The 121,896-nt window shown below is 40.7% G+C and overlaps 1 protein-coding gene across 3 annotated transcripts; it reads right to left on the reverse strand.

Moving 5' to 3' along the window:
- Nucleotides 1-57,524: 57,524 nt before the first annotated feature.
- Nucleotides 57,525-121,221, reverse strand: pcgf3 (polycomb group ring finger 3). Of its 3 annotated transcripts, none has more exons than XM_078261311.1 (10): nucleotides 121,109-121,221; nucleotides 90,537-90,646; nucleotides 83,165-83,285; nucleotides 78,652-78,748; nucleotides 74,610-74,665; nucleotides 74,181-74,288; nucleotides 65,735-65,823; nucleotides 60,888-61,025; nucleotides 58,629-58,709; nucleotides 57,525-57,749 (listed from the first exon to the last, which is right to left on the reverse strand). In XM_078261311.1, exons 2-10 carry the CDS (start codon nucleotides 90,549-90,551, stop codon nucleotides 57,702-57,704), a joined length of 753 nt encoding a protein of 250 aa, XP_078117437.1. In that variant the 5' UTR covers nucleotides 90,552-90,646; nucleotides 121,109-121,221; the 3' UTR covers nucleotides 57,525-57,701. The 3 variants fall into 3 exon arrangements, with proteins under 3 accessions (XP_078117437.1, XP_078117439.1, XP_078117438.1); XM_078261313.1 differs by having other exon boundaries at nucleotides 83,165-83,282; nucleotides 121,109-121,220; XM_078261312.1 differs by lacking the exon at nucleotides 121,109-121,221 and adding an exon at nucleotides 94,886-95,041.
- Between the last annotated feature and the right edge of the window lie 675 nt (nucleotides 121,222-121,896).

Here is a 121,896-nt window from a genome sequence, read left to right on the forward strand (position 1 = left end):
TTTATTCACCAAATAAAGTATCCATTTGGAGGGGGGTCCAAAAAAGGTTGTATGCCTAGTGTAATTTTTCCATTTAATCCTGCTCTGACCACATGGATACACAGATGTGTTTCACTCCAGTGCTGCTGTGTTTAGCCAAGTTGGCAGCCAGTAAAGTCCCCCATGCCGTCTTTCCTGTCAGCTCGTCCAACATCTTTCCCCCCGATTTTTTGGATGACCCAATCCAGAGACAGATGGAACAGACCAGGCACCCTTGTTCCCTCCCCGGTGTCGAGACAACCTGCCAAATCCACTGCAAAGTTACTCTGAACTTGATTGGCCTTTATTGCAGGCTGACTCACTCGTCAAGCAATTGCTGCTGCTGCTGCTGCTGCTGCTGCTGTTTGAAACAATGAGCACTTTCTCAGTTACGATCTTCACATGCAGCTGCTTGATGAGTTAAATAGCAGTTGGTGATGACGCACAATAGTTTTGTGATATGTTTAGTGCCACTGCGCGTCTCACTGTGGTTGTTTTTCCCTTTCCAGAGATCACTTTTCAGTCAGACAGTGTGGGCGGCACAGCTACACAGTTGCACAGTAAACACAGTATCAACTTTTGAAAAAAAAAAAAAAAAGTAACCCTTTGATGCAGAAGTAGGGTTAAAATTGGCCTGGCTGGTCGGGTTGTTTTTTTTTTTTGCAATACTGTTGTGACAAAAAATATCTTAGCATTTACAGTAGGTGTACTGTTCCTCATAAATCTTAATTTTCTTTTTTATCTGCTAATATAATAAACTGACCCTTCTTTTTATCCAGCTAACATCACTGTAGATGTGCTGTTGCCATAGCGAATATAACTTAAGATAAACTCTATTTTCTGCAAGTTTGATAATTTGTTAATGAACATAACAAACATTACACATTTTAAATAGTTGTTTATAAACAATAGCATACACTTCTATTATGAACAAAAACATTTGAAACTAGAACAGTTCATTTTTGATGATCTTCATTCGACATATGTTTATTGATTGATCATGACTGTACTTCATGTATGTTGAAGATATATGCTGACATTTCCATTTGTCACATCTAAATGTGTCGGATTATTGCCTGCTAGTCCTTCTAAGAATTGCTAGATTCATGTGTTAGATAAGGGAACTTTACATTTTTCAGCCAATAAACTCCAGAAGGGATCAGTCGATTTGACTTATATAGCAGCATAATGCATGTTAACCAATCAACTCACAGTACTGGCACCTTTTTAAGTGGCACTCACAAACTCACAGTTTAGCTCTCTGACACTGCTGCTGCTGCTCTTTGTTGTTGTGAATTTGCTGCTATTTTTAAGCAAAGATCATAGCTAAATCCCTGCAAACGTGTGTAGAAAGCTGTCAGCGTGTACGTCGGAAAACAAGACCAGAGGAGGGGATAACAAGACTCACATTGAGTGGTGGTTTACTTGACTAAGAAGTTGCATCGATCAATACGAGAGCTTGAAGATTTGAGTGTTTAGTGTTCAGTATAGAACTTTTTTTTCTTTCCTGACAAATTCATCTAAAAGGGAAAAGCAGTTCCTGTTTCTATTCTTGTTGTGTGATTGCACAGGTGTGGGTTTTAAATGGAGTTCTGATAAGATCAGTAACTCAAAAAAATAAAAGCCTCCATCTCTTCTTGTTTATAATCTCCACACGCATATCTGAACAGGCGACTTACTTCTTAATTACAAATTCAGCTCTTTCAGGTGCATTACATGACGGAGCTAAAGGTCACAGCTGCTTCACACATCCTCTAGAAGCCTGTATTTTTGTTGTCACATTATCATCTCAGTGCTCCTCATAGCAACATAACACTAGCATTGTTCTGCTTCAGTGGCTGTGAACGTGAAAAATCTGTGTCATGTGTGATTGCTGAGCATGTTGACCTCACAGATCAATGTGTGTTGTGCGAAGTAGCATAATTGCACATGCTGCTTTGACATAAAGATAGGTTGCCAGGGTACAATAATTGCTGTCTGTAACTTTGCGGGATCAATCAGAAAGCATATACAGCATGTAATATGCACACATAACAAAACAAGTAATCTTTGCTTTTTAGATACTGAATAAACTTTAACAAACGGCAGGAGTACACATAGAAAAACAACCTCTCACACCAAGTTTCTGAGAAGCTTATGATTAGAAAGTGCAAGTCTGAGCTGTTAAAGCTATAGTGCGTAGTTTCTATCTCCGCTATGAGGAATTCTAAGTAATGACAACAAAATTGTCGGCGCGTCCACATGATACAAGCCTTCCATGACCGCTCAGTTGCTAGTAGCCAAGGAGGACAGGGAAGATGAAAAAACATGATGGACTCTTCAGAAGAGGTCATTGTCTTCACTCAAGTTTCTGCACGGGAAAGTCCGTCAACGCCACAATCTTCTGAACATAGTCATACTGAGAAATACAGAGCGTTGTGTGGAGCTGATAGTCTTAAATAGTTTTGTAGCAACTCATTTGGCAATGGCTTGAATGTCACGGACGTTCATTAATATCAAAACGTTACGCACTAAAGTATTAAGCATTCTAGCATTTCCTCTGGCTTGTTAAAACCAATATATTTAATTAAAATCTAATGCAGCTCATGACAATGTTGGTGGAAAAAGTAGAGTATGAGTCATAAGACAGAAGTGATACAAACCAGTGGAAGCATGAATAAGACTAAGAATCTATGACCATGCCAGAGGCTCAGTAATGAGTAAGGGTGTGAATCATCACTGGTCTCACCATTCGATTACGATTATCCTGTCAGCGATTCAAATCGATTCGATATCCCGATGCATCACGCTGTGTCACCTCCTTAATATTATCATATATTGCTACACATGGTTTTCATCAACTAATTCAAGCAGTCAGGTATACATGAACTAGCCTGGCTCCGCCCTCCTATGTACTTCCGCTCAATTTTAATTTCCCTTCAGTACTCTGTCTGGGTTTGTGGTATATTCTTGGGTTTTCTCTGACCAAATATTTGGTGGTCCAATCAGCGAACAGAGGGAGCGGCTGAGAACGATAATGTTGAGGTTGTGACGTGCGCTAGTTTGAATTGTAGTTCTGTAATGGCGGCGGAGAAAGATGCGGTCCATTGTGGCAACGCTGCCAAATATCCAGAAGTTAAAGCCCGAGCAAGAACAATCTTTGCTGAGTTTTGTTGGTGGCCATGATGTTGTAGCCCTCCTCCCCTTTTCCAGCTCACTCCGTTAGTGGTGAAAGAGTTGGCTAAGGCGAACGCTAGCAATGCTAAGCCGATAGTTGTTGTCATCTCCCCTCTTGTTAGCCTGGTCCTGCCAGACAGTACGTAGAAGGGCGGTTCCAGGCTACCAAGTTTTCAAAGTTATTGTTTAAAATGACTCAGATTTGTGATGGTGTTGTGATGTGTACTCCTGTTATACTCTTTTTTTAAACTTTTTTTTTAGAAAGCAAAGTAAAAAGAATTTACCTTCAAAGAATAAAACCAGCTTGAAATAATGTATCGAAAAATTAACATATCTGTTAATTATTGTTATTCATCTTTTTTTATGTTATTATTCCTTTATGCCAGTTATTGTCAATAATCAACCTTAAATCTAGGCTGAATAAAAGATGAGATTCTGGTATAAGTAGAAAATGTATAACAAGCCTGGATATCATTAAATGTTAATATAAAATCCAGCTTCTTATCGTCACCAGCAGTACCTAATGGTTTCATATGACAGTTTCATTGCAGGGAAATACTCCCAGTGTAGTCCTCCTTGTTAGGTTTCCTGTCAAAGAGAAAACATTAAGAGGATTTAGGGATTATATTCAATACATGCGGTGACACCAGTCCTTTACATATTATTAAAGTTGGGGGAAATACATCACGTTTTGTCATAATTGCCTAGGAAGTCGATGCACCACAAGTCTCTAGGACTAGGAAAATACCATTAATTTACTCCGCTCACTCCCTGAGGATTTCTTTGTGGGAAGCCAACTGCCAACAAACAAGACACTGATCATCACACTTTGCTGAAGTAGCACGGTCTCATATATACGTTTTTTGTTCCACACATTGTACCTATAAAGGTTTTTGTGACATGCAGGTTCATTTTCATCATTTTCATACAGTATATCATTTGTTATTTTACACTATATTTTCCCTCAGCCTCACATATTCAAATGTGGAAGCTTCCCAGTAAATATTTCATTATTTAACTTCAAATTTGGTCTACTGTAGGATTCAAGCGATGTAGATTATTGACTACCAGACTTCTTGTCAAGAAGGTTCTGGTCTGAAACAACATTTAGGCCATCATAGCACACAATACAAAAAATGTTAATTAATCAGATTGAATGTTTAAGTAATAATACTAAAGGAATTCAATGAAAGGGAATAGGTCTGGAATAGTTTTACTATGTATAAAAAAAGAAACATTTACAACAATATTATCAGATAAAAGAAAATATTAAAAGGAAAGAAATCCTCTTTGAAATGCATTTGATTGGCTGCGGTCAGGAAGAAACTTTGAACCTGTCATTAAAGGTTGGTGCCCATTTGCAATGTATGCACAATCAGTTGAGGGAAAGTGACAGAAATATTAAAGCTATTTGTTCATTTATTGTTTAGCTCTCCTTAAACTGAACGCTGCAGCCAACACGCTTCAAAACGCGCAACTTTTAGTTTGAAATGGCCAGCTGTTTCCAGCTCTCGACTTCCTTGCTTAATTTTCATTGAACAAGTTGAATAATGGAACAAGCTGACACTTTGGCACGCTGAATTGCATTGAGCGACAATAACACGGGCAAAGCTTTACCAGCAATTAGTCTGCATTGGCTATTAAAGAACGAGCTAACGCTCATCAACATACATTTGCATTAGCATAAGTGGGACAATGAAATTAGTTTTTTAATTAATTTTTCATTATAAAAGGTGAACAACTGGAGATTAATTGTACTTTATGCACAGTGTATGTACATACACACATCTTTTGGATGATGAAGAGTAAATCTCATTAAACCTCATACAGCAATGCACTCACAGGCCGAAGTCATAAAGAGGCACATAATGTTTTCTACACAAACCCACGCACATGATAAGGTGGACCTTCTGATATATGGCACCATTCATCATGCTGCTCTCTGCGCTCCATCCGAGTATTACTCATTAAAGTAAAAGAAGCTGCATATATTTCTTGTCTTTACAAACGCTCTGCAGAAGAGAATAAGCAAAGCACTTTAATTTAATTTGACCAGTTGGTGGAACGAATGGAAAAGTGTTTAATAAGAACTGTGGGTTTCGCCTCTGCGGTTCAACTGATGCCATAAATAAAGCTGTCCCATAAGACCAGAACATGCAGTATAGCAACTATAAAAGTGTCTCCCATGAGGTAAAGACTCCTGCAAGAATAAATGAAAGCCACTCTGAAAGTGCATCTTTTTGATTAAAACTGACAGAAATATAAATTTCATGTTAAGGTTCCCTGTGTCCCATCATCCCATAACTTTATTACAACACGATTAGGATGTTACCGGCTGAATTAGTTGTGTAACCAAAGTGTTCCCAGTGTATCTGTCCAAAATGTCTCCCTGCAATGCAGAAATCCTGATGCAATTAGGAGTTTCTCAGTTGTGAAGAAAGCCCAGAGGGACGAGGACGTGTGTCTTATCCAGTCCAGTGAAACAGTTTTGGTTTTGACAAGAATAAACCTGATTTTCTCCAGGACACTGTGGTACTCTCCCCAGCTGATTTGTCACAGCATTTTTTTTTAACAGATACAGTAAATGTATTAATAAAACATTCCTCTCTAGTCAATTATTAGATCAGAAAACTAAAGCTAATGAGGGAGAACGGGTCACAGCTGAAGCTAGGATACATTGTTGTTAAAGTAAAAAGACTCTGCAATTGTCAATAATATTAATATAGACTGCATTAGTTTTAGTGAGATGTAGCCTAATAAACTGTAGTGTAGACAATCTGAAAAGTAGCTAAGCGTCTTTCCGCCAAGTGAGCAAAGATTGTATTTATGATGACACAGTTATCATATCATCCAAATGTTAATATACAAAGTAAAATAAATTGCTTTTATGAAGCATTGCATTAGTTCAGGCAAAGCACTGCAGTGCATTACCTGCTTCACCATCACTGATTTAATCATAAGCCAGTAACATCCAATCACATCCATACAGCTGACCACAGCGGCCTTTAGAACCTGACACTAAATTCGTGCCAGTGCAGTTAGCTGTTGCAGCTCCCTCCACCAGCCAAACCTCCACCTATTTGCTAAGCTTTTGTTAGTGTTGATTTGACGAGGATTTAGCAGAAGCCTTGCTCCTCAAAAGAGCAGATCCTTTTTGGCCAAATCTACCTGTAAAACCAATTCCTTGATTTCATTCAATTTTCAATTCAATTTTATTTATAATGTCAAATCAGAAGAGAAGTTATCTCAGGACACTTTACAGATAGATTAGGTCTAGACCACACTCTATAGTTTACAGAGACCCAACCATTCCCCCCAAGAGCAAGCATTTGGCGAGGAAAAACGTCCTTTTCGATTTCATTTAATTTGAGTTCTCGTGTTGAAATCCTAAAATCATGACTCACATTCACTTACTTTAATGCATTTTTTCTTTACTTTGTACCTTCTAAGAGCACGATCAGGACTATTTATTTTTGCATTTGGTTACATTAAGCTTGTGTGTGTATTAATGTGTGCATGTGTATATTTATTAATGCTTTTTTTAAGAGTGTGCGCGGATGTGTTAAAGCAGAACCAGTGAAGTGTATCCCTGCATTGTTTCACACCAAAGAGGTGAGCTGACCTTCTGCAAGCTAATTAGGGTTTGCAAGAGCAGCGATAATGAGAAGCAAGCACGCCACGTGAAAAAATACATGACTCTCCCATTTACCGACAAATTAGCTGCTTAGATGGTGTGTAACTCAAAACAACAACTGGTAGGTCAAAAAGGAGACACAGCTGGATGAATATCCTCAGGTTTCCCACCACTGCCTGCTTTCTCTTAAGATGCCTGGTAATTCCTTTACCTGTGGGGCCTAATTAGTCATTAGTACAGATGAAGGAGGGCAGGAGGAGCACAGACCTAGATGTTTTTACTCCTCTGCAATCTCCCCTGGAGCTGGATGATAACATCATCACCAGTGGCCGGCACTCATTACATCCTGGGCTGTGCTTCAGGACAAGAGCTGTGATAGGACTCACATTCTCCAGAGGTGAGGGAGAAGAAAGAGCCCCCTGTCATATATTCATATCACAAAAGTCATTATCCCTGCCTCAATAGCTGTCCACAGTTCCAGTCTGAAGTCTGAGAAACCGCAGAGGGCGTGTTCTCCATGGAAGCGGGGAGCTAAAATAAAAGATTATTCACTGAGAGTGTGAAGAGTTCATTCCCGAATAATAAGACATCTGTCTTTTTGAAATGTTAGTCCCTTGCGTAAAAGGATGTGATAACACAGGTTTAAATTGACTCAAAAGTTCTAAAATGAACAAAACTAATAAACAAAAAACTTTTGACATAAACCTTTTTTTTCACATACTATACAAGAGTGTGAAGAGAGTTAAAATTGTGTAAATCTTTTGACTAAATACTGTAATAACCACTCAGCCAAGGTCAATAATTGACTATACTATACTGTATATATATACTATATACTGTAAGTTTGAAGTTTAAAATCATCATGTATTTTAATTCATCTTTGCTGCAGTGCCCGTCTTAAGATGTGTTCAGACTGAATGTGAAACAACTTTCGGAGGCATTGTGACAAGTCATTGCTAAAGGCAATAAATATGTTTCTCTCATGGTTAGGACAAGTTTGCATCACTGTTTCCAGTGTTGCCAGATTGGGCTGTTGACCTAAGTGTGTGTGTGTGTGTGTGTGTGTGTGTGTGTGTGTGTGTGTGTGTGTGAGTGTGTGTTAGAAATTGGGCTACTTCTGACAATTGGGCGGGCTCTAGGCTCTGATTGTGCTACTTTTTATCCGTCTGACAACACTGGCTGTTTCTTTAATACTTTTATGTATGAAGGTGAAGTTATGTGAGCGCCATGCTGCACAGCACAGTGTCCAGATTTGGGAGTCTGCCAGGACATTTACTCATATACAAAGTTGTTAACAATACCTCATTAATTTTTTTCGAAGATCCAAGCCTTTTTCACAACACTTGACAGGCAAACAAGACAAAAGTGCTAATTGGAGTTCTTCAATTATCAACTACACACACAATTTGGCTTTGGCCACATTGCACAGAATTTGAAAGTGTAAATACATGAAGAACTATAATCTCAGCACAACAAACATTCATGCTTAGCGAGATGAATTGTGGCAAAGACACAAAATACACAGGTCTTCTACTCGTAGACGAAGCAGAATTGTGACGCCAAATATGCTGATGTGTATAACAGCAGATTAAGAGGCATTGACAAACATAAGGAAATAATCTTTGAATTATTTGTGTTTGTGAAAGGTGCACTATCACTATTGCTAGCATCTAAACATCTTTGACTCCATAGGAGTGTATAAAGTGCTCTCTCAAAATAAATCCATCCCTTATAGGTAATGTTAGAGGTGGTATGTTTGTGTTTTTCTACAGTCTGTGGTGTGTACAATGCCACATGTCTTACAGTTCCCTTTATAGCTTGTGTGAAAACTGTGTGATTTCTATGTTCTGCAACATTTTATCATTAAATGTGATTGAATTTTAATCAGTTCTGGCTGTAACCAGCTGCAGAAAACCCCTTTCCATGGGCTAATAAATTTACTTAAGTCCACTGTGTAGTATTTTCTTTTTCATTTCTTCTGGATGAATGAAATGAAAAACAACAACAGTTAAAAATCATCACTTTGTGATCACCAGTCAGACGCTGGAGATGTCTTCCATTAACAGCTGCACTAGTGTTATTGTATTAAGCATCATTGTACTGGCTTCTCTCTGAAGAGAATTTCTGTCTTTTGTCATAAGATTAGACTCCGTTCCAGTGATTACTCAGAGCTCAACACTCAACCTGCAGGTGAGAATCATTGCCTATGCATATCTTTGCATACTTAAGCCTGAATATTTAAATGTAGAACATTCTAATCACTCAATATATTCATGTCCTTGATGTTGATACCGTGATACTTTATACTCATGTTCCTGTGAGGCTACAGAGAGTGACAGAGGAAGATGTATTCCTGGGAAAACAGGAAGTGGGTTAATTTGGACACATCGGTGGCTACTCTATGCACACACACACACCACACACTTCATCTTTGATTCATGTTTTATTCCTTAACCCAACTTTTGCCAGTCTCAATTGTTGCATACATGTAGGCAATGCATACATATAGCACAATTCACACACAAAGGCAATCCAACGTGCTTTGCATTAGCATAAACATATAAAGCAAATACAGGACTGTTCAGGGGCCATCACAGGAGTTTTGGGATTGTTAGTGAAAATAGACCTGACCCTCCCTTCACCAGCAATACATTTTGGATGACCCTCCAAAATGATATGGAAAAAAGGGATGACCCTCCCCAACAATTTATTGATGCCTTCTGTACTGATTGGCGCTTGGCAAAGACATACAGATAGCCATTGTTTTTTTTACAGCCATGTCATATGTGACTAAACCTCTGCATTCTCATCTTACGCATCACGCTCCTCTATTATGGTGTGGTGGCCATTTCAGTAGATTTACTCACTAACACAGTTGTGGAAACACAATAAGTATGGAAACTAAATGCACACTTCCTGCATTACTGCATTACTTCAAATACTAAGTTACTCATTTAGTAAACTAGTATTCACATGAAATAAAACAATAAAACATTGAGACCATTCAGCAAAGCCCACTAGGTAATTCAACACTGGTTGCTATGGACTCGTCATTAGGCTTCCTCAGCTATTGTATATTTTAGCATATAGGTAAAGCTCGCCGAAGCTGAATATTATCCAAAACTCCATTTCTCAGACATGCGTCAATTTGGGAGCTTGCATGCTACCACTCCTTCCTTCTCAAATGCCTTGAAAAGGCTGTCGTTTATATATATATATATATATATATATATATATATGATATCACCGGACCGAAAGGATATTTGAGTCGGGTATGGCTGCAGCCTGGAGACCTCCCGTCTCATGCCCTCCCGGCTTTGTCCAGCCGCAAGCTTTGACTTTTCAAAATAAAAGCTTGCATCTGGTCCGTTATGTTTTCATACGGTGTTTTGGATGTTTTTGAACTAAACGGTACGGCAATCATGCTAATGAATAAAATTATTTTTTCATCAGATGTCTTAGTTACAACACGATGGAGCTAGCAAAGCAGTTTTGTGTTTATATGTGCGAGCGGGATTTATTCAGTTTGGGAAATCCCACGGTCTCTAAAGCCACAGTTCAAATTGTCTGGCTGACTAAACAGGGAGGGACCCATCTTTTAGCGATAGGGGCCGAGACTGAGAGAGCTACATGGAGCTACATGGATAAATATGCACCAAACATGCCACTTTGAAATGTTGCTGTTCTCATGAATACAAAAGTTGGGTAGCCCTCCCTCCTAGACTAAAAACAATTGGATGACCCTCCCCTCAACAAAGAATAAAAAGACATGACCCTCCCCTATTTTCCTTCGGTGGTCCATTCCATAAATACCAAACGGTCCCTAAAACAAAAAATTCAACAAGTCATAAAACAAAACAAAATAAAGCCAGTATAATTAAAATACTTTATAATTACAAACCATTTACTGGTTTCAATTAATATTAAGCATCAGCACATGCCATGTTTAATGCAGTAAGCTGAAGCCTCTCTTCACTGTAGACTTCATGTAAAAACTGCTATATTAATGCAGTCCATTTACCACAGGGTTAGGGTTGAACTCATTAATAATGCATGGCAACATTCATCAAATGTGTGTGGTTAGAAAAATTACAGAGTGGGTCCTCCTCTCAAGTGCACTGAATATCAACAACCTGAGAAAAGCCACAGGGGCCCATGATATATCAAGACACGTCAGAAGCTCAATAACCTATTTATACTGCGAGGGGGCTGCGTGAAAACTCACTGCTGTCGGCTCTCACCAAGGGGGGCCTCGATGCAAAGCGACACTCACAAGCTGCTAATCAGCAATGCCAGAGGATAGTAAGAAACAACGCCAAGATCAAGGCACAATACATCATCGGCTCTGTCACATTTTCAACGTTAACTGAGCAGTGGGAAGTTCGTCTCCAGCTCTCCCACTGTTGAATCTAGAAGTGCAAGAGAAGGAGAAACCTCCTGCATCTTTTTCCAACGCCGGACTAACACAGAAGTGCCTTGTAAATATTCTCTTTGATCCGGCCGGCCTGGCACAGGTTGACTAAAAATCCAAGTACAGGCATTAGACGACAAAGGGATCTGAGTGAGCACAAGCCACATGCATGCCAAGCTCTGAGAAGGGCCAGCTGATCGCGCCATCTGGCCTTCCCAAGCAGGCTTGCGCTCCTTGAAGAGACACTCGCCTGTTCTGCAAGGACTCAGGGAAGTGAGACTTTGCCACATGACAATAGCTGCTGGTTAGATGTGGAGAGAGAGAGGCCTATTTTTGGTGAACACACAGGTTTCAAGGATTATTTCAGCTGGAAAAGTTGGAAAAAGCAGAGCTGTTTAAGCACATCTTGTTATGAATCTTGAATAATGCTGACTTCTAATTACAGCAATTCAAGGTAGGACATACAGCATCGATGAGAGTTGTGTGAAAGCGTCCCTTGTTTCAGACATTGTTCAGTATGTGAATGCACAAGTGAACACAAACACACAGACACACATGGTAAAAATCCTAGCATCTTTCAGGTATTTTTCCCATGAAATTAAATTAAATGGGGGCCAGATTTCATAGAAAATACTGGGATCTCAATCACCAGTATTTAAGGATTAAACGGATGCTTTAGTATTGTGTTTTGATATTTTTTCAAAAAGCTACTATGAAGGTCTTTGAAGATTGCAAGTAGGGATTTGTCGGCCCAGGATTCCAGGCTAAAGGCAATAGTTACTGACATGGAAAAGATTCTTTAGTTTGAACTGTTTTTTCAGCCAATTTCCTGCTACAGCAGCAATATTAGTGTGGTATGGATTTTTGTCTGCAACAGCATGAGACTGCAGACTTTTAGCAGGTCAGGGTCAAAGCACAAACTACAGGTTTTATTGTGAAGGAGCTCATGTTGTGTGTATACTGAAGCTTCAGGAGACCTGATGCTGTTTTGCCCTCTTAGGTCTTTTCTCACACAGTTTTGTTTAGATTATTGGGATTCACCTCGGTCCATTACTGCTTGTGTTATGTTAAAATAGCTGTGTTGCACTCGCTGAAGGTACATCATATCTTTAACCTTCCCTTTTTTTAATCGTCTGTTTCCCGAAGCAGTGTGCAGCGGACAGAGAGGCAGCAGTGTTGGACCTCCTGCATGTATAGACCTGCATGCAGTCGATTTATGTATGTTAATCGTTTCATTCTGTGGAGTCTTTGCGGTGTCTCATGCACTGGTGGTGGTAGTAGTTTAGTATTCCCTTCATTAGCCATCTTAAATTATTTCTTAGTCCAACCATCATTATTCATAAGAGGTGGTATTATAAGGACAGTAGTGACAAGTCTTTGGGTGATAAAGATGTTACTGCTGTGCTTAAGGCTTGGTATACCATGGTATTCATTATGTTGGCCTTGCTAACCTGAAGTCAATCACAGCTCCATGATTTTATCACACAATAACTAAAGACATCTGGAAAAATAATTATATTTAGTATTTAATTCACCTGATTGAGGATCTGAAACTGGTTTCTATGCCGCTACATATGGTCTTTATAGTGGATCATGAATAATAAACCCCAAACATCCAGTTTTGGGGTCAGGGCTGAATAATTGATTTTGTAGCACTTGCCACATATCTTCTCTTCTTCTTCTACTTTAACACATTTGTTAGGTTTATTCAGGTTTCCATCCAAACGTAGCAGATATCTTTACAGAATTTCCAGAAAATCTGCAAAAGATTGGTTGTGGATTTATTAGATATTAAGCCTGCTTTGGACAAGTGTAGAACTCCAAAAGAAGTCCCAGAAAAACAACTCCCAAATAATGTCACAAATCAATCTATTTTAAATGTATGCAGACATTCAGAACAGGTAGTGCGCAGACATCAACATTTTGAACCTGCCTTGCACATCTGTAGATCTCCAAAAATGGCCCTGGCTTGACTTTATAATACCTTTACTTGTACGCCCACAGACTAACCAAAATGTGTCATGAACAAATGTCCAGGTATTGAACCTCTGTTAGAAGGAATACAGATATAATTAAGATGTGAACTTTCACTGAAGATTCAAGGGTCTTATCACTTATATTAGTAATAACCTATAGTCCTAAATCCTTCCACCTTCCCTTTTTTTCTGAAGCAAGTATGTTCTAACTGTCAAATTGTCTGGCTGACTAAACAGGGAGGGACCCATCTTTTAGCGATAGGGGCCGAGACTGAGAGAGCTACATGGAGCTACATGGATAAATATGCACCAAACAAGCCACTTTGAAATGTTGCTGTTCTCATGAATACAAAAAGTTGGGTAGCCCTCCCTCCTAGACTAAAAACAATTGGATGACCCTCCCCTCAACAAAGAATAAAAAGACATGACCCTCCCCTATTTTCCTTCGGTGGTCCATTCCATAAATACCAAACGGTCCCTAAAACAAAAAATTCAACAAGTCATAAAACAAAACAAAATAAAGCCAGTATAATTAAAATACTTTATAATTACAAACCATTTACTGGTTTCAATTAATATTAAGCATCAGCACATGCCATGTTTAATGCAGTAAGCTGAAGCCTCTCTTCACTGTAGACTTCATGTAAAAACTGCTATATTAATGCAGTCCATTTACCACAGGGTTAGGGTTGAACTCATTAATAATGCATGGCAACATTCATCAAATGTGTGTGGTTAGAAAAATTACAGAGTGGGTCCTCCTCTCAAGTGCACTGAATATCAACAACCTGAGAAAAGCCACAGGGGCCCATGATATATCAAGACACGTCAGAAGCTCAATAACCTATTTATACTGCGAGGGGGCTGCGTGAAAAACTCACTGCTGTCGGCTCTCACCAAGGGGGCCTCGATGCAAAGCGACAATTCACAAGCTGCTAATCAGCAATGCCAGAGGATAGTAAGAAACAACGCCAAGATCAAGGCACAATACATCATCGGCTCTGTCACATTTTCAACGTTAACTGAGCAGTGGGAAGTTCGTCTCCAGCTCTCCCACTGTTGAATCTAGAAGTGCAAGAGAAGGAGAAACCTCCTGCATCTTTTCCAACGCCGGACTAACACAGAAGTGCCTTGTAAATATTCTCTTTGATCCGGCCGGCCTGGCACAGGTTGACTAAAAATCCAAGTACAGGCATTAGACGACAAAGGGATCTGAGTGAGCACAAGCCACATGCATGCCAAGCTCTGAGAAGGGCCAGCTGATCGCGCCATCTGGCCTTCCCAAGCAGGCTTGCGCTCCTTGAAGAGACACTCGCCTGTTCTGCAAGGACTCAGGGAAGTGAGACTTTGCCACATGACAATAGCTGCTGGTTAGATGTGGAGAGAGAGAGGTCTATTTTTGGTGAACACACAGGTTTCAAGGATTATTTCAGCTGGAAAAGTTGGAAAAAGCAGAGCTGTTTAAGCACATCTTGTTATGAATCTTTAATAATGCTGACTTCTAATTACAGCAATTCAAGGTAGGACATACAGCATCGATGAGAGTTGTGTGAAAGCGTCCTTGTTTCAGACATTGTTCAGTATGTGAATGCACAAGTGAACACAAACACACAGACACACATGGTAAAAATCCTAGCATCTTTCAGGTATTTTTCCCATGAAATTAAATTAAATGGGGGCCAGATTTCATAGAAAATACTGGGATCTCAATCACCAGTATTTAAGGATTAAACGGATGCTTTAGTATTGTGTTTTGATATTTTTTCAAAAAGCTACTATGAAGGTCTTTGAAGATTGCAAGTAGGGATTTGTCGGCCCAGGATTCCAGGCTAAAGGCAATAGTTACTGACATGGAAAAGATTCTTTAGTTTGAACTGTTTTTTCAGCCAATTTCCTGCTACAGCAGCAATATTAGTGTGGTATGGATTTTTTGTCTGCAACAGCATGAGACTGCAGACTTTTAGCAGGTCAGGGTCAAAGCACAAACTACAGGTTTTATTGTGAAGGAGCTCATGTTGTGTGTATACTGAAGCTCCGGGAGACCTGATGCTGTTTTGCCCTCTTAGGTCTTTTTCTCACACAGTTTTGTTTAGATTATTGGGATTCACCTCGGTCCATTACTGCTTGTGTTATGTTAAAATAGCTGTGTTGCACTCGCTGAAGGTACATCATATCTTTAACCTTCCCCTTTTTTTAATCGTCTGTTTCCCGAAGCAGTGTGCAGCGGACAGAGAGGCAGCAGTGTTGGACCTCCTGCATGTATAGACCTGCATGCAGTCGATTTATGTATGTTAATCGTTTCATTCTGTGGAGTCTTTGCGGTGTCTCATGCACTGGTGGTGGTAGTAGTTTAGTATTCCCTTCATTAGCCATCTTAAATTATTTCTTAGTCCAACCATCATTATTCATAAGAGGTGGTATTATAAGGACAGTAGTGACAAGTCTTTGGGTGATAAAGATGTTACTGCTGTGCTTAAGGCTTGGTATACCATGGTATTCATTATGTTGGCCTTGCTAACCTGAAGTCAATCACAGCTCCATGATTTTATCACACAATAACTAAAGACATCTGGAAAAATAATTATATTTAGTATTTAATTCTCCTGATTGAGGATCTGAAACTGGTTTCTATGCCGCTACATATGGTCTTTATAGTGGATCATGAATAATAAACCCCAAACATCCAGTTTTGGGGTCAGGGCTGAATAATTGATTTTGTAGCACTTGCCACATATCTTCTCTTCTTCTTCTACTTTAACACATTTGTTAGGTTTATTCAGGTTTCCATCCAAACGTAGCAGATATCTTTACAGAATTTCCAGAAAATCTGCAAAAAGATTGGTTGTGGATTTATTAGATATTAAGCCTGCTTTGGACAAGTGTAGAACTCCAAAAGAAGTCCCAGAAAAACAACTCCCAAATAATGTCACAAATCAATCTATTTTAAATGTATGCAGACATTCAGAACAGGTAGTGCGCAGACATCAACATTTTGAACCTGCCTTGCACATCTGTAGATCTCCAAAAATGGCCCTGGCTTGACTTTATAATACCTTTACTTGTACGCCCACAGACTAACCAAAATGTGTCATGAACAAATGTCCAGGTATTGAACCTCTGTTAGAAGGAATACAGATATAATTAAGATGTGAACTTTCACTGAAGATTCAAGGGTCTTATCACTTATATTAGTAATAACCTATAGTCCTAAATCCTTCCACCTTCCCTTTTTTCTGAAGCAAGTATGTTCTAACTCACTGCAGTATTTGATATTGGATTTTTTTTTTTATCACAGCGAGTGAGCCTTCCAAGCGTGGGCGTCTGCTGGAGGCGGCATAATCCTCCTTGGTCTCAGATTCCAAACAAACCCAACATGAAAGGAAAGTGCAATTACCCAGCCTTATTCCAGATCAATTGGATGCCATCTCCAATAAATGTAGTGTTGTTTCTCTTCATTTTGACTTTGCTGCCTCTTCTATCTCTGAGGGACCATATGGGCTTTTACTTTGTTTCTGGGACACTGTGAGAGAATTCACAGGTGAAAAGTAGGTGTACATAACAGGGATGGATTGATATATCACTCTGACATATTTGGTTTTAAGGCGCAGTATTTCTCTGCGTTTCTCTGTAACACTGAACAGGTCAGGTGGAAATAGGTCAAGAATCAAATTTTGGCAGAAACATTGATAGATACTGAGTGAATATCTGCACAAATTCCTCAGTGACTTCAGCATGAACATAATGTTTCTCTTTCACTCAGTCACTCTGTCAGGTATCAGATTCACATGCCTGATATATTGTCTTTATGAAAAACTGTTTCATTAATTGCTTTGCATGCTCATTTCCTATTTAAAGAACTGATTTATTTGACGTTTTATGTACTATTTTAGGGTGATGTAACAGACTGGACATCAGTGTTATATTCATTAACATAATGTGTAATTTCCCTTTTGAATTCAAATAATATAATAATAATAATAATAATAATAATAATAATAATAATAATAATAATAATAATAATAATAATAATAATAATACTTAAAAAAACACATACCTCTTAAAAAATATAATTTAAAAATCACAACGTTACCAGACAACAGGATTTTAGAAATGGAGATAATAACCTATAGGGCAGATAAAGCTGTTAGAGGTACAGCCTTGAAAAATAGCAGATTTAATGGACTGACTGTTTAATTCTTGGATGAATAGTTAATATAAATGATTAATTGTCACCTGGAAAACACAATGCAGTTTAGCATTGAGTCAGAGTGCAAACAGTAGCATGTATATTCAGTAGCCAGTTTATGAGGTACACCTAAACTGATGCTGTCACTTCAACAGTCCTGCAATAAATCCTGTCTTCATGGAGGTTATAGGCCTAATGGACAGGGTTTTAACCTAAACAAGTTCTAGAGAGGTGCTTTTATTAGAGGGTAAGAATAAACAACCAATGTAACTGCGAGGTTTGGAGGACTTGTTGATCATTTGTATCTTAATGTTATTCTTTCATTTTTTTTAAATTATTTTTACCTTAGCATAACTAGTTTTGTTGCTGTATGTGATCATCTTTTTCTACATGTTTGTCTTTCTTTTTGTATAAAGTGAAAATATACATCATATTGTAACAATGCAAAAATGACGCAGAGAAATCTTAACTAGTGCACAAAATATATCTACTGTAACCTAGAAATATATTTGTTATTATTATTGTCTGTTGGGCCTCGGAAATCCATGTGTTCAGACACATTGGATTGTAAAAGAAATTTTGGCTTTATTTAGGTGTATGGCATGGTTACATATATAACCACGTTTCTCTGAATGAAGATACTATCTCTCAGCTCAAGGCCAATCAGAGACCCATTATTAAGTAACAGTCTGCATCAGTCCCCATACATTTAAAATAAGGAACGGGATAGAGAGGTAGTGACTTCACTTAGATAATCACGGTTACATATGTAACCTTCTCTTCTCATATTGCTTGGTGTGAAATTACCATTTCAGATTTAAAACCTGTCAGACTGGTGAAGGTGCACAGCTCTGACAGTGACAGTCCATTTCCACAACTCATTCCTTCTGGTCTGTCACCTTTTAGCTAAATATAGTTCCCAGTTTCTGCTCCAAAGTATCCATCTGACAGGTGATGAAGGCATATTCTCTGCCACTCAATCATAGTGGCATTCACTGAGGGACCGTTCTTCCATACCACACAATAGCTGATTTCCATTAAATATGTATTTTATTCTTTTTTTTAAGTCTTTCAATGTACACATGGAAATGAAAACCACATCAAGGTGAACCAGAGATTTCCATAAACATGTAAAAACAGGTTTTTCACTCCAGAACAAACTTTATTCTCCTCTCACATCTCTTGCATACGGATCCTCAAAGACATAATCCGCCTACACCCTGCTCGGCTCCTGACAACTCATCCTGATGCAAGGCAAATTCTTCCATCCTGTGAGGCCCTGAGAGAGCTGTGGTTTATGTGTTTTACCAGTAACATCCTATTTTAGCTCTCACTGAACCATAAATCTACAATTTAATCATGTATACATAGTGAGTGCTTTGCTTAGTTATATAGATGCCAAATTGATTGTCCTCAAAGGAAAATGTGAGTTGGACTGAAAGCTGCAGCATAAAGACAACATAGCCTGCATGTCAAATACAATCTGTCATGTATCAGACATTATAAAGACGCCAAAGTCTATTGTGCCTCTTTATTTTTAGAAAATTACATTTTTATTCACACTTCCAGCTTTGCCAACATTGTGGAGCATTATTATTACATTACAAATGAGATTACATATAATATATGTATTTGAGTCAGAGGAATAACATGCTAAGGTGCACCTGATAATTAAGATAGTTAATGATAGTTATTTCAAAAGAAAATCTCTGAAAATGTTTACAAATATAACTGCAGCATTGAATTTGGTTGTCTCAGACTTGGACATGATGTGGGAGTTGTTGGTCTTGACTTGGGACTTGACTCCACTCTTCATTGCCAAGATTACTGCAGAACTTGCTGAATTTGCCACACATGCAATTAGGCATGGACCGGTTCTTTTTCAAGGTATACCACGGATTGAAAAAGTCTCAAACATTTTCTGTCATACTGTTCCTAAGGTATGAGCTGTTTGTGTGAGTGGACATAACGACAGGAAGTCTAGTTCAGAAATCTCTCCCTGCCAGTATGCATTGTGTTTAAAAATAAAACACATTGTGTTCTATGAGGAAAATAACAGTTTTTTACCCAGACATTTAAAGAAATTATAAATATTAAAGCTGTAATTGCAATACTGTGAACCCGTGATATTTTTGCTGAAGGTTATCATACTGTCAGAATTGTATACAGGCCCATGCCTACATGCAATATGCTTTGATAACAAAAAAACAATTTCATTCACCTCAGCGGTGTTGGGTGCGGGCAGGAATCTTGAAATCTTAAAATCAAAACTATGTGCATGACAGGACACCATTTGACACACGTTAGAGCTCAAAAGGCACAATGAGTAGGATTTCCCCAAAAAAATATTTTTCAGACTCCAATAAAAACAATACCTCTCACGTAGCGCTGTAATCGGGCCTTAAAAGTTAGGCCCGACAAGGCCCAAGCCCGACAGAATTCGCCCCAAGCCTGACGAGTACATTTTGATTGACATCTTTTTAAAAGCCCAAACCCGTTTACAGACTGACATTCAAATGTGCGCACGCACACAGCTCTTTTGCCAAGAGTGAGTCATTTATAAATTTAACAATTTATTCATGACTACCGTAGGCTATAGAACACTTGGAAGTTGGAACAAAGAAATAAAATAAGTCCTGCAGAGGCCAGCCTACGTTTCGCCTCCTCAGCATCCATTTACGCACTAATCGAAATGCATCACCTGACCGCTCATTTACCACGCAACCCGGAGTGCAAGCCCAAGCCCGGCCCACGTAAAGCAGAAATTAAGACTGGACCCAAAGGGTTCATGCAAAGATCTTCAGCTGGCATACACACCGGAGAAGGTGTGCAAAATTGTGGTGGCTTGTTGCATAGTGCACAACATAGCCATCCGCCATGGTATACCCCTGGAGGACATGGAGCCACCGGAGGACATCGCGCCGGCAGAGGACATCGCATTCCCCCCCCCACCAACAATATGACATGGCCGAAGGCAGATGTCTACGACAAGAAATTATTGGCAGATACTTAATTTAATCTTTGTTAGGTAGAAATTGAAAATAAAAAATGGAGTAAATAAATCAAGCCAGACTGGAATAATTGCTTTTTGTGTTCTTTTTTATTTGACAATGTTTTAACTGAGACTGTTTGCTTAGTTAGGCCTTTTTCTTTTTCTTAGAACACGTGTGGGCGTAGATGTGACTGGAAGAGGCTCAGGTGTCACTGGGGTGCATGGCGCAGATTGTGCCATGCTGGATGGCACAGGTTTAGGTGGCGCAGACGTGGAGGCTGCACATGTGGATGCTGCAGGTGTGGATAAGACGCCAGAGGTCCCCTGCAGACCACCGACCATGCCTGCAGCAATGGTCCTTAGGCAGTCGGTTTGTTGCTGGTGGCGACATAATCTGGTTACTGCCCTGGCCAATCCATTCATTCATTGCACTAACCAGTTCCTTTACCTGCCCGTTATTCCGTCTTGTAAGAAGGGCCGGGGGCGTGTGAATTTTAAATTGTGTAGGGGGGCCGACAACTAGGGCTGCACGATATTTTGTTACATCGTCTACATCGCGATGTGCGCATGCGCGATAGTCCCATCACAGGACGTTGCGATGTTGACCCTACAACTTCTTTGCTGCTTGATAAAAAAGTAAACTTTCACCCATAGACAGTATATAAGAATGGACCAACAGATCCCGTGTCTCTGGACGGAGACCAGTGACGGCCATTAGAAGCACTTTTTTGGTGATGGCTGAGCGTTACTGCGCAGCCTCCAACTGAGAGACGACGTAAATGTGCCGTGAGCAACGTGTCTGAAAGTTGGAAGTCTTCTGGTAGCTGTGCCAAGAAAAATCTCAATAATTCCAAATATTGCAGAGATGGAGAGCGTAGGTATATGTAAGGAGATAGCAATAATTAGCCTGTGCCTATGTTAACTAAAATGCTATTAGTAGTTAACATTAGTAATTACACTTAAACAGCTAATGTGAGACGCAACTGCCTGCGCGCTTCTCCTGTACTATATGGCAATTCCTCTACTATGCGACAGTAAGTCGCGTGGTTATGACAATCATTAGCCTATTTTTACAAAAACGTCTGCTACGGAGCCATAACTTGAGGTACAAGGCAATGGAGCCTTTTATACATTGTCGTGTTTCCTTTAGAAATAAACAATGGACAAATAGAGTCTGTAAACGATTCAGATGTAAAGTTATTTACTGTCAAATTGGCACCAAAATGAATGGCAGTCAATGGAATGCTAACGGGAGGTGATGGCTTGTTAGCATCAAAATGGCGCCATTGGAGGTTCGCGGTCCGAGGGGAAACTTACCCCCTTGCTTTCACCGTTCTCATTTTCCATGATTGTTACCAGCACTTCCCCTTTAAGACAGGTGGTCATGTGACGTAACGTTAGTCCGACGGGGGGGCGGGGTTGTTGTTATGGGAAGTGAGGCTCTCCCGTGTGTAGGAGAGTACTGTAAGCGGCAGCTGCCGCTGACAGTGATGCACATGCTTTTCCATGGGTAGTGAAGCTACAGTAGTCAGTGTTTTATGTTCGCTGCAAAGACAAACTAAATCACCTGATTAATGCAGCGTAATCACGACATCTCCCGGCCATTTTTCACCGCAGAAAGCTGCTACCATCCAGGCTAAAGCTAACATAGTTAGCCTGAAGAAACAAGGCGTCTGTCCCAACTAATGTTATGGTTCGGAGCTGCGACGCTGGAAACGTAACACTAATCTACAACAGCAGTCGGTTTCTGATATAACGTCATTTCCACTGATTTAAGTGCTCTTGGATACACCGTTTGTTGAAGAGTGTGACATGCAGGCTCTGTATGCACAGCAAACCAACAATCTTGATCTATTTTAATCAATTTATCAAACAACCAAAGCAGGCCCCGCTAGTTGACCATAACCTGACATTTAGAGGAAGCAACATGCATGCATTATTATCATTCACTTTAGCCTGGATTGATATATGAATACAATGGTGTCATGTCAGTCAACTAGTGTATTTCTTCCTAATTTCCCTCTCCAAAGTCACTTCAGAAGAGTAGTCACAGCTTTACTTGCTTTGGTTTTTGTAAAGCACTAAAGTTCAACAAGGACTGGTTCACATAAGAACATTTCCTTTGTAGATACTACAAACCCTGTTGTTTGGCTCTTCCCCTCGGGCATAGCCTGTGAAGGAGAACTCTATGCCAGTCAAACGTCCTTTTAAAAGTGCCACAGTTTTATATACTACTCAAACACCGGTCTCAGAAAGAGACTTACGCGGAAGGGAGAAGTTTTACCTTCTCCCACTATTGCCGCTAGCGATCGGTGTTTGAGTTTTTCGATGTATTCTCCGGTCTCCTTCTGACCAGGGACGATACTCTTCTCACTGGGCTCCGGGTCTCTCCGTCTGTTCCTCTGCCTGTTCTGTTCCGTCTGTCGTGCTCGCAGCTGCGTCTCCCTCCTCGCTGCCCATACTCAGTGTCCTCCTTTTTCCATGTGCTTCCCCCCTCTTTGCTCCTTTTTCCCTGCTCTCTGTTGCTGTTCTGCCATTTTTATGTCTAACAACCAAACAACCTACCTCTGGCTCCCAGGTGCAAGTCCTTAAGTCCTAATTACTAAAATGTTCACTGGCGGAAGTAAGACATTTAAAAACACACACCACACGTTTCAAAATAAAAGCATGCAATATAAAAGAACACAGCAAATACTAAAAACACAGCACTCCAAGTAAAAGCATGCTTAAATAAAGTCTACTTCCGCCCCGTGACAGTCTCATTTCACGGTTCATCTGCTGCACATTACCAGATATATGTTGAAGGGCCTTTGTCTGGGCGCATTGCTCAGTCAACAGCATTTCATCAATATCATCTATCCTGCGTGCAGGACGCTGAGACGAGGCAGGTTGCACAGGAGGCTGAGACAGGCCAGGTGGTTCAAGTGGTTCCCCAAACGCTGTGAAAAGACAAGTTCCAAACATAGCATTAAATACACTTGGCACAAAAAAAAAAGAACGGCTCCATGTCTGTTCCATTTTTGATAAGCAATTTTGCGATTATTTAACTATATAACACTCTTTAATTACTTAACCCCATCGGTTGGGTTGACATATTAATGATATAGGCTAAACATATGCATATATACCCAACGCCAACACACCAGTATCATAACAAACCACACATACCTTCATTCTCTACAGAGATCTCAGCAGTATCTATGCCGTCCACACCTTCCACCTGTTCGGCAACGAGTGTTTGCTGCACCACCTCTTCAGTAGTAGTTAGCGTGTCTATTTCTGGTGGACCTGAACCGGTTCTCCTCGATTGTGCCCGGTTGTACGCAACCTTCTCTTTTGTTCTGTGCTTCATGTCTTGCCACCGTTTTTTTACCTCTTCCACTTCTCTCCGTGTAGATGATGATTTTATTTGTTATGGCAATCCAAATAGAATTTTTTTCCGATGGTGTGGATGTTCTGCCCTGTAATATGTTCAGGTTTGCTGTTACTTCATGCACTAAGATGTTAATTTCTTCTTCACTAAATTTAAGCTTGCGCTTTCTTTTTCCCGTAGGAAGATCCATGATAGATACATACGGGCCCATTGTTTGCTCTTTTAGAGGCGCGCTAATGGAGGGCGGAGTATGCGCTGATTGCCTGATGATAAATACTACGCAAAATGTGTCAAGCATAGCGTGCGCTATTACCGAACTCGCATAAACAGACGCAGCGCAAACTGCGCTAGTGTTAGTAAATTAGTAAATTAGGTTTTACTTTATTGCTCACTCATGTAAATATAAGCAGTGAAAACAGTGAGAGACCATACATTTGACCCAGTTTCAGCCAATATATGTAAAATGTAATATTATAAAATATTCAGGAGCATGTGTGTTCAAAAATGCATCTTCTTTGGAAGCTTTGCTGCATCACATCACATGTGAGCACACATAACTATCACGGAGGCAGGGATTTACTGTGGGAGGGGACAAGCATTACATCAAAGACTTAACAAGCATGCACTGCTTCAATCCTACATCTTATGCAAATCATCATGCAGGGCTTTACATTGCCAACACAAGACACACACAGAGAAAATCAGAGAATGCACAGGAGAAGATGCGAGCAGGATGATTCAACTGTTTGGAATGGCAGCCATGTTCCTGGGAGGAAGAAAAAAAAGCCCTCCCAATGTGGGAAAAACATGTTTCATGAAAAACAAATGAACATCACAAATAAAGGGAGGAGTGACCTGGTATATTTAAAATCTAGGTAGCTGCTTTGATCAAAACTTGACACTTAAAAGAGACAGATGGTTTTCAGGCTACATCAGGCACTTGAGATAGGTGATGCAAAAATATTGACTTATTGAAGCCAAGCCACATGTGCTATCGACTTCTGAAGAACCTACTAAATAATTGCTCCCAAGGCTCATTGTGAAATATTGCACAATCCGCTACGGGTAAACAGGAAGGATTTGAAAGTCTTTCATAATATATAGTCTATTCTGGCTGGCAATTCAGATGTGCCATGCGAGTCATAAAGGGATGTTATTATCTTTTGAAAGTCATACAATGACATTTCCCTCTTGTGTTTTTCTCCGTTAGTTTTCTCTCTAGCAATGTTTTACTACCGTGAAAACACTCACTGAATACCTATTGTCTGCCTGTTTTCCAAAATACTAAAACCCCTGTTTAATAAAAATACAACTGAAACACAAGAGAGAGAAAACTGTGGGGAAATCATGGCTAAACAGAGCTGAGTGGCAATTACCTTCTCAGGGAGAATTATTTTTAAAAATGCTAGAATAATGACCTTTCTGGCACTCTGGTCATCTTCTACTCACTGTGCATTGTACTGGTTCACTGCATGCGGGAAAATCCCATGAGGTGAAATCCGAAGTAATTTAATGGAACTGCTGCTGGCTAATAACCAGGGAATTATGTTAGTTTGCATTGTGTACATGTGTCATCCCACTGATGATAATTCAGTGTTAAATACCGCTGGATTTCGCTTGGGCCTCACATTCCTATTTCCAATTAATGTTTTAGGCTCTTGCTTTAAGCTTTATAAGCCTTCAGGCTAGTGTTAATTTCCATCCATTGATGCATCCTTCATTTCATGTTCTAGAAATTTGTGCACAATATTCTTCAGTAAAAAGAAATGGCCTTTTCCATCACGTTGTCAGAAAATTGTAAATGAGACACACACAAAAAATTGAAAGAGCAAAAGCAATTGTTGATTAGTGTGAAATATAGTAAGACATTGCTAAACTGAATACCTAATCAGGGCTCAAGTAAAGAGTTTAGCAATCCCTAAAGATCCTTTATCCTCTGGGATCAGACATGGAGAAGTAATGTATGCTCTAATTGCTTTTCTAGCCCTTATTATTTATAATTCATGCAATTCTTTATCTTGCTTTGGGTTTTCGAGGCATTTGTAAAAGCTTTAAGCATCCAAATTCTTCTGTACAGGATTTTATATGTACATGTATTTGTGTCTATGTAGGTGTAAAGGGAATGTCTACAGCAGCCGCAGAGTGAAAGCAGCACATCAGCAGCAGCTTCAGTTTTGACAGAGCTCACATCTCAATTCAAAGTACATTGGCGTGCATACTGTTCGTTAAAAGAAAAATAGACTTGAGCGTAGAAATACAGAGTAAAGCGTAAATGTGTGGACAGCTGTATTGATAAAAAATTATAAGCATATTGATGAAAAATACACATACAAATCTATTTGCATAATTGCCCTGAATGGCCTAATTCTCCCAGATGTTACAGTAAAGGGATGGATAGAATATAAACAGCACAAGAATCTGAGACGATTGACAACTGTCTCACTGTAAATGTCATCAAATAATACAACACTATTTGTCCATATGTACCATATATGTTATATATATATATATATATATATATATAATACCTTTTAAATGTCCGGTTTTTTTATTTAAAAAAAAAAGGGTGTTGGACAGGCCCGACAGGAAGTGGAAGTGCTCGAGCATCCAGTCATTTTTCAAAATAAACACCTTTCAGAGACTCCCAATCCACATCACTACACTATTTTAACAACTAAAACACAGCCACAAATCTTTGATCCGTGTCATTCATAACTGGACTTAATGTAAGGAACCATTTAATATGTAGACTCTTATGGCAGAAGCACAAATATCTAGGAAAAATGACAAAACCTGCGAGTCTTGCAGGCAAGATGCTCCACTTCCTGTGTGGTATGGCACATGGCGGACTACGGAACAAAGTAAGAGGCAGTCGGAACGCGACACATCTGCGCCTGGTGGACTGCCCATATTAGAGATAACTCTGGACTTGGAAGTCTCATGTCAGAAAAGTGTTAGGAATATTTACCAATACTGTAGAAAACAGTCATCTTAAAGAATGGCTGTTGCTGGGCAAAATAACACATAGTGATGCATACACACACTCAAAGCATTGACACTTAAGGGTGGAGAGTCAGTCAGACTGGTTTGAACCAGTTTGACTTCCTCTTAGTAAGCTGACTCCCTCCTTGTAAACGAGTGAACAATACCCAAGGGAAGGGAGAGCGGGAAAATCTCTTTCAGGGTGTTGTCCTCTACCATTGGATGATTGAGTGTCAAAAGGCTGGGACCAGCCTGTGCACCAACAAGGAAGTGCCAAAGTCTAAACCACGGCTGCCTCCCGCCTTAGTATTAACCAATCACAATAGCCTGCACATTTTACATATATTGAACTGTGACTGTTGAACTGTACTCTTTTTGGGGTGAGGAAAGACAGAGAAACAGCAATCCGCTGAATGTGGCTTCTCAAACCAGGAAGATCCTTGTATACAAGCTCTATTATTATTCCAGCTTTAATAAACCAGCCTTAACTGAGAGAAGTTATTTGTCTTCTGTCCTAACTGACCAATTGGACGGCGTCAAACGTTGCAGACAAAAATCCCTCTCTGGTCTTCAGAACAGTTTGTCAGTTTTTGTTACAGTCGGCTATGTCTCAGTGCCAGCCGGCTCTAAGCGTTGCATTAGATGAAGCTGAGCAGTGATCCGTTCTGAGAGGAGACATGGATGAGATAATTACAGTAATACATTACACCAAATCAGTCAAGTCCTGTTTTTACCTACCTCACTGCCTCAGCAGGTCAAACTCACACACGTAGACAAACCAAAGCTTGTCATCTGTGTTATTATTGAGAGAGAGATTCAAGAAGGTTTCTGATTGCATCATTTTTTTTATGCGCTTCACTGTATAATATTTCTTTGCTGCTCTTCTCCATTGCCAGTGGAGAATATATTCTTGAGTTTTTTAGGTTTCAGAAAATTTTCAAAATTTCTTTTTTAGCATTACAGCCTCCCTCAGTTCACACTTTAGCATGACACATACCGTGTAACAGCGACACATGCAGCTGTACGTAGCTCAATTCTTGTCTTTAAGTTATCTAAATAATTTCTCTTATTTCACAGTTTTCAGTCAAATGAACATTATTATGAGCTTGTTTACATAATCTCATCTAATTGCACTATTGAGTTTATTTATTATTTGTTGTGTTTCAAAAGCATATTTTATATTCTACTCAGGTTTTGACTTTTGCGGCTTTATTGACGTTTCTTCATCCATCAGGATCAATAAAGTGTAATCTTCTTTTCCGTTAACCAGATTGTCTCCAAACTCATTACATAACGTGCAGCAGCCCACCAATTTCACTGTTTTCCTGACAACGTACATTACCAATGGAATTGTTGGTGTCAGTGCCGGCTGGTTACAGGCTCACGATCCACAGGTCATCTCATCTTCCATTCAATTCCAAGTGGTTGCCATGCAACTACACGTTGGGGTGCCTGAAGACCCAAAGTAAACAATCTTTCTCCTGTCTTTGCAATGATAACTCTGAAAGCTTCATTCAACACCCCGAGAGCTCCAAATGCGGTGTCATCTCCAGTTTGTTTGCCTGAGTGTGTACAGTAAACATCTCAGGTTGTAAGAGAATTAGTTCTCTGCTAAAAGCTCCACGTCTGTCACTATTTGATGATGCTTTCAGAGTGAAATTCAAAACACAAAAAAATCATTTCAAGTTCAAAACTTGAATTTCAAGTAGCTCAGGTTACGGAGAATAAAAGATGTCATCTACATCAGCATATCACAAATCTGAAAAATGATCTGCATACAATTATTGTTATCGGTGGAGGCGCCCTTCTGTCATTCAAATAAATCAAAGTGGACATTTTAATGGAATTTCTCTTTAACTTTCATCCATTTTTAACTTGTATTTAATCCAAGTGACGTTGATGCATAAACCACCACCTGTCTGCCATTAAGCAACATTAAAAACCTATCTACAGCGGGGGCGTGGGTGTTGAAACTCAAGAAGTGCCTTTATTTAATAGGAATCCATGACCGTAGTGAAAACACTATAAATATATGAAATGCAGTGATGAGTCTGTGTATAGGTGCTAATGAATGCATGCCGTTGATAACAACAGTGGCGCCAATTCTTTTGAAGCATCCAGAATGAGAGCATTCTCTATTCACAACCCATTTCCCGTCTGTGTTGTTTCAGTGCAAAGGCAGATAGGTCAAATGAATCACAGTGTGTCCTTTGATGCTGTAAAACATTTATTTACATTTGTGATCATTGTAAAACTGCAAATGGATTACACTCAACATGAATTTTGACTGTTTTTCTAAATTCATGGTCCTGGTATAGTGCATGATGGTTCACCAGTATGGCTTGGTTTGACACTGGAAGTGAGCCATCGTTTATATTATCAATTGCACCTGTGTATCATGGGCTGATGTGACATGACAATTTAAAGGCATGTACCCTGGCCTAGAAAAAATGATCTGCAACATCTTATTCTATCCACGAGTGAATGAGTGTGTCTAAATTCACTGTGCATTCCCCTGAATAAAACCAACAAAATTAATCTCCCATTTTATGACTATGAATGGCCACAGGTGCAAATGAATGGCTCTAAATTGACGACAAAAAGGCTGCCTTTCTCTCTGCTGCCTCAGTATCTGCCAATTACAATCCATTTCCTTCCCTCGCATTGCCACTCCAAACTTTGCTCCAGCTTCCTGCATTTATCTCAAGTCAAGTTATAAAAAGAGAAGCTGCATTCCTGCATGGAATTCTTTTTTTAACAAAGCTCCCCAGAGGCTGGCATGCCGCAGGGCGAGGCAAAGATAGCACTCCCTGTGGAAAAAGAACTAAGCACTCTGGGGTGAACTCTATTTGTGAGGATTGTGATAACGTGTGCATGTAAACGACTACAGTATTTTTCATTTGCTAACACACTAACATGACATGAATAGCACAATTATTTAAACCGACACACAGAGAGCAAAACCTCTTCTCAAGTCTCCAAAAGTCTAAACACATTTTCTGCTTTACACACATTTTGCAGTTCAAAATGGCACTTTTGAAATGAACTGAACACAGTTATTTGCATCAGACACAATCTCACATAAAGTCACATTTCAAAACACTGCCATTAGAAATGACACTACATGAGCTAATTGGCCATTATATGTGCCACCTGGCCAAACACCTCGATGGTTAATTGTTACCACTTCAATCAGGAAGTAAGCACTATGAAAAGACCACAGGTGAGCACATTTTCTCTGCAATTTTTTTTTTAAGTTTACTGTTTTTTTTGTGAGCATATTTTTGTTCAGTCCAATATAAATATATCTGCTGTGCATATGTTGCACTGACTTGTTTGGTGAAAAATAAAAAAAGATGTGTGTGTATTTGCAAATATGTCTGTGCATGTGAACAATCTGAAGAATTTTCTACAACTATTTTAGTATTATGGCAAAGCATATTGAAGATGAGAGTGCCTTTCATTATGCCCAACAGTGTGTAGTTGGTTAGACAAACATCTGGTAATATGAATGAGGTGTGTGCCATTTGGTGCAAAAGTTTGATTTTGATAATGCTATACACATATGTAGTTTTGGTTTCAGTGTTTCATTTTGCAGGATACATGGAGGTATTTTGCAGTTTGGGTGTGTGGTTTTGTGAACTGTGTTAAGTATTTTGATAAAAACCAGCCTAGTTTGCAAAATTGTGTTTTAGCGATTGGAAAAAAACTTTAATAAAAAGGAGGTCAATCCATCAAGGCCCGAGAAAACAAAATGTGTTATCTGGTGCATTTCCATGGGACTTCAGTGACATTTCAGCTGATTGGTTAATGGTCAATCTTCTTTAAATGACAGTTGTCACTTTATAAGTACACTAAAAGAAGAAAAGTTATTGACCACCTTAAGCTGTTCGCATACAGTGGCAGTAGCAGGTGTAGACATCAGACTGCTGGCAAGAGCCATGGACAGATTAGGAGAAGACAAGGCTATTTCTAGTCTTTCAATCACAGATTAAAAATCTAGGAAAATATTTTGCATACAAAGTGTTTTGGCCGGTTACATTTTTAAATCATGTACAAATCAAAGACATAAGTAGTAAATATCAAGATCATTCATATTAAAAAGCTGAACACCTCTAACATTTAATTTCCTTGAACTTTTTATGAAAAGATTTACAGTATGTGATTTGTACTTACTTAATGTTCAGAGGCTGCTAGTTGAGATTGTTTAGTTAGTTGTGTTGCATTTAAAAGCAGTGGGAAAACTGCTCCATTTAAACCCAAATGAATAGCTATTTATCACAAATCTATTATTAAAAAAAACTAATAATTAGTGCTAAATTAAATAGTTTTTTTCCAGGCAATGTCTTAGAAAAATAAAAAATAAAGCAGAATTATTCTAATTAAGTGTTACCAAGCCCTCTATTGATATACACAAGTATGCCCCAGAAAGTATTTGTATAATTGCCCTGAAATATATATATATTTCAGAGCAATTATTCAAATACTGTACAATACTGTACATTTTTAAAACCAAAGGGGCAAGAATGCAGTTGACGGACACGTAAATGGATACAGACAGACACTGATTGGAAGTATTCAACACAAATTGAGGCAAAGATGTGTGAAATGTTTTAACGTGATCAAAACATTGCAGTTATGTTTTATGACTCCATTGTATTATATACAGAGATGACATTTCAAAATACAAGAAACCACTGAAGCTTCCTGAAAGTTAGGAAATCAGTCTGTCTGTGTCATCAAACACAGTCATACTCCACACAGAGTGAGTGTGTGTTGATCCAGCAAACATCTGTGCTGTCAGTTGGGGAAACTGAATTTTTGCTTTGAAATGTATCTTAACACAGGCTCATTGTGTCCTCAGAGGTTAACAGTATTTTCTCTGGTACCCCGTTTACACGTACATGGTTATTTTGAAAAACGAAGACGTTTCCCTTCGTTTGTGCCCTTCGTTTACACGCAAACGGAGAATTTGCATCTGAAAACGATTCTTTCTAAAACCTCCGGCCAGAGTGGAGATTTTGGAAAACTAAACGGAGGTTTAGGCAGCCAAGGAAGTGAGGAAGAGAAGAGAGAGGAAGTGATTAGTTGCTGTTGTTGCTGTTTTCGGGATTCTGATTGGCTAACGTGGGCTTGAGCTTCTCGTTACACTGCCACCTACAGGTTTGGCATGCTCTTAACAGCATTGACGGCATATATACACGGGTAGGGGAAAGTGGGGTGAGTTGTGCCAGTTTTTACTCAAAGTGACTTTAAAGTGAGGCCATGACAGTAATGCCTTCAACTTAAGGATGTACATATATTTCAGGATGTGGTGCATCCCTGAGAACAATAACTTTGGATCTGAAATAAATTGTTTCAGAAATATAGCTTTTGGGAAAAAAGTGGTCTCGTAGCACAACTTGCCCCTGGTGCGGGGTAAGTTGTGCCTTTGGGGGAATACGTTGGGGTAAATTGTGCCAGTGATTTCTGAAGTAAAACAGAACATTTTAATGTTATGAACTGTAATGCTATATGAAAGCAAGAAAATTCAATACAAAATTACTCATTTAAGGTTTATTTAGATATTGTCACCCTATTAAACTGTTGGAATAAGTCATATTTTGTAGTTTTTGGGAAAACACAAAAAACGTAAATAGTTTAACATCAGGAAAATTGTAGGTCATAAATGATTTGATATCTCTAATGCATACTTGAAGTTTGGCTAACTGACTGGTTTCGTCTGGCTTGATTGCTAAGTATAATTGTGTGTCATCCGCATAACAGTGAAAGTTAATTGAGTGTTTCCTAATAATATTGCCTAGAGGAAGCATATACAAGGAGAAAAGAATTGGTCCAAGCACTGAGCCTTGAGGAACGCCATGGCTAATTTTAGCGTACTTGGAGGATTTATCGTTGATATTGATAAATTGAGATCGATCAGAGAAATAGGACTTAAACCAGCTTAGTGCGATTCCTTTAATGCTAACTAAATGTTCCAGTCTCTGTAAAAGGATGGTATGGTCAATAGTGTCGAATGCAGCACTAAGATCTAATAAGACAAGTATGGAGACAAGTCCTTTGTCAGCAGCAATTAGAAGGTCGTTAGTAATTTTCACCAGTGCCGTCTCTGCACTATGATGCTTTCTAAATCCTGACTGAAAGGCCTCAAATAGACTATTCCTATGTAAAAAGTCACATAACTGATTAGCGACTACTTTCTCAAGGATCTTGGAGAGAAAGGGAAGGTTAGATATGGGTCTATAGTTGGCTAAGACCTCAGGATCGAGGGTGGGTTTTTTCAGAAGAGGTTTTATCACAGCTACTTGCTGTAATGACTGCGGTACATAACCTGTTAATAAAGACATATTGATCATATCTAGTAATGAAGTGTTAACCACAGATAACGCTTCTTTAAGTAGCCTCGTTGGGATGGGATCTAATAGACAAGTAGATGGCTTTGCTGAAGAGACCTTTAGCATTAATTGTTGAAGGTCTATAGGATAAAAGCAGTCCAAGTATATGTCAGGTCCTGTCGTTCTTTCAGAGCCCATTTTTTCTGTCTTTCATTCTTTTTCTTTTTCTTTTCAGCGTTTTTATCTTGTTTTTCTTTGTGGCACAACTTAACCCAGGCCCTTTGGCACAAATCACCCCAGACCCACAAGTTTGAAAAACTAGCATGATCCAGCAGTTAAGAGCTAACATCATGCTAACTTTATAGACTCATTGTGTAGCCTGCTAAAGCACTAAAACATGTGAAATGTTTTCAAACTTGTCTATAATTGTTCAGACACTACAATCAAAAAACCTTAATCATATAAATTTTACTTTGAAAGGAAAAAAACTGTTTTTTGAGCTAAAATGTGCTTACCTCTCATGCCATGTGTCTCTCTTCATTGGAGGATGAGTAAAATGGATGGCTTTTCAAAATGATGTGGTCACATGACCAATTTCTTCTATGGTTTTTCAGAAACAAGGGGTGGATCTACTTCCCCCCTGGCACAAATCAGCCCACTCTCCCCTACGTGTAAACGAACACTTTTCTGAAAACTGACAGCTGTGCACAATGTTATTTTTGAAAACGGAGAGGTTGAAATGTCCGTTTATGAAAGTAGCCCGCCAGGTGTAAAGTAGCAAGATTTGACTCTCTTGTGTTAATCAGTACAGGTGGTTTCACCCTTTTGTGCTTTTTATTTTTTTTATATATATATATATATATATATATATAAACACCGAAGAGGAGAAAAGGCACGTGTTTCTCTCCTCAGTCTGTCACATTGCACTGAGGGTTTTAAAGTTTGTCTCAGGAGTCCCCATTGTGTTAGAACGCCTCCATGTGAGAATAAAGCTGTGGAACATCCATCTGCCTCCTCTGCATCTGGGATCACTCTGATGAAACCGTTACACAAGAACAGTCAGAAGCTCTTGTTTTACACAGGGCAGGGATTTTGTTTAGTTTTCACTTTTCTGTTTTTTAGACATTGACACCTGGGACCTAATTAATAAAATGTTCGGATCAAATTTTGCCTTGAATAATGAGTTGTTCAGAAACCTTGTATCAGGTAGTTATTTCTCGAAACTTGGTTTGGCATGAAATGATCTTAGCTCTGTAAAATGGGACATGACATGAGATGTTATGCTGTTTATATTGGAGTATGACATTTGGGAGTGCTTTTACTCTCAGAATGAGGAGGAAAAACTGCACAGTGGCTCACAAGGAGAGCATTTTCTTCAGTTATTAAAACATCAACATTTATGAACTTGAACAGTATCCGAACGATTGCTGCTAGGTGACAACTGTTTTCAGAAGACAGCAACGGAATCACTGGGTACGTTTACATGCACACCAATATTCGACTATTATTCCGAATATGACAAAATTCCGAATTTGATACAGATCATGTAAACGGCATATTCCGGTTGGATATTCTGAATAAGGCCTTTTTCCGAATATAGCATTTTCCGAAGTAATATTCAGGTTTTAGAAGCATTCTTTGGACATGTATACACAAATTCGGAATATGCGTCCCAGTCAGGGTTTTTAGAGCAGTTTACGCCCAGTATACGGCCTCTTGCCTGTTTTCGGCTTATGGTCAGCTCGTTGCTATGGTTGCTGTACACAAACCAACCAGCCAACAGTTTGCAAGGCTGTAGACCAGATAAGAAGGAGAAACAGAGCTACTTTTAAACATTATCGAAGACTTGGATATCAACAGGTTTTTGGATAGTCGCACACATCGCTATGCCAATCTTTTCAAGAAGCTGGTTGAAGAATGAAAGAGGGACGCTGTGTTTGCATGGTCCAACAAGCCCGCCACCACTGGTAAACTTTGAAAAAATTGTATTTTGCACGGCTACATGTAAACGGGGATATTAGTGGAATATTCACTTTCATTAGCCATGTAAACAGCTTAGTCGGAATATCGTCTTTTCGGAATAAGGTCATAAACCAGAATATTATGTGCGTCGTAGTCACTGAAACGTAGTCACTGAGAATTATGTACTTCATAAAAAGTGATAAAACAGTCAAAGTATAGCATCCCGAAAACAATTATGAAAAAATCATAGTATAGTATGTCAAAAAAAAGTGATTAAAAACGTCACAGTATAGCATGCCGAAAACAATTATGAAAAAATCATAGTATAGTATGTCGAAAAAAGTGATTAAAAAAGTCAGAGTATATTACATTACATTACATGACACCTTTATTTAAACCAACTTCCAATTAAGTGCTTTCAACCCTGAAGGTGCAAACTCCAGACAACAAGTAGTAAATGCAAGTACATTAGCTTTAAATAAGCAAAACTACAAAGAGCCATAAGAAAGTGCAGTTTTAAGAATATATATTACGTATATATTTATTTGTTTCATTTTTATTTTAAAAAAATATATTGAAAAAAGTCATAGCATAGTATTACGAAAAAATGTATAGTATAGTACGTCCAAAAAAGTGATAAAAAAGTCATAGTGTAGTATGACGAAAAAAGTTATAAAAAAGTCATAGTATAGTATGATGAAAAAAAGCCATAATAAAGTATGTCAAAGAAAGTCTGGAAGAACAAACTCCACACAAAAAGGCCCAGTCCAGACTGGGAATTGAACCAAAGGTCAGAGACTGCAGTGCCTATTTGCTGGTGCTAGTTGGAGCAGTGCTAACCACTGAGCCACAGCACCACAAAATTAAGTGAGTTGAAAATAGTCATAGCATAGTATGTTGAAAAAAGTCATAAAAAATCCATAGCATAATATGTCGAAAAAGTCATAGTATAGTAGGTCAAAGAAATTCTCAAAGAACATGCAAACTCCACAGCCCAGACTGGGGGTCAAACCAAGGGTCAGAGTCTGCAGTGCCTACTTGGCAGAGTGCTAACCACTGAGCCACCGTGCTACCAAATGAAGTGTGTTGAAAAAACAGTAGTATAGCATAGTATACTTCATAGTATGGTATGAAGAAAAAAATCTAAGTCATAGTATAGTATGTCGACAGGAGCAGAAACTTTCGTTTCACATCCTGGTAGCTCGTGGTAAGTCTACTTTGGATGGTTTAGATGTTATGGCTGATAATCAAAATCCTTATGGAGAAAACCAATGGGATTTTTACTTCCGGAACCACACTGTTAAACTCTATTACGTACTATTTTAATTATTTTAATTTGATCATTTGTTACTGTATCTTTATTCACAATGAAGCTGCATGAATCTCATAATCTACTGCATGTACCACGGGAAGAAACAAGAAGATGACTATTATTCATCCAGCTGATTTCCCAGCTCATTGGGACGATTGAACCAAAAACCTGTGGGTCACAAGACTGTGTCTCTAATCTAATTACCCAATTACTATCCTCCCCATCAGCAGAACAAACACAGTGGTATTGAAATGAAGCACACTGTTTGTATGTGTTATCTGTGGGCAGTGCCTCTGGGAAATGAACCCTCAACCCTGCTGATGAGTGCCTTGCTCTACATATTAAACTCAACAGGACCACACATTCAGCTCTCTGAAATCCCAACAGGCAGCTGCTTCACTTTTCTCAGCACCTGGGTGAAAGCAGCTTAATGGTACCTCGGGTGAATTCGACGTCGAGTTGAGCGGCCCTTGAGAAAGTAGATAAATGCTCCTGCCTGTTATAGGCGCTTGTTCTACTCAGCACTGAAGAGAAGGGAACATTTTCCTGCAATTAGTGTGCGTGCTCGAAATCACACTTAGTGATTTCCCTTTGTTTTCTTTTCTACTTCAACTTAGATTGTTTGTGCATCTCACTCTCTAAATTTTAGTGTGAGGAAAATTACTTCAACCGCCTTCCGAGGAAATCATTTGATCAAAAGCCTTGACTCAGTGTACCACTAGACCTGAAGCAGCTAGATGCATTAATTCACAATATTCCAAAGATTACATTTTTTTTTATATCAATTCATTCTTTATTTAAAATTTCAGCATTTAACATGCTGAGCACGTTGTTTTACTTCAGTACCATCATTCTTCTCACACACCCACAACAACCAGCCTCCTCCTGCTAAGCAACACCTGAGGGGAGGAAAAGCATTAATATCCCACTGCAGATACTTTCAGACAAACCAGCCGAATGTCCCGGGTTTGAGCAAAAGCCTAATGTTCAACATGATAGATGTCATAAGACGTGTTTATTAGTGAAACAACAGCAGTAACAAAATGGGGCAAATAAATCCACATCCATCTAAACTCTTCCTGAGGGGTACTGACCAGCCAGAGGAGCTGCTGTATTTATGATTTATGTAGAGTGAGGTTATTTTGAAAGATTTTTACTGGGGATTTAGGAATGAAAACTTGGATTATTCAGTCCTAGTTCAAATTCTAGGCCAGATTCTGAACTTTCATGTGTGCAAAACGTGTTTTTCACAAATTGGGGAACAGACTGGCAGAGCCTTGTGGAGGCAATCCCAGTCTTTTTCTTTAGTGTTTAGAGTACAGCACCTTTTAAGATAGCCAACTCAGGTACATCAAATGGGAATATTTATGTGTAATATTGTACACTGCCCTTTACAAATAAAATAAGTACATTTTTGGTCATAAAAGAAAACATTTGACAAATTTGAAATACTGACCTGATGATGGCGCTAGATGAAAAGTCAGAAGTCATCCGAGGTTATTGGAATTCATCCTGAGGGAAACATGAATGTCTGAACCACATTTTATGACAATAAATGTAAAAGAAATACCAATTGTGTCCTGCTCTATTTTTTTATTTCCTCTATTTTTTCATGCAATGTAATGTTACAAACAAAAAGTGTCTTCATTATATAATAATAAATATAAAATATAAATATAAATCGTAATATTAACTTTGTGGATGCAGTCATTTTCTAAAAATGGAAGGAAGAAACGTACAAGTGATACTTTCTAAACTCTCACTGTGGTTGAAGCAATTATCCAAGCAGGGTGGTCGATCAGTCCTGGGCTTTGGTCCCAGTGTTTCCTGACCACCTTAGCAGAAGACCTTTACAAGGTGGAGCCTAATTGGTTTAAACCAGAGGTGTGGAGCAGCAGATCAGATGAGGTCAGTGAGGGGCGATCGATGAGGAGTTGTTAAGATAACACAGTCAATAGAGGAAGTAGAGAAGCTGATTCTTTGCATTGATGTCTTCCACTTCATGTGAACAACCTGAAGAAGAAGCGGCCTAAGGGGGGGATTATGGCGTAGAAAGGGAGTGACTGTGTTCTTTGGTGGGAAACGGAGAGTCTCTTTTCTCCCAAGAAGCTGCTGAAAGAATGTGAAGATGTCTGTATTTATCAGTAAGGTACTGGTGTTGTATCTAGTTCTACATATATTCTCCAGTCATCTTGTACTGACCGGAGGATATATAAGATATATAAAAGGTGGAGGTAGCCTACATTTGCATTATTTAAGGCCCATCTGTAGCAAGCAACATACTGTATGCTGTACCCAGCGTGTCGTTCTGCGGTGTTATAGTTAGCAGGGTCCCCTCTCAATACACTACACAATGTGTACGTAACGCACTACTAATATGTTCCGTATATCTCAAGAGCTCCTACTGCACTTCCTTAAGTCCTCAGCAAAAGCCTGAACTCGACAAGTGTGAAATCAATCGGATGAAACGTTTGTCGAGAAGAGCGACAAACAAAGACTCCTTCAATTTTAGATAGATACATTCTCTGGCTCCAGATTTCTACATTTTTTAACTGTTTTTATATTGTTGTAAATTGAATACCTCTTGAGGACAAAACAAACTATTTAAACAAAAAAAAAGAAATAAAAAAAAAAGAATCCAAACAACCAATCCTTAGTTGCAGCTATGTGAACTATTTCATAAGAAATGTAACTTAAATGTAAATGTCATGTAGTGTTTGACAGGCCTTTTGTACTGAATTGGATGGCTGCTTCCACTCTCCTAGCTGGTTTTTAATGTTGGTGTTAGACTTCTGTTTATTAGGATTACAGATTGTTCTTTTTTAAAACACAAACTACATATACCTTAAAGCTAATTGGTGTCCTGGCAATGATGACCTAAATGAAGACATGGACATTTAATAAAGTGATAGTTTTGAAGGATTCTTTTTTCCAGGATGAGACATTAGAAGCACAATTACATCAAATGTTTCTCATCTCTGTCTTGAAGTTTGTCATTTTTCACAAAGATGAACTATAGAGATCTATAGACGTCCTCTGAGGGAGGAAAATGAGCCCTGATGTCTTCAACTGTGCAGGACAAATGGAAAGGAGAAGGGGCAACCAAAACCACTGGCAACAAGCAAAACAAACCATCTTCGTCCGCTTATCTGGGGTCGGGTCGCGGGGAGCAGCAGCTCCAGCAGGGGACCCCAAACTACCCTTTCCCGAGCCACATTAACCAGCTCCGACTGGGGGATCCCGAGGCGTTCCCAGGCCAGGTTGGAGATATAATCCCTCCACCTAGTCCTGGGTCTTCCCCGAGGCCTCCTCCGAGCTGGACGTGCCTGGAACACCTCCCTAGGGAGGCGCCCAGGGGGCATCCTTACCAGATGCCCGAACCACCTCAACTGGCTCCTTTCGACGCAAAGGAGCAGCGGCCCTACTACTACTTATAGTTTCCCTCCATATATCTGCCTCTGGCAGCAGTGACAGAGGTTACTTTGGCTACAAAGTGGCCCAAATCTGATTTTGTGACCAGGTCAGACTTCTTCAGTAGTGTGAACACTCAAATCTTGCCCAGATCAGATTTTTTCAAATCAGATTTAGACCACTTCCATATGTGGTCCTGAATCAGACCCAGGTCTGATTATTTTCAATGCGGCTGCATTGTGAACAACCAAGGCGGATTTGATGCGATTTTTACGTCAATCTACATCAACATTTGTCACAATTATGCGCCGGCGGGAGTTAGCCCTAGACACAGACAGTAAAATTAAAAACTTGACTAGGCCTACAAAATGGAGAACAGTGATAGAGCAAGTCAATGGAGGGAGAGTGAGGTGTTAGACCTAATTAGTGTATGGGGAGATACTTCAATCAAAACTAGAAAGATCATACCGTAACCGAAAAAACCGCTCCGTTTTTGAAAAAATAGCAAACAAAATGGTTCTCTGTCTCTTCATTCTTCTCCTCCTCAGCACCTGCTCATTAATGTTACGGCTGCCATTACACAAACATTTTGACATAAAAGCGAAAATGCTTACTTCCTCCATAACCTCCCTAATTTTAGTGCAACAGCTTGCTGCGTCTGATGTCATTGTTATTGTTCTTTAGCGCATGCGGGTCAGTTCTAAACCGCAAACGGTTCACACTGGAGTCTGATATAGGCCACATTTTAAAAGGGACTTTTAACAGACACATTTGGCATCGTAAGGCATTATGTATTTGACTCATAAATAATCAAACCATTTTCTCATTTTAACTTCAGTATGCTTTTTTATGTGTGCCTGTGTGCGCATTAGATTGAAATATTGGCAACGCCATTATTACCTCTAATCTGATGCAAGAAAATCTTCTAGTTAAGTACTGCACTAGCTGCAGGTGTACGTTAATATTTCATGAGTGTAAAAGAAGGAACATACGCTCAGACAAACTTTTACTAAACACAGACTTAGCGAGCAGTGCAAACAATATTATAAACTGAGTAATGTCTCTAAAGTATGACAAATAAGGACTGATATGTCCAGGTCAGCCTGACATTACAATAACAGCATATGGACATTCTGTTATTCTCAATATGACTCATATGCAAAGTCCTGAGCGGTGACCTGTGTGTGTTTGTGTGTGGGGGGGCGGAGGTTGACAGCCGTTGCCATGGGGACAGTTGATGCTGGAGCTTTGGAAGATGCTCCTCTGAGTGTCGTTACTCCCAGCTCATGACTGTTGACACAATCTGTAGTCTTTAATCCAGTCGACATGGATCACAGTCTGCAAATGTTGGGGACTTAACAACTTCAGAGCCATCACACAGCTGTTTCTTCTTTGGACTGCTGAAATAAGAATGGCTGATTTTCTGAAGCAAAAGCTGAATGTCTTTATCCATAAGTCTAAATAATGTCTTTCTATGCAGGTTTTTTTTTTATTTATTTTTTTATTTCTTGACATTTACGTAAGGCGCACGTTTTCCTGAAGAGCAGTGGATTTACAAAATGTAGAAGGTTGGATACTTTTGAAAGCTGGAGGTATGTTTGAGTGGAATACAATCGTGGCTCTTCAAATCAAACAAGTTCAAAGCAACATAAATGATATGCATCCAACTTCTCCACTGCTCCACACCCTTGGAAACACACTTATGGTGTATTCATACCGGAAACACTGCTTTGACTGTACGCCATTAGAACGATTGATAGGATGTAGTCCCAGCTTCTACAGAAGTCTTTTCCACATCAGTGGGTGACACCTAAATGAACTCAGTTAGCCGCTGTTTCTGGAGTTCTGATTATTTACTGCAAAATGCAGTAGATGATTATTTGTATTACTTCTAAATGAAATCATAATTCAGAAAAGTTACATACTGCAGATTGAAGCAGCAATAAACACCCTGTGAGATTGCAAGAAAGAGGAAACACTTTATTGATCCCAAACCAGGGTAATTCACTTACAGCAGCACAAGAATCAAAAAAGAAAAGGAAAGAAGTGATTAACTGTGTGTGTATATAACAGCTTTCTAACAGCTGCAACACTGCTGAGCTCTAGTATGCTGTTACGTTTCAGAAACAGTTACTTTTCATAGAGCAAATGCAGAACAGTGAAGTTGTGATTTGCAGCAAAAAAGTGCAGAAATGTAAAAGCATATTGCACAGAGATGTGCTCTCGTAATTAAGACAAGTAGAATGGTTAGGAACCGTAGGCACAGAAGCATCCCCAGCCAAACTTAAAGGGGCGCTATGCAGTTTTGGCAATTTCTTCACTGTTTTCTCGCTTTTTGCTCGCAGGTTTCTCTATAGAGCTCCCCCTACAGCTTCGGATTAGATATTTGGCAACACGGTGTAAAAACTTGCTCGGTCAGTCTTCCGTTTCCTCTTTCTCTGTTCCTCCGACAATGCTTTCCTGGCTTTCTGCTTCTTTTTTGCCGGCTCTGCCATGACGATAGTGTGAAAAACTCCATCGCTACCTTGTTAGCCGGTTCCTGAATGGCCGTATGTGTGCAGTGCCGTGAAGCAATTCGTTACATCGCGAGATGTGATATCACGCGATACTTCCTGACGCTGAGGCCGGCCAAAAGTTGCAAGGGTTGTTTTTCCGCTCACAGGCACCCAGGGGGGAGCGAGACGACCACCATTCAACCCGAAAAACGTCATATAACCATTCCAATGACTCCGAAGCTGTTCAGTTAAGGTAAATTAAGCTAAAAAAAACTGCATAGTTCCCCTTTAATTGAGATAGATATGTTTGCCAACTCAGTGGTTAGTTGTCATCTTCAAAGACTTTGAAAACTGTGAAATATACTGTTTTAAAAACACAGTGAAGTATAGATTTGTTTCCAAGTATGCCTTTCTACAATAAGCATCCAAACAGGGTAATTGTAGAACAGAAACAGTCTCATCACACATTTTTCATGCTTTACATTAGTAAACAAGCTACCCTGCAATACATACTGTATAGTATTTTTGGGGACGCTGACTTTTTGCCTGCATGTAGCATTAGCCAATACATTCTTGTACAATTTCATAAACACGTGATGTAAAATAAGAAGTTTTAGTTTTGTTTTGTAGCATCCAAAAAGTGTTTTCCTTCTGGAGCTGAAAGATATTTTTGTGTTGCCACCTCTTTATTATAATAATATCATAATATTGCCAAATACATAAAGGGAAAGACTTGATAGTAAAGAAAATAAATAACAAAAAAATCAATTTATAAAACACAGGAAGGTAAAAAACCTGTAAGGTTTTTCATCTCGGAGGGGCAACCCTCTCAAGCTCTAAAGGTTACATTTTGTGGTGGAGTACAATTTGAGCCACTGTCATATTATACTCACTGTAGTGTTCAAACTAATTGTTATTTAATGGCAATGACCAAAGATCCCGTGTTTCATGGAGCTGACATACTGACAAGGTTCAATACTGAAGTGATTCACAGTCGCCATGTTAACTGTAGATGGCATGGCTTTGATTTTTCAGTCGAGGGGAGACGGACGGGAAGGCTGCTGTCAAAAGCCACAGCACTGAGGTTATCATGCAGCCCAGGGCTGCTCTCGCTGTCATTCCAGCCATGGCTGTCTAGACACATCAAGAGAATTGGGTGCTGAAGCTGTGACACTTGCTGATCCCTACGCTTACCTCCTGCTAGCATCGGACCACATCCTCTGGGTCGCCCAGTACGAGGGAAATCTTGCTCATCCATGGTGCTGGCTCAGACTTCCCGTGATCTGCTGTAACCCCTCAGCTGTCAGCATATTCGGATGACATGGATGGGGCCGTTTAAGGACAGTTGTAGCCTACCAATTAGGATCAACCTAAAAACGTGGACTTGCACAGCACCAGCTGCACGTCTCCCTTGTTTAGTTTTAAAGCTGTGCAAGGCAACTTCAGCACTGGCGGTCCCAAGAGAAAACTAAAATTAGTGCAGTGGTGGAAGAAGTATTAAAATCCTTTCATTAAATAGCAATACAACAGTGCAAAAGTACTGTATTCCAAGTAGAAGTCCTGCATTCAAAATTGTATTTAGGTACAGTAAACGTTAATACTAGTATTGGCAGCAAAATGTGCAAGGGTATAAAGAGTAAAAGAACTTATCTGGGAGACTTGGGAGACATTTATTAGAGTGTAAACTTACTGATGTGTTGATGTGTTTTAGCAGGTCCCTGTGTTGCTTAAGCCAAACTGCTTTTTTATTATTTTTGGGTTTAAACTACAACAATACATTACATCTTGTATAGCTATTTGATATGTAAAGAATTAGCATGATACATGTAGTGTAAAGTACAATATTTACCTCTGGAATAAAGTGGAGTAGAAGTATAAAGTTGCACAAAGTGGAATTACAAAAATACAAGTACCTGAAAACTGTAATTAAAGGAAAAGGCTAACACACAACAACCCTGTTTGTGGGTCTCAGCCCCAAGTCCATTTGTTCTTACTTCAAAAAACACAGTTAATCTTCTTTTTTTAAGCTGAAGTTATTTCAGCTTGGCACTGTAGTGTTTAGCAGACGTCACTCAAACAGGAGTAAATAGTGCATTTGTTAAGGACTACTTTCAGCAGCGGATTAATGATACGATACGATACACGATACAACTTTTGTAAGCCAGGTCTGAAATTCTTTTTGCATCCTTGGGTAGCTCATATAAAAAAAGAGGACATAGACATACATACAGACATACATAAGATGAATTACCACAAATGGCATTAACACCTAAGTAAGGAAACAAAGCATACATGTAAACTTAGCACAAAAAGTAAGAGAATTTGTGTTTGGTCGATTATTTCTCTGTGGGAGAAAGTTTACTGCTGTGGGATGGCATCCCATTCTTCAACCAGCATTTATCGCAAGTCAGCCAACGTGGTCGTGTTGGTCACTCTGGCACGAACAGCACGCCCAAGCTGATCCTACAAGTGTTGAATGGGGTTGAGGTCAGGACTGCTGGTTGAAGAATGGGATGCCATCCCACAGCAGTGTGTGACCAGGCTGGTGACCAGCATGAGGACGAGGTGCCAGGCTGTTGTGGCTATGTATGGTTCTTCCACACGCTATTCAGGCTCCTGTTTGTGAAATGAATAAATGGTTCAATACCAATATGTCTCGTTTATTTAAACTTCAATCATCCAATCCACCAAACACCAAACGAGTCAATGGCAGAATAAGCTGTTTGGCATTTTTTGGCAAATTTTTCATGGGTGCAACCCACATACTCAGCGCTGCTGCTCATCCCACAAATGCATGTTCCTTACAAATGGGGCACCATCTGAAAGGGAACTAAACAGGCTTTCCAACGGTATAAGATGTATTGCCAAAAAGCATTGTTACCACAGAGAAATTATCTACCAAACACAAATTTCCTTACTTTTTGTGCTAAGTTTATAACAGAAAATGACATGAACATAGACACAGATAAGGGCTTGTAGACTTGTCACCATGAATAAATATTGCACTGGATTTAATGTAGCTGATTTAGCAATAGGATAGATTGATGTATGAAAGACTTTTTAAGTCTGTTGCGATTGAAAGAATGAACTCTAAAACGTCAGTTTGAAGGCAGAACATGTGAGGAGTCATTTGAAATATTCCTGGCCAGTCTGAGCATAATATTATTGTGAGCTTCCTGAAATGAGTGTGTACACATTTGGTGCTCTTGTGCAGTGGTTCTTAACCTTTTCGAGTCGTGACCCTCCAGAATAATCAGGTTGGTGTTCGGGAGTGAATATTGTGAATGCTCTAATTAATAAACGTGAATAAATAATGCTTTTTTTGTGATGACAGTTTAGTTTAGTTTTAAACGATAGCACCTAGGCATTGTTCAATGTGCTCCAGGCACGTTGCGTGACTTTTTCTCTCCCCCTGACCTGCTGGAACAGAATCAGAAACTCATGTGCACACACACTCTGACTCTCACAAACACACTCAATAAAATCTATTCTAAGGCAACTTACATCACTGGTACAGGTAATGTAAAAAACATTCCACAGAAAAAAAGCTTTTATTTTTATCTTCACAACCATTTGGTATCAAGTATCTCAAGACCCCATTGGGGGTTAGGCCCCCAAGTTTGAGAACCACTGCTCTAGTGAGTTTAGATGGTGGCAGCAGCAGGGCAGTGTATGTGAGATTGAGTAAGTAACATACTGTGTTCATGTTCACCATAATGAAGGAACATGTGTGCAATGGTGTGGTAATTTAGATCTTATGTTTTTTTAATAGTTTTTTTTTATTTTATCAACGATGGAGTTTTACGGCACAGAGGAGTACGATGCATCAGGCTTTTGATAAACACACAATACAATAAACGTTGACAGTAAGAAAAAATATAGAATATGGCCAGACTTTAGTAAATGTACTACAGTGTTTGAATCTGTGCAACATACTGTAGTGTGCATACAGTAGACTGCATAGAAAGGCATTTCCACATTTGCGTCGCATGTGAATAGTATAAATGTATGTGACATGACGAAGACTTGAATGCAAATGGCAGGAGTGTTTTGTTTGTGCATCACCACGGCTGTAGAGTCTCTGGGTTATTTGAGGGTGAAAATCTTACAATGAATTGTACAATGAAGACCAGAATGTAAGACAGCACATCATTACATTTGCCCTGTCAGATTATGTTCCGATACCAATGGCTGGTCCCATTTTAAATCCGGTTTCTTGTTGTCTTTGCATTTAGAGTCTGTCTTGTTCAGACTTTGATCTCTTCTCTTTTCGGTCAGCAAAAAGAAATGTATACTAATGCATACTAATGAAGGGGGGGGGCATTTTACTGTACATCTTATTGTTTACGTTTAAGTTTTGTCATCTTTATTTTTCAGCAACACTTTACTTGAAGGTATCTACATATGAGTGACATGACACTGTCATGAACACATGAACCCTAACCATAACTTGTCATGACAAAAACCAAATGACACTTACTAAAAGAAGCGTTATGTCATAAACGTTTATGACTTGTTTATAATGTTTATGACACGTTCATGACAGTGTCATGTCACTCTTATGTAGATACCGTCAAGTAAAGTGTAACCTATTTTTCTTGTCAAATAGTGGGTGGTTTGCAAGCTTCTAAAACTTCTTCGAAACAATATGAGCAACCTATCACAAAAGGGTCAGAAGTAGACATTTTGTTCTGTTTTGATGAAACCTGATACAATTGGAAACCACAGTATTAAATCATCAAAATACCCTTTTTAATGTCCCAATTAACTGACCTGTGTTTGACTCTCGATGTCCCTGCTGGTGTTGAAACACCATGTGTTAAAACACCAGTGATGGGAAATAAAAGACAGATCCACAGTCTCCACACCAAGGACTTGGTTAATGAGTCAATAATATGGTTTTCCTGTTCTCATTTCACACATCTGAGCACTCCGCCCACAGACGCTGACTGAAATAGCTGCCGTCTAATGGTCCTGAGAAAACAAACAACACATCGCATCCTGTTGTCTTCTAAAAGTCCTTTCTGCTCAAGCTGCGAGCGGCGAAATAAGACCTCCGTTTATGCACCACAGGAGGGGCCACTGATACAACATGAAGGCATGCATTTCATCACTTCAAATAAATAATCAAATATCAGTGGCACTGTGGAGAGGATTTAAGATGTATTTATTTATGTTCATGCATGTAATCACAATGTAATGTTTTAGTACTGCAGCTTTGGATACTGGTAACTGCAGTGATCCAGAACCTGTTTAATACTCATTTTGGCTCAGTCTAAACAAAGTAAACATTACATTACAGTATCCTTTGCGAGTATTCAGGGTTTCCGCAGCGTCTTAAAAAGTCTAACATTTCAAAATCAGAATTTTAGGCCTTAAAAAGTCTTAAATTCACTGAAGTAGGTCTTAAATAATTATAAACAGATCTTAATTTTCCTACATCCATGTTACGCTACCTCTAATTCTTCCCCAGCACTTTATAATGGTTTATATTTTTATTCAGTGGTGTTGTAGTTCTTTCTTTTGCTAGTCCAAATAGAATTTGCTGCAGGTCATTTTGTGACTCTGCATTTCGTTGTACTTTTATGTCGATATAGGTCTTAAATTTCATTGATAATGGTCTTAAATAGGTCTTAAAAAGTCTAACATTTGACTTGGTGAAACCTGCAGAAACCCAGGTATTGCACACCATGATACTGTGTCCATCCTCTGTTTATTGAAAACCTAATTTAGTTTTCTCCAACTAATGATGGCGACGATGGGAAATCTATCAGCTCCAGCTCCAAATATCCAACCCTGATAACAGCTGTGAAGCAGCCACAACTGTCATGCTTGAAACCAGTTATGTGTGAAATTGTGTCTGAAAATAATCAATTATTTTAATCTGCTTGAAGTAACAGCTGGGCAGGATTCACCACAGCTTCAAATGCATCAGATGTAAAAAAAACAAAACAAAAAAAACACGGTGACACTTTATAATAAGCATTGCTAATAAATGGTAAATTGATAGTTAATTAAACTTAAATTAATAGTTATTTTACTGTTAACTAACAACAACATAATAATGTTTACTAATTATTAGTTATGCTTTAATTGATGTTATTTTAAAAGTTTATTGTTCAAATCTACCCATTTGGTAACACTTCACTTGAAGGTATCGACATAACCGTGACATGATAATGTCATAACTATGACATGACACTGTCATGAACGTGTCATAAACGTTATAAACAAGTCATACATGTTTATGACTTCTGTCATTAAGTGTCATTTGGTTTTTGTCATGACAAGTTGACATTGTTTGGGTTGTCTTGATTATGACAACTTGACATTAATCAAAGTGACATTACCAGAAGTTGTCTTGGTCATGACAACTTGACATAATGTCATCCTGTTTAATGTCAACTTGTCTTAATAAGGACACTCCAAAGAAATGTGATGTCAGGACACGTTCATGACAGTGTCATGTCATAGTTATGACAGTGTCATGTCATGATTATGTCGATACCTTCAAGTAAAGTGTTACCAAACATTTTATATATTATATTAACTTTTTGTTAATGATTAAGAAATTGTTTGTGAACTGTCAGTAAACATAGTTTGGATGTCTGTTGTAAAGTTGCATCTGATGAAAATAATACCTTGTTAGTGGTTAATAAAGACTTTGTAAAGCATCTATAAACATTATTTAGATTATCAGTGCTCAAATAATAAAAGAATCATCTCTTTTATAGATCACCAAAAGAAGATCTAATGGGGCCAAATAATGTTACTTGATTCTTTATAAACCATTTATTAATCATTAACTTATTATTCTAAAGATTAGTTGCAACTTTATAATAGCCATTCAAATCATGTGTATAGACAGTTTACAAAACATTTATTAATCACTGACAAAGTATTACCTAAAATATTTGTTAATACTTATACTTTACTTTGGTTTAAAAATGTATGACATTCCCACCAGCCGTAGCTATTGCTATCGCTTTGCGTCTAGTGCTAACTAGTAAATGTTAGCATGCTATTACACTAAACTGAGAGTAAACATTACTTGATGGTGTTTTAAGCCTCCAACGTCTCCTTCCAGGCAGTGCAACCCTAACCATTGCCTAATCCTAGTGCAGCGCTGCCTGGAAGGAGACGTTGGAGGTTTAAAACAGATAAACGTAAACACTGTACCTGCTTTACATCAGCATGTTAGCATTGTTATTGTGAGCATGTTAGCATGCTGAAGTTAGCATTTAGCTCAAAGCACTGCTGTGTTACAACCTCACAGAGCTGCTAAGCACAGCTGTAGACATTTATTATTCCATAAACATTTTATTCACTGCCTGTCTCAGAGGCTAATTTGGATAAGGAGCACATGTTCCGGCAGCACACCGAGTCCCCTGTCTGTCACTTTAAACTATGAAAGCCAAACGAAAATACAAAATGTGCATATTAGTGGGATTGTTTTGCTAAGTGTGAAAACACTGTATTTAGACGGCTTTATTTCTGCTGTTTGCACATGCCCAGTACAATTACAGGTTCAAAGTGTAAACCTTCCAATTCACTGCCATTTCAGACAGAATGAAGAGCAGGATGTGAAAACATACTGGCCACAAGCTGAATGCAGCTGCAGAGTGAGCAGATGGAAACCTGAAGCCCTGCCACTGGCTGCCCGACATTTAACATCTGCCATAATTGCTGTAAGGCAGTTGTTGGTGACAAATGGTCCTTTGATTTGATACACACAGCACTTTTTGCATCATCCTGCCATGGGACACAACTCCAAATAACATACAAGGAAGAGTCATTAAAAACATAGTTATTGGACAAAAGGATGAAACTCACTGTGCGATCAAAGACCTTTTACTTGCTGTGTTCAGTGTGAGTAAATTGGCTCATTGTTTCTCTGCTCTCCTCTCAAAGCTACTCTGCAGGAGGCTCGACACTGTCTATTCCACTATATGTTCTGGTCTTCTCCAACTCAAGATTCAAACAGACTCGTTCACTGTATATTTGCCTGCTGTGGAACAGGAGGTAGGTTCTTTTTTTGGCCACAACGAAACCATATTTACACACCCACCAAATACAGAGCAACATTCATTTTAAATGTTGCATTTATGGCCTCCTGATGGACGTCCAACATCCACTCTCCAACTCCTGAGATAAAATAGCTGGCTCTTAAGCTGCTTAATGCTCCACTATGTCCACCAGCTAGTCGCTAACTGTGTCTCTCTGCTGTTTGGTGCTGGGCAGGTAGTAAACAGTGGGTTTATTGGAGCATGGTTGGTGAAAACAGCTGCTTGAAGCTGCTGGAAACAGAGTTTAATTTACTGTAAAACCAACACAATGAGCTCAAAGAAGCTAAAATGCTCCATAAAGATACAATGTTGGTGAAATCTTCATCAAGCTATTCGTTCACAAATTGTCATTTCAGTCATTGATACAAATATATTGTTTATATTTTGATTAATGGTTGTTACCGCAACATGAAATAGTGTTGCACAAAAAGGGGGTGTGCAATACTGTTAATTTAAATGTGACGATGTAGAACAACAAAGATACGTTATACTAACAGCTGGGTTTAGTAATGGCTGTATCAAACTGTATGATGAAAAGATATTGAGTTAAATGTGTGTTCCCACACACAGTCACTTAAATAAGTCACTGCCGCATCAGGGACACTTTTAAAGGCATTTATTGATGAAATACACACTTAGGTTTTGACAAAAGCTTCTGTAGTTTTGTACGTAAGAAATTCCAGCCCCGTTCTAGACCCAAAACTTGAATTCAATGTGGCAATGGAAACCAGTTCATTACATGTGCAATAAATAACAATAACACAAAAGGAGGAAAGGAAAAGGACACCTGAATAAGTGCCTGTGTTAACCTGAAAATAAAAAAAATAAAAAGATTTGAGAAAAATGTCACAGAAAGAAAGGGGGAAGGAAAGAAAAGAGAGAGAGACAAGACTAAAATAAAATCCAGTCGTTTTGTATTTCGGGTGCATTAGTGTATGTTCTGAGATTTCCTGGTCACCCTCAGGACCAGAAGGCATTTAGTGACCTGAGGAACTGACTGGAAAAACAAAAAACAGTAAAAAAATAAAATTAAAAATAAAAAGTTCTACGCTGAAACCTGGAACCATCTGAGAACCGTATATTGCACATCTTCCTTGCAAATACAATAACCACATTGCCAGATTCACATAATATATTTTTTGCTCTTGACCTAAAAAAAGAACGCCTATGTGTCTGTTATACACAGACGGAACATTGCGTAGCCATTAACACACCTGGAATAATACAAAAAGGGAATTCAATTGCAAATTCATAATTTAAGCCATTTTATGAGTTTGGATTTAGGGTTCACAAAAAAAAGAGAAAAATACAAATTTGTGAGCAAAAAGGAGAGCAAATCTCTTTTTAATAATTCCAAACTACTGCAGAAGTCACCTTTTCAGCATAAATAAATAACAATAATTAAAAAGAAAACTGGACAGATTTATTGACGACATCTGCTATGGCTCATGGGGGCACGCCACTGTGAGGTTTGGGAAACCTTGACCGATTTCCCAATTTGTTTGGGAATTACTGAAGCCAACAATCTCAATTTAGCACTCGTACACAAAAGTCAAGGGAAGTCGCTTTCAACCAGTGCGTCTTTGAACAACCTTGCCGATCCTACCACCAGTGAACAATCTCTAAAAGCAACAGTCGCGATCCTGAAGTGGTAAAACAATCAATTTCATTTCCTTTGCTCTTCAAAATGCTCCACACATTGAGACGCGCGAGTCAGTGCACTTGAGCATGGCGCTTTTCCGAGCAGGCATCAGCTGCAGCAGTGCAGTGCTACGACATCCTGGCCAGACATAATAATGTTTTTTGGAGAGTGTTTGAGTCCATGTGGCCACACGCAACCCTTGAGGTCTTCTTCTCTGCCACACGCAAAGCCTGCCTGTGAGATTACTAAGCTAAGAGGACCCAGAAATAAGAAAGAGTGAGCTTGGCAACAAAGAAAGCTATCATACTCCCAGAGCAGACACTTACTACAGTGGAGTGAACATAGAAAAGCCATGTTTGAAGTTGCCAAGAATGATTCTGCTGCCAACAAGCTTGAAATGAATGTTGCAGCCTTTAAAGCACTCCGAGACGTCCACGTGTTCACAGACCGTGTACAAAGAAGAATAAATTGTTTACTCGTCTTCATACTGTGGTGGTGTGGTATAGCCTACTACTGACAGTCCGCATGAAGCGGCGAAGCCATCTCGAATCAAAATTTCACGCAGCTCACCCGAGCCTCGCACAGATCCCAGCAGGAGATAACAAACAGGCTGACAGGTGTTCAGGGTCTGAGCAGAGAGGATGAGGCCCGAGAGCTGAAGCTCTGTCAGAAAACACGGCCTCCCTCCATGCAGGATACCTTTTGGAGCCGACACCGACCCCTATCTGCAGCGAGGCAGAGTCGAGCCTCCTGTAAGCCTCTTAGCTTGGCTGCCAAGCGTAGCGGCACTGATGTCTCAATGTCGGCCCCGATATAAAAACAGCCCGATCGTCGATCCATTCTGGTGCACGGGAGGTGGAAGATGCAGCCAGCAGTATTCAAAAGTACACACACTCTGGTGCTGAGAAGTTCAAAAGAACTTTAGGAGGATTAAAACTAAACCAAGTATGTGAAGTTTTTCAGGCAAGTCTCAATCCGACTCTGAGTAGGCGCAAACATCTCACCAGAGCCGCCTTTAATAAGTGTGAGTTTCTCTTAGAGGCAGGAAATTGCAGCTAGCGCACCCGATTTCTCACCAGTTTTATTTTTCACAGCATCAGCCCCGTCACAGTCTATGACTTATTAAAATTCCCTCTATTTGCTTTTTCAGAGCAAGCCCAGGTGGGTAAACCAAACCTGACAAATCAATGAAAAAAAAAAAAGGGGGGAGCCAGCACCTTCTATATCTGCACAGCAAGACAGCTCTGATAAGACACCCCCATGGACGTAAGCACGAACAAGTTCAGTGCAAAGACGTGTTTTAAAAAGTACTTGGCAACACAGTGCTTTTTTTGTCTCTGACTGACTTTTTCTTGAAGAAGTCTGAAGTTTGAACGAGGAGTTGTTAGCACCAAAGGAAGCACCAGCGCCAGAGACGGACAATTTCACACCGTCACTGTGGCAAAGACCCCACCCTTTCCATCCGGTTCCCCATCCGTCACACAGATCAGAGGATTCTTTTAACAATGCTCAAAGAAAACACACAAGGACAAAGTGAAAGGCTTTGTTCACACTGCTGCCTTTTGTGTTGAATGTTTCTTCAGATGTTTGTGTATATGTGTCTACTGTATGAAAGTACACAAACCTGCAGGCTGTAAAATAAACTGTTAACTGCTGCGAAAAGACAACTATATAACATCAGATCTGAGGTTAAGAACAGGACTACAAAAAAACGTCTTCACGGCAATGAGGAAAAATGTGATGCGACATGGAACGGGAACATTTTTTTTTTTTTTTTTACCCAAAAGGTGCAGCAGTGTGAACACAACCACTTAAAACAAAATGGGTAAAAAATTAACACACATACAGATGTAACCTTTTGTTTCAATGCCAGTCCTTCTAAACAGTACAACGCAGTGTTCTGCATAATACAGAAATGTATGTGTTGATGACATTTGTTTCTGTTTGTAGTCATAAGTAGCACCTTGTGTTGGGTGCTTTACAGCTTAATCACCTGAGGAAAAAGCATATATGCACATTTAAGAGATTTCATCATAAACAGACTGGAGAACCATGAGGTGACAACACGTGAACATGACGAGGACTCTGGTCGGGTGAGGCGAGGATCAAGGACTGAAGTTACAGATGGCTGAATGGCAAAATAACATTAACATTTGGGATGGCTGACACCAGGGCCACACTGCATTTTCCCAACATAAGATTGTAAACCAGATCATTGTGACATTGACATTGTCTTTTAAATGTACTTGACATCGGCCTTATTTCTATGAAATAACCTATGGATAAGCCTTTAAAACACCAAGTCTGCACTTACAAAGACATAATAGCGCCCATTATTACATTGTTTTGTGTGGGGATTTTCAACAAGTTCTAACACAATACTCCATGCCATGAGCTGACAAGCTGATGGGCTCATTGTTTCTGGTTTGAATCATTTTTAAGAGTTGATCAGCAGGTCTTTTAATACATCTATGATATCAGTTTCATTTCTTTTTTTTTTTACCCGGGTAAAAACAAAACAAAAAAAAAACCACTCCAATTTCTGATTTTAGTTTCTACTTATCAAAATGTTGTTAGCTGTTGCAAAAGTGTTCACAGAATGTTTACAGAAATAAACAGGGGAGACTTAAAGCTATAGTGTGTAGTTTCTGTCTCCCCCATGAGGAATTCTAAATAATGACAACAAAACTGTTGGCGCGTCCACATGATACAAGCCTTCCGTGATCGCACAGGCTTCCCCCCCCCCACCCCTCCTCCACGCAGTTGCTAGTAGCCAAGGAGGACACGGAGGATTAAAAAAAAAAACGTGATGGACTCTTCAGAAGAGGTCATTATCTTCACTCGAGGTTCTGCGCGGGAAAGTCGCCAGACGACACAATCTTCTGAACATAGTCATACTGAGAAATCCAGAGAGAGTTGTGTGGAGCTGATAGTCTTAATTAGCTTTGTAGCAACTCGTTTGGCAATGGCTTGAATGTCGTTCATTAAAATCAAAAAGTTACGCACTAAAGCTTTAAGTAACTGAAAATGCAAAAAGGTTTGGGTTGCAATTTATATATTTTTTTTTATATTCAGATTTTCACCCAGGTATACCAGGGTCCCAGCAGCTGGTGTAACTCATTTGCATTCAAATCTTGTTTTAACCCATTTTTACCAGGATTGTAGATACCGTAATAAAAACCAAAAACAATGAACCCTTTACACAGGTTACTGGATTGAGAACCTTGAAACATAAAGGTTGCCATAAGAAGGGGACTGAAACACGCAGGGATCAAAGACTGCAGGAGGAGTTTTGGTTGAGCTGGTTGAGTACAGACCTGTAGGCTATAAAAAAAATGTCCATTTAATGCACACGTCATAGGTCCTTCTGTGGCAGGGTTCCTATACATTTCTCCATGTCCAAATCCTCCAGATCTTGGCTTTAAAGAGTACGATAGATATACAATGGTGGATGAGACGACTGACTTTTTTGCCTGAAGATTACTAGACAAAAATTGCAAATACCACAATACTGGGAATGACAAGAGGGTTTCCAACAAACGTCTGTGTGTCATACCTTTCAGACTTGTTAACCAATTGAAAGAAAGTTGCCAAATTAATAGATTTTTTTCCAGACTTTTGGAGCCTAATGATGCATAGGAACCCTGTATGTGAACACACAGACAAAACAGCGTGTAGTGGACAGATACAATGCAAAAGGGGAAATAATTGATGTTTAGTTACAGAAAGTTCAGTGAGGTAATACTACTTGAGTAGTGACATGGCGTTTCAGGATCCAGTTGTGGTAACGTTAAAGACAGTTTAGCAGTTTGCTATGAATGTTGTGAGTAAAGACATTTTGTTGTTTAACAGAACATTGGTTTGCTGTGTCACACAGTTGAGAACAGCTAGTTCCTGAGGAACAATCCTCAAGATTAGAAACATACATTTATAAGCACCAAATGACCGACAACAGTAGTCATTTTTTTTTTCTTCAGAATTTCATTATCAAAATGCTCAAAAAACCTCCCTGTGCAAAACCTGAATTTGCAAGTTCTCAAAAAATACTTGGAAATTTGTGTCTTGTGACGTCAACAATATTGAACACTGGCTATCCTGCAAAAGAAATCCAAAGTTTTATACTGGTTTCCTGACAAAAAAAATAATATCCACTTGACTTTCAGAATTCTTTTTTTTAAAACAGCGTAACTTTGCACATCTGCAACTCCAACTGGCAGTGAGAAGTAACTGAAAAATACCCCATAAACACAACAATGTCACGTCAGTAATCTGCATGTTTATCAAACCGGCCCGTCTGTGATGTGTCATACCGAGGAAGTCCAGCTCTGAAGAGAAAGCTCGCAGTTTACCATGTTTTGCTCTTAACTTACAAATGTCAATCCGCTTTACTGTGGGCGAGAAAATGTCCGTACTTCACACCAGAATTAAATTGGGGCAAAATAGGACAAGATGCAGCTTCAATTTGTCATAAGACAAGTGAGACTGGCGTGTATTTTACAAGCTACACTAAGCATTTCTATTGCAGCTTTGAGAGAGTTTTGCAAATTTAGCGGAATGAAAATGAAATTTATGGAGGGTGCAGGGTGCAAACATCTGCTGCTAGCAGCTCAACCCAAAAGCTGTGCCTGCCTGGTGCTACAGAAACACAATGACGGCTATTAAGGGGGGAGGGGTGGGTACTTTTGAAGCTTAAAGTCTTGTAATGCTATGAGAGCAATAAAACACTCAGATCCCACATACACACAAATGGCAGAGGATTTTGATATATTTGTTTTGTGTCTTTCTCAGACAACATAAAGATGCATCTATATATTTTTGATACTGATAGTGAGTCTGTCTTTAAAAATCCCAATTTATCACCTCCGGACACTTACCGCCCCAAATATAGATAGCACTTCTGGGATCCACTTCATTTTCTTTTTTTAAACAGTCTAAAGTCTCTCTTACTCTCTTCAGCCTCTCTCTCTCTCTGTAATGACATTTTGTATGTACAATATTGGTATATAGAACATAAATTACTACACAAATTTTTTAGCCTATTCACAATTGACAATCATCAAGAACCCAATAGCAAATTAGACAAAGCCAACAAAATGAAGAGAAAAAAAAAGGATTCAGAGACAATTTACGTGATAAACAGCTAAGAATTGATGCCTGTTATATAACTTTTTCCATATACTTTCTGTGCTCCCAAGACGTGTCAAGTGTATTGTTGAAGAAAAAAACTTTTTATATATATAAAAAAAAAAAAAAAAAAAAAAAAAAAAAACCTCCTCCCCTCTCAGTCATTGTCTCAGGAGGATGAAATCTGCATGAAGCTCAAAAAGACGGTCACTTGATTCCCGACATCTTGTTTGCGTGTAAACAGAGCACCAGTAGTGTCTTGGTTCCATGTGTCTCTTCTGTACAAAAGTATAAATATATGCTTTCTCTCCATTAGTTTTTTTTTTTTTTTCGTGTTGTTCACATATCTAGGATGTAGCGGACAAAAAGGTTGTTTTAGTTCCTAAAAACACACCAGTGTTGCAGTGCTGTGCTGGAGGTTGCCGGTTTTTCTTGTAGTTTTCCCCCCCCCCCGCCCCGCCCCTTTAGATCCCGATTTGCTGGCTTGTGTTGACTTTTACCGTCGGGGGTGTTTGCTTGGTGTTGGTTGATCGTCTTTGCATAAATAAAAAAAAAAAAGGGTTTCGGCACAGTCTGCGGCCACTGGGCCAAAAAAAAAACCATAACAACCGTTGTGTCCGTTTTAGCTACAGCAGATCCATCTTGGGTCTGTAATGGAGCAGGAGGGGGGATTTCTGGAGAGGGAAACAAAAACACAACCTCAGAATGAGCCGTTTTTTTGGTGAGACCACTGTTCGCTAAACCCCTCCTCTAAACAGTTACAGGGTTCATACGCATTTTAACCAATACTTTGCCATGACTTTTTGGCAGATTTCCATGACTATGTTTTCCTGAAAATGTCAGTCGACATTATACAATAAAATCTGTGTTAAAGTTTTCCCCTTAGAGGGTTAACAATAAAAAAAAAATTTCAAAACGTATGAACCCTGCAGTTAGCTTATCAACTGTGGCAGTCGTTCCAGTTTTGACTCACGCAGAACTAAACCAGCATTGATTAGCTAGTGACAGCTGATCAAACACAACAGAGAAAGATTCCCGCCTTAGCCCGCAATTGATAGTTGAAAAATAAGAAGCTGTTTTCATCTACTCATGTCTGAAATGTAGGACCAAATTGTTTTAAAAATGACCATAAATGTGGGTGCCTTGGTGGCCTAGTGCTAGAGCAAGCGCCCATTGATTGAGGTTCAGTCCTAGGCGCAGAGGTTGCAGGTTCGATTCCGACCTGTGGCATTTTCCTGCGTGTCATTCCCCCCCCAAATAATGCAGTTCAGTTAAATTTAGCTGGCTGAAATATTATTGGAAAATAAATGGAGCTATCAATCTCTGGTATTTTTGAATATTTAAACTATTTATTTATACTTCCGAATCCATCAAACTGATTTCAGGCTTAGAGTGGCAGCAGCAGCAGCAGCAGTATTTGTCTGGCATGAATTAATATCAAAGCGGCGATGGCTGTATATGGCAACATAACTTAAGTTCCCTTGTCTTCACAGGCAATGCAAAACTATCACTGTGTTAAACCACGATATTTGTCTTTTTGAAGCATGACTTACCTTAAATCTCCATCTTGTAACAACAACAAATTTCAAAGTGTGGTCCTTTCCCAAGATTTCCTCGTTGCATAAAATGTCCAGCTGTGAAAAGACGACAGGAGGAGTAAATTAGTGAACAATTTCTGGCCTCAGAGTGTTTGAACTGAGGCGAACAACACGGCTAAACTATGACAAACGCTGGTTGGGGGCCCCTGGATTTTCAGGCAGCGTCAGAGCAGTGCGATGCAGAAATGAAACTTATTTTGACATGTAGTGTGGCCCTTGGCTTCTGTGCCGCAGCGGGGCTTTATGGCGAGAACACACAGAAGTTCAATGCTGAACCCGATGGCAGACTCCCCAAAACTACCCCCCCCTCCCTGTGAAGTCAACATTGATATCCTGCTGAGCAGTTCCTCGACCGAAAGAGGGAGAGGGAGGGCTGGAAGCAAACACTGCCACAGCGCCACCTGTTGGCTGCCTGCATCAACACCAACCAGCCTTTATCAGCAGTGACAGAGAGGTGGAAACTGTCCAGGTTTGTGAGTGGGACGATGCTCAAAATAATCCAGAGGAAGAGCTGGAGAGCTGTGACAAAAATCACTGTGAAAGTCAATGAGGGCTTTTGTGTCGAGGGAGGGGGACTCAAAAAAAAGATTCCTGATCCTTTTTGGTTTCCTTGTGCAAACCAGAACGCTGTACATCGGAGCAAAATAAACCTGCAGCAGAAGACTGTAAAGACTGTGTGAATGTGAATATGTGCAGATGTGAATATTTGCTGGTTTACATTGTCTTCTGTGATAAGAACTTGTTCAGGTTTTTGACTTCTGGTAGCATAAACAAGCTATTTAAATAGGTCAAATTGGGGCTTTGGAGCTTTGCTTCTTTCTTGTGTAATACTGTACCAGAAAGTGTAACCTCTTCAGGACTCTACCAACTATACAAATGACTCAGTGAAAGAAGGGAACATCAGTCTTTGACATTTCATCGCCGTCTAGTGAAAACCCCGCATCTGCAAAGGTTCCTTTTATACGTTGAAACAATTATTCTACATCTTAAGATAATTAAATCTTTTAAAACCCCCTTCTGGAAAGGGCCAGAAGGGGTTGATCCGTTGGAAACCGCTTCTCCAAAATGTGAGAATCTTGTAGGTCTTTACATAGCGTAGATAACTCCTGTTTCTTCTATTTATGTATTCATGCGTTCCATTCCTGCAGAGACATTTAGATGTGTGACAGGATGACAGCGCTGGGTTTACAAACACGAGGAATGAGTAAATGGCGCACTGTTTTCTGACAAAGCCAAGTGTTGTAAAGCTCTGCGCTCGGCTCGCCGCTGAAAACGGAATCGGTGCGAACAGCTTTTCATTTGTCAATAGAAAGGACAACAATGGCTGTTGGAGAGCGGCCGTCCTCGCCAAAGATGTGCTATGGAAGCCGCCGATATGATGGAGCCTACCCACTCATCTCTGTGACAGCCAGTAAAAAATGAGACCAATAGAAGACACGAAGGCGTCTGATGATTATTCACGGCGCTCTAAAAAAATCCATCTGTCAAATTATCGCCCACTCCCCCCCCCCCCCTGCTGCTCTGAACGGGGTGGTTTAAAAAAGTAAATAGAAAAATCACCACATCTACATATCATAAGGGCTCGTTTCCTGCTAAATATAACAAACACAAAAAGGTTGTGTATGAATCAGTGCAGAAAGGAATAATTAACAAACCTTTATGTAATTTCTTGTGATTAACTAAACTTTCTTCCAAACAAGTTTAAACAAACGCCAAGAATAAAAACAAAAAGGCTTGTTCCAAATTGCTACAAATCAGTTTTTGTCAGGCTTTAATGAGCGCAGTTGATTTTATCAACATGCAGAGGAATTAAAGATGACTTGAGAACCATAGAAGCCATAGGTGCACCCATTTTGTCACAAAATGCTGTAAAATTCATTTGGGTGACTCTAATGCTATCACACCACCCAGTCAAGATTCTTTGATTAAGAATAATTCATAAACTGAGGTGATTCTCTGATATTAAAAACTTTTCTTTTCCTTTTGTGAAAAAAAAGACCAATGTAAAAACTTCGAAATGCACTGTGCAGCCTGAACTTTTCAACAGTCTGGCAGGTGTTGCTCGCCGTTCAAAGCATTGGAACAACAATAAAACATTGTGTTGCTTTAGCTTGTGATCTTTGTGGTCTTATACCTTCACTACAGCTACAATTGGCATGCTGTGACAGACCTAGCAATGGCTTCCTGTCCCGTTACGTGTTATTTTTCCTGTACCTCATTAAATGACGTCAGGTTAAGCTTTTTGGCGATGAACTTCTTGAGGTGGAGGACTGTGGCTTGTGCTGAACAGCGGATCCACTTGCGCTTCAGACCTCGGAGCTTGCTGCTGTTGCACTCCAAGCAGATGCTGACCTGTTGGGAGGAAACACAAGCAGAGAGCAGACGCTGAACATGCTTCCGTGGGAAACAAAAGCCCCTACAGTCTGCACCAAATAGAATAGAAAGTTGTCAATGTACAGAATCCAGCAAAATAAGGAGTGCTACTCCTGACCAGCGCAATGAAAAGACACAGGAGAACAAAAACGAAACAACTTCAGCAAACAAACATTCACAGCCGACAACACAGCTTTTCAAACAATAACTAAAATAAATAAATAAATACAATGTAACTTTGTACTAGAATAAATAATTATTGCTCCATCATTAGAAGTAAGTATTGCACAAGATCCAGTAGGTTTGTGGCCGGGTTAGCTCAGCTGGTAGAGCAGGCGCACATATATAGAGGTTTACTCCTCGAAGCAGCGGCCGCGGGTTCAGCTCCGACCTGCGGCCCTTTGCTGCATGTCATTCCCCCCCCTCTCTCTCCCCTTTCACGTCTTCATCTGTCTTGTGGAAATAAAGGCCTAAAATGCCCCCAAAAAATAATCTTAAAAAAATAAAAATAAAGATCCAGTAGGTTTGCCCTCAAAAGACATTTAGAATCATTCAATGCTTGTTGGAGTTAGGTCTGCTTATGGCTCAGGGAAAGAAACTGTTCTTAAGTCCGGTGGTCTGTGCTTTGATGCTCTGTAGCGCCAAGTGCAACATGTGGTGCCCATGATGGTTAGAGACGTGAAAACAAAAATGAGTTGCTACAAAGCTAATTAAGACTATCAGCTCCTCACAACTCTCTCTGGATTTCTCAGTATGGCTGTGTTCAGGAGCGGCCCCACATTATCGCTAGCTTGGCTGTAGACTTTTTAGTCTCGTTTGAAACCAAAAAGTGGGAAAAGGCAAGAGCAGTGCTTCTGTATTTTATGATTGTTGATTTCATAATAACGTTTAATATGTTTATGTATGCACCGACAACCGGGGTCAAATTTCTGGTAAGTGCTACTTATTTGGCAATAAATCCTATTCTGATTTCAAAATTTTAGCGTGCAGCTCAATATGAGAGATGACGTATATATCTGCATTTGAAATACTTGGAATACAGTAGTCTGCTGTCCAAAAAAAAAAAGGCCCAGAGAGTCACTGATTACCGCTAATCTTTCATGAAAACAGACTGAAGGATTATAAAAGTGTTATGATAGCTGGTTAGTTCAGCCTGGCACTGGTGTGATTGTACCGCACGTCCCACTGAACCAGTATTGTCTGTTTGTGTTTTGCTTATTGGCTCTTTTCATGTGATCAAGCATCTCCACCTTTGGCCCGTGCTCTTGTTTTTTCTCTTGGGGGGGACACGGTAGGTGGTTTTGGCAGTCGATGGTTGCAGGAGTCAGAATGCATTACTGCCACTGAGCTCCTGCCCCCGCACACATCAGAAGACAGAAGAGGACAGAAGCCTTGTATTTCTTCATTTGGAGGTGTCCTTCTGTCACACTCCCTCTGTCTGTTATTGTCTCTCTATTGAAACAGGAAAAACTAACATTATCCTGGTCTCTGCTTATACTTGGAAATCATCTATTTTGTTCTATAAGCAAAGAGCAACACTGTAATATATCTGCTTTCCAGTGGCGCTGGCAATGAGAGAGGCTCGTAATGTGGAATAAAAGCCTCGGTGGTGATCTGGACTCCACAGCGGCTCACCGGCAGTTTTATTACATTACAGTACATTAGTGACGTATTTACGGAGCCAAAGAGTCCTGCTGCATCTATACACACTCACAGATGGAAATGATGCAACAGTGAGGCATTTCAAGAAAATATCATACACGCATTTGTTGGTGTCACGCAGAGAAAGCGTAGCACTATTTTACGGGCTCATTACCGAGTCCTGCAGAGGTCTGAGGCAATATGTCTGTTGTTCTTCTTAAGTCCCTGTGTATAGTTGCGTATAAAAGAAAAGCTTGAGTCTCTCTGTGTGAGTCTCTGTGTGAGGTTTGAGTTCAGACCGCTGGAAAAAGAAATCGGGCATTGAGAATTCAGGGCTCGATTAATAATTTAGTTCTACAATTTAGTAGACTCTTTAAGCCCAAAATAGCTGTGATTTACACACCGTTTTCCGCAGAGATCTTGTCAGAATTTGATGTGACCTTGTCCTGACATTTCATCCCTCATCTGAAAATATGAACCCCTGAAACTCCACTACTTCATGCTAACAAAGTAGGTTTCTTTTTTGGTGTCAGTGTTTTCATTAGCTTTCTCTGGCACTACCTCACGCCCCAAGGTTGCACTCTGAAAGGGCGTCCAGAAGACAGCGGGGAAGTGTTCTGGAAGTTGGCCATGCGTGCAGGTTCGCCTGCTGGTTTTTACACCTGAGTGGCTTCTACATCCTCACTGACATCATGATGGAGGGGGGGGCATTCTTTTTGATTGCAACTGGTGCTTCGGTCCCTCTGGACCATCTTGTTTAGCATTTGCCAATCTTCCAACAGTTCATTATGGCATTCTCTGCTTTCTACAATCTGGGCCGGTTACATTCTGGGAAATAAAGGGGCTTCAAATGACCTTTACTGCATTAAAGTAATGATCTCAGGGATTTCCTTTTAAATAAATGTCTGTGAAGTCACTATCTATCGTCGAACTGAGGTGACACGATGGCGATTGAGCCTGTGGCCCACTGATGAGAGCCCTTGCGTTACGTGGTATTATGAACTGTATCTGTGGCGACATTCCCAGGAAAAAAATCACAAGCGCTACACAGTTAGTGATGCGCACCCAGCAGTGGTTGTTCCGCCAGAGAGGGTAGGCGGAGCTAACGCGAGAGATTGCTCTTCATCACTTGTGTGTGAAGCGGTGTACTGTATTTACGGCCTCTGCTAGCGTTGCGACGCTGTTTGAATCTCTGGGAAGTGAGATCCAAAACTACGTCTGTGTCTGTTCTGACACACTCACCTTCTTAATGTTCACCGCTTACTCCTCCTAACTCAAATGATCCCTCACTCCAACGTCCTATCATTATTTCCTTTTTTAATATCGGTAATGGACAGAAAGGATTTGCCTTGTGTTTACATTCGGCATGCATGGGGACTTTCTCTCTCTCAGTCCTGCAAATCTTTTATCTTGTATTCTTCGGCTCTTTCCCTCCCTTCCTCCCCCCCCCGCTCCCTCCCTTCTCCTCCTCCTCCTCTCACTGACATCTGACATGACTGCATTCAGCTCACACAGACTGCCGTATTAGCTATTCTGAACGCATCCTGCACCGCTGCAATATCCAAAGGGCAAAATCTCTGCCTTCATCGGGGCAGCCTGCTTTCCCCACACGGCAGTAAAGAGCTGGTTGAGGAGATGACCGGCTAGCTTTAAAAACAATCTGCCAGTCAGGTTTCTATCCTCTTAAAAACAATGAATAAAATGATGTAAAAAAAATAGCTTCTGTCCGGCACAACAATAACTCCGCTCTCTCTGCATTATTAATATCATTCTGCAGGGCAAGGGAATGTGCCAGAATACAAATGAAATCAAGAAAAGCCCATTTCCATTTTAAACGGGTTCAGTGGATGGCAGTGGTGTGGCGCTGTGGTGTCTGTCACTAAGTGGATCTATACAAATCAAACAGCCACACCGCCAAAGACAAAAGAATCCAGTAATTGTAAAACAGCCTGGCTCACATGGGGGCCACTTTTATAAAAGGCAATAATTGATGTGCAGGCTTTAAAAAGGCAACTCTACCCACAATTATCACCAACCGTATTTTTGTCCCGTAGAGCTTTTGTTCCCGAGAGACTGCTTTGTAACCTACAATTATTTTATCCAATTTGCTTCTTCTAATCTCTGCTAAAACAAAGCAATGTGTACTGCCTCCCAAATTTCCAATAAAAATGCTTTATTGTTGAAGGGCCGGTTCTCCTAAATTACACTAAAAAATATATTCACACTTACCTTTTGCGGTATTTAGCATGCAGATTATTTTGGTTTTATGTATTCATGTTTTAAAATATCTGACTCTGATATTTCTGCCTCCATAAGATTAAAATTAAGGATGGGATACTGTTTGTGGTGTTTACAGCATTGAAAAATGATGTCAAAAACATTCAACACCAATTACTTTTCAGAAACAACAGCCCTGTTATTCAGAATAATCCTTAGACCTCCCTGTCAAAAGGTTCTTTTATTCAAATTTTTTGCAAAAGTTAAGCCAGGTTAAACTTTGTCTGATTTCTGAAAGTCATTTATTTCTAATTTAGGCGAACCAAGCCTTTAAAGGAGACATATTATGCTCATTTTCTGGTTCATACTTGTATTTTGTGTTTCTACTAGAACATGTTTGCATTGCATTTGCATTATTTTTCTCATACTGTCTGAATATACCTGTATTCACCTGCTCTCTGAAACGCTCCGTTTTAGTGCCTGTCTCTTTAAGAGCCCAGTCTGCTCTGATTGGCTTGTAGGAAATACAAGTATACAGGGCACCTTTACAGAGCTAGTTCTTAAGCCATGGGTGGAAAATCTTAGATGGGGGAGCGGTATATTCTATTGAGCCAGCATGTGACACAGGGAAGGAAGCCAAATCTAAGTGGTTTGTTGAATCCCTTGTTTTCTGATTAAGGCAGCCCACAAAAAACGGACTGGGTTGTCTTATTTCACAGTTTATGGGTTGGTAGGCACTCCAGAAAAAGTGAGTTGTTCATGATATGTCCATTTTAAGAGCGGAGATGAGAAGCATAGATTGTTTTTTCAATCAGTGAAAGAGGGCTTACCTGCTCGTCGCTTCGGTGATAGTCGTTGTCCTCTTCTGGTTTCTCCTCTCCTGCCTCCTTATTGGCCGTCTCCTCGGATTTTGTATCGCCTGTGCAGAGAACCAACGGGAGGAAGAGCGTTGAGCTGCCATGTTGTAAATTTTGAATACAAATTCATATTCGCTGCCAAGAGTAGAGCACAGTAACAGATCTAAACATGCACATATACGCGGTAAAAACAAAAACAAACTGATCCCAAACAATGGGGTCTTTAGTGTATGGTTCAAGGACACTACTTTGTCCCGGTTTACGTTCTAGTCAGTCCCATGACCGAGCAGCATGTTTCTCTCATCACGCTCATTAACTTAAGTCAAGACGCTTGAGCTTAATTGACGTCCATGGTGACCCAAGACTTGTCGGGGGAAACGGCTGTTTGTCTCTCTGCAGTATTTAAACAGCCTGGGCCTGTTAAAGCGTAAAAACTCCCCTCCTGCAGAGTTCCATTCGTAAGGAAATTACATGTCCGAGGGTGTCAAAGCATCCTTTATGCGACGCATCCGCTCTCTGGGCACGTCTCTAATACAGGGCAACTTCTAACCAGAAAAAAACCCGGTCATTCTCCACACCGATTAGCCTACAGGAGGGCTGGCATCAGCTCTACCTTAATAGAGTTTGTCTGGTTTTGCCTTTTGTGCCTTTTTTTTCTCAAGAAAATGGAGCCAGATATGGAAGGACATTAGAGAGAGAGAGAGAGAGAGAGAGAGAGAGAGAGAGAGAGAGAGAGAGAGAGAGAGAGAGAGAGAGAGAGAGAAGCAATCTCTGAACATATGGTAAAATAGGAAGAAAGAGATTTCTCACACTTTGCGCTACTGAGGGTAATGTGTTCAGAGTGCTGCAAGACAAGAAAGGTACTGTTGAACAATACACCACACAGAGCTTTTGGTTTGGAGCTGGAAGAAGCCTGACTGATGCAGTACACCTCGATTTGACTGTATTAACGGAATGTATGTGAACAGCTGAATGGAGAAACGTTTATCAAAGGGGAAATGATTTAAAAGAAAATAAGGTTGTATACATTTTATAAAGGTGTTCCTCAATCTGAAAGTACCTTTCACCATTCCCTCCAGAGAGTAACACCGTAAATGTTGATGGACAGATAGTAACAGCACAAGAGCAGTAAAATCAACAGCATCAGATACAAAACTATGTCTTCTACAGAAACCCAGTCCACCAAACTGGTGGATAAAAGTGACACTGGGACCCAACTATATACAGTATAAACCTAACTGCTTACAGGGCCAACGATTTTATTGTCGTTACGGTCAACTTTAACTTTAAGTGGCAGCAAGGGCATCAAATTAAACCAGTGACATCTGCAGTAACCTTGTAGGATAAATGGTTTTTAAATGAAGGAATTGTGTTATGGGATTAAAAACTATATGTTTAACACAGCTAGAATAAAATTGGAGAAACCTGACAAGTACAAGTGCACAACAGAGACGACTTCAGATGGGAAAGGTAATAGTGTAGCAGCTGTTCAGAGGAATGAAAGGCCACACCATTACTTCTTGTGGTGCATCTGGGGCTGCAACTAACACTTACTATCATTAACAATTCATATTAGAATTACTTTCTCGAATAATTGATGTAATTAAAAAAAAAATGCTAATCACAAATCACACAACCCCACTGCAGCGAACTTAAATAGCTTGCTTTGTCTGAGCAACACGGCACAAGTCAAAGATATTCAATGATATACAACAGAGAAATCACCAAACACGAGATGATTACGTCCATGTGTGCAGACCCCCGATGTAGTACAGTATCCTCACCGTATCTGCATCCGTTTTACAACTCTATCTGGTCCTTTATGTTTCTAGAGCTTAAGCGACTAATCGATATTGTAGAAAAGTACTAAAATCAAGTAAGTCTTAGTATTTGAGTTTTCCACAGTGTTATGCAGAGCCGGCCCAATGCATAAGTGAACTAAGCGGCTGCTTAGGGCCCCGTAGCTACAAGCGCTTGAAATGCCCCTCAAGAGAGCTTGAAACAAAGCCGGTCGGCCCATAAGCAAGTTGCATAAGCTCCCGAAAAATTGTGCAAGGGCTGCACCAATTTTTTCCCCCAGAATGGCAAAGGCACAACCCATCCTCCTCTCCCTCTGATTGGCTAGGGTTTGGTTAGGTTTAGGCAAGAGGAGTTGGCTTGGTTAGGGTAAGAATGTCCTGGTAAGCCAATCAGAGGTAAAGTAAGGCAGAGGAGGGCGGTGCCCTTGTCATCCTGGGTAAAATATGCTCTCCTTCGCCTCGTGTGTCAATAGTGTGTCCTCAATGTTTACAACTTCAATGAGAGGATGAAACGGAACTATGCGGTCATGAAAAGAAGAAAAAGACACAACATGACAACGTTAGGTTTATATATATATATATATTATATATTTAAATATATTTATTATTATTTATTTATTATTATTTATTTATTATTATATATATATATATATATATATATATATATATATATATATATATGTTGCTGTAATACTCTAGTAGTATTGCATTTTTTTAGATATGAAAGTCAAAGTTGCAGTGCTGTGACAAAATTGCTGCACAGATAGGCATTGCTTTTCTGTAACCTTAAAAGACAAAGAAATTCAGTCTATTCTTCCTGGATTCAGTGGATGTAATAACAGTGTGTGTGTGTGTGTGTGTGTGTGTGTGTGTGTGTGTGTGTGTGTGTGTGTGTGTGTGTGTGTGTGTGTGTGTACGTGGACAGTTTACTTCAGCTCAGGCTGTAGATGGGATTGCGTTCACACCTCTGTGACCATTTTCCATTCAGGCCAACTGTCACCAATTCCACTGGGTATTACCGGGAGAGGTCTAGGCTTGCTCTGATGTCTCTGTGATTGTTGTCTCCAGTCGGCCTCACTGATTGCTTATCATGAGGGGCTCCCTCTTATTGTCTCACCTTCAAACAACCCTGGAGTATCTCAGTGACTCTACACAGAGATGGAGACCCTGTTTGTGTTTGAGGAAATGGAATGATTGCTCGAGTCTGGGGGATTTTAAGACTTTCTTTCTGTCTCACGCAGGGATCTCTAACATACAATCAAATCACAAAGCCATGTAGAATGACAGCATCAAGTAAAGCTACATTGGGAATAAGATGGAGTAAACTAGCCGTGTGTGGGAGTTTATATTGCCATGAAGGCGAAAAGTGCACTCAGCAGACTCATCAAAGCACCATGTCCCTCCATTTTCTTGGGTTAAGTGTTCAGGAAACCAGGGAATTTAGAGAAATGAGTCTGTTCTGTGTTGGTGGAAACGTTGCAGGTGTCAAGTAGTGCTGGGAAGAAAAGTAATTGTGTACGTACTTAAAAGCAAAGTGAATACAGCTTAGACTTATGTGTGATGTTTCAAACGCTGTGATGTTATCGGTTAATGTCACAGTGCTATTATTGGTGGACTGACAGATCGATGGTGCATACCATGTGTGTTTTTCTGTCCATTTGTAACATCTTAGGAACCCTCCACTCCTATTATTTGACTGATTGAAGTGGGCATTCACACAGCCTGCATCGGCTGTCAGATGGTGCGGCAAAAACACAGGTGTTTCCATTCATTTTGAATCGGGGTAGTGTGTTTAGGCTGCGGCGAGGGGTGGCGGGGTTTGCCACAGTGGGGAACCGCAAAAAAAACGCAGCGGGCCTGCGGCAAAAAGTTTAGCCTGATTCAACTTTTGGAGAAACGCAACCCCACGTCACGCTGTGGTGGCCAATCATGTATTCGGCGATCAGACTTGTCAGTCGGTTTTAAGGGGTTGTGAGAATCCCATACAGTAAACAGGAAACATCACTGCCTCTATCACTGCCACAAGAAAGTTTTAACACACGAAACAAAAGCACTGAACGGTCACGGAGTTTGTGTAAAAGCTGAATGTTTGCCAAACAACAAAGCACAGTCGATCTGTCTCGCTCGTCTCTTTTCTTTCGGTCTTTTTGGTTACACTTTACTTGAAGGTATCTACATAAGAGTGACATGACACTGTCATGAACGTGTCATAAACATTATAAACATGTCAGAAACGTTTAAGACATAACACTTCTTTTAGTAAGTGCCATTCGGTTTTTGTCATGACAAGTTAGGGTTAGAGTGTGTGACAGTGTCATGTCACTCTTATGTAGATACCTTCAAGTAAAGTGTTACCGTCTTTTTCCGTGATGCTGCCTTCAAGTGTGGTCGGAAACGTTACAAACAGTAGTTGTGGAATATAAAGTCTACTTGTGCTGCATTAGGGGGGTTAAAGAACACAACATGTTGCACACAAATGGGCCATTTTATTGACACTTCCCCCGAAGCACAACCCTGCAGCAAATCGCTGGATGGCCACTTCCCTGTCTGAACGCAGCCTAGGCCTTAAAGGTGCCTCTGAAAAGATTTGTTTTACCTTGTTCCCTGTTGAGTACCAACAGATAATGAATTCTTACTAAGCTTAAAGTAAGGTTGTTTGTTTTCTGTTCTTAAAAAAAACCCAAATGTTGGCATTTCTCTGCACCGGAGCCTAACTCCGATACATTTATTGGACTTAACGTAAACAGCATTAATATTTCTGGTCCTGAATTCAGCTCTGGGGAATTAGAAGTGCTGCTCTGTCTTGCGTGGTTATTAATGTGCCAGAAGCAGATTTATTTAACTGCGCTGGTTAGAGAGGGCCCAGGAGAAAGTTTCTGTTTCTGAGGGATTCTGGTTAAATGAGACTTTAATCAGATATAACGCAGTTCAGCCCGGCTGGCAGGGGCAACATTAAGAGAGTGCCCACTGTCATTAGTGTAGTGTGATCTCTGCTTTACCACTTTCTTAAATAAGAGCTAATGAGGAGCATCCCTTTTTTAAGACTGGAGAGTAAAATGAGAAGTAAACAAGCCAGAGTCTGGCTATGTGTTTACTGCAAAAAGTTACTTTAAACCCCATGTAGGCATGCTGGATATACAACCTATCACTATGGCCTGCATGAAGCAATTAAAAAGATGTCTTTAGCCTTTGGATTTAAGAGACAGCATAGGTCACAAGATCTCCGTCAATTTTAACACGTCTGACAACTGGGTTAGCAGCATTTCCAAATGTCTCCATTTTAGGGGCTCAGAAACGCCAGAGTAGTGTGGACGCAAGGCAAAAATGTAGCAAAAGTTCCTTGTTTTCAAATGAAAATGTAGTACTGTAGATGTAGCTTTATGGCTTTTTTCCATTAAATGGTACCTGCTCGACTCGCCTCTACTCACCTTTTTTGGTTTTCCATTACGAAAAAAAGGTCCCTGGTACCTGCTAACGGGGACTTTTTTTTAGTACCACCTCCGTCCAGGTTCCAGGCGAACTGAGGCGATACCAAAAGGTGACGTGAAAACCTGCAGACTACTGATTGGTCGGCGAGAATCTTCACTAATCACTGCGTCATCATTGCCTGCGACAGACGGGGGGGTCCTGAACAAACCATCCATTTAAATAGTTTAGCCAGCGGTGGTTTTTTTGCTGCCTCCAGCTTCTTTTGAAACAAAATTTGTCTTCTGGCTGTGGCAACAGCCACATGCCGAGAGTCAAAAACAACACACCTTCGACGTTCTGTGTGTGTGTTGCGTTAGGTCACGGTAGTTTCCTGCGGCGTCGCTATGACGACCAGCCATGGTCACCTCACGCATGAGGTAGTACTAATTTTGCAATGGAAAATGGCGGACGGGTCACCGCGGCCGAGCCAAGCCGGGCTGAGCCGAGCCGATACTAGCAGTCGGTAAGCGCCATTAGTCCCTGAATTATGAGGAGGAACTTTGTACTGAAGTGATGGTACCACATGGTACCTCATTAGCTTCAGCTTAACTTTGAAAGATGTTTTAGAACACCATGGATTGCTGATGTTGACCGCCATTTATTAGAGTGGACTGTAGGGTTGGCATGACAAGCAGGAGGGGTCACTGCAACTCTGAACACTTCCTGCCACCTCCCTTCAAAATACAATGCACTTCAGAAAATCACAACCTATGCTTCAATATGGGAATCCATGTCTTTGAAGGTTTTATAGAGTATTTATTCAGCCGTAAGGTAAAAATGATGGCACTTTCAAGAACCATGCAACACTTCACGGACATTTTCCCTCAGTGTTTTCTTAATCTCTTAGAGTGTCTTCAGACTTGGGTCAAATTATTCAGTCGGGACAGTGTCTTTACTCTACTGCTGCTACTTTGGTACATCTACCATGATAAAACCAAAGAAATCCAGAGGTGTCTGAGTGGGTGGCATCATTGTTCTTGTGTGTAAAAAGTAAAAAAGAAAATATATATATGTATGTCACTACCCAAAGCTAGACGCGTCAAATGTTTGTTTTAGCACACTGAACGGAAATGGTGGTGAAATGCAATCAGGGTTTTGGGTTTCTAGTTCTGTTGCTGTATGTGCAAATGATCCTTAAAATGTGTTTGTGTACAAACATGTATGTGTTTGTGTGTGTGTCTGCATGTATCATAGCTAAAACTGGCTTCAAACGACAGGGTACAGGAAGCCGGAGAGCAGTTAAACTTTTCATTTGAGCCTTAATTACTAAAATCAGAGAGGAGGATTAAGGGAGCGATTATGCCTGCCGGCATGACAGCCCTCTGGCCACACATTTACGCCAGCCTTGGGAAGCGAGCTGATACAGAAACGCCGTCATGCACAACAAGCGGGCCAGGGACTCCTTCTGATTGGCTAAACTGCATTCATTTCTACCGCTTAATGGCTCCCGCTGTTACTTGTGGTCTTGCTTCTAATGCGACTCATTACGAGTTGGGGGCTTCATTTCTTATATAGCAAGAAACTCACGCTGCCGATGTGACAACGGTTCCTTGAAACACATTTTAGCAGATTTGTGACTAAACATTTCACCAGTCCAAAATGTAAAAATGAGCCATTTTTCCACAGGCACAGTTTGGCCCACTTTAATCAAGCTGTGCCGAGCCGTAAAAAAACATGCCTCTGGCCTCCCATCCTGCTTGGTCTTTCAGACACCAGCTTTCTTTACCTTGCTGGGCCATCCTATAGAAAACACTAAAACAGCACAGTGCCTCAATGTAGCCCTACCCCTATTAAAAAATGTCATTGTTGTTTGAGTTAAAGTAAAAGGGTTGAGCGTTAAAATGTCTATAATATATCTATAAATCAAACCCTACGCTGTCTACCCCTTAATCCTTTGCATTAGATATAAACCAAAACTAACATTGGTGTATGGTTAGCACACAGACATGTGTGTCCTACTATGTGTTTGTTTATTAAACTGTGTTTATCTCAGGCAATTGCTAATTATTTCGTAAATCAGTGTTTCTCAACCGGGGTGGTACAGCCCCCCAGGGGGCGTTCAGAGGATGACGGGGTGCGCTGGAAGCAATATTGTGGAAAGGGGGGCGTTGAGGCGCCTTTGGGGGGGGGGCATTTGTTTTAAGGCGAGTTTACACCAAAGGTTCACCACGATATGAGTTTACACTTTAAACTACTTGCAAAAAACAGTGGCCTGCAACATTAAAACCTGCCAGTTTATGTCACTGCGACTGGACGAGACGGTGTATCATAACTCTTCTTCTCTTTAGTGTTTCGTTAGGCTTTGTGTGGTGCAGCTCCGTGCTGCCTTCATGGGAACGGGACGTCAGAGTATCATCTTATATAAACTCCGTACTGCAGCGTTATCAATCGGTCTTGTTGTGAACTTTTTCCCCCAGCATATTTCCTTGGATTAGGATGGCACCAAGATCTTGGTTGCAGCTGTCACCGTGGTCCTGCTTCATTACACCCTGCTACGCTCTGCGGTGCCCTGCTGCGTCCTGCTGAACCTGCTACGTCCAGCCATGCCCTGCTGTGCCACACTACATACTGTAACGCCCTGCTATGACATGAACGACTACGACTACCATTTTCTTTATTGTGACTAGTATTGCCACTGTTCATCCCATCCCCAACCGGCACCGTCATACACCGCCTACCAAGAGCCTGGGTCTGGCCGAGGTTTCTTCCTAAAAAAGGGACCTGGATAATGGATAGGGGGGCGCTAGTCCCGAAAAGGTTGAGAACCACTGTTGTAAATCTTCCACCACTTGGAAGTTCTTTCTTCTTTTTTTGTTGGTTTGTTTGTTTGATCACCTCAGCCAAGTTGACTCCCACTGATATTTGGAGGACCTTCAACACATAACTAATATCACATAATAAAAAGGTAAACAACACCTTTGGGCATGCTGTGGCTCCCATGTCTGTTACATACTGCCTTAAAGTCATGTTGACGGGGGAAAACAATTAAATCAAGCTACTAAAGCCGCCATGGGCAGTTCATGGATTCACAAAGGAGCTGCCCTCACTAAAACAATTTGCGTATTAACAAGATGGAGCCGAGACAGAATCTCTGTGAATCCTCTGAGTGTTTATGAAAGCAGCCGAAGGAGGGTGTGCGGGGAGGACCGTACCATTGCGTTGATCTAGATGAGTCTTCATGTTGCAAAGCTCTCCTTTAATGTCTCCAGGCACCTCCATCCCCAACTTCTGATAGAACTCCCGCTGCTTCTTTATCTCCGCTGTAGGGGGCAGAAAGAGAGGAAAATTAGAGAGGACGGTGTTTTTCTCTCAACATCCTTGCTGTCACTGGGGGGGTCCAATGGGGTGTGTGTGTGTGTGTGTGTGTGTGTGTGTGTGTGTGTGTGCGTGTGTGTGTGTGTGTGCGTTTGTGTGTGCTGTAACCTGCTTCATGAGGTCGTCCAAGCCCAGCAATGACAGCAAGAATATTTTATTAAAATGGGTTTGTTTTATAGCGATGCCAAGCCAATTTGTGAACACTAGTTACTAGTTGGATCTCTTGTGGGTTGCATCCATAAAGAGAGGCGATACACGACACTTACCCTCTTGAAGTCCCGGTACCAACTTGTAGACAATGTCTTGCATTGTTCTGTCATGGCTGAAAAGAACAAGAAATGGATTAGTTACCTTATTAGTTTATGAGAAATACTATTCTGAATTTTACACCCAAGGATATAAACCACACATCTGAAATATCTGAAAAGTTATACTCTTGGTACTTCATTGTGAGGGTCCAGACCCCACCAAGGGGCCATGGGATGAATAACAGGATAGGAAAGCAGAAAATACATTACAAAATTCATACACACAATATAGTTCTGGTTTTTTGTTGTTGTTGTTGTTTTTAGACATTCTTCTAATTTTTGCCTTTTTTCTTGTAAGTAAGTTCACCTATTCAGGCCTCTATATGCAGACATATGAGGAGGAATAATCACTTTTTGGTTGAACTGGTTGGAACCAGACATGTCCAACCTGTGATGAAAGGCCGTAAACAGACAGAGCTTTGTTGTAACACGCCACAAAGGCCTACAGTACAACTCTGTGCACCAGTAAATGTGAAAGTCCTGTGTGGTTGAAAGCAGAACATCTCAAACTGACATTTATTGAGAGATGTCAAATGTGTTAAGACTGAACAATTTAAATGACACCTGCTCACTGAGGCCAGTGTGCAGCATATGCTCTGTCAGTCAGAGTGTTAAATAGCCTTTCCCTGTTCCTCAGTGCAGGTGACACAGGTGCACAGTGTGGGCTCCGGTCTGCCACCGCTATGCTGGTGCGTTTTGACAACGAGCCGTCGCAGCCAGCTAAACGGACACGACATGTTGAGTGTGTTGTGGAGTAAAAACTCTAGAAAAAAAATAAAGTGGTGTGTGAGTCATCGTATCTGGGGCCAATATTAGCTGCCCGGTGCTGAAGCTCGCTCCACAACGCAGCAAAACAATGACCTCTGCTGGACAGAGCTGGTAGTATATTCTCACGGCCAAGTTTGGAGGTTTGAACACGGTTACTGAGATACAAATATGACACAGATACAGTACCAGTCACACTTTCACATTCACCTGAATGAGAAAGTGTGTCCAAACTTTTGACTGGTACTGTATGCTCTGTTAAAATTGAGAGAAATCTTTAAAAAAAAGGTCTGTGGAACTCTGCTGGAGGGACAAACATTAATTCTTCTAAAAGATTTTCCTTATTTGGGGTTTTGATCATGGTGGTGGAGATCACCGTCTAGCATGTTGCTCACATACGTATATAGGTATCATATACTGTACATAAAATGCCTGAATGTATATTTTCACTGGATCGTTTTAACCATTACACTTACATATACATGTACATTATGGTACAGTTTAATTGGCCTATATGCTGTATGGTGTCTGTGTCCTTTCTTAAAATAACATTGAAAAGGAGATTTTATTGTAAATGAGACTTTTTACCCTACATAATAAAGGTTCAACAATAAAAGCAATGTAAAGGCGAGTATCTTTTAACAGCCAGGCAGTTCAGTTGTTAAAGCAAGGGTAACTGAAAACTGTAGTCCCTTTTAGGATTATAAAACAAGCAACGTACACATTTTGTATGTATTCATCCAGCAGTGGCGCATTACTGCAGCAAAAACCCACTACCAAAAAATAAAGAATTGATAAAAGAACTTTCTCACGTTCCTCTCCATAAAGTGTAGCAATGGTAATTTAGGTGTTTGAGTTAAAAGTATCCAAAAATACCAAAATAAGAAAAATCACCCGTTTACTATGGGTGTGCAGGGCCTTTAAGGTCGTGATAAACAATATCTTAAGGTTTAAGTTCTTTACAATGACTGGTCATTTAGCTGTGACTTTAAACAAGTAAAATATTTACTTATAGACATCAGCTACATTAACTAATTTCCTTCCCGGAACTAAAGAACGCCAGGCTGTTTTTTGTAATGCTGTGTATGATTTTGTGGTGGTTTTGTTGTTGTATGTGAATTAAAATGAATTAAAGCCATCAAGGAAAGCCACACTTGACAGTACAAGAGGCAGGATTAGTTCTGCTGAGCCAATTCTCTGTGAGGAAACGCCTTGAGTGCGATTTTGAGTTTAATCTCAAACATCAACTTTGATTAATCTTCTTGATGAGCAGATGGGTTTCAAGTGTCATCTGATGGGAGTTTTGCCTTCAAATCACTTGTGATGTTTCCCATCAACTCCAATTTCCTGAAAACAATGAGGCAAAAAAACAGCTGTGCAAAAAGCTAATGTGTTTGAAATGGAGCAATCCCTGCAAAACAATGAGTCTGCAGACAGCGCCGTTTAGACGGTAATGACTGAATTGCTGGTACATATTAAGTTTGTGTCGCATTAATCAGACATTAATGCATGAGCGCTCAGAGGGGGCACGAACAACAACATCCCTCAGAGAGGAGGATTTAGTCTGGCAGAGGGAACTTCCCAAAAATAATAAGAACACAAACGTGACTTCAAAAATATGATATACTATTATTTATTTATTTTACTTCATTTCAACCTTAAGAGAAAATAATTTCATGAAATCGTTTAAAGTCTCCAAACCAAACTATCAGTGTAGGTACCAGGTTTTAGGGCTGTTGGAACGAATTCCGAAATTCAAATATAATTTGAATATAATAAAAAAAACATTACTATTCGAATGCTAAAATTACTATTCGAATATTGCTTTTTTATGAATTTTTTAAATGTTTTATATGCAATCTTGCCTTTCTCGTCACCTTGGCCTACACGCATGTGAAAATTAAAAGCTTTTGTTTAGTCTGATGAACAATAACGTTTTTGAATCGTATCACAATCGTACATGTTCCCTTAATACATACATCCACGCGGTATCGTCGTCACAATACTATCAGAAATGGCGGAGAGCGACATGAGGGCACACCTGACAACGTTCCACCCTGACAGGCTAGGCGATCTGTCCGAGGAATTGCCGCTAAAAAACGGGCAAGAATGACTTTTTTTCCGCCTCTCTCCTCATCACGGGGCTCACCAGCTGTCCGCCAGGCGATAACGGACAAACTGACACGGTTCAAACGTAAAGATACGAGACCGATCAACATCACGCAGGGGTCTGGATTTAAATATTTTATTCACGAGCTTGAGCCAAGGTACATTAAAGTTGACAAATTAAAGTTTTGTAAATTCGTTTTGTCCCGCTGTTTTATTGTTAATAAGAACGCGCTCACCTGTTTTCAAAAGTTTGTTTTGTAATGTTTGTAGTCCCTCTAGTGGACAGAATGTGTAACAACAACAACAACCACATGCTGATAGTGGCATTGGCGATCTATAAGCCTGTATAATATCGTAAATATTAATAAGAGGATGAATTTGAGCATTGAATATTCAAATAGTATTTGAATATTAAATAAAATAACAAATGGAATTTGAATAGTATTATAGAGGAAGACTGACAGCCCTACCAGGTTTTGACATGGAAGAAGAATGTGTGGAATAAGAAGAAAAAAGACGATATCTCTACGGGTGAGATTTCATTGTACTTTATATACTTATTTACTCATGTATTTAATAAATAACTACATATATTGCACTGTATGCTGTTCATATTTTCTAGCTGCATTCATTTATTAATTGAACCTCCTTATGTTCATGTATCTATGCCTATACACACATACACAAAAATACAGACTACCCCCAGCAGAGTGACCACAGATGGTTTTTTCCTGCTGATGAGTGCAAATAAACAAAAAAGGACCACCAGCACTTTGATCCTTGGTAGTTTATGGTTTACTGGCTGTGCACTGCTGATTCCCCCAGAGGCAGCGACCAGCTCCCTGCACACTGATGGAGCACTGACAAAACGTGTGTGTGTGTGTGTGTGTGTGTGTGTGTGTGTGTGTGTGTGTGTGTGCGTGCACACGTACATACAGAATGTGTGTACACTATAAGTTTGTGAGAGAGGAATGCAGAAAGAAAGGTAGAGAGGAGAGGACTGTAGGTACAGAAGGAGAATGGAATAGTACTGAAAGACAGCAACTCGCTGTACCTGTGCGCGTGTGTGTGTGTGTGTGTGTGTGTGTGTGTGTGTGTGTGTGCGCGCAGCGGCTTCCTTACTCACCCAATGTACTGCAGTGGGTGACTCTGATGAATAACAATCCTACATGTGGGGCATGTGTTGTTTTCCTCCAGATACTTAACTAGGCAGCTTCTACAGACTGGAGACAGAGAAAACAAACACAAACACACACACACACACACACACACACGTAAAGTAAATCCATTGACAATGTTACTGTGTATTTAGTATGTTTTCAAGTGAAAAATGTTTCACTTTTGTGTGCCTGTGGCTTAAACCATAATCCTGATTATCTGCTAGGTACTCTGATCACAATCACTCTTGGATTTGAGGAATGACAACCACATATTCAGCCTTTTTAAATCATCTCACTTTCAGCTGCAAAGCAAGCAAACTTTCCTAATGATGGCTCATAATTGCAGCCCGACTGTGCCTGGCTGTTGTTAGCTTATTAAAGACATACATCATCTCGCTCGTTTATGTCGGCTGATACGCAACACAAAATTGTCAGTACAGAAGTGCCAAACATATATGAGAGGTCATTTAGAAAGTGTGTCCCCAAACAGAGTTCTTCCACCAGAGAGCAAGTTTATTTGACACTGTAAAATGCCCCGATCATATGTTGGTCTTATTCTAAGGCTGCACCAGAAATAATAAAAAGCTGAATTATTAAACTGTAAATGTTGCCTGTTTGAATCTGTTTTCCCCTTTAGTCAATGTTTACAATTTTCTGAATCAGGTGCCACGCTCGTTGTTTCATATTGCATTTAATAATATGGCTCATACGCATTTACTGTACACAGATGCATCACTACACTACTACAGCCAGCTACTACTTACCGATAAATATGTCAATCGTTTTTCCTATCAATAAATTAATTATTTAGTCTATACAATGCCCATCACAATTTCCCAGAGCTCACAGTGACATATTCAAAGTGATATTCAATTTAAAATGACGTAAAACAGAGAAAAGCGGCAAATCTTCACATTTGAGAGGATGGAACCAGGGAGGCAATGTGTGGGATTCTTTATTTTTCTTAATTCATTCATTTATCAACTAACTGATAAATCGACTACACGGTGAAAGAAACAGAGCAGATAGAGAGTTAACGTGGCAATGCCCAGTCCCTCAGAAAAAGGTGATTATGCGGTCTCATAATTCAATGCATAATCAGCCAAAGTCCACATATTTATGCGGGGGCGCATTTTTTCAAATACGCTGCACTTTCGCCGCATAAATTGTCGATTTCCGCGCAAATTATGCGGGGCTTGCATGATTTCATAATCCCCGCATTTTCGTTGCGAAAAAAAGTCACATATATCTTAGCGGAAAGTAAAAAAAATGTTGCGTTTACTTCGCACAAGAGCAGCCATTTATCCTTGTTGCCATTATGAAGTGACGTAATTACGCGACGCGAACATCATCGAAATCATCTGCAAACCCCGCGATGAAGCCGTGATGAGACCGCCGTTTTTGCAAGTTCCCGCAATTTCATCGCATAAAATTGCATAAAAATCCTGCATATTCCATCGCATTTTTTAAGAAAACGTGACGCATAATCAAGGATTTTTGCCCGCAACAATCACAAAAAAAACTCATTTTTCTGGAAGGACTGAATGCTGAGGAAAAAGATCCCCACACTGATACAATGAAAAACACACTCTGGTTTCATTCTGACTTTTGATGAATAATCGAATATTAAAATATATGTTTAAACATACTTGAACTTTCACCTATGGAAACCTTCATGTGCATAATACCAGACATATTTTGAGAACCAGCACAGCACTCCATCAAATCCATCTCCACCTGACATTTTTTTTTATCGCAGTCGCAGTTTTTTTGGAGTGTGTGTCTAAACAGCTGCAATGGTGACGTGATGTGAATCTCTTTGTCTCGAGTCCCTGATGGTGGAGGTCCTTTTCTTTCAGAGTGAGAATCAAAGCGTCTCGTCTACACTCTGATGCTTACAGTGAGCAGAACAGCTCCCATCTGTGGTGAAAGAGCTCTCTCTAGTGGGCAGACGATGTACGACACCGTCTGGGTTCATCTCACACATCTAAATGCAAGTTGTTCTTGCATACCGCTGCACGCTTTTGTTACCCTTTCAGGTGTTTAGTTCAGTATCTTGTTTAAAGCTAATTGGAATTGCTTTATGGTGCAAACAGCAGGGAGAAAAAGGTTTGCTGTTTGGTTTTATGTATCTAACAATATGCAGTTTGTCAACTTAACACTCAGAATGGGGTGTGAATAGGGATTGATCTGCAAGGTTTTTCTCACTTGAAATAAACAAAAAATGGGTTTCAACACAGAGAGCGACTGATTGGTTCACACTCCAGTTTTGATTACATTACTCTCGTCGAAATCCACAGACCCCTTTCATTATTTTTGCAGCATTATTATTTCACAACAAGAACCTCAAAACATCACCTTGGCTCAGATCTCATGTGAGCAGGGCACCGGAGGTTGCAGACGGGGTAATCAGGCTGAGACCTTGTTAATAACTCAGTGGCCTCCCTAGGTCTTACAAAAAGGCTATTTTAAGGCCAGACTCCTTCCTTTTCACGTTTGCAGGCCGTAGAACACAAGCCAGCATATAATGCAGATGGGTTAATCTGTTGGGACACTATGAAGCTTGCGCTGCTGCACGACAAACGAGAAAGACTATACCTAAAAAATACACGAGGCCGTGCTGGTTGCACAGGAAGTATCTGGCTGGATGGGTGAGAAATCTTAAAAGCGCTGCCCTCAAACGTGTTTCGCAAGAGTAATGGAAAGTGCCAAAAACCCCTCAGACGGTCTACAGCTGTATTTTATAATGCATTTCCTACACCTAACAGTGTTTTGTCCCAGATACATTTACTCAAACTTAATTGTGTGAATGCAAAACAAAAAAAAACAACTTTAAATCATAGTGGATCCTTATCTAAATTGTGAGCTCCAGGTGAAATCACTGGTTCAGTTCTGTGTTTTTTTAACTAACAAACTATGAGAAAAGAAAAACAAAACCAAGCCCTTTCTTCAACCCTACACACTCGGAAAAGGTCATCCATGCTTTTATAACACCTTTCATCACACCTACACTAATGCCTTTTTCAAAGCATGTTTCTTTGTCAGAACAGCCTCCAAGTCTGAAGCAAAAATCTGGGGCACATTTAAAAAAAATTATTTTCTTTGGCTTTTTCTTCAAATGTGGTTTTGAGTGCGTCGTGTCCGAGTGTGTTCATTTCTCCTTTTTCTTTTCTCTCTCTCTTCGGCAAAGCACTTCGGTTTTGAAAAGTGCAACATAAATTACGTTCACTTGCTGGATCATGTTTAAAGATGAATGGACACAAATACACAAAACGACTTTGAATGAGTCCAACAGTCAAACAGGCTTCAAATAGTTGCTCACTAATCAAAATGGACAATCAAATTGGCTGCCGATTCAACTTTCTACCCACATTAAAATACTTGTAATAGTTAATTATGTTCACATTCCAATTTGATTACGGTAAACTCAAAAAAAAGCCCATGTGGTCTTTATAAGGCCTTGCCATTTTAATTTTTGAACTGCTACAACTGAAGCACAGTGAGCGTTTTATGTGAATGTCTCCCTACTTTTGAAGAATGTTGCATTCGTTTGCGGAAAATCAACAAAAAAGAAGCGATAAACTTGACTGAGAACGAGGGTTTTGCATGATAAAAACAACGTATAAATACTCTGTAGCGTGTACACCGTTGAGGATGTTTGTGCAACAATTAACCGATTTTATTAAATCCATCCCGTTAGAAAACACAAGGAGGACACTTTGAAGTAATTATATGTGCAACTTGCATTTCTTCCAAGGTGTATTTGATTCAACTCTATAATGTTTCATAAAAGCAGCTTTTAGGCTTGAGAGGTTTTATGTAGAGTGATAGTAAAGGCTCTAAGTGAAGATCCAAACAGACAGTATTATCCTACTTTATTGAAAATAGCTAATGCTGTATCACTGTGTGAAAGAGATGGCATCTCTTACCTTCCTACGAGGCCTAATAAATGTGCAATGAATCTCTTTTTCTGTAAGTGTGTGTGTGTGTGTGTGTGTGTGTGTGTGTGTGTGTGTGTGAACTTCAGGTTTAAAGTCACCGGGTTCCAATATTTTAAAATGATATGTGAATATAAACCATGAGAGTATTTTATGGGTGAGATTGCCAAACGATCAGCAGAGAGATGAGGCACTTCATAGCTTGTGGCATCACAGAGCATACAGATTGAAAGCAGCAACGCTATAAGTCAAGGTTCAGCTACAGACAGAGCTGCATGGATCACAAGAGACATTACTCTGCCTCCAGGATTCTTCCCATAGGGGACAAATCCTAAACGGTAACACCTTCAGAGCCTTGGAGACAAACACAACCAGTGTGTCAGGTAAACAAGAGAAATGAAAAGAGAAACTGGTGAGGCAAAAAGAGCTGACGGCAAGGAAGAAAAACCGAAACGACACCAAAAGAAGAGCAGCAGGAGTGACAATTTGAAACTATTTGAGACCACAGAGACAGACAGGAAGTGTGTGAGGAGGGACCTACAGGTGTGTAAGCACTCGGTGACAGTGGTGGCGTCGATCAGGTAGCCATCACACAGACGACATGTGATGTGGGCGTTGATATGACACAGCTTTATCTTCCTCGTCAGCATGTCGGGGTTCTGCTGAAGAAGAGAAAAACAACATTAGGGATTGAAGCTTAATGTACAACCCAGTCTCACGGCAGTTCGTGAAATGGTCGCGTTATTTAATCTATTGAGTCGTGTACACGGACACGTTTACATGCATCTCGTTTTTTTTGTGGTGGCCAGCACGTTTTTTTTTTTTAAACTAATCTATTTCAATGGGAAGCATCTTTCGTGATCACAGCACGACTACGGTAGCGAGTAGTATGAAATACCAAAAATCCGCGTAGGGAGGTTGGTTGGGGTGGTTGAGGGGTCAAACAACACAGGGCGTGCCTGTTGTTTTGTTTCCGGTCTAGCTAGATCCGGTGTGGTGTTGTAGTTTTTCTAACGTTACTAGTTGTTGCAGCAGCATGTGAAAAAAACTACAAAGTTTGCTATGCCAAAAAGAACGTTAATCTCACGATGCAAAAATTGACGCCGTTAAAATGGGTTTGCGTTAACGCCGTTAATAACGCGTTTAATTGACAGCACTAATAATTACTTGACCATTCCGCAAACTGCCGTGAGACCATGTTGCAATGTAAACTAACACGATCTGACTGAACAACTCACAATATGCAACACTGCAGACACTGAACAGCATTATTTTTTATGATTTTCAGTTACATTGAATCATCATGAGCACATTAGGGCATCCGTTTTATTGGTAACAAATTGTGTGCTGTTCCAAACATTTTCCTTCACATTTCAGTGAAAAACTACAATATCAAAACCATTTACACATTAAGACACAGACACTGTTATGTCTCTCTAGTCTGAGTAATTATAATACATACATCATTTTACAAAAACGTCGAAGACTGAATGCACTTATTTTACAGGGAAACTGCTTCTTTTAGGGGAAAGAAAAATATCTAAAAACATTACCTACACGTAAACAAAGATAAAATAATTCATAGACCGCTTTTACTGGGTCTTTTGTGACATTGTTTTAGAGGAACAGGCCCAATCTGTTATTAAACTGGGTGGCAGACTGCTCTGCGGGTACCACGGTGATCCCTTCCCGCAGAGGTTTTAGGTTCAATCCCTGCGGCCGCTAATCTTTCCTACTAGTGGGCGACAGTGTGCTACTTCCTACTCATTGTATGCTGCTCTACACTTATAGCTTAATGGCTAAAGTGTAAATTGCATAACATCACAGACACAGACTCAAATAAAAGAAGTTGTAAGCGTTTTTGAAAACACAGAATGCCAAAGACAGCAGATTGCAGCATGTGGGCAGAAGGGATATAAAAGAAATCTCCAATCCGTGATGGTTTTAAATCTGAATTTAATTTAGCCTCAATAACCAGGGACATCATTAAGGGTATGTTCTTCTTTTGTACTGTATAAGAAGCGAGAACGCACACGTAGGGCCCTATTTTAACGATCTAAGTGCTCGATGGTGTTTTAAGCCTCCAACATAGCCTTCCAGGCAGCTAACCCCAACTTTAACCCCAAACATAACCATTGCCACGCTGCTTGGAAGGCGACATTGGGGGCTTAAAACACCAAACACCGATCTAAGCACACCGCGTGAAGCGCCTGCCGCAGGTGCGTTTAGGGCATGTACAAATCCACTTTTGCTACGGCCACGTACTTTTGCTACGGCCTTTTTCTCTTGCCACGGCGGAGAAAAAGGGTCCGGGCGCATGGTTCAAAAGGGTCGTACTTAGTGTCTTCATTAATTCATAGGTGTGTTTTTGGCGTAACATGCAATAAACCAATCAGTGTCATCTCCCATTCCCTTTAAAAGCCAGGCGCGTTTGTACCTTGGCACATTGCTATGATGATGGTGTATTTCCACCATATATTGCAATGTTTTTATTTGTAATCTTTTGCATGTTTGTGTGCTGCTGCACTTCCCTGTGTGTGTGTAACAAGCATAGTGTGTAACAAGCATAGTGTGTGCGCGCTGTGCTCGAGCCTAGGCGCATTTGCGCTGTTAAAATAACAATCAAATGCTGCGCTATTGACTTTAGACCAGGTTTTTGTTGGTCAATGGCGCGATCACTTTCTGCTGCTTCGAGACAGCAATACGCCAAGAATGCACCTGAACACACCTCCCTGTAAGACCAGCACGCCCATGGGCGCAAAGATGGGCGCAGGTGCATTTGCTATTTAAACGACGCGGGCGCTGGAAGGGAAACTGACAACTGTGTCGGTCTTAAACTAGCAAAGACACTTGCGTCGGGCTTTGCGCTGCGCCGGGTGCAAGATAGGGCCCACAATGTTATTGATGGCCGGCCAATATCCAACCTCAGATCACTAGGACTTGCAAGTTCAAAACTGTTGTTTCAGTTTAACCCGTGGCCTCTACAGAAATGTAACAGCTTCTGCCAGGTTGATATCTAAACCACCACCATGCAATGTTTTCTTTTCATAGCTACTGCTACGTTTAACATTTGAGCAAGTCAGTCACTCATTGATAAATGAGTCCCATCTTTTTTGACCATCACATTTTGGTTGATATAAACAAAACAGGGAATCCATGCACATTGGGGACAGAATCGTTTTCCCAAAAAGAAAATATAATTCATATAAACCCTCAATTACGCTGAGGTTAATCAAACACACAAAAGTATTAATACAATTCCTCCAAATACCTAGAATAATGCCTCCGAGTGAATAAGCCGCTGCAAGTAAAACAGACATAATCACATTATGTTGGATATTACTACAGCATTTTATGTCAGCTTGCTGTGCTTCAATGTTTTCTATGCCTTGTCTTACTGTACCCAAGGAGCTCGTTAGCTATTATCTCTGCTTTCCTGCCAACCACAGTCACTGTATCCCGTCCGTTTTTATCTTCTGGTTGTGTGTCTTTTTGAAGAAAACTCATGAGTGTCTATTGCAGCACTAGTGGCCTGTTTGATAATGCTATTATAAACTCTGTGGTGCTTTTACTATAATCAGAGACAAACTTTTGGGTATGGGTCCACTATTCCACTTCACTAAGACATAAATGATCTCCACAACGTCCAATTGTGTGGCAGTACTTATCATTAGGCAGGTCATTTATTGCTTAGCTTTGTGCTACCTTTACACCACAGTGAAGACCAAGTGAGCCAAGATCAGCTGCACCACACAGTCTTCAATTCAACATGTAGCTGCATGATCACAGTCAGACAAGCGGGGCCGACAGGGAGCTCAGTTGGTGATTCATGCTTTTAAAAGAAATGTAGGTGCTACAGTTACATTTACATTTATCGGCCGTGGCTTGGTAGCGTTGCATTTCCCCTGACTCATTTCCAGGTTCTCCTTCTCCATAAACAACAGTAAATCAAGGAGAGGGTTAACTTTTCCTGCTACAGATTTCCCACCGTGGTCAGAAAGCACAGGGGAGACACTGTATTTTTCCCACCATGCCGCTAGAGTCGGTACTTGCTCTGAAGCTAATCGCCGTCACTCGTTTCAAAGCTAATCACCGTCACTCTCTCATTGGCTCTACCACACACACACACACACACGCCAGCCTTGGTATTCTCTTAAAGAGATCGACGCACACGCCAACGCACAAGTTTAAACTTCAGGCCACTTACATAGGCTGTGGCGAAAGCTCTGCGTCTACTAGCCTGTTAGCTCAGAAACATCCGTCAGTGGCCGCCCACAGCAGATATGGTTTCTGTGTGTCCTTATTTCAATTACTACCAATGTGATTTTGTTTTACTAATTAGTGTCCAGAAGTGGCTGCCAAAAAGTGACCCCAGTTCCCCCTCATGTTTTCAAACTCAACACCAGTTATTTCAACTGGGATCAGGTGGGATAATGTCCCCTCACTTATCAAAATCCCAGTTTTCTCTCTCCAATTTTGAAGTTTTACAGTTGCAGTTTGAGTGACTTGCTTTTAAACCTGTCAACCGTGTCCTCTGCTCAGCTTTTGTAATCCAGACGAACTTTGAGTTGATAAAAATACAGATGCATGCATCTATTTTGCAGATGTGTATTGCATTCAATCGTAACTGTGTGCTCACAGCTTCAAGGGCAAAAGTGTAGCCTGGGTTTTGCCTATCAGGCTACATAAAATCCAAAACACTTGGAAAAACCCTTCTCTGTATGTCAATGTGGGATATTTTCAAAAAAGAACTGAAGATCAATGAAAGCTAAAGCAACAGCAGAATTGTCTTCATCTTTGCATATTGCTTTTTATGTTAAGTTATTGGCTTGCTGCTTTATGTCCCAGAAACAGTGCAACAATACACACTTTTCAACCACTTAGCTGTCAGCCAACATATTAGCAATAACAACAACTTTTTTAACTGATGGAGTTGCTCTTAAACTTATAAAATAATGACTGTTACGAGCTTCTGTATGTAAAAATCATCCTTTGTGATGTCATATCAAATCATTTTTATTATGTTTGTATTGTTACACGCTAGATACACTGATATAAAGTGTATCGCCCAATCGATAACTTCGTATCGTATTTTATCCCAATTAATCTCAGGTCACTGAAGGAAATAAATGAACAGTAGAACTGCCCTAAAAAGTCAATAGATGTGGTAAATATTAGTTTATCATGACTCTTATAATCCAAACCAAAATGCTATTGACAGGCTAACTGACAGACCTTTTAATTAGGTAGATCCTACAGAGAATGTCTTCATCAGCGATAACTTCTAAAATAACAAGAAATTCAAAGAGAATGTCTGAGCTGCGGGTTTTTGTAAAAGAAGTTTTCTTTTGATGAAAGTCGACAGCCCTGTGGTATCAGTTTGAGTGTAGCGAGAGACGCCCCGAGGAGAGTGCTCGGCTGTCTGGCTCCACTCGTGGACTGACTCCTGAAGCTCTCCCTGAGTCATATTTACATTAAAGATATCATACATTGATCTTATTTGATGTTTTTTTTCTACCCTACCTACTCTAAAGCTGACTGCTTCTGTCTCCACCATCCGTCAAATCAACCAACAGTTTGTATTCAGCATATTTGCCAGCTGCAGCAGCTCCCCAACCAGCATGCTTTAACAATAGGATAACACACAATGAATGCACAACTGCTGCTATAGGTTTCTTGTGGAGAAATAACACGGAAACTAATGGACCAGCTCACTGGCCAGAGTGTGTGACGGGCTGACTAACTAACAGACTACAACAGAACAGAATCATCAGATGTGAAATTACACCCAGCAGCTTCCACTCAGATAATGGCTGGTTTGGCTGGTGAGTTAGACACGGAGACAGCTGACATCCATCATTTAGAGGCTCCAGCCTGTTCTGAAATCCTCGCTGACTGCTAAAACAAGGAAAGTGTCTCAACTCTGAGATAGAGGTGAAGAAGATAAAAGACACTAGACAAACAGAGAGGGTATAATCGTTGTCTTTGCAGACAGACAAGAGGCTCCAATGTCAGCTTTTCAAGAACTGCCTCGTGACTTTTTTTTAATGAATTCATGAAGCCAATATGTCAGAGTTAGAGTTACAGTATTCGTCAATTATTCAATTAAGTTGATCAACATCACACATGTGTGTGAAAGGGCAACTCCGGACCTGATTATCTGGACATTGTCCGGAGTTCATATGAGAAAACAGATCATGTCTTTTTAAGCAATTTCTCAAGAGGAAATGCCAAATATTCCATAGACTTGGATAGGTTGGCTTTTTTTGTTTGTCTTCTATTGGGTTTTTAAAAGAAGCAATTTGAAGATGTTCCCTTGGGCGTCAGGAAATTGTAATGGGAATTTTTCACTATTTTCTGAGTTGGTACGCTACAGAATTGACATTTGAGATGCACGTAAACAGGAAATTCTTTCCTAAAGCTAAAGGCTGTTTTATGCATCTGCATGAAATCGGCGGCGTACCCCCGGAGACCCCTCTGCGTCGCCGCGAACCACCCTCCGAGCCTTCCACCGTAGCTCGACGTGCACCCCCAAAAATTGGTAACTTCGCGTTGAGGCGACGCAGACCGCAAGGACTGTGACTGGTCAACTCGTCCTGTGTGTTGATAGTCGGTGTTTCAAGCAGCCTACTGTGGGGAGTAGCAACATGCTAGTTCACTGACATAAGCTTTGCAAATAAACTCAGACATATTTTGGTTACAATGACGGGGTTATCCGTTTGTAAAGCGTCTATATGTCAGTAACTTTTGAAATTGGCACTTCGCCAGCAAGCAGTACTTTGTGAGCAGTTGTGCTAAAGTTTGCTTGCTAACATAACATAAACTGGCTGGCAGACACCTCGCAAATAACCTCAGACTTATCACCCCCTAGCGTTATGGCGGTGAAATGCACGCCGAACGGGTCACGACGCCGTAGGAGCGACGCCGTAGCTACGGCGTGGAGTTGACGCGGAAGCATACAACAGCCTTTAGTCCTACTTCTACTAACAGCCAAGCTCAACCATAAGCACCAATAAGAAACTAAACACAGTATTGACTAGGGTTGGGCGGTAATACGGTATACCACGGGGTCTAAAAATAGCAACGGTATCAGTTTCAATACGGTCATTAAAAAAAATGCAATGCACTTATATAGGAGACAAGGATTAAATATTAAATTGTGGTGACCCACAAGTAAGACTGAAAGAGACATTCACCAAGGTACTGTACCTTTAAGGGAGAGGTGTTATGATATACGAGTTCCGGGTTAACTGGCTGAATTATGTCAAACTACGACGGTGGTGAAAATGCTGTTGCTGCGGCGGCGCCGGCCGCTGCTAATGTCGGTGCCATCTACGCGGCCACCATCAAGTTACCGGACTTTTGGCAGCACAACCCACGGCCGTGGCTTTAGCACATCGAGGCCCAGTTCCAGCTGAGAGGAATAACACAGGACGTTACAAAGTATTTCCACGTGGTATCGGCCTTAGATGCATCAACAACAGCCAGGGCTACGGCGCTGTTAGAGGCTCCTCCGGCTAACGGCAAGCACGACACACTCAAAACATTCCTGTTGGAACTCTTTGAACTGTCGGAGCTGGAGAAAGCAGACCGCCTGCTGTCCCTGAACGGCCTTGGCGACAGCAAGCCGTCCGAGTTAATGGAGAGGACGCTGGTTGGGCTGGGCTGGGCGCGGCGGATCCCTCAATTTCGGATCTTTCATTTTCCTGCGGCAGCTTCCAGCACCTGTGCGCACCGCACTGGCCTGCTCCCTCCTCTCTTCCTCCTGAGACTATCGGGCGCTAGCTGTGGAGGCAGACAGGATTTTCCTCGCCAACCGGCAGCAGTTTGCGCTGCCCCCCCCCCCCAGCACACGTCTGCCCCACTTGGGGTTTTTCTTATAAGAGACAAGGAAACGGAAGTGTGGTTCTTACCCCTAATACCGCCATGCGTCGACTGTGGATGGTGCAGCAGCCACGTCTCTTCCTGCGGTTGTGCGGCCGACAGTGTTAGCTCCTCATCATGGAGAGCCTCTCATTGGAGCCTGTGACAGAGAGAGAACGCAAAGCTGTTAGAAAAGATTCATTCTGAAGTCTCACTGTTGATGTTACAATCTGAACATTGGGGCTTGGCAATATCCAAACATAGTATTCTTGGAAAGAATACTACCTACAACCAGGTAAAGGAGTAGTTCAACATTTCAGGAAATACACTCATTTGCTTTGTTGCCCAGAGTTAAGAGAAAAATCCATGCCACTCTCATGCCTGTCCGTTATATATATAAAGCATTCAGCAGTCATTCAGCTTAGCCACCCATAAAGACTGGACTAGCCAGCACACCCAAAACTCACCAATCAGCACATTAAATATAAACGACAATTCACTGTTTTACGAGGGTTAAGCCCTGGGCTATTTCTTGACCGGGAGCAGTTTCCCGGAAACAACTGAGACTCCAAGAAGTTAGTGGTCTTGGTCAAGAAATACCATGTCGCATAACACCTAGATAAAATGGCACGTTGTGATTTTGACACTTCGGTTTTTGTACAAAAATGTATGTATGAGATATAGTGGGTTAATTTAAGCGCTTTGGAGGTGCTCATAGGTGGACTTTATTACTTTTGGACAGAACCAGGCTTGTCGTCCCGTCCCCCCCCCCGTTTCCAATCCATTTTCCATATTTATTGTCACGTCTTCTCGTCTGACTCCCGCGCTATGCGTCTGACTACTGCTTTTATTACAACCTCTACATTTGGTTTGCTTTTACTGGGCAACCAAAGCAAAACAAAGCTACCAACAGAGAGCCAAACTGAGATGGAAACTCCAAGGAATAAATACTTCACAGTACCACCCACACTGTTTGATTGACGAGCCAAATACCACAGCTATGAATGCTTGACAAGAGAGAACAAAAAGAAAGAAAAGAAAAAAGATGAACCCATGTATTGCCACACACAAGTTTGATACTATACAGGGTTCCTGAAAGTTGTGGTTATCCTCCACAGAGGACAACAGATTTCGATCCTCCAGCAAGGCAGCAGTGACTCGTCACTGCCATCACTTTGTGATGCATTCCTTAATTGTAGGAGTCCGACCACTCCAGTCACGATAGGAAAAGGGAATGCCTGGCGAACACCCACCACTCTTTCATCCTCCTCCTCCAAACACACGTACATACACAGTTGAAAATAAAAAATAAAAAAAAGCTGCCTTTTAAGTCTCCGGTAACAACAGTAAGTCTGCCGGGCTGCCTCTGTCTAGTCAACAGACCGTGAAATTAGCCCAGTTTGTCGACAGAGATGAAATGTGGCGGGGGGCTGAGGAGGCTGCTGAGGACACACACACACACACACACACACACACACACACACACACACACACACACACACAACTGCTGCCTACGTATTAGAGAGCCGCCACGTGCTAATGAGCCTCACGCAGATGTTATCCTTACATGACGCCCGTCGACTTCTCGGTGATGTAATGTTAGCAATGTTTTATTTGTGCCTCGTTGGGGTTGAGTTGAGGTCATGTTCACACCGAGCAAAATTTAGGAATGTTTCCTTTTTCTTCTGTTTGGTTTGCTCAGACGGGTGTGGCAACATAAAACAACCCCAAAATGTTGAGGGATTAGAAAACAGACGTTGATATCAGCTATCAAGCAGGTACTTATACTTGAGAAGTTCAACATGTACCAAGGGCAGATGCCAAATGACAAAATAAAATACCTCATGAAGTGAGCAAAACAGCATATTTTGACTAGGGCTGCACGATATCACGCTAACGATCTTACTTGCGATAAATGAACAGATATTAAACTGTGTACTCAGTTCTGCCTTTCAGCTGCTTTCAGAATTCTGCCCTAATTTTGATTATAGTGAGACAACACCAAAACACTCTAAACGTGCTACATTGTATACCCAAGAGCATGTGGACACCCAAACATGACACCCGTGGGTTTGGCATTGAATGACGAGGCATTTTTCGATACTCGATGCTAAGGAGCCAATTCCGTCGGTGCCTAAAAAGGATTTATAACATAAAAGTAAGGGTTAGTGTTGGAGACACCCCACAAAAATAGACAATCCACCTCTGAGTTCAGTTCAGTTCAGAACAAAAGCTGCTGCATTCAGGGTCATTTGAGGGTACCAGTTGTGTGAATGCCAGTAAAAATACATTAAAGTGCTCATATTATTAAGTGAATAACCGGGTTATGCCAGTTCTCCCCATATACATGAGCTGGGAAGAATGGGGAGAATGACTGGAGTAACTCCACCTCCGGTACAGTAGGTGGCGCTCTGCCAACGCGCAACGCTTTTTATTCCGGTTGACCTATGTCAACATTACACAGCACAATGTTCCCGCCAGATGACTGACCTCTTGTTCGGCTCATTACAACGTTATCTGTAACCAGTGACAGGTGGAATTAGCAAGCTGACTTTGTTAGCGAGCTAACTAACATTAACGTTAGCCAGAGGTCGCAGCGGGGGCTGCCCGGTCCCTCCACCTTTTTTGCCGAGACATAGCGTTGACAGCCCGGGAGATGGACAGTTGCCCCATCTCCAGCTGCTGCCTCAGCAGGGAGCAAAACAGATGGGCCGCAGGTTTTTTGCTGCCCGCCGCTGATTCTGGTAATGCTTTTGTTGTATGGTGTCATAGCAACGACTACGTCTCACAGCGTGCTGACGGAGTATGTCCGGTTCAAAATCAACTCCCTCGGAGTTGGGAGCATAGACAGTATATAAGAATGGACCAACAGATCCCGTGTCTCTGGACGGAGACCAGTGACGGCCATTAGAAGCACGTTTCCGGTAATGGCCGAGCGTTACTGCGCAGCCTCAAACTGAGAGAGACGACGTAAATGTGCCGTGAGCAACGTGTCTGAAAGTTGGAAGTCTTCTGGTAGCTGTGCCAAGAGAAATCTCAATAATTCCAAATCTTGCAGAGACGGAGAGCATAAGTATATGTAAGGAGATAACATGGACACAGGCTAATTATTGCTAACTGAAATGCTAGTTAACATTAGTAATTAAACTTAAACAGCTAATGTGAGTCGAAACTGCCTGCGCGCTTCTCCTGTACTATACGGTAATTCCTCTACTATGAGACAGTAAGTCGCGTGGTTATGACACAATCAGCCTATTTTTACAAAAACATCTGCTACGGAGCCATAACGTGAGGTACAAGGCAATGGAGCCTTTTATACATTGTTGTGTTTCTTTAGAAATAAACAATGGACAAATAGAGTCTTTAAACACGTCAGATGTAAAGTTATTCGCTGTCAAAGTGACGTCAAAATGAATGGCAGTCAATGGAATGCTAACGGGAGGTGATGGCTTGTTAGCATCAAAATGGCGCCATCGGAGGTTCGCGGTCCGAGGAGAAGCTTACCCCCCTTGGTTGGGAGGGCAGCTGAAGCATGCGCAGACGCTTAAACCGATCATAGCCCGGTTAAGGTGTATACATGCAGGGCTACTCCGGTTGCTAAAGGAGTTCTCTACCTCTGTTAACCAGGTTATTAGAACTCCGATTTTAACCGGGGTAAGGTGTTTACATGACGTTTGAGAAATCAGGGTATGGCCTTAAGCCGAATATAATTGTTTTTTTAAACTGCATGTAAACGCACTGAAAAGACATTTAAGCTGTAAATAAGACTATATAAAACATTTACAGAAATACAACACAATGCAAATAATTGTTATTATATTATAGTTGTTTTTTTTAGGTTTTTAAAAAAAAATTAAAAAATCTTAACATGAATCCAACATATTAGCAAATGTAAATCCCCGCTGCTTACTGGCCTATTGGTAAGGTCGTCACTAAGGTAGTCATCCACAGATACAGTTCATCCTAAGGAATGTATAAAGGCTTTAGGCCGCCCTACACGTTATTGTAGGCCCAGGTTAATATGCAACTTCATTTTATACAATCTACGTAGTAGGGGGTCCCTGCTCCATCTGTCTTTCAGTTAAGGGGTCCTTGGCTTAAAAAACATTGAAGACCCCTGGTCTATACAAAATCAGAAAGCAGTGAAAAAAGTCCAAGGTGACATCTTAAAAAGTCTTGTTTTGTCCTAAACCCATAACGACCCAAAGAATATCAGTAGAAGGCTAAAGAAACCAGTGAATATTCACGTCTGAGAACTTGCTTTAAAAATGACTCAAAACAATGAATTGACTATTAAAATTGTTGCCAATTCATTTTCTGTCTGTCCGCCAATTAACTGACATATTATTGCAGCTCTAATAACAAGTATATCCACAAAATAATCAGAGAAAACACTTACATCAAGATGTCCTATTTGTTACTATTAGGAGCTCCAGAAGCCTCTCTGATATTCAGTCACAACATCAGATGAAAGTGAAGGTAACTGATGCTGCTAATGTTAACTGTAACCGTAGTGATTCACGATGAAACTGTGTTCATCATCATGCAGCCTCCCACTGAAACCTGTTGAGTGAGCAGCAACCGCTTCCCACAAACCCACTGACAAACCCACTGACGGTTCACACCACCGGCACGTTCAGAAACCAGCTGATCTGGTTTTATCAATCATGATCTATGACAAGAACAATAACAAAAACACATATCATCACAGCTGCCTACTTACTTGTGTGTTGGATCCTGAACATGGTTCATATTTGAGCTGATTAAATACAATTAAAAGGTTTCAAGAAAACACTAAAAACAAAACACCAGAAATTTGCTCTTGAAAACTTCAGTTAAAAAATGTTCAGCAACGATCTCGACAGCTTACTTTTCCTCATATATTGGGTGCCTTGATGGTATTTATTTTGGCTCAAAGAGAGGTACACGTGGTGGCATGTTTGCTTTATTGTCTGTCTGGTATCTTATCACTCTGAGCTGCAGAGGTTGCAGCTTGCTCACTCTCTAAAAAGGCCCTGACACGCCAAGCAGACGGTCAAGAACTAGTGGCGACAAAGGTCGACTGGGGCATCGCCTCACGTCGCCTTTGTCTTGGGCAAAAAAAAATGCACTTGAACACACCGCAAAGACTACAGCCGACAGCCAACTACGCCTGAGTGAGAGGAAATTACTCCGGACATAACGGTTTCATTTACAGCATTACAAACTAGGTGTCTGCGGCGACGTTCCCGGCAAAAGTCACAGGCAGCAGAGAGTTAGCAATGCAGTTTCCATCATGCAGCAGTGGTTGGCGCGACAAGAGAGGGTAGGCAGAGCTAACATAATAGACTTTTAAACCGTCTTAAACGGTTACTATGGCCGAACAAAGAAAAGAGCGATGACTAAAGACGATAAAACTTCAAAAACAAGTGAAAGTGAGATCCCCCAAAACACAGCCATAGGTGCTGCCAAAGAGAACAAAGCGGTGATCTTCAAGATTTCGACTTTAAGAAATGTGTGTGTGACATTACAGATGCTATATGCATGTTTTTTTTCATACAACGTTTGGTAAATAAATGTGGCTATTTACATGATATTGTTCCCCTCCAGCTGCTTTGGCTCATTAAGGAGAAACAACAGTAGAACTAAATCAGATTTCTAGCAGAACATTTTTCTTCAACTACAAGAATTCCCCCACAATAGGCTGAAGAGGATAACAGATATTACTGGTGACTGAGTCACTACAATTATTTTGTCCTGACTTTATTAATGTCAAAATCTATTTATTTTTTTAAATCCACGAACTGAAATTGGTTTCTAGTTGTCACTTTTACATAATTATTCTGTGGTCACGGCCAAATTGTCGAGACTGTGGCTCCAATCCACTGCTTAATAATGGTCGCTTGTAACGCTGGTGAATGGGAAATTGTTGCACCAGTCACTCAGGATAAGAGGATCAGCTAAATGCCTTAAATGTGAAACGTTTTTGAGGGTTGATTTCCTTTCTGGTGCCCTTACGTAACAAAGTGAAAGCAGAACAGAGTCTAACTGCCTCTCAGAGGGGCAGAAATAGCAGCGCAGGTTTCAGTGGTCTAACTGTTTCAGGATCAGAGGTAGGGTTGGGTACTGAAACTAGGGCTGCACCATCAATCGCAATTGTATCGAAATTGCAATATGGACTAGTGCAATATCCAAATTGCAGGGGGGCGCAATATTTGTTAATGGCAATATGTGTCAAACCATTCTGAATGAAGTATTGCGGCGCTGCAGAAATGTCCCGACCTACAAATCGTATCCTAAAGACAAAAAAAACTCTTTGCTTGGTACAGTTCCTCGCAAAAAAAAAAAAAATATCACACTATAAATCATTTTAATTTCTTTCAATGTTTATAATTTTCCATTTAAAATGAGAATAATGATACAAAAACGATCATTCCCTCGAATATCGTGAATCATATCGCAATATCAGTCAAAATAATCGCAATTAGATATTTTCCTCATATCGTGCAGCCCTAACCGGAATCGGACCGGATTAGAACGCAAATTTCGGATGCTCATTTCGGTTCCACTTAATGTGGCGACTGAAATATTTCCCCTCTGTCGCTCCGAAACGGACATAAAAATATCACACTCTCTCTGAAGTCTACCGTTAGCTAGCTATCGTAAACGTAGGCTACTTTTAAAATGCCATATTTTCCCTCTGGGATCACCTAAATGGACGTAAAAGCATATTAACCATTCGCTGCACTTGATCGCAAGTAAACATATTACATCTTTGATGTCATTTTTCAAGAATCGGTTTAGGAATCGGAATCGTTTTAAAAAGTACCGGTTCGGCCTCGGCATCGTAAAAATCCAAACGACACCTGACCCTAGTAAGAGGTCACTTGCCCCCTCTTAAGTGCTAAATAAATAAATTGTAAACATGTACAAGATGGTGAACTGTGCAACTATGAATGGGAAACAAATTCACACATCTTCATTCGGTGCAGAGAAAGCTTTTCATCTTTCAGCCAAAGCTCTGATGCAATGCTAAATAGTTACCGTTATTATGATGAGGGATCTATTTTATCCACATAAGGACATGTGCTCCAAAAGCAATGTTTAAAATGCCAAATTTAGACACAATATGCAGTTGGCAGCATTTCAGTGTCCCAGGCACTGGTTGTTGTGAAGTGCAGCGCCAAAGCAACAACCTAAAGGCTGTTTTATGCTTCTGCGTCAACTCCACACCGTAGCTACGGCGTCGCTCCTATGGCGTCGTGACCCTTTCGGAGTTCTGCGTCGGGGTTGAACACGTTTCTTTGCATCGCGGTGCATTTCACCACCAGAACGCTAGGGGGTGTGTGGTTTCCGGAGGGTCAATCGCGAAACTCTGCCATTTCCGACGAAAAAGAGAGAGACCGTTCATGTTATTTTAGCGAGCAAACTTTTGGACAACTGCCCACAAAGTACTGCTTGCTGGCAAAGTGCTAATTTCAAAACGTTGCTAACGTATAGACACTTTACGGATAACCCCGTCATTGATTCTACGCAGAAGCAAAAAACAGCCTTAAGCCATCAAATACAACGCCAGAATACTTGAGCTCAGGAGCAGGAAACATATTTTTGTCAATAGGCTAGAGTAAATACCAAAACTACTAGGGATGTCCCAATCAGCTTTTTTTGAAAATATTTAATATCTGCCAATACCGAGTCCCGATACGATATTTGATCAGATAATAGAGCTGCGCACAGTTTTTTTGTTTACAAAAATAACTAAGTACACAAAGTAACTCTATATATAAATATCTCTTACTGTACATACACACCACCGCCGACTTGAGCTTCTAAAGATACCGGAAGTCATTCATTTTCAATGGAAGCTGGCTTCTCTCAGCTGCAAGGAGCGTCAAATCTGTCGGCGTTGCCTTTTGGCGTTTTGAGCGACCAGAGCGTCAATCAGAAAGTTGAAAGTAGGTCAACTTTATGGTAATGAGCTATGACGCGGTTCAGCGGCAACCAATCGGAATATAGACGTCCTTCGCGCTGGCTGATTCCAGAGAAACATACGATGTAAACTTGCGTTCCTACCAAAACATTAGCTCCGAGAAAAAGGAGGAAAAGCTCATCACTGCCGTTGCTGGGTTCCCTATCATTTATGATATTTGCGTATAGGGACCAGTTAACGTTACCTGCCGGTCACATGGTCTCTAAACAGTCCGCTCACGGTGAAGTCCTGCACGGATCAACAGCTGACGGCTGCTCGCTCTGCCTGCATTCTGCTGCAGTTCAGTGGCTAATGAGCGAGTTAACTGCTAACACCGCTGCGACCAACAACCAATACAAATTCTGTCATTATATATGTAATTTATAAAAAGGTTTCTAGTGTCAATGTATTGGCCGTGCAGTGGCTGCTTGTGCTTTTTCCATGATCGAACATAGAATGCTGCTACGTCAGAGCGGCCAAAGCGTCAAACAGCTTCCCCGTACTTTTTGACAAGCGTCCTTGACGGGGGAGGCCAGAGCTTCTTTGCAGCTCAAGTCGGCGGCGGTGCGTACGTACAGTTAGGCTTAGATTAACTGTTGGTGGTTGTTAATGTCAACTTTCTTTTATGTGTGATGGGAGAGTGAAAACTGCATTCCTGGTGACTATGAGAAAAAGTTGCTCTGCGTACTAAAAACACTTTTGTTACTGTGGCAGTAGACAACTTTTGAGATATGATTTTGGTTTTTAAACATAATTACTGCCAGTAAAAACCTTTAATTCATTGCAATAAAAACAACAAATCAGACCAAATTAGTTTCCACTACAAATTTACTGTTAAATTTTTGCATCGGGTTGTCTAAATTCATGAATCATCTGAATATAATATATACATATAATCCCCAAGAGTGCCGGTATGGATGGGTAACCTGCAACAAGTGGTAAAAAAAAGTTCCACATTTTCAGGTAAAAAATGATGCGGGTGGGCCACAGGTGTAATAGAGGAGAAGACAAAAACAGAAGTACAAAATTTGAATGATATTTGGCACTGCAGTCTTGACTACATTACCTTTCATCTCTTTCCTTCACTCCACCCTCAGGATAAAATATAGGCTACATTTTTGTTGCCCCACTTCCAACAATGTCACGCTCTCTTAGCATATGTTTACATACAGTATTTAAATACTGATATCCGAGTCTATAGTTTGGTCCTGTGACAAACAAGGAATGCACTCAAAGCTGTATGGCTTCCGGGTGGCAGCAGTACTTACTATGAGCCACTAATAGAATGTAAGTCATGCCTTGACCAATGCAAAAACACGGATAGAAGTCCTCTGGATACAGCCAAGTCTGGAGATTAACAACATTTGCAGTCAATCACGAGTTGCACAACTGTCTCAGTAGCTGATAAGTACACACACACTCTGGCATCACAAAGAGCCCCTGTTGGCCTGCCTGTGGGTATTGGAGTGTTTGGCCTCGGTATAAATTGGCTGCCAGCTGGCCCGACGGACACTGAAGGCCTGCATCAGTGGACGGAGCCAGGAGGAGAGGCCTCTTCTTGTTGTGGGAGCTTTGGCTTCACTTCAACACACACACACACACACACACACTCGTAGGCCACACACTTTGACAAAAACAAGCACACAAAAGTACACAAAAAATTTCAACACGCCTTTGCCCAACTGTAAGCATTCACACAACCGCCGTCACGCACAGGTATTGTCTCCTCTTAATTCTGTTTGATGGCCCTCAATCCTCCAGCCAGGATTCAATGCCTGGGGAAATCAGGCAGACAATGGACGGCATCCAAAGAGAAGCAGACTGCAGCCGGCCAGGAGGGCATACGCGCTGCCAAGAAGCAGAAACACTTGAATAATTAAGCTTTGAGTTTAGGTCGTGAAGGCCAGGAGTGAAGTTAGGGATGCTAATGTGTAATACGCCTCGCAGGTCAGACACAAACACGGAGAGAACAGACCCAAAAACTGAAACTCCTGGCTGCTTAGGTTTGTAAATATATGATGGATTTCTTTTCATTTATTTTGAACAGTAGTGCCAAGTGTCAAAATCCTCCTGCTGGGGACTGAGGTAACATTTTTGCCCACTGGCAACTTCAGTAGACTACTTTCATTGTAAAAAGAATAATAAAAAAAAAAAAGAGGAAAATTTCAAACACTGTATGAACACTGAAAACTTTCCAGAAAGGCAACAGGTCACAACAGGCTATAAAACTGAAAAGCATCTCTGATGCTATGAGATTTACAATAACAAAAATACATAGAATAATGAAAATAAAATGTATGCATTAGGAGTGTTTAAATTATTTCCACCTTGTCTACATTTAAACGTTCAAAGCACCAAACTTTTATCATTCCGGTAATCGGCACTTCTGGGTGATGCCGTTGAATGTGCGTTAGCGTGTTAGACATGTTTCCATTAACATAAACTACAACGGTAGAGCAACAGCTACACGCCGTCCTTGTCTTAAGCCCCTGACACACCAACCCAACAGCCGACCGTTGGCAAAAAAGGCAGTCAGACTGTATTTTACAATGCTACAATTACTGTTTATTTACATGGAGTCTGGTGGGTTTAACTAATGAATTTTTGCAGATGTTTTTATGTTAAAAGTATCTTACTCTTTAACAGAAAGGTCGACCTCCTTAGAAATCCTTTCCCGTCAGTGGCCAAACGAGCACTTTTGTGAAGGTAAATACAAACTGCATAATTGCCCCATTAACTGACATCGTAGCTTGTTTCGCCGCTGCTAACTGCAGCGATCTTGCTTAATACTGGACCAATGTCAAAGATTATTGTTCCCATCAGTCACTTAGACACAAAACCATAGGAAAATAGGGTGCAGGTTGCCGGTAGTTACCTTTTAAACAAAACACCAAAAAGGTTTCTTATGTTATTTTCATAATTTATAAAAGCTCAAACATTTCAGACTCTTCGCTATAACAAACATGTGTTCAACGCATCCAAGGCCACAGCAATGACGCACGCCACATCCGTTTTAAACTACTCTGTTTGAGTAACTATCTATGAAGGCCAGGATGATCCCATTAGTGATCTCAGGACCTGATGCCCTCTGATGAGAGAGCAAGCAAAACAATCAGCATGCAGAACGTGGAGATCCTGTTTACTTACATGCAGTACCTTAAAGGTTTTCTGCAAACTCAATACAGTGGGAGATTAGATGGAGAGAAAAGAAAAACAATCCATTTAAAAACAGATTCAGTGTGGTTATCTCTGGTAAAACATGGTATGTGCTGCTTGAAGAAGGCTGTGTGTCTGTGCCATGTGTGGGGACAAAACAATAGTGTGTGCACCAGTAGAGGTTTTCATCATGTATACCAGTTTTAGTTTTAGTTTTACCACTCACGCTAAAAGGGTTGGGGATTCCCACTGGAACCCCTAGTACAAAACACTCATAATGACACTGTAAGGAGCTTTGGATATATGTTCCCTCTAAACAGCATATGCTATTAGCATCGACAAATGGGCTTGTTATCCAGCTCCTTCAAGTTATTAAACACAGGCACTATTATAGAGCACGTTGTGGTCTTACTGTGCACACAGACAAGGACACAAACACAGCCAATACTAAGGAGAAGATATCAAACAGTCTTAACACCCAGAGGCTCAGGACACATTGGCCACCCCAGGCGGCAGGAAGATTAAAAAAATAAATAAAAATATGATTCAAATGAGGAACAGAGGCTCTGAAGAAACATGTTGGGCCCTTCTCTATTTCTCCCTATCTCCATCTGCTTAAGAAATGCATCCTGATGATTACATTACGGCTGATTCAAATGACGAGACTTCACTTAACTTATTCATTCAGATATTTCACCAGGAAACCAGGGGAAATCTGTCTCTTTAGCTGCTAAACGCTCCTCTGTTTACCAGTGTGTCTGCTGTTTGCTGCTAAGCAGGTAGTGCTTTTACAGCAATTTCTCTGAAATCAGTTGCCTGCAGCGGCTAAAAACGGCACTATGGGAGTGCTCAGAGTCAACCAAAACAGTAAGGTTAAGGACCGGACAGCTAAAATTGTTTAGCTTAAACTCACTTTGAAGCTGGGACCGGCAAATTCAGGTGATAATTCTCTGTAGTTTTGTCTTTATGAGCGACTCCTTTCCCGTTATTACTCCTTTTGTTTTGATTCCAGCGACATCTTCAGTGCTTGTAGCTGTGTTGTTTCTGCAGTGCCCTTCAAAAGATATCAGCTGTCAATTTAACTGAGAGTACAATTAGTACAATGATTTCCTTGAACACATGACTACTCTTCAGTTCATTCCAAACAAACATAAAATGCATTATATCCTAAAGGACTGGGATGTTATTTTCTTGGTAAAGATGTTCAAATGAAACGGCTCCTACGTACCTGCTACAGGCTACATCAACACTGTTTTACATTAACGAGTGATAGAAAAGACAGTTTCTATATGAATACAGATTTTTGAGGATTTAGGATCTTTTTTTTGAAGTCCCTAATGTTACGTTTTCAAATGGTCGTCATCATTAGGGTTCACACACAGCTCTGTTAAGCTCTTGATAAGAGCAGGGCCCTTGATCGGCCACACATCTTAGCCACAGCCCTTCCTAACTGATAACCTCTCTTAAACCTAACTGCCCTTTGGTCCAGAGGTTTGAGACACACTCTGGCGATTCTCTGCAGGGTTGCGCGGAGGCGTGGGAGTCACTTAAATGGCCCATTTGTGTGACTTCCTGTTGTGTACTTTAACCCCTCAATGTAGCACAAGTAGACTTTATATTTTATAATTATTGTTTTCCATTGGAGCGTTTTTATGTTCTCGACATTTCCGACCGCACTTGAAGGCAGCTTCATTTCATGGAGAAAGCGAAAAAGAAAAGGGAGGGAGGAATTGTGCATTGTGCTACAGCTTGTTGCAGGGAACAGTCAACTCCTGGTCTTTTTGGTCTCAACTTTTAGGCACCCCCCTGCGGCCCCCACCACCGCAGCCTAAACCCACTTGCCTCCCCAATGGGAGGCGGGGCGCCAGATTGAATACGTCTGAACACGGCCGATCATCAACTCCAAGAAACCTGGAAGATTAACACTGATTGGCTTCATTAATAATCAATGGTCAATTTGGCATGAATGCAATCCACCGGACAGTACTGATATCAACAAAAAGTACATTTGAATTAAGTAAGGAAATATGCCCTGCCTATGTAGTCAGCACAGCTAAATGCTTCTCCCAGAGTAAAAAAATTTCAAGTTAAGCAGATGTAAAAGTTATAATTACTATTATTATTACTATTATTATTATTATTATTATAGAAATTCTGTGTTGACAAGGGAACTGTACATTCTCTTTCACAACTGTTACACAATTGAATGAAACTTTCAAGATACCACATCTTTGGGCGCTTGGGTAGCTCACCTGGTAGAGTAGGCGCCCATATATAGAGGTTTACTCCTCGACGCAGCGGCCACAGGTTCGATTCCGACCTGCGGCCCTTTTCTGCATGTCATCCCCCCCCTCTCTCCCCTTTAATGTCTTCAGCTGTCCTATTTAAATAAAGGCCTAAAGCTTTTTGCCAAAATACAAGGCTGTGTAAGCCTTGTATTTTTTACAAAAAAAAATTGTAATATCTTTGATGATATCTGTGATAGAATATTTACCATCACAGATATCACATTTAAAGTACTCTACTACGATTCAGCGTGATGGAATTATTATTAATTTCCTGTGTTACACTTCAGTGTTTATCTTGGCGTAGCAGATGAGTTGATAGCAGTAACTAAAAAGCTGCTTGAAAAACATAAATGAACCGGAGGCAACAACGTCGCTGACCTCGAGACAGCCGAACGTGACGAGTGGATAATATAAAAGGCTCTCAGAGGACCGAATGGGTCTGTTGTTTCCCCAAAGAAACGTCAAACACTCCCTTTCTCCTTTCAAGTCACAGCAGTAAGCCCAGTAAGCTTTGGAGCAACAGTGTAATCCTGGCTACATGTTGTCAAGATGCAAAGCTTTTCTATCCCAGATAATCATCCTCGGGACCACCAGCAGCCGGTCAAATGGTGCTTTATTTGGCAGTGACTGGTGCAATAGCCACATGTAGTTCACCAGTCCCACCATTGGTAACCAACGGGTGTCTTTTTTGTTCTAAAAAAAAAAAAAAACAACCTCGTCTGGTGAAATATTGTGGCAGATATGGATTCACCGACCACTATAAAAAAGGTGAATAAATATTTCCAACCCTGACAGCTGCATGGAAGTACACTTCAAATATTGTACTTGTGTAAGCATTACTATAAAGTAGTGCTGTCAGTTAAACGCGTTATTAACGGCGTTAACGCAAACCCATTTTAACGGCGTACATTTTTTTAGCGCGAGATTAACGTTCTTTTTGGCATAGCAAACTTTGTAGTTTTTTTTCACATGCTGTTGCAACAACTAGTAACGTTAGAAAAACTACAACACCACACCGGATCTAGCTAGACCGGAAACAAAACAACAGGCACGCCGCACACACTTGTTTGGGCTTGTGAGCCGGCCAAAGAGTAGTAGGCTAACGTTACGTTTTGAGTGGATGGCAAGCGCGAGATGCCGAAAATGGATGCCAATAACATTCTGAATGGAAAGTTTACTTTTTAAAAGTTGCCAAATGGTTCCATTGACAAGACCAAAGTGATGAAGTCGTTGTGAACTGAGCTATCATCGCAGCACGTCCAGTCTGAAATACCACTTGATGGCCAAGCACACAGCTGATGCCAATTCTCAGCCCCCTCGTCAAAGCCAGGCGACAAAAGCACAAAGCAAGCCGATCCACTTTTCCATGTTGATAAGAGCATTAAAATGAGAAAAAAGAATTGGGACAAAAAGAAATAGAGACATTTAGAATAGATAAAAATGTGTGATTAATTGTGATTAACTGCGAGTTAACTATGACATTAATGTGATTAATTGCGATTAAATATTTTAATCGTTTGACAGCACTACTATAAAGACAAAATATGGATATGACGACCACAAATGTTGACAAAACATTTTGTTTTCACAAAATGAAACAAAGGCTTGGATTTGAGTTAGATTTTGCTTGTAATGTGGGAACACTGAGGAAATGAAATCTTTTGTAGTGGCTCTGACTCAAGTGTGGTGCAGACAGCATGACTTTGGCTGTGCTTTTGCCCGGCCCACACACTTTTTTGAGATCTGAGACAAGAATCCTTGAGTCTGCAAAGCATTCACGCTCACAGCCGTTACAACAAGTTGTCTAGTTGGAGAGGTTTCACAGAGCTTCAGGACCTCGTCAACAGTTTTGCAAACATTTTTCATTACGTCGGACAAAAACAAGATGCACTTGTAGTTGTAGTTCCATGGAGATGAGCCTGAGATGTGAGCAGTATCCAATGAGAGAGCAACAGGAAAACTGGAAAGCAGGGAAGGAGTGAGTCAGTGCACCAGTCTGCAATTGTCTTAAATAGTTGTTCATTTTGTGCACCCCCCCTCGACAACATGACAACAGACTGGGACTAGGGATGTCACGATACCAAAAATCTAGTAGTCGTTACCAATACCATCAAAAGTACAAAATACTCGATACCAAAGTCGATACCACGGTGTGTATATAAAAAAAAAAAAAAACACCTCCACATTAATTCCTTTAACATTTGAGGGGGGAGGGGGCGCTCTGTTTCTGTGCTGGTGGGTGTTCTTCTTCTTAAAAAAGGAACACGCCGACTTATTGGGACTTTAGCTTATTCACCGTATCCCCCAGAGTAAGACAAGTCGATACATACCCTTCTCATCTCCGTGCGTGTTGTAACTCTGTCTGACGCAGCCACCGGTAGCTTAGCCTAGCACAGATCCTGGAGGTAATCGGTTCCAACTAGCCTACTGCTCCGAATAAGTAACAAAATAACGCCAACATGTTCCTATTTACATGTTGTGATTTGTATAGTCACAGCGTGTACAAATAACAAGGTCATATGAGACACAGCCATCTTCTAACCGTATACATACTGGGAACTATATTCTCAGAAAGGCGAAGCAGTGCTACTTCTGCTACTTGGGCGAGTGATATGCTTGCAGCGCCTGAGAAGCCCCGAGCAGAGAGTAGAAATGCTTCGCCTTTCTGAAGTTTGGTTCCTGTTGGTTGAGGTCATGGGTCGGTAGGGAACACACAAACACACACACAATTAACTGTTAATAATGTAGGCTAACTAAAAACTGACCGGAGCCCATCGCTGGACACACCGGAGGACCGAGACACAAAGTAAACACGTCTCTCTGACCGGTACCGAGGGGTTAGCGGTTAAAACTGAGCAGAGGATGTGCGGAATGTGTCGGCGTGTGTCAGAGCCTGGCTGGCCGCTCAGCGCCTTCAGACAAAGCTCAAGCCTTGAAATGGCCTTTTGAATGGGAGTGCTAGGGCACTTTTATGCTAGCCTCAAAATAGCTATTTTTAAAACACTAAGAAGGCTCGACACAACATGAAACTTTGCTCTAAGTATCACCAGGGGCTCTACACCTTAATGAAAGCATTGACAACATTGTTTGTGTACCCAGAGTTTACTAAAAAGAAAGGTTTTGAACAACTCACCGTAGCTCTTGTTGTTTCCGGCCGCAGCCACTTCACCAGTCAAAAACAAACGATTTCCGAATGCAACATAACAGGGAGGAGAGTAAAGATGGAAAGCTCCTAAAGCTTAGTTCCATATAAATGCATGGATTATTTCTTGTTTTGTCGTTATTGAAAAACACAATGACGTCGTAGTTGAAAAAGGAGCCTCATATGGAGTCCGTTCATTCACATTCGGATATCGACTCATTTTGACTGCAGAGGTGGTAGCAGCCGGAAACAACAAGACCTACGGTGAGTTGTTCAAAATCTTTATTTTTAGTAAACTCTGGGTACACAAACAATGTTGTCAATGCTTTCGTTAAGGTGTAGAGCCCCTGGTGATACTTCAAGTAAAGTTTCATGTTGTGTCGAGCCTTCTTAGTGTTTTAAAAATAGCTATTTTGAGGCTAGCATAAACTAGACATTTCTCTATGCAGGAAAAACCCTGACATGAGCCGCTTTTGAGCCGGATTTTTACAGTTCCTAGAACATAACGTTCCTAGAACCCTTTTTTTCTCGTGTTCCGACTGGACCAATTTGGGGATTATTAAGTTCCTCTGGCCGCAGTTCCTGTAACTCGTTCACCTCCTACTTCGGGGCAGGGTCTTTCCCTTTTACGCATAGTGGTGGTTAGATGGTTGTGATTATAATAACAAAAAGGTCAGTTCCTATGGCCAGTGCGAATGCAAATGGAAAAAACGGTTTTGGGGGAAGAGTAGTTAGTAGAACTGTTTAGAAGTGGACTGTTCCTATAACTATGTTCCTGTAACTACTTGGTCGGAAAGAGGCTATTGACTTCAAGATCACTGTTCTGTAGTTGAATATCTCGGAGTCAGGACGAGGAGTCGAGCTATTACAGCCCCTGACACAACAAATGAAGATTTTGTTTGTGATAATGACAGCGGTGGCATTAACCAAGACAGTATTACAGCGCTGCCTCCAACTGTGGCTTGCTGGATGCATTTTTACAGCCTCGCGAAACACACACACTTAAATTAGCCATCTGCCACAAGTTAGATTTTTACAGGGTTTTCTCTTTCTGTGACAGTGTCCCGGGGTTCAGTGCTCTTCCCCTCCTGCCACGCTCAAAATAATCTGTAGCCTAGAAAAGCATGATTAGGACAAAAAAAAAAGGATTGGCTTGTACCAAATAAAAGGCCATAACTTTGTGACTTAATGCTGAATATTATCATGAAATGTCATAGATTAAGCCATTCTACTAGCAGCAAGTTAGAGCTAGGCATTTAAGCTATGACTGCATCGTAACAGATACAATGGTAATCCAAAATATTTTTTCAGGAATTTTCAAATCGTGTTAATTTACAGTGTAAAAATGAATGCACACAATGTAAAGACTCTTCTCGCTTAATTTTATTGTGAAAATTTAAAAATTGTGATAATATTTCCCCCCTACACGCTCGCCTCTGGGTAAAGTAACATAGTTTCAATGTTGAAGGCTTAAGTTTTCCAATTACCGACCATGTGTCACTTCAGTGTCTTAACCATCTTGTCAACTTCTGTAATGAACTCAGTGCTGACAGTGTGCAGCGAGTCCTCCACCTGCCACTTATCCAGACAATGCCTTGGTGATGCACTGTATTTTAAACCTGTATATTTACCCAGGGAGGTTTTGCCGCTGAGCATGTATTTTCTTTCAACAACGCCCTGCTTAATATTCTTAGTACAACTAAAATAAACTACAACTTGCAACTTAGCAGCTCCGGCTGGGGCGACTGGGGGTTTTGTACTATGCTTGAAGTCACATGAACCGTAGCAAGTAGAGGGTTATAGTCGTCTTTCCTGCCTTGCTTTTCTCAGCCAGAGAAGGAATTCACAATAAAAGTATTATAGTAAAAAGCCTGAATCATTAACGGTTGGCCTTTTAAGCCACAGGCTTCACGTGCAGTATTTTACCGTTTTTCAAATTAAGGCCTCATTTCCCTTAAGACCTTTATTTCCTGTTGTAAAGAGGATGCTGCCCTTCACTTCCCTTGCACCATTGATTTTATTGCAGCAAGGAAGGGTCTGATGACAGACCATGGTAATAATGTGAAATTACAACTACAGGTGCTGGTCATATAATTAGAATATCATGAAAAAGTTGATTTATTTCAGTAATTCCATTCAAAAAGTGAAACTTGTATAATGTATACATTCATTCCACACAGACTGATATATTTCAAGTGTTTATTTCTTTTAATTTTGATGATTATAACTGACAATTAATGAAAACCCCAAATTCAGTATCTCAGAAAATTAGAATATTACTTAAGACCAATACAAAAAAAGGATTTTTAGAAATGTTGGGCAACTGAAAAGTATGAACATGAAAAGTATGAGCATGTACAGCACTCAATACTTAGTTGGGGCTCCTTTTGCCTGAATTACTGCAGCAATGCGGCGTGGCATGGAGTCCATCAGTCTGTGGCACTGCTCAGGTGTTATGAGAACCCAGGTTGCTCTGATAGTGGCCTTCAGCTCTTCTGCATTGTTGGGTCTGTCGTATCGCATCTTCCTTTTCACAATACCCCATAGATTTTCTATAGGGTTAAGGTCAGGCGAGTTTGCTGGCCAATTAAGAACAGGGATACCATGGTCATTAAACCAGGTACTGGTAGCTTTGGCACTGTGTGCAGGTGCCAAGTCCTGTTGGAAAATGAAATCTGCATCTCCATAAAGTTGGTCAGCAGCAGGAAGCATGAAGTGCTCTAAAACTTCCTGGTAGACTGCTGCGTTGACCCTGGACCTCAGAAAACACAGCGGACCAACACCAGCAGATGACATGACAACCCAAACCATCACTGACTGTGGAAACTTTACACTGGACTTCAAGCAACGTGGATTCTGTGCCTCTCCTCTCTTCCTCCAGACTCTGGGACCTTGATTTCCAAAGGAAATGCAACATTTACTTTCATCAGAGAACATAACTTTGGACCACTCAGCAGCAGTCCAGTCCTTTTTGTCTTTAGCCCAGGCGAGACGCTTCTGACGCTGTGTCTTGTTCAGGAGTGGCTTGACACAAGGAACGAGACAGCTGAAACCCATGTCTTGCATACGTCTGTGCGTGGTGGTTCTTAAAGCACTGACTCCAGCTGCAGTCCACTCTTTGTGACTCTCCCCCCACATTTTTGAATGGGTTTTGTTTCACAATCCTCTCCAGGGTGCGGTTATCCCTATTGCTTGTACACTTTTTTCTACCACATCTTTTCCTTCCCTTCGCCTCTCTATTAATGAACTTGGACACAGAGCTCTGTGAACTGCCAGCCTCTTTAGCAATGACCTTTTGTGTCTTGCCCGCCTTGTGCAAGGTGTCAATGGTCGTCTTTTGGACAGCTGTCAAGTCAGCGGTCTTCCCCATGATTGTGTAGCCTACAGAACAAGACTGAGAGACCATTTAAAGGCCTTTGCAGGTGTTTTGAGTTAATTAGCTGATTAGAGTGTGGCACCAGGTGTCTTCAATATTGAACCGTTTCACAATATTCTAATTTTCTGAGATACTGAATTTGGAGTTTTCATTAGTTGTCAGTTCTAATCATCAAAAGTAAAATAAATAAACACTTGAAATATATCCGTATGTGTGGAATGAATGTATACATTATACAAGTTTCACTTTTTGAATGGAATTACTGAAATAAATCAACTTTTTCATGATATTCTAATTATATGACCAGCACCTGTATACAGTAAGAATAGTATAAATGGAATAAAGTAAAGTAGGTAGCTACAACTAATGATTACTCTCACTATCAACGAATGTCCTGATTATTTACTTGATTAATCATGTTTTTCTTTAAAATTGCCAGAAAACTGAAAAATGCTGATTATAATTTTCAAAGTGGCTTCTTCAAATGACTTGTTTTGCCAGCTATAGGATTACGAAAAGCGGAAAATGTGAATTTCAGTTTCCAACACAACTGTTTCGATTTATTGACTATCAAAATAATTGACAATTAATTGGCTGTTAATCAACTAACTCACTCACTGACTGATCGTTTCATCTCTAAAGTAAATTGATTGAAAGCAATCCATTCAACTTCTTTTCAAGTCGGACTCAGTGGATCCAAATTACAGCCGATAAAGACTAACGGCTGACTAATTACATAGTAGAATGTACAAAATAACTGGAATAACTTGATGTATTACAGGAACAGGAACTCTTTATATTCTCAGACATGATGGCTTTTACTCATCAACTCATGCTTGCACACTTCTCCAATGAGACAAACTCACTTCCTGTGCACCAGAGACAAATATAGCGGGTGTTCAAACAAGTCATTGTAAAAGCTTTCATTAACTGAAAGATGCAATTGGCTAACGTTTATGAACATACAGGTCGATACTTGTCCTAATACTGTAATATTGATGTTTAATTACATATTGACATGTATCATAGAGAGTCTGATATTTATCACCCATGTCTAAAAACTGGCACTAACTGTCACCTCTAGCTTACAAGTTAAGTCTGTCCCCTGCAAGACCCTTCAAGTTACGCTACCCTGCTTCAAGTTACGCACCTCTCTTGCAGACCAGACAGACCCTTCTCCTAGCTTACACCTGTCACTGATGCAAAACACACACACGTTTAAGAGAAAAGTCGTCAGGTCAAAGTAGTCCTCTTCTGAAGCTCTTGGCCTACTGACCTCCATGATAATGACACCAGAGACCCTGAGGGCCAGGGAGAGTTTGGGGGAGGAGGAAGGTGGTCCGGGACACCACCACCCTATACAGTGAGATCAGCTCTGCCCAGGAGGGGCCATTGGAAGTCACATTACTTTAAATGAGGGAGGGAGAGTAGGGCGTAGGGAAACCCATTTGATTTCACCATTGATTAATCTGCTAATCATGTTTTTGGTGAACCAATAAAATAGCTTCTTTTGTCCCAACTAAAACAACAACAACAAAAAAAACACCGATTTCAGTCCTGGTCTGTGTCATCTTTGTGTGGGCAGTGTGTTTAGATGAACGATGTGTGGCGACAGGGCACAGAGATTGGAGCAACGCGGCTCAGTGGACCTCCGTGACACGGTTCGAATCCTCCGATGGATCTCGGCAGAACGGCTCGGCGGAGGGAAGCCGCACACTGTTCATCTAAACACACACTGCCCACCAGTGTTGCCAACTCTTTTCCAATGAAAGTAGCTGGCACTAGCTCCAAAAAGTCGCTAAAAATAGCTAGATGACAGCATGCGCTCATTTGCATATCTGTGATGTCACTACGCAATCATTTGCATAAAGCTTAGTGGTTGTGTCAGCAAGGTAGATAGAAAGAAATAGAAATCTGTAGCAAAATAATCACAAACTCACTACAGGAGTTTACAGTATATTGAATAGTAGCCCATTTCGAAAGAAAGATCGAAAAACAATTCTCAAAGAAAGCAGAGAAAAGGAGCAAATGTTTGTTATTCTTTCCTTGATAAATGACTTGAATGATGATTTAATTGTCAGCTCTTTCTCTGATTGATCAAGTAATCTATTAGTCAACTTTCAACACCCACCCCTTCCTCTGAGTAACTGCTTTAAGAGCATAAATCCGTATCTGTTGTTAGAGGATGTACATTGTGTATAAACGTTAACAGATACAGCCTTTTCAACAGCTAGCTGTCAACTAATCTGTTATATATTTTTTTAACTGAACAAATGCCATTTCCATTTCTCAGAGTAAACATATTCAAATGCACCATTCAATCTGCGGCGGAGAAGAGACTTGCTGCAACACGGAGGATGCAATGAGCCATTACGTGGGTTTGTTGGTTAACAGGCTGACAGCCGTGTAGCGCTGTCTCGCTTTTCCAGTTTTGACCACAAACCGGGGGCTCCAGGCCGCAGGCAAAGACAGGGTGAGTCGCTCACGGACCCAGAGATGACAGTTATTACCCATTTACTGTACAAGCTGGTCTCAAGTACAAGGCAAGCAAGTCATTAATTCCTCATTTGGCCCACCGGCGTTCATTTACAAAGGCTTTCTGGGCTTGTTAAACCGTCAGAGATGCTAAATAGTGCTGTCACTTGTGTGTCGCTCTGTAACAGACTTTCCGGGGAAGTAAGTGCAAACACAGACCTTCGCTGACCCTTGACCAGGGTTTTTCAAACAGCTGACAGACCACTAAATGAAAGCTGACCTGCTTTATTGTCCGTTTGGTCCTTTTCAAGAGGGCCTCAGTCCAGAATACTGCCAGGTGAAATTGTGTGATTGTTGCCATGCACAATGGTGTTAGTGTGCTGATGAACTAACAACCTCCTAAACCTCCTAACAAATCTTCAATCTTAAATTCTGTTTAATAAATCATATACCTCTTACTCAAGTCTTATTTCATGCCAGTAAGAAGAAGCCAAGCACTCTCTTGTCCACAACACCAATCATTTGTTAAGTTTCCTGTGAATTATTCAACTGAAAACTGAGTGGGCAGCGGGACTCTAGTAATTACTGTTAACAAAAAAGAAAAGAAAAAGCACTCAGCAATCAGATTCAAGTTTTGTTTTTTTATTTATTAAACTTGTGTAATATTTAGGGCCCGAGCGCCGACAGCGGCGAAGGCCCTATTGAAACTGAAGGAATTATTATTATTACACCAAATGAATTGGCTTTTTGAGGGGCTTAACATATTCAAAAACTCACCAAAATTGGCGGTCGCATCAAGCCTGGTGAAAATGTACGTATTTTAAGGGTTTCAGGAATAGGCGCACAAAAATGGCTCGCTAGCGACCCCTACAAAGTTAAAAAAAATTGAGCCCCTGCAGTGCATTTAACGTAGACTCACGGAAGTTGGTACACATATGTAACATGTCTAGATGTACAAAAAAACGTCATTGGAACCATACCCTAAACCCAACAGGAAGTCCGCCATTTTGATTTCAAAGTTCAAAATTATTACGATTTTGGCCATTTCCACGTCGTACTTTAACAAACTCCTCCTAGAGATTTCATCCGATCAACTTCAAATTCGGTCTGTGCCATCTTAAGACATTAAAGATGAAAAGTTATTAAAAGAAAAACTTTTCATCATAGGGCGTGGCTGTGGCGGGGCGGCCATTTTGCGTTTCGCCATCAAAACAGGAAGTGGGTGTAACTTGAGTGTACATTGTCCAATTGGCTCGAAACTTTTCATGATTCCTAAGAGTCCAACCCTGAGGACAAATAAAGGCCAATATTTACTTAAAGTCATAGCGTCCCCTAGTGGCAACAGGAAGTAGGCCTAAAAGTCAAGGTGCTATACTTTAACGAACTCCTCCTAGAGATTTCATCCGGCGGACTTCAAATTTGGTCTGTACCATCTCAACACCTTAAAGATGAAAAGTTATTAAAAGAAAAACTTTTCGTCAAAACGGTGTGGGCATGGCGGCTATTTTGAGTGTTTAGCGATGAACAAAGAAATTGTTGTAACTTGAGTGTACGTTGTCGTATCTGCCCGAGATTTCTCACGATTGACAAGGGTCCAGGTCTGAGGACATCTACAGGCCAATATTTACTTTTGGTCATAGCGCAACAGGAAATGCGCCATATGACAAACATCATCCGATTTACATGAAACTTATGTGTGGTCGACATGTCATACTGAGCCGCCTCATATACTTTAACCACGCCCACGTACTCTGGCCACGCCCCCTTTCATAACATTTGAACCGTTTAAGGTAGAGTCTTGTGTGAGGTGTCATTGAACTCAGCAGAGATCCTTCTTCGTTGGTGATGGTTTGGCCCGCCACCTATGTTTAAGCCACGCCCCTTTCATAAGTGCTGACCCATCTAAGGTAGAGTCTTGTGTGAGGTATCATTGAACTCAGAAGAGTTCCTTTTTAATTGGTGAGTGTGTGACCCGCCCCCTATAATGTAGCCACGCCCCTTTTCACAGCTAATGAACTGTATGACGTAGAGTCTTGTGTGAGGGATCGTTGAACTCAGCAGGGAGTTCCCTTTTCATTGGTGACGATTTGCTGTCTGAGTGCCGCGCAAATGCACAGTCGCAAGGAGCAGCGTCCGCCATTAACCCCGACACGCGCAGAGGCGCGAGGGCCCGTCCATCGCTGCTTGCAACTTTAATAAGTAATTGTTTTTATTCCTGCAGGCATAAAGATAAGTTTCATGCTTTACATGCTTAGCGGTTAGATCACAAATTTGCCAGCACTGAGAGCTGGTGCCGAACAAGCTATGGGAGAAATAGTGGCTAGATAAAAGAAAACTGACCTATAAGAAGTAGAATAAATATGACATTATATATATATATATTATATAAAAAATATGAAACCTAATGTTGTAAAGGTGATTAATGCATTCAGCAACGTCCTACTTCATTTTGGCTTTGGCTCTACCAACTCAGGGATTCCCCCAGAAAAGTTGATTAACCCGGTGACAAGTGTCTTTTTTTTCCACAAATCATAGACTGATGGCAGCATTAATGTAGTGCCCAATAGTTTCTTTAATAACAGCATCAAGGACAGAGTTGCGAAATTGAGAAATTATGAAAAGCTATAAGACAGATTCCATACATTAAGAGATTAAGGAGATTTTCAAATTCTGATATACGATATTGGAGGGAATGATCGTTTTTGTATCATTATTCTCATTTTCATTGAAAATTATTAACATTGAAAGAAATTAAAATGATTCTAGTGTGATTTTTGCAAAAAGATCTGTACCAAATAAAGATTTTTTTTCTTTAGTCTGTAGGATAGGATGTGTAGGCCGGGAAATGTCTGCAGCACCGCAGTACTTCATTCAGAAATGTGTCGAACCATATTTTGCCCTTAACAAATATTGCGCCCCCCTGCGACTTGGATATTGCACTAGTCCATATGCGATTTTGATACAATTGCAATTAATTGTGCAGCCCTAGTCAAGACCAGTACAGAAAACTCAACCTGTGTAACCTGTACTGTTGAGCTTGACGAGTCACAATTTTGAATATCACATATACAATATAGCAGCCAGGGGGAAGGTTACATCACCTAAAAAGCCCAAAGAGAAACCCTTCCACAGCAGCTTTCACCATCCATATGCTCAGTGCTGTGTTCATTAAACTGCCTGAGTTTACAAGTGAGTCTGAAAGTCGCCCAGCTCCTGTTTTTTATCACATCACCGCCACACTACATAACAAACAAGTTTAGAAATGTACCACAGACCACTGAGAGTGACTTTTACATTTAAGAACAACCTGGTTCTCCCCCGGATAAGTCTCAGGAGTAAAACAGACAGAACGCCAAACTTTAAAACCTAAAAAGTAGCCTTCTGTTTTCTCCACCTTAATCTGTCTAAGCGTCTGTCAGCTGGTGTTTTAATGTCAGCATAAAAGCAAGTCAAACCATTTAAATTCACACAACCTGTTGACGACTGGCTACTCAAGATGTTGACATAAAACAGATACGATCGGTGAAACCACAAGCAAGGCCGTGAATCTTATCTGGAGAGTCACAGCCAGCGTGGCTCCGTCTCACCCAAGGATCTTAATCTGCACGGATTTAATGTGTATTATTCTGTCCTTGTGTGTCTTAATGCGCCTTCTTAAAATTATATTTGCTCTGGCTACACAGGACAATTTTTCATCACACAAAGTCTAATTTTAACATTTTTTACGACCATTTTTGTCAGTGTGGGATTTCTATGTCCTCTAGTCTGAACAGTAACTCAGGAAAATGCATCATCACTATTGGATTCAGAGGGTTTTCTTAACCTATGGTCTTAATACTGCTACAGATAGTATCCCTTGGCTGATATAGTCTTCTCGTTACTGCTTGCTCCAGTTAAGAGGGACATCTAAATACAGGAGACAAGAGAAGAGAATGAAAAGATGTCCCATTCTCTAAATTCTGCTTCTTGGCCTGGTAATAACACGTTGATACGCTCACAAATGAACAGCTCTAAGTATAGCTGTGAGCACACCCAAGATGCATTTAGGACGCAATGAGATCCGATTGCTCAGACCACATCCGAAAGGTGGTTTGGGTAGCATATGGCCACAATACAGGTAGCTCTGCCTATTTAGGCCGTTTTTGTATTTTTAAATATTAGTATTTTTAAAAGAATTTCTCGTGTCACAGAAACCACTCAGAGTGAATCTTGTGTTTTTGGTTATCATCGCACTGTCGGCCATGAGATTGGTGTTTTTGTTACGGTGCTCTGCACAGCTTAGAAACTTGGTGATGTTGTGGCTTCTTGCATGGCTGGTTAGAAAACTACTGTATCTTGCGAGCTAACCGCTAACACGCTAGCCAGTCAGTCACAACAGCACTCCAAGCCGATTTTTTTCCCTTCCGTTTACTATGCCCTTTATTCCCACTGGCATTTTGTCCTCGGGATTGTACATCCTTTCAATAAAGGGTTATTAAAAAAGTGGAGGAAAGCGCTCTGAAATAGCATGCTCGTCAACTGGCAGCTGGTTAGTCATTCTGGATGCTCCGGGTATCCATTCCCTCAAAATGCAAAGGACAGCACTATGAACTAGATGTTTGCTACTTGTCAAATGCTCAGATTTGCATGTCAAAGTCTAACTTGATGTAAAAGATTCATATAAATTTGAGAAGTCAATTTCAATCTCTCAATTCTAAATTAGTTGATTTTGCTGATTTAAGTGGTGGTGTGACCGGACCTTTAGGCCATCTTCAGACCGACAACCTATAGCCTAAACGCATTACCTTCAATTAAAATCAATGGGAAAACCTGCATTTCCGCCGCACGGCCAACGCAGGCAGTGTGAACATGGGCTTAAAGCCGTTACATGCTTCTTGCGTTCAGCACGGTCGGAGCGCTGCGGAAGGCGCGCACGCTCACCGCAAACCGTCTGGTTTTTCATACCGATTGCGGTCAGAGCAGCTCAAACAACGGACTTCTTCTCTCCTGTAGCCAATCATTCCCTCGTCGTTACGAAATATTGGAAGAGCGTGGCTCGGCGATCAGACCCTCCGGGCACAGTCGCCCAGGCCGCGTTTGCGTCATGTCGGCGTCCACACAGATATTTCTGTTTGGTCGTATCGAGTGTACATAATCAACTTTCCTCATCAATTAATCCAACAGAATATAAATGACACTGAACGGTCTGGTCTAAATGCCACTTTGACTTCACAATGTTGCTGAATACTGAAACTGTAATCCAATTGACTTTTTCCACAGAATGAATTTCTCAGTTCTTATCAAATGTTTTAAGAAACTGTGTTGAGGAGAAAGTGAGACTGAGGATTTCAAACAGCTTCTCCAAACTGCTGCTTCATTTGCAAGTGAGGGATTCTAGGAAGCTGCCTGAGATAATTTCCTGTCACAAGAAAAAGACAAATGCACCTTCTGGAGTTTGGGCTAAAATAACTCCTTTTTCATTATCAAGCAGTCCTCATCCTAAAGAGGCCATATCCTGCTCGTCTGTCCTGTAGCACCGAGTCTCTGAGTGCGCAGTGGGACCATAACATTGTTTAAACGGAGCGTGGATTGTTGGGTCAAAATAAATGTCCTTTTGCTTAATTCGTTGTCATTATGCATTAGAAATCCTGCCATAGCATTTAAAAAAAAAAAAAAACAACATTAGATGCTATTCAATTTCAGGTCAACGGTCAGCTGACCAGAGAAACTGCAGGTCATATGGGGTTTCCCTGCAAAGTAAGCAGAAACCTGACATGCTTGGCCGGTGTGCACTGTCTTATGTAACAGCCATATCATATGGTATCTCTTGAGCATGAGCCAAGTAACATTCAGCTGGCCAGAACCCATCATTCAGGTCAGTGAGGTCCTTCAGTGGGCTTTGAAAGGAGCCCAGCAAGATGAGGTTTACAAAAGGTGACGTGGTGTGGTGTTGTGTAAAAATGCAACGGTTTAACTTCACCGGCTTACATTAGAAAGGGTGGCTGTGGCAGAGAAGAGCATCCTTTCACTTCTGATTGATGCTATACATAGATTAAGATTCTGGAATCAAGCTGGTATACTTTTCCAAAATGAAGGAAATCAAATCAAAAGATTGAGTGAAAAAAAAAACCCGTCCAGGAGAGGCTGGACTTACTGTAGATCGCTTTCCTCTCCGACGGTATAAAGCATCAGAGAGCGGCTCGGCTGTTAAAAACACAAGGATGCCGGGTGCAGTTTAGATGCAGCATGTTACAGAATTTCAAGGCTACTGAAGCCAGCAAATGCAGAGAAAACACTTCACAAATGTAATAATTACCCGGTAAAAATGTGAGTCAAGCACTTTAAACAACCACCCTGTTAGTCAGGTTCTGGAGGTTCGTATTTTTACCGTATACCTTCCACTCCCATTTGAAGCTGCCAACATGCACAATGAAGCCTGGGGCAACTTTAATGTCAATATACAGACACTGCCCGAGCTTTAAGTCAACACTGAGATATTTAATACTTAGGTTTCCCTGCACCAAAGCTCTGCTCAGCATGAAAGTCTGTGGTTTACAGTGCACGCAAGCATCAATTTGATGATCTGCAGATCAAAAGGTATCTAGGCGTCTATGCTAAGATTTTAGACATCAGGGTTACATGTCAGAGTTGTTTCAACAGCATTTCAGTGACTATATTTAAAAGGTGAATAAAGTCTTAACTGCACACTGAAATGAACACCACAAATGTCTTATCAAGTCATTTCTGTCCTACAAACCTTGCTTTCTTTAACTAAGTGAAAAAAAAGGTGCTGAAAGGCTATTTCAACCTGGATTTTCAAGAAATGAGTTACTGTATTTTATAAAGAAAGAAAAATGTGTCATGTTTAAAGAGAATTAAGATCCCCAACATCCCTATCAAAAGGTCCAAGCGTGTTATTAAAAATAAAAATATTCCGCTTTGAAAACTAATTTGTGTCTTGACAGTTTTCACACAAGACAGCTGAATTAACTCGTTAAAAATTCATAAAATTACACTTAATCCTTTCTCCTCATTGAAAAATCCAGAATCTATGAATATGCAAATCCTTTTCATTTCAAAAGTTGAACTACTGGACACAAGATGTCTCCTACCTAATTAAAAAGCCCATTTTCGTGTGTGTGTGTGTGTGTGTGTGTGTGTGTGTGTGTGTGTGTGCGTGCGTGTGCGTGCGTACTGGAGGCCATATACATCACACTGCAATGTGTGGAAGTCACGAAATCCTGCTCCTACGTTCAAAGTCAATCTAATGTGAGCTGAGATAAAGTTTCCTTCTCCCGCAGATTAATGTGAAAACAGCAATCTGGTGTCAAAGTGAAGGGGGACATTAATGACTCAATTACAGACATAAATGACTTGATAAGTCACGGATGTTTACAGTGGCTGAGACGGTGCTTATAGACAGACAACCACATTTAGCACGTAGACACCTACATCGTTTGACCTGCTAATTACCCCCCAACCATGCTTCCTGTGTTGCAGAGAGAAGAAAAAAAGTTGAGGAAACCCCAGAATCTAAAGCCTGCTCCTGTCCTGTGTCACTCTCTGAGTGAAGGTAAGATATTTTAGCTGCATCTCGCCCCAAAAAACTGCACAGACTTGTTGGCTGCTCTCTTGCATGCCTTTCCCCCCCACAATGTCACACAGGGCTCCTCGCTGCAGCAGCAGTCTGGCGAGGGGCGACATCCACCCTGAAGAAGAAAAAATGCACCAACTTTCTGTCTTGATTTAATCTAAACCTCATGTAGATCCTCCACACACACACACACACAAACACACACGCACATACTGAACTTTGGACGGCAGAAGGAAGAGGTTAGCCTAATGGTGGACCATGCTATATTTTTTCAAGAACATTCCGGCTGAATGGGAAAGAAGAATTGGTGTTTGGCTGAGAGGAACAACAGCATTTAAACATGACGAGACAGGCAGTGAGGCGGCTGCCAGAGCTTCTTCTCCGGGCCGGCTAACAGTGTGCATCCAGGCTAGCGTTAAAGCCGCCTTTACAATGCACGTTTCCCCTTAAAAACCCCATCCCCGGTGTGCAACTGCAGGGCCCGGCGCCGCCATACACCACCACATAGACACATACAACAACACGTATAGCATGCCCCGTAGCACCAAGCGGAAAGAGACATGCGAAAAATGAGGAGGAGGGGGCACAAACCGGGACCGTAATCCGGCGATAGACCCACGGGTGACGGAACATGAAGAGAACAAGTCTAGTTAGACGAACTAACCTGTTTGGGAGCAGCACGGTCCGCTGGATATTGGGTTGAATCCGAGTTAAATCCACTATCAGTACAACAAAGAGGCGAAAATGACCGAGCGGCCGCGGAACAGGCCGAAACAGCACTCCTGGAGCAGTGAGGCGCATGCGCAGAGCACAGCCGGAGGTGGAGGGGGAAGAGGGGGGTGCATGAGTGCAACTAATTCTTAAAATTGATCCGCTGAGTGTGTCATTCATTATTAATTTTAAGGAAATAGCCTGACTCGATGGTTGTTTTCATTGTGTGTGGGACATAAAGTCAACACAAATAAAATATAGCCTGCAATAAACCTGTTAGTCACTCTGTCTACACAAATAGGCCTACAACATAAAAACCATAAGTAAAGTACAGATTTTATTGGAATTCCACAGAAAAAAATATATATATTAAGAGATAATATTGTGACTTTATTATAATACAACACAGATGAGATTCTGCAGTGAACAATCCAAAAGAAAAGTTAGTAAAACATGATAAGAGAATGAGCATTTTGTTTAAAATCCATTTCCACAGTCAAGAATATTCTCAATTTATAAAGCCAACACGGAGTCTTTAAAGTGCTCAGAAAAATGGAAATATGAACACTTACAACTGTTTCATGAGCAAACCTCATCTGCTGAGGAAGATTTGAATTTAAAGAAGTCAGAACTTAATTCATCCATGTGTCAAAGATGACACAATAAAAAGGAATAAGAACCAAACAGTGAAATACAATGTAAAAAGTGTATCTGTAGGAAAGTGCAAATAAATCCATGTGC

This window comes from Sander vitreus, chromosome 10 (assembly GCF_031162955.1).
Source record: "Sander vitreus isolate 19-12246 chromosome 10, sanVit1, whole genome shotgun sequence".
Lineage (NCBI taxonomy): Eukaryota > Metazoa > Chordata > Actinopteri > Perciformes > Percidae > Sander > Sander vitreus.

Bases quoted from the DNA above. Each gene is read 5' to 3' on its own strand.
- pcgf3 (XM_078261311.1), bottom strand. The intron at 61,026-65,734 runs GTAAGCCCTCTT...TCCTCCCAACAG, and splicing joins ATCACCGAAGCGACGAGCAG to GTCAGCATCTGCTTGGAGTG. The intron at 58,710-60,887 runs GTACAGGAAAAA...GTCTTTTCACAG, and splicing joins ACCTGACGTCATTTAATGAG to CTGGACATTTTATGCAACGA.